Here is a 144,179-nt window from a genome sequence, read left to right on the forward strand (position 1 = left end):
CAACAGTTTCGCAGTCGCACAGTTTTCTCTGTGCTCTGTCAAAACATATGTTTTTAACGTTTTCAAATTTTTCCGTGTGTAGAGCGTCAAATCCTGCATATGTCCAAGCAAATCTGAACATGTCCTAGAATTTTGGAGAGCGAAGTTGATTATGTGTGAGTGCCTGAACTTTGATAATTGTCTGAAAATAAAAATTTAAACTTTTCGCTCGAAGGAAGACTTGAACCAAGGACCTTTCGTTTTACAACTGCTCACGCTACCCACGGGACCACAGCACTGCTGAGTCCTTTCTGTCTTTGATGTTGTATATCTTGCGCATGGACTACTCAGTTTATATGTTTTGCTTATTTTTTCATAGTCCCGCACAACTTCTTCCTGTTTTCTCGATTGATCTGTGTTCAGTTTTTCACGGTCTTTCCACTGTGGCAACTTATAACTAAATCTGAGGGTGAGGGGGGTGCGATGGGGAGGTTCCCTTGTTAGTTGCAAGTCGTTGTCGACGGTGTATTGCGATGGACGGACACCAGTTTGAACATTTACCACCGTAAGTCTGACCATGAGGCACCTAACACCACACTAAAATTGTATTTCTAACCCCTTTCATTAAAGAGATGTTCTGTTTCAAAGAGTGTATACATTATTCTGGGACATCCTATATTCTCCTTCACTGTTTACAACTGCCTGCCAACGCCGGGATAACTTTTCGATTCCACGACTGTAAAAATCACGTGGTATTCAGGCGAAGGACTCGTCGAACCATCTTTCTCCGAAAAGGAAATTCCTTTGAAGGTAGTTCGATAGCGCAAAAGATGAAAATCAGAGAGCAAGATCAGGTGAATAAGGTGGGTGCGGAGTGACTTCCCAACTCCTGTATAGTGTTTTTTGTCAGTCTAGCAGCATGCGGGAGGGTTGTATCGGGGATTAGCATCACTTCACGCAGTCTTCCTGGTCGTTGTTCTTGGACTGCGTCTGCAACACGTCTCAGTTGTCGACAATAAACGTCAGCAGTGGTGGCTATTCATCGAGAAAGCAATTCGTAGTACACCACAGTGTCGCTGTTCCACCAGATCCCTAACATTACCCTTCGTAGTTACTCGCAGGTCTCTGTAACGGGAGTTGTTGGTTTGTTTTGGCTCACTCATTCCTTTTTTTCCTTTATGTTAACATAAAGACACCATTTCTCGTCACCAGTAATGATACGGGATAGGAATGGTCGGTGTTGTTCACGAGCTAGTTACTGACGAGCATCCAGAGACGCACATATGGCTAGTCCCCGATATTTGTGATTTTGGCTTAGAGCATGCGGTACCCATACATCAGATTTTTGAAACTTCCCCAGTGCATGCAACTGTCGCACGCTGGCGGCACGCTGACACACATTTGCCAGTTCTCAAATTCACTGACATGGATCATTGTCGAGTAATACGCTTAAACGGTCTTCGTCACGCCCCCAAGGTCTTCCTGAACCTGGAGAGTGGCTAAAGTCCAAACGATCCTACTTAAAACGACAAAATCGTTTTCTTGCCGTGCTCTGGCCGGCAAAATTATCCTCATACAGGCGCAAATGTTTCTGGCTGCCTCAGTTACTGTCACCCCTTCAATGAACTCAAACAGAAGAATACCTCGGAAATGTTCGATTTCTCCACTTGGCACTCCATTTTCTAACATCCACAGCTCCAAACACATCTCCATAAGACAAAATGACAATATGTTAACTCAAATACGAATAGTGAACTACAAATAAAAAATGGCAATCGATAAATAAAACCGCAGCAACCGAAATACAAACACTCAAAACGAAAACGCTACGAACTTACGAATCAACCTAATACGATCATCATACTAAAAATCATATGTTTCCACATTTTTACCTATCCTGCTTCCCACTTTATAGCTCACTTTTCACAAAATACCATCTTGTAGTAGTAGCTGTGGTTTCTGTACCGTGTATTCTATGGTGTAACTTCTTTATTTTTATTTATCAGATGAAGTTCTTGCTAAGGTAAGTATTTTGAGGTTTTCTTTAAGACAACTTCTGCTAAATTTCTCTTGAAGTTTTAGCATTAAAATTTCAGCCACGTTACCAGAAAGAAGAGGCATTGAAAGAAGCAGGTAGGAACGTAGAAAGCACGAAATCAAAAAAGTTCGTCTTTAGACACAAAATACACACACACACACACACACACACACACACACACACACACACACACACACACACGCTCCCTGTGAGTGTTGACGCTAGACTGAATTTTTCCTTGTTTTTAGCATGCATTGTTATTTAATCATCAGAAGTAACACTCATTACAGTATCAGATCTAAATAATTTTTTTATGTTGTAAAGTATGTAAATAGGCATTATGTGAAAAAAATTAAACTCATGAAAACTATGATTTTGGTAAAAAATTCCTGGATTTCGCAAAAGATCCGTAAATACTAATATGGATGATTCCAGCGGTGTAATACATTTATAACATAGTTCATTCTCTTAACTTTGTATTGAGAACTGATTGAATGAAACTGATTCATTAATAAAGAAGTTATAGTGGTTACAATCTTATAAGCCATCTAGTCTCTCGACACCCGTTTATGAAAAAGATGCACATTCCAAAATGGCCTAAATGTACCTTTCATCAGAAAAACCTTGAAAAATTATTTTATCCCTCTTCATTATCTACATTCTTACACCAAATTTTCACACTCATCTGTTGATATGGGGACAAGAGACACTAGATTATTTCAAATGAAAAAGCGACGGGCAGGGTGCAAGAAAACTAACGGCTGTCACCTGCGTCGGCTGACACATGGAGTCCAGCGACAATCATTCTCAAGTTCTACGATTCGAATTATGTATCACAGCATGGAAGCCAGCCAAATGTTCGTAGGAGCTATAGCGCGCCATACATCACAGGTTACTAATAAATGGAGATATTGCCATATGCGTCAGCTACCAAGCAAATATCAGTTACATAAAATAACCTAACAATGCGAAAGGTGCTACAAAATTGAATGTACGCGATTAGCGTCTTCATGTTACTATTCTCCTTGGCAAAAATTCGTTGGTAAGTTGTGTTCCATTGTTATGAACTGTTTTTACAGACTCTTTTTGCTGTGTGTCTGTTTAACGGGATCCTATGTTGAGAACCTCAGGACTGACACATCAACCACGTGCTATAACTTCACAGTTTTCATTTTTATGGCTTATCCGTGTAGTTGAAGAGCTGTATTCTCAGTTATTTCAGAGCATTTCACAAGAGGCGGTCAAATGAAGTAATTATTTAAAAAATAACCTCCATAAATATTAATTCATTTGCCCATTGCGAGACCAGACTGTCAGTGCTTCATGAGAAACGTTCGTAGTGGCCACCGGAGCCATCGACGGCCACGAGTGTGTTCTTTCTTCAGTGCTGCGAAAGCATCGCGTGGAGAGAGATCGAGGATGTACTAGGGATTTGTAGGGGATTCCCAGCGAAATTTCTCCACCATACTATGGACAGCCTTGGCACCATGTGGGCACTTATGCTCGGATCTCCAAACTATCGCAATGTTTCTTCTGATTAGTTACCGCGACAACTGACAAAAAGAAGCAGGAACCTTTGGAAACATCGAATTCCCATTTAAGCCGTTTTGAATAGGAATGAGAAGACATTCCCAATCGTATAGTAGCTGTTGATGGTACGTGCGTCTGTCACTACTATCGAAACAGTAAGTGACAGAGTATGGCGTGCTTCATGAGAAACGTTTGTAATGGCCACCGGAGCCATCGACGGCCACGAGTGTCTTCTTTCTTCAGTGCTGCGAAAGCATCGCGTGGAGAGAGATCGAGGATGTACTAGGGATTTGTAGGGGATTCCCAGCGAAACTTCTCCACCATACTATAGACAGCCTTGGCACCATGTGGCCACTTATTCTCGGATCTCCGAACTATCGCAATGTTTCTTCTGATTAGTTACCGCGACAACTGACAAAAAGAAGCAGGAACCTTTGGAAACATCGAATTCCCATTTAAGCCGTTTTTCATAGGAATAAGAAGACATTCCCAATCGTATAGTAGCTGTTGATAATACGTGCGTCTGTCACTACTATCGAAACAGCAAGTGACAGAGTATGGCGTGCAAACATCCCCCTTCGCCTACAGCGAAAGAAAGTTCAGACCCCGCTCGGTCCATATGTGACTAGCTTTTACGTATGTTCACTACGGATTGTTCTTTAACATTTTTGACTCTTAGTTAGCTTCTGAGCCGCGCACGGCTCATGTTCATACCTTTTATTATTTGTCATCTTCTATTACGGTACTGCCGCCTCCTTTTCTTATTCCATTTACTGGCGTAACTAACTTCCTGCCTTATTTGCCCGTGAGTGGGAGCAGCACCGCGTATCGATAGAGCACTGTCGTACCATCTCTGGAGCGACAGGTAGTATTTCTCGGCCGTTGTGTGTCTGGAGGTCTGAGACGGACCAGCAGTGCAGTCGAGGACGGAGCAGCGGTCGGCGACGATGGAGAGTCGGGGACGGAGCACCGGTGAGGTGACGACAGCCAGTACGTGCCGACTGCTGGCGACACACATGCACTGTCCGCCTGAAGGAGGCTGGAGCGGGAATAACCGTTGGTTGGTCGTTCGGTCGGTCGTCCCATAAGCCGACGTCTAACTGGTACTTTGGCCGTTTCCAGGTGGTGGCAGTCGGTCGGTGGGGGCAGAGCAACGAGGAAGTCTCCCCGGCGCTTAGTGAAGCCGGAGCCGCTGGCAGTGTGCACGCGCGGTTGGAGTTGTGACGCGCTTCTTGCGAGGGTTACGAAGTTCGTCGCCCACCGATCCTGGACACTAAAGTTGAGTGCTCACTTAACCTACTGTCAAGCCTCAACTGCTATCACATCCTGGTTGTCGCTTTCTGGGAGATTCCCGCGAGCAAGAACGTATGTGCATTGAAGTCGGCTAGAATTCCAGCCGTCTTCCTGTGTCGTGTTTAACTTAATTTAATTCATTCCTTCACTAATGAAGTGTACCAGTGGTATCTTCTACACTGTGGCCATTGACGTTCCGGTGACCTGCCCTGGTCGTTCATGTAGTTTTTGGCAGTGTATTTTCCTCATCGTGTTGATGCTGTCCTGCACGGCGTGTAGTTCGACAGCTGAGGTGTTGTTGGTAGTTTTGGGCGTTTATTCTGACCTGGCTGGATTGGGAAACAGCATCCAGAACGTTGTGCTGTTGACATGTTGTTGTCGTTTTGCTAGTCGGGTGGAGCAGAATGGATCTTGTTGGTTCGTTCGCCAGGTGGCTTGCAGTTGGGTTGCCTTCCAATTAAGTGGTTGTCGGTCTGGCTACCTGTCTCACCTAAACGCGCGCAGTGTTACCTACCCAGGCCGATCCTTGGAACCTTCTGAGCGCCGCTCCTTGTGTTCTACGTATTTATTTTCTTTTTAGTCTTAAGTACTCTGTGTGGCCTTCAGCCGAGTTTTAGCTTATTAAAATTGCAAAGCTCTATTCCTAGGCCTTAAGGCGTTAAATTGTTTGTTGGTATGTGGCCTTCAGCCGAGTTTTCAGCCTTTTCAAATCAAAAGTTGAAAAATTTTGTCTAGGCCTTAAGCCGTAAGAAACATTTTCTAGTTTTTGTGTGGCCGTCAGACTAATTTTCCAGCTTAAATTAAAAATTTCTTTGTCTGGGATTTAAGCCGTGAGATTGGAATTTTTCGCTACGGTAGGACGTTCTCATGAAATTGTAATCACCAACTTTCCCCTCAGAGAGTGAATATAATTTGTTGGTACCCACCTACATAAGTGGAAGTGACTAACATAATAAAATAATAAAAATCAAAGCTTATACGGAAAGATTTAAATGTTCGTTTTTCCCGCGTGCTCTTCGAGAGTGAAAGGGTAGAGACGTAGCTTAAAGATGGTTCGATGACCCCTCTGCCAGGTACTTGATTGTGAATAGCAGAATAATTTGGTAGATGTAGTTGCAGATACAGCAAATACTGCTGGTCTTATGTAAAACACATGCGCTTATGTAATACTAACACTGAAACGGGAGTACAGTCGTTTTTACCATTCCACTTTCAAAGATGTATTTCGCCTTTAAACGTTTACCCTGTTCTTATCGATGAGCTATGTCGCATCATACTTTTCGGTAGATTACCATCATCGCTTTTCTTCTCTTCAGATGTACTCCGTCCCCAAAATGAAAACAAAATACATTCCACCCCTCTCCTTGCTCTGTCTCTCATTCTCGTAGCTGACCAAAATCGCCTTCATCGGCGGTAGTTTCTTTCATCATGTGCGTCTATTAATATCTCTCTCCTTGCACCGTAGACTTTTATTGCGAAGCTGTGATTTAGAAAATAAAATTCTTCTTCTTTCGATTAGGCAATGAAGTCAGCTCTACGTGAGCTTCACAGCTAGAGGGTACTGAATGTAGAACCTGTGATTATATTGTTGCCAAACTGCCTTTGTGTGAGTCAACTGAAAACACGCACTAGACGAAATTTTGTAAAAGACATTTTTGAACTGTTCGTATTGTAAGGGGTCCGTAGGCCCTTACTATAATTTGCACTCGGCGCGGGTCGATAGGGCGAACAATCGATTATGTCGTGTTGCGAGAGCGAGTGTTGAGTTGAGTGAGTGCCATGTTGTGGGTAGAGGTGTGTGGAGGTCTTTGTTGAAATGTAAGGCTTTAACGGAGAAGGGAGTCGCCATCGCCGTGGTTAGACCCCTTTGTACAAAAATAATACCGGGAAGGTGAAGAAGTATTATTACGAAAGTGATCAGTGAAATTTCTAGGGCCGATATTTGGTTTCGCGTCTACCGCGCCGGCATCACCTTGGATTGCAGTGTTGGATGCAGTGATGGATTAGCGTGTGACGATAATGGAAAATGAGGAAGCCTGTGCTGAGATTAGCCGTAATTAGATATGTATGACGAAGGCAGTGGCTGTCTCCTTTTTTGTGTTTTTGAGTCGAATATAGGTTCGTAATTAGTGAAACTGTGTTGGTGTTTTTCTTGTTACCAGACATTTCATTATTACAGTATTGAAGGACGAACTGGAAAGTAACAACTTCCATAGCAGTCAATTCCGATTGCCAGCCCCATTAGGTACACGGTCACATTAATAATAATTATTGGGCTGCTATTCGATCAGATCAGGTCGGGATAAATAAACGGAGGTGTTACAGTATGCAATAAAATACGCTGTGATGTCCGAACGCGCGGATTTTGGTTTCCCCTGTATGTCAGAACTAACGCAGATCAATGGAAGCGGAGAAGTGACGGCTCTGACGTCCACTCAAGAGATGAAACATAACAGCGTGCTCAGATTTCAGCGGGTGTATTCGGGCCGTTCATTATGCAAAGGCCGCGCTTATCAGCAAGGACAAAGTGCCTCACACTGCGCTGAAGCTTCCAACACTCACAGTGTGCTGTTCGTTTGTGCAATTAGTAGACTCCAAGGCGAGAAGACATGGGCAATAAGCAGTTGGACGACGTTGCCGTTGAGACCTTCAGAAGATACCTGCGGATTCGCAGTGTCCACCCTAATCCAGACTACGGTAAGACACTTGAGTTCACTATACCTCGATTACCGACATTCACCTCCAGACGAACTGTAAATAACGATGCAGTGTCTCTCTCTCTAAGTGTCCTGAAACCCTGGAGAATAGTTAAAACTCTTTTACAAACTCTAAAAAATAACTGTCCTCACAGTTGGTCGTGCACTCTTTTAGCATACTAATCAAAAATTTGCACACTACAATTGTAAGTAGGCTGTTTAGGTTTTTATGTTGGTAACGCGACGTAGCGCTCTGTATGAAAACCACTGACCGTTATGCGTGCAGTCTGTGGCTGGTTGGCATTGTTGGAATATTCGCTATTGTAGTGTTGGGCAGTTGGCTGGGAACAGCGGGTACCGTTGCGCAGTTGGGGGTGAGCCACCAGCAGTGGTGGATGTGGGGAGAGAGATGCCAGAGGTTTTAGAAGACTATCTGGACGTGTGTCCGCCAGAAAAAGGAAATTTGTAAAGATGGATGTCATGAATTGATAGATATATATATGATGACTTTTGAACACTATTAAGGTAAATACATTGTTTGTACTCTATCAAAATCTTTCATTTGCTAACTACGCCTATCAGTAGTTAGTGCCTTCACTAGTTATAATCTTTTATTCAGCTGGCAGTATTGGCGCTCGCTGTATTGCAGTAGTTCGAGTAACGAAGATTTTTGTGAGGTAAGTGATTCATGAAAGGTGTAGGTTACTGTTAGTCAGGGCCATTCTTTTGTAGGGATTTTTGAAAGTCAGATTGCGCTGCGCTAAAAATATTGTGTGTCAGTTTAATAATGATCAGAATAAGTAAAGAGAGAAATGTCGGAGGACGTTCAGTTTTGCTCAGCAGTTTGAAAACCAAATAACGTAGAAGTGGTCCAGCACAGTCATTCATAATTTTTTTAAGGGGACGTTTCATAGTTCGTTATGGGAAATAAAATACTTTTTAATTTTGAAATTTCATCATGTTATGCTTTGGTTCACAGTTGCGTTAAACTTTGTGAAAGGATTTTTTACTGTTGATGATGTTTTGTATTTGAAAGAAACAGTTGATATCGTAGTCAAGTAGCGAATTTGGCCCTCTCGGTATTACGAAGTAACTTTACATAATATTTCACATCTCACGATCTACACAGCAGTGTAAAGAGGTCAGCGTGCAATTTTCCCATCGAATGGGTTAATATCATCCATATATGTCATGTTGTACACGTACCCGAATCATACGATAATAGTTGGCGATGACTTTAATTTTCCCTCGATATGTTGGCGAAAATACATGTTTAATTCCGGAGATACGCATAAAATATCATCCGAAATTGTGCTAAATGCATCCTCTGAAAATAATCTCCAGCGATTAGTTTATGAGCCCACGCGAACAGTAAACGGTTGTGAAAACACACTTGACCTCTTAGCAACAAATAATCCTGAGTTGCCGGCCGATGTGGGCGAGCGGTTTCTAGGCGCTTCAGTCTGGAACCGCGCGACCGCTACGGTCGCAGGTTCGAATCCTACCTCGGGCATGGATGTGTGTGATGTCCTTAGGTTAGTTAGGTTAAGTAGTTCTAAGTTCTAGGGGACTGATGACCTCAGATGTTAAGTCCCATAGTGCTCAGAGCCATTTGAACCAATCCTGAGTTAATAACGAGCATCAAAACCGATTCAGGGATTAGTGAACGCTGGGCTGTAGCAAGATTGAATATTCCAGTCCCCAAATTCTCGAAAAATAAGCGAAAAATATACCTACTCAAAAAGAAGATAAAATTTCACTTGACGTCTTCCTGAGAGACAATCTCCACTCATTCCAAATTAATAATATGGGACTAAGTGTAGACCAGATGTGGCTTAAATTCAAAGAAATAGTATCGGCAGCAACTGGTAGATTAATACGAAATAAATTAACAAACGACGGAGCTGATCCTCCTTGGTACACGAAACGGGTTAGAACACTGTTGTAGAAACAACGAAACAAACGTGCCAAATTTAAACAGACGAAAAATCGCCAAGATTGGCGACCTTTTACAGAAGCTCGAAATTTAGCGCGGACCTCAATGCGAGATGCTTATAATAGTTTCCACAACGAAACTTTGTCTCGAAACCTGGCAGAAAATCCAAAAAAATTCTGGTCGTATGTGAAGTATGTTAACGGCTGCTCGATAGCAATGGAGATACTACCGAAGACAGTACTGCCAAAGCAGAGTTACTAAACACAGTCTTCCGAAATGCCTTTACAAAAGAAGACGAAGTAAATATTCCAGAATTCGAATCGAGAACAGCTGCCAACATGAGTAAGGTAGAGGTAGATATCCTCGGAGTAGTGAAGCAACTAAAATCGCTTAATAAAAGCAAGTCTTCTGGTTCAGACTGTATACCAATTAGGTTCCTTTCGGAGTATGCTGATGCATTAGCTCCGTACTTAACAATCATATACAACCGTTCGCTCTACGAAATATCCGTACCCAAAGACTGGAAAGTTACACAGGTCATACCAATATTCAATAAAGAAAGTAGGAGTAATCCACTAAATTACAGGCCCATATCGTTAACGTCGATATGAAACGGGATTTTAGAACATATATTGTGTTCGAACGTAATGAATTACCTCGAAGAAAACGGTCTATTGACACACAATCAACATGGGTTTAGAAAACATCGTTCTTGTGAAACACAACTAGCTCTTTATTCATATGAAGTGCTGAGTGCTATTGACAAGGGATTTCAGATCGTTTCCGTATTCCTGGGTTTCCAGAAGGCTTTTTACACTGTACCACGCAAGCGTCTCGTAGTGAAGCTGCGTGCTTATGGAATATCGTCTCAGTTATGTGACTGGATCTGTGATTTCCTGTCAGAGAGATCACAGTTCGTTGTAACTGACGGAAAGTCATCGAGTTAAACAGAAGTGATTTCTGGCGTTCCCCAAGCTAGTGTTATAGGCCCTTTGCTGTACCTTATCTATATAAACGATTTGGGAGACAATGTGAGCAGCCGTCTTCGGTTGTCTGCAGATGACGCTGTCGTTTATCGACTAATAAAGTCATCAGAAGATCAAAACAAACTGCAAAACGATTTAGAAGAAATATCGGAATAGTGCGAAAAGTGGCAGCTGACCTTAAATAACGAAAATGTGAGGTCATCCCCATGAGTGCTAAAAGGAAAGCGTTGAACTTCGGTTACACGATAAATCAGTCTAATCTAAAAGCCGTAAATTCAACTAAATACCTGGGTATTAGAGTTACAAACAACTTATTGGAAGGAACACATAGAAAATGTTGTGGGGAAGGCTAACCAAAGACTACGTTTCATTGGCAGGGCACTTAGAAAATGTAACAGACCTACTAAGGAGACTGCCTACACTACGCTTGTCCGTCCTGTTTTAGAATACTGTTGCTCGATGTGGAATCCTTACCAGATAGGTCTGAATACGTCGAAAGAGTTCAAAGAAAGGTAGAACGTTTTGTATTATCACGAAATATGGGAGAGAGTGTCACAGAAATGATACAGGATTTGGGATGGACATCATTAAAAGAAAAGCGTTTTTCGTTGCGACGGAATCTTCTCACGAAATTTCAATCACCAAATTTCTCCTCCGAATGGGAAAATATTTTGTTGACACCGATGTACATAGGGAGGAACGATCACCACGAAAAAATAAGAGAAATCAAAGCTCGTACGGAAAGATATAGGTGTTCATTCTTCCCGAGCGCTATACGAGATTGTAATAATAGAGAATTGTGAAGGTGGTTCGATGAACACTCCTTCCAAGTACTTAAATGTGATTTGCAGAGTATCCATGTAGATGGAGATGTAGATGGGTATCATACTTAATGTCGTAGACGCGTACAGTTGAAAGTATTCGATACGATAAGCAAAGAAATCTACTAATGTGGGCTACAAAATGCACGTCTCAAGAGCTGTAGCCATTTCTTCATCTTTGGTTGTGTGAAACAAATATTTCTGCTGCAATCTTTCTGATTTACGTATTTTGAGAGATGGTAGTGTGGAGCAAAACAAGGAAAAAAATATCCAGTACACATGGGCTCCAAAATACAAACCTGAGGTGCTACCGGTACGAGCACCTATTCCGTAGAAGAAATTTGTTCACAGTATCGAAGATGAAGAACTGCCCATAGCTCTTCAGGTATGCTTTTTAGAGCCCATATTTACTTTTTTTTTCTTCCAGTATCGCGTTCTTTAACTGTGTGCGTTTGCGCCATTAACTCTGATATTTATCGCATAAAAGGAAAATAGTGCAATCGATCTGCGGTCATATGCACTATACCACGGAGCATTAGGAAACTGGTCAGCATATGTATTGAAACAAAATCACGAGTGATGTGGTCAACGTCTTCAAACCAGCACTACTAAAAACTAGTACTGTGCTCAGGTTTACAGAAGTTGCGCTTACATCTTCGCTGACTGTTTCAACATCGCCCGATTAGTTGCCGTGGTTGTGTTTTTGGAGTCATATTTGAAGACGCATTGCATTCCTTTAACGAACCGCATTAGTATTCATCACACTCGGCTGTGGGGTGGAATGGGGGACCCAAGCGGGTAACATCAGCATTATTCACAGCTCAAACAAATTAGACACATTATTTAATAAAACATACAGTTCAAATGGTTTAATGGCTCTGAGCACTATGGGACTTAAAGCACTATGGGACTTGACATCTGTGGTCATCAGTCGCCTAGAACTTAGAACTACTTAAACCTAACTAACCTAAGGACATCACACACATCCATGCCCGAGGCAGTATTCGAACCTTCGACCGTAACGGTCACTCGGTTCCAGACTGAAGCGCCTAGAACTGCAAGGCCACACCGGCCGGCAAAACATACAGTAAAATGTGAGAAGATGTTAAACTACCGCAGCTTAGTGAATCAGTAATGTGACAGTGACGAATTATTTCAAGAAAATCTTACTACAAGTGTTTGGATTATTTCTCATATGTGTTACGAGCTTCTACTTGAAATTTAAAATTATTTAAAGGTCTTAATTTAATTGAGTTCAAAATAGCAGAATCAAAAAATTCAAATTTTTGGTTTGAATTAGTTGCTATCTGCAGGCAACAAAAACTCTTAAAAAACTTAATGAAGTGTGAAACATCCATTATTAAATTCAAAAGCATTAATTAAGATAGAACAACAGAATGTTTAAGCAAATTGCTTAGTTGGCCAAGGCTCCGTATGAAGGCACAGCGACAAACTCAAGATAGGGCTCCGACGCCACTGCTAGGGAAACAACGGCCTGGCCCGCGAGGCAAGGCAAGTTAACAACCGGCGAAATCTCTAACACAACTACAGACCAATTACCACACAAAGCACTACAACGTTAGTAGGTTGCCCAGAGAGTGGCGTGACGTAAAATAGCCAGGCCGTATCCTACGAGATATGGAGCCTGCGACAACTGACAGATAGTCCGCGTGACGTTACGATCTGAGTGCCGGGGCCAACGAGATACATGGGTGTTACAACAAACTTGTGATATCACACTAGTCGCCTTGTTAATCACACTTCGCGACCACTCAGCTCCGTGCAGGGCACGCGGTAAATCAATATCAACTTGAAAAGGTACCCACTAAACGTCTTAATTTTGGCGTGCACTATCGAGAAATTTCGTGCTTTCAAATAACCAGTCAAGAAGTATTAAACTATTCTGAAACAATTACTCGCTCCCCTCCGATGACAGCTAGTTGCACACCTAAGACCTGCAATGTCAACTGCTGTGTTGTACGCGCCGCGGAACGTCTTTCTCGTGGGCCACGCTATGTGCCGATCTGTGGGGTAGGCACTTACGCTTCCGGTGCTGAATACACGTGTTCAGTAAGCTTTTAGCAATAGTGTCAGGACCATCATCCGCACGTGGGTTTTTCTTCAACTGAATTTGTTTCAAGATTAGTATGCTTTCATATTAGGAAACAGTCCACAGTGAAGGAGGTAAGCACAAACAGTCTTTGCTTAATCCTGAGTATCATGTTTTTCTTGCTAAGTTTACATCCACAAAAAGTAACCAGCATATATATATATATGTGTGTGTGTGTGTGTGTGTGTGTGTGTGTGTGTGTGTGTGTGTGTTGGTTACTTTTTGTAGATGTTTGAAATGGAACATATTTCCTATGAACCCGGTTGTACTGTAAACTAACTGCCGAATAAGGAAAATATATTTCAATATTTTCTTTTCGAAAAGACGCAGACAGTCGCGCTAAGTGGTTGTGAACATCTCATTGCGCGAATTTCACACATGAGAAGAAAAGTATGGTTATCCTAAGCATTTCGATGGGAATTTCAAGATAGGAGAGCAGATGGTTCTGTGCCAACAGTTAGTAGGACCCAAAAATAAAAAAAAAAATGCTTCAAATGGCTCTGAGCACTATCGGACTTAACATCGGAGGTCATCAGTTCCCTAGAACCTACAACTACGTAAACCTAACTAACCTGAGGACGTCACACACATCCATGCCCGAGGCAGGATTCCAACCTGCGACCTCAGCAGTCGCGCGGTTCCGTACTGAAGCGCCTAGAATAGCTCGGCCACTGCGGCCCGCTAGTTAGTAGGACAATTCTGAAATCGGCACCGTATGCTTTCCCTTCTTTGTTTCCTGGACAACCGTCCTACATGCCTGTTGATCTATCTGCTGAGAGAAAATCTCCAGAGGAAAGAGCAAACAAGATTTTGTGTCGAAAGAAACGAAATTTCTGTGTAAGGTGTGTGCAGGATGCGATTACGAGCTATAATACTTTTACAAGTAGAATAAATGAACTAGTTTAAGTGACACTTCGTGTAAGATTACCAAGGATTCCGTATTATTTTGTAGACATTGCGTCAAAGAAACTCCATTTCTTTTACGTTCTATAGTAATTTTAAGAGATTTCATTAGAGAAATGTTTGTGGATAGCTGTAAGGTACCCTTATATCTGGTGAATTTGAATGTTTGTCTCTAAGCAGCACATATCATAGGGAAGTTTTCAAACAACTTCTGGAAATACTAGTTGACTTACCGCTTTTCAGAGACGTGCACTTGTGGTAATGTTTTTAAGGAAATCATTTCAAATACATGATTCATTTTGGGGAATATTCTCTCAAATAATTGTTCTAAAATAAGGAATAACATCCCTGTAACTAACAGCAGAAGTAAGTTACCTGAATTTTCTAAATAAATGCAGATTTATGTGTAGTGGTGTATGTTTTCGTTTTTAGTTTTTCGTCGTGAATGTCTGCTTTCCTCTGCCATGTGAAAAAAAAGTATTCTTGACATTACATCAAGATCCAGGACTGCATTTTTCACAAAAGCGCTAAACAGAAGCAAACACTTAAGTAATGGTCTTTGAGCTAAGCTGCATAGATACGAGTAAAAGTGGTTATAATTTCAGTTCCCCTTTCTATGTTCTTTACAGCTACTGTTTAATCTGTTTGAAATGTACAAAGTGTGACGGTTTACACGTTAGCATCAAATGTTTCAACTCTAGATGGTGCTGTGAACTGGAATGAGATTTTCATGCAGCAGCGAAGTGTGCGCTGGTGTTACACTTCCTCGCAGATCAAAACTGCATGCCGGACCGAGACTCGAACTCGGGAAAGACACAGGTCCCGAGTTCGAGTCTCTGTCCGGCACACAGCGTGCCAGGAAGTTTCGTGCTGTGAACCGTTACAATGCCGTCGCGCCTCCGTCTGCGCCTAGCACGCAGGCCATGACGTCATTGGAGGCAGTTGCCGGCCTTCCTTCACTTAGGCTTCGGCCAGGCTCGAATGATGAGGCCTACTCCTACAGACGACCTTCTAAGATTTGTCAGTAGCCACAATAAAACTGACGTAAATGTTCATACAAAATATTGGCTCTGAGCACTATGGGACTTAACATCTGTGGTCATCAGTCCCCTAGAACTGAGAACTACTTAAACCTAACTAACCTAAGGACATCACACACATCCATGCCCGAGGCAGGATTCGAACCTGCGACCGAAGCAGTCGCGCGGTTCCGGACTGAGCAACCGAGCGAGGTGGCGCAGTGGTTCGCACACTGGACTCGCATTCGGGAGGACGACGGTTCAATCCTGTCTCCGGCCATCCTGATTTAGGTTTTCCGTGATTTCCCTAAATCGCTTCAGGCAAATGCCGGGATGGTTCCTTTGAAAGGGCACGGCCGATTTCCTTCCCCATCCTTCCCTCACCCGAGCTTGCGCTCCGTCTCTAATGACCTCGTTGTCGACGGGACGTTAAACACTAATCTCCTCCTCCTCCTCCTCCTCCTCCTCCTCCTCCTCCGGACTGAACGCCTGAACCGCTAGACCACCGCGGCCGGCTACAACAAATTCAAGAGATTTTATTTCATAACACCCCAGACGGTGACCGGCTTAAATGAGTGACCTGAATATTTCCCTCCATTGTAATTACAGCTTGTGCGAATTTTTAGGGAACTGTTACTAGTAATAAACAATTAGAATCATTTGGCATGCGACTAATAGAGGTTTGGTGATTCTAAACAGCAGACCTCTAGAAGCAGAACTCAGCACCATGCTCATATTAACGTCATAGTTTAATGACAACCATGAAGCCACGACATAACACTGGTCTACAAAATTCAACTTTGTAAAATTTTGCGAGCGCCAAAATAGGTCATCCTTACATGAACACGAATCTGGCATTAGTTTTTCCTCAGCACCCACAGTTTTTGTGTAAATTGCATTAATCACTAATTGTATTAAATTTTTGTGTTTCTTAAACAATATGATTTCGTCTGTAAATGCTAAAAAAGCATAGAGAGCGTGAACTGCAAATGAAATATGTTTTCTCGAATACCTAAATTTTTTTGGAGGTTTTCTGCGCTTCTTATTTGTGGCACTACTATCGTGCAGTAGTATCTCACAGCAGTGAGCCATCATAATTGTTGCACATTGCCCTTGACAGCGATGTTCCAATGTGGATACGGTCGGGTGAAATCTTACTCCATGTTCATTGGAGACTTGTCCAAGAGCACCAGCAAGAAGGAATACAAATGTGAGTTAAGAACGAGCCCTTTCAACGAATTACGGTAGACTGTAGTAGTTCGTTGACTAAAACATCTCCGTTATCTTCTCTCTTGTTTCCAAAGAAATCAGAACACATTTTTATGAAAGAATTCCGGCAGTCCAGTTCAAGAGGGAGCAAAGCAGTGACAAAATCAAGATCGTGAATAAAGTAATTTGAGGGCCAAGAAACACATCTACTTCCACTCTGGCTTCTCTCAACACGGGGAATTTCTGACATAAGTACATTGCAACAACGAACGACTTAATAAGTCCAGGATTTATGTGAAGTGGTGGTCATAAAATGTCTCTCAAATCCACCAATGGAACGCTTGCTACGTTTCTCCAACTACGTTCCATGTGTGTACGGTCAGGCCAGATCAGTCTGTCGTAATGACTCGTTCACTGCTATCCCATTCACAAAGAAAACGCCAATGGTTTCTACACCCAAATTGCAATTTTGTAAGTAAGCTAATTGCCTTGAAGTCAGCACAGATTTTCCACTTGTGGCTGTTGTACTGAATTTTATTCAACAAAAGTTCCATACAGCTGTACGTTTCCTTGAAATTAATGGTACAACGAGGAAAATGGTACAGGAGGAAATACGGTTGTGTACGAGTACCGCTTTGGGCTAATTTTTGAGTCATCAACGAATAGTCGCCGTTCCGCTGATATAAGTTTCATTCCCACACCATTAAAAAGACGATTCACGTCACTGCAGTAACAGAATGAGTCTTCCATGTCAAAGAATGATGCAAAGTCATCGTGATGATATCGAAAGATACAAACGCTAGTATCTTTCTCTAGTAAATTCCACTGTTTCACGCGCGAACCCTAAAGTTCAGCTTGTGCCTTAGAAAGATTTAGATCCCCAAAAAGGTCATTCAAGTCATTTTGTGTCAGGAGATGTGCCGTACTTTCTTCGTAATCGAAATCAGAGCTTACACTCTCCGCGTCTCTGTTGGATTTTACCCGGGATTCAACATTCAGTGGCCACGTGTCTGGAGGAATGGGGACAGGTAAGGGAGAACTATGCGGTACGAGTCGATTAGTTGACTTTAAGGAGGGATACTTGATCGTCTTTCTGTCCTTGCCGTTCATCCCTGTTATTTGAAACATGCAGAAGTAGCACTAACTTACGTGATTGGTCGGTTCCTTCCGTATCATCAAAAAAGCAAAAAGCAATGCAATTTACCTTTTTTCTTCACCCAACCATTAAGATGATACGAACAGTTCACCTAACTTGCACCCTAAATAAGGGTCTCAATTTCTTCATTACGGGTGTTACATGTCGTCTGCTTGATTTAATAGTGTTCTCCCCACAGACGTAACAAAAATTATTTGTGCGATGTAAACATATTCTTGACATTGTACAAGCACTAACACAAATGGACCACTGAAACAACACGGAGCACCCAGTACAAGGTATATTTAGGCCGCACTGTTTGCACTCATGACTGCACAGACAAACAAAGAAAGCATTTCCTCACGACCGACAAGAACACGGGCTTGAAGAGCAACAGATAATGTGTCACACGCACTGTTGCCGTGTTGTAAAGGATTAATGAAACGAAAACGTTCCTGTAGTGGTGCCATGAGAGCGGCCTTAATAGGATGCATTTCTTGAGAAATCTACCTATTTGCTTTTTGTAACCATTCCTATGTAATGAAAACTGAGGGTGCTGCAAAAAAAGAAATAACATATTCGTGCATGGGGGCTCGAAAGACATAAGAAACACCCATTTTCATTGTTGAATATTTTCTTCTTGACCGGTGTAAAAAATGTTCAAATGTGTGTGAAATATTATGGGACTTAACTGCTAAGGTCATCAGTCCCTAAGCTTACACACTACTTAACCTAAATTATCCTAAGGATAAACACACACACACCCATGTTCGAAGGAGGACTCGAACCTCTGCCGGAACCAGCCGCACAGTCCATTGACCGGTGTAACAAGCGGTCTGAAAAATGAAACCACATGCTTACTTAAAGCTGCTTATAATAACAACAAAGAAAGATTTATGAATTTCAGGGCTCTTAAAAGGAACCGGCAATAAGACGGCCGTTACACCCTGTATCACAATACAAATTAAACGAGTAGAATAGTAATTTAAACTCACTAATTCACGCGGGAAAAATAGAATTTAGAGTAGGCACAGCTTCTGACCTACCTAATAGGCCTAATAGGCCACAATAAATGCACACAATTTGACGACCGCAAGATTAATGTAGAAGGTCAAAGTATTAATTGACTGAGGAAAGGTTCAGATAGCACCTCCACAACACGGCACCAACGGTCCATAAAGCGAAACAGAGTCTCAACGTGCACGCCTGGAACAGCAACCGACCGCTCGTATCTGGCAGTGGGTGGTGGCAAATCCACGTTTCAGGTTGTCCCTCATAAGCGTACTTCCCGAGACATAGCCCGGCAGGCACAAAGGGCGGGCGCGGTTCAGTCACCGCCGCGTTCTTTGCACACAACACCGCTAGCGGTCCAAAACACCCACCTTCCCCAGTAGGGTCACTGTTTCACCAGTCAACAGCACGGCTCTCTGTGGCCACTTCCCTTACGCAGCGTACCTTCCTCTCAGACTCTGCTCCTTGGAGCCCACCGTCAAACTAGCAAGGCGCCGCTGTTACTGGAAGAGGCGCGCTGGGGCAACGATTGCCGCACAACGGCACAATCGACAATCGAAAAGTCGAAGCGAGCCGCACTGCTCGAAATGATGTATTTATGAACTTGTCCTCATGAAAAGGCCGTGTTCTGAATCCTAAATTGGTCATTAATGGTTCAAATAGACAATATTCTACATAGATATACTGCCTAGATGGAAATAAACTCCAGGAGAACGAATTCTTTAACTAAAATGTCATTTCTAAAATATCTCCTGCCCTTTGTTCGTGTGTAAATTACACGTTTAAAAGCGTTTTTTATTCGGAAAATGTCTTATAAGGTATATTCGAAGATAGCTCGTAAGGAATGGATAAAACTAACTATCAGCACATTGTAAAATATCGTAAACCATTGTAGGCTGAACGGAAATTCTGACGACCATTGCCGCCACCACCGATAAGTTAAGCTTTCAGCAACATTTATGCTCTACAGTGGTATTAATCAAATACTGATGTCAATTTCATTAGAAGTAAAATATTTATGTCGTATAGTATATGGCTAAGGACCTGGAGCAAGCTTGTCTAGTTGCCTCTTCTGAGGCTGTAAATGTTTCATAGCTGAATCTGAGATACCTGTGTTTAAATTTCTAAGTCTTGTTTGCGTTGATGACTTTGGCATAAGCGGATGAGTGCGAAACGTGACACTGGCACATCACCTACGTCTTTCCAGAATCATTACAGGCACCGCCGAACTAGTCACTTGACGTTCCGTGAGACACTGAGAACAGTTTTTGATACAGCCCACCAGTTAACTACACTGCCTGGTAATCACGATCTGAGCTGGAGGGGTGACGCGCAAGGAAGGACCAATACCAGAGTCGTGAAAGCGGAGGAAAGCGTTTGGAGGAAACGAATCACAATTCCTCACAAACTAAAACTGTGTTTATTAATCACCAGACATATTGAGCCATGCTGCGCCTCGCTTTGGTGCTGTTTGTAGGTTTCCGCCCTCTGTTGGAAGCCAGACTGTGTCCTTTACTTGGCATGGTTGCGGTTGTTTGTCTTCTTCTCGTGTTGACTGGCGCCACTCGGTTTCGCAAGCGTTGCCTGTCCGCAAGTGGCAGCATCGGCGATTATCGATATGTAGTAACTGTTGCCCTGTCTTTGTGGCGATGTCATTGTTTTTCCGGGTCGTGTGAGTGGGAAGTTCGGTTGGGGACTTAGGAGGAGCCAAGTCCGCGCAGTACCAGAACACGCCAGGACCGCTGGCGGCACGCATGGACTGCCGGATGGAAGGGCTGTGGTCACGAGGGTCCACGACCTCGTCCTAAAGCGGATCCAGCAAGCCTTAAGATGAGTGCATCTCAATCCAAGTAGAGAAACCTCCACCATTGTGATATCTCGCGATTCTCCAGTGACTTGTGTTCGTGTTGCTGCTCGTAGTGTCGCCGAGGCGAAGAGCAGCGTGTGGAGTGCTTAGGGAAGGCGGATCTGATTAGCTTCCTTAGACTTCTTATTACTATTTACTGCGTTCAACTTGTTACAACTTGTTAAGTACAACCAGCGGTAATTTTTCTTGCCTCGTGGCTACTAACGCCCCAGTTACCTGCCCTGGGGGTTAGTGTCTGTAACGGCAGTGTGCGTTTCCTCGCCTTGCTGCCGCTGTCCGGTAATGCGCGTAGTTTTGACAGCTTTCTTGATTGTACGCCGGTTGGTGATTCTTCTACTCTGGTGGTAATGATTCATTTCTCGCTCCGGGCATTTTAAACACAGTTTTCTGGGGACTTAGTGCAGACCACCGATTCCGGCCTTGGTGTATTGTCCCATCGTTGCATTTGGTTTATCAGACGTCAGGTAGCTTCAGCAAGATTATCATTAGTCGTTCGTTAGACTGCCACTGGTCTAAGCTACCATCTTTAGAAGTGAATGCAACTCTTGGATGCCTATCTCATCGCTCGCTAAAATGTTTGTGGCCAGACCTTCTCAGCGGTTGATTCCTGGAGCACTGTCTGTGGCCCCTTTGTTCTTGTAAGACATGTGTGTTCTAAAAGGAGGTTTGATGGCCAGTAGTTCAGTGTAACGCTCCTTCAGTCCACGCCTTCTGCGGGTATAATCTGCTTCAGTAGCCTTTAAGGAACTTATGTACTGGTTCTTGTGTTTTATTATTGTATTATTTATTACAATAACTTGTAATGCCTACATTAAAGACTACATATGTCTGGTTAATAGTGCTGGTCTCCTTCTGGCATAAATGTAGCAGTGTAGTGTTCAGTGGTTGTTAAGGGTTGTGTTACAAACTTTATCATCATCTTATTTCAGCCGTTTGATGATCAGTTGCTTGTTTTTTTAATTGACCTTCGCTACTGTATTTGCTGTTTTACAGCAGGTTTCTAAAATTTTTATATTATTGCCGTTCTTGGCGTGTAAGGGCATCGGCCGTGATTGTGTTCATTTGCCTTAAAATCCTAATTTTGCTATTTTTATTTACGCAGTAAGCCTTTAAAACCTTATTTACTGCCATTCCTGGCGTCTGATGACTTCTGCTTTGTTTGTGGCGACTTGCCTTTAAATTTCAATACCTGTAAGTTGTAAATTGCGGCGAGTTCTTAAACAATACTTAATTTGTTGCCACTCTTGCGGTGTAAGGCCTCCAGCCATGATTGTGGTCGCTTGCCTTATAATTCTAATTTGGTATTTGTATTTACGCACCAAGCCTTAACAACCTTGTTTACTGCCATTCCTGGCGTCTGATGCCTTCTGCTGTGTTTGTGGCGACTTGCCATTAATATTTCAATACCTGTAATTTGTAAGTTGCAGCGAGTTTTAAACAATTCTTAATTTATTGCCATTTCTGGCGTGTAAGGCCTTCTGCCCAGATCACAGTGGCTTGCTTTTAAAACATTACCTGCTGTATCTGTATTTAATGGTGATATGCTAAATTGTAACTCACTGAAAACAATATTATTTACATAGTTGTTTATTCCTTCATTAACAACGTGTATTTTTTTGTTGAGTCTGGAATTACTGGTTTAAAATAAATTGCGTGCAACTGTAAAAGGCAACCAATTGTAACTGATTACGGCCCCGTCCACAATCGTAACCAAATCCTGCCTTCCCTTGACTACCAGGTTTCACATATGGGCGGTGATATTTTATGAGTACCTGCTACTTACAATATACGAATCTGAGGGAATATAATTTATATGAGATTTGTTGTAGGTCAGATATCGTTCAGACACAAACGAATAGGTTCTACATTAACACTTAGTTGTTTCTCTCATTGGTTTGAAACACAAAATGATATGTGGCGAACTTAATATATAATGCGACAGCCATTGTTTAATTCAAAGAGTAAAGCAGTGAACGCCACAATGTCTCTGCATAGACTTGCTACTAGTCGATATCCATTACGCGGCGGAGAGCGATCCCGTCTGATGCAAGACACCTTTGAATTTTGTTTTCACCTAGACATGTTTGAACACATTTTCATCTTCACTGGGTTTATTTGTTTATTTTCCTTCTGCAGACTTGTTGTTACATGTTAACCTTTGAACAAGCTATCGGTAAAAATATTTACATTTTCAAAATGAGCGATTACTGTCAAACATTTTACGTTGGTTTGCATAAAGTACAGCGATGAGACATATATCACTGAAGTAAAGCATTCTGTCTTGTTGACATACCATATTTCTAAGGCTTGTGTTTTGAAATAAAGTGAATATAGGCCTTTGTTTACACAGCCCACATGAAGCCATTAAAGCTTATGGTAGTAGTTCTAGTCTACTAGGCAATCTGCAGCTTGAAATCAGCAAAAAGCGAAACTTTATTTTATTTTTATTTATTATGCATTTCCGATCGAGAATCAGAACGTATCATATTGATCAGCGTGTTACTTACACTTTTTAATGTCGTGCTGTTTTTACTTTGTTTATGTCGAGGTAAAATGCTTATCTCTCGCGCTTTTGTCTACACGTATGAATTTCGTACGATTTGTTCGCCACGCGCAGATGTTTCGTCACCATTCCGCCTTATTAGAGCTATGTAGTGTTTATTTGTTCTTTGCATGCTTGCTTGGGATTTGATGTGTTATTGACGTTTGTGCTGCGCGGGATTAGCCGAGCAGTCTGACGCGCTGCAGTCATGGACTGTGCGGCTGCTCTCGGCGGAGGTTCGAGTCCTCCCTCGGACATGGGTGTGTGTGTGTGTGTGTGTGTGTGTGTGTGCGTGTGTGTTCGTCCTTAGGATAATTTAGGTTAAGTGGTGTGAAAGCTTAGGGAATGATGACCTTAGAAGTTAGGTCCCATAAGATTTCACACACATTAACGTTTGTAGTGTTTAGTTCGCGCGCGCGTGCATGCGTCTCTCTCTCCCTCTCTCTCTCGCTCTCTGTGTGTGTGAGTGTGTGTGTGTGTGTGTGTGTGTGTGTGTGTGTGTGTGTGTGTGTGTGAGTGAGTGAGTGAGTAAGTGCGTGTATGTGTTTCCAAGTGAAGGAGGGACAGAGACAGAGAGAGACGGAGAGACGGCGATAGAGAAAATGAGAGAGAGAGAGGGAGTGAGGGAGTTGTGGATTGTGGATAGGCATGTAGATGGTGTGCAATATGCGGTGAAGGGAGTTTAATTGCAGAGGGTTTTGTTGCACAGTGATGTGTATTCATTTAATACTTTCTTACCTTTGGCTACTGATTTTTCGAAGTTATAGCTTCTTTCTACTGTTAATTTTTTGGTGCAGGTCGTCACCAGTGAGCCGTGGCGCCATTGAATTAGTAGATTGTTCTATCTGGCGCCACTGGCTGAGGTACAGTATCGACTATCCCTCTTGCGGCCCCATTGCGATTACCTGTGAGGAACGGTTGGTATCTGTGGGTTGTGTCCTTAGAATGTCTTTGCTTGCTGAGATATATACGGGTTCGCTGGCCCGAGAGAGGAGGCACTAAGTTCAGGGATTGGTGCTAGCGTCGCGACAGGAGGCGGTCACGAGGTCCGAGCGGTCGATGCTACGAGCTACGCAAGGAGGGTCTGCGCAGAGTGAAGATACCGGAGTGCTTCACCGGGGTGATCGTCGACTACATGCAGCAGGCCGACATTCCGTCAATGGTTGGCAACACTCGTGTCGGACGACCGCTCGTGGCCTGCCTGCCCCTTCTACCTGGCTGTCATCGGCACCACTCAGCCAGTAACCGCCGCGACGTACCGTTGATCCATGGAACTGCTTGCTGATAAAGGGGAGTAACATTCCGCAATCATTGTGATATTTTATATCATTGTCTACCTGCCCTCCTTATTATTTTCTGGTTTGTACCCGAGCCTCAGAGTTTCACTCGGTCGGCTCTTTGGTCGTAAATATAGGCCGTAGTATTGTACTAGACACTAGTTGTCGTTTCAAACTTCGTTCCGATATTATATTGCCTTTCCTTTCTGATTTGTACCCGATCATTAACGTTCAAATGAATCAGCTCCTGACCGTATAGTCGGGGCAATTTTATCAAGGCACAGGCTGCCGTCAAGTAAACAGGGCTCTTGTGGTTACATTTAGGTGTTAACCAGATCAATTCCTTGATTGCAATTGCATTAGTTGTAATTGGAACAAATTGTCATACTAAGCTGTGCTTTGCTGTCTTTGAAAGACCGGGTCATTATTGGTGTGTTTTTAAATGGGTCTTGTGGTTGCTCCGGGGGAGTTCTTGTGTAATAAGTGTTCATACGTAATGTTTTAAAACGTTCCTTCAGAGCGGTCTTCATAACTGAAAATCACTTTAACTTTTGAAATATTACAAACTAACTGTCACCAGGGCCTTAGTTAGAATAAGATTGTCAAAAGGGACGGGTTGGGATCCAGCCGCACAGTGATTGCTGATTGAAATTAAGAGGTTGCTTGCCTTGAAGTAAGCCTTGTCATAATTTTTCCTAATCTGTTTAACATTTAAGCACAGGTGTGCCCCTTAACCCCGAACCCTTCGACATACAGCTTCTAAGTTCAAAGTTAAGTCATGTGTTTGAGTAACTGAAACACTCTTGTCATCAATGGTGGTTATGTAGTTTTCATGTGTTGCAGAAGGGCATTTAATAAGACAGACTGTGTCCAGCGCGGTAGTAAACACCGCTGTTTCACCCGACATCTTGTAGTGATTGTCATGTTGTTCTTGTTTTGATTTCTCTTGCAAAAGCTTATTCACTTCACAAATTTGTTAATGTTGAAGAAAAAAACAAATTTATAATTATGTATTGTTAAATAAACAGGTTGTGTGAAAAGAAATTTCTACTGGTGGATCCTCCCTTCCACGTTTTCCTGAAATGCAGTAATTCCGACGTCTCAACTAGTTTTAAGGCTTTTAAATCGACTTCTGTGTTCGTTGGGTTGTGATACCATGCCGTTAGGTGATCTGCAAATGTTGAGCGTGAGCTATTTCTTTTCAGTGCTCTGAAGTGTTCTAAGATTCCCAACAAATTTGACCCACATATCAGTATATATGACTGATAGCTGCTGAAAGTTAGTTGATACATACAATACTGACTGTAGTCGTCAGTTGTGATTTTACTTCTTCCTAGACTCTTCTGTATTGTGTCTTTGGTTATGTATGCTATGTTGCGGCCTTCTCTCTTTAGTACTCGTGTATTTCCGACCCTGAGTGAAGTAAATATCGGAAGATGACTTCTTCCAGTTATGGGGTGACTGCATTGGTTATAATAATGGTGATGGTCATAGTGGGTTTCCTATAAATTATAAAGTCATGTTTTATGTTTCTCTTGCGTATGTGGACGTCTAAGAAATTCAGTATTTCATCTGTTTATTTTTCAATAGTGAACTGTATTTGCGTGTGGATGGCGTTCATGCCTACATGAAGTGCTTCTATACGAGATTGTGATCCATTTGTTACGAAATTTATATTGGCTACTTATCTGTCTTAACATTTTAATTTTTACTGGTTTGGTTTTACTATTTTGTCGAAGACTTAATTTTCTATTTGATTGATGATAATCTTGGAGGCCACTATTGGGATCCTACAGGCAGTCCCTCTCGTAGACAGTAAAATTTGTTGCTGAATGTGAGGTAGTTTTGCTTTTTGTTGAGTTTGAGTACAACTGATATTTCTTGTAAGTTTGTCGTGGATATGTTTCCTTGTAGTTAGAGATTTATTTTCATGATGTTGATGGTTTCTCCTGGTGGAACGTGTGTGTATATGGAAATTATGTCAAATGAAATTAATGTTGCAGTGTTTGGTAAGTTTTCATTCCTCACGTTTTCTTTTAATTCACGTGAGTTCTTGAGACTTCTGTTTTTTGTTTATTTGTATAATATCTGCAGCAATGTGGCTGTGTCTTTGTGGCTAAGCAGTATGTTGGTGCTTTGGTAAAGTTAATCAGGAGGTGTACAGGGATACCTGGTTAGTTAGTTTTTAGGCAATGATTTTGAAGTAGGGACCTTTGGATTTTTCTGTGTCGTTCTTTTAGTCTGTGTGTCTATAAATATTAGTTCTATGTTTCTCAGAGTTTTCTGTAAGTTCCTTTGGTACTAGTTTATTGGCAGTTGTTAATTCTGTGATGTCGTTGCTCTGGTTTCCTTGTTAGGTTGAGATTGAATTCAGGTGTATTCAATCTTTCTTGTTGGTTTATGATGCGTTCAGCTTCTGTTATCATATGCTCTATTGTCCTGTGTGACACCATTGTGTTAGTGCTATATTTGTGACCCTTTCCAAGCAGGCTGCTTTCTTGTTTGGATAAATTTATGCCTGTTAGATTAATTACACTTTTGTGGAAGATTTGTTTGTTGTATTGATATTAAGATTCATAGATATTTATGTGATTTATCATTTTGATGTTTTTTTTTTTGTTGGGTTGCCTGTTTTCGTTCTATTATGTGATCTGTGTATGTTTTAACACTGTGTATTGATTCATCAAAGAATGGCGAACACATAGTACAATTTACTAGTTCTGTTTAGTTCAGTATTGAACTTTTTTCTTTTTCTAAGACTACAGAGAACGGATTTCTTTCATTGTCCACACCATTTTGGCTTTCCGTTTGTTCATTGCGCTGTGGATAAAATGTTTACATTTATGATTACATGGCTGCATATTATTTTATATGCCAAACACAGTTTGATGAATTTTATGTGAAGTATTGTTTTTCGGAGTTCGATGGGTGTGTTTTGAAATATTTGAAGAGCTGTACAGAAAATATGAAGTAAGTACTAAACAAAATATTGGTACAGATATGTAGACGATATAATTTGCCTAACAGTGGAATCGCAACTGTGTATCAAAGAACTTCATGGGGACATTAATGCCATCCACCCACACAAATACAGCTCATCACTGAAACACAAATGTGAAACTTAGTTTCTTAGATCTCACCATACACAATAGAAACAATAAACATGAGCTTACAGTTTATAGGAAACCCACAATTACCAGCGCCACCATTCACAACCAATCAAATCACCCCTCAACTTACAAAGAAGCCAGCTTTAAACATATACCTAACAGACTGAGCAAACCTCCAATGAACAAAGATGACTACAAGAAGAACTGAACAGAATAAAACAAACTGTACAGGGCAAAGGGTATGATACAAATACTACTAACAACAATATACAAAAACAGGAAAACACACACACGCACACTTGAACTAAACACTACAAACATCAACAACACTTCAAATCTGCGCGCCACATCTCAGGCAATCACGCCAGAAACAAATGAACACTAGACAGCCAGAACAACACGTAATGGCGACGTAAACTCTGTTCTTGTAGAACAAATCGTAATAAATCCCTATCTATAGAGTTTTACCCCGATATAAACAAAGAAAGGTGCCATGACATCAAAAAGTGTAAGTAAAGCGCCAATTAACATGATACATAAATAAACTCAGTCGGAAATGCATAATAAATATTAAAATAAAATGACGTTTTGCTGTTTGCAGATTACAAGCTGTAGATTGACTTGTACACCTACAGCTACTACCACAAATTTCAACTAGTTTCATGTGAGATATATAAACAAAGGCACACATCCACTTTATCCCCATATGTACTACAAAAATAGAACCTTTCAAAATGTGGTATGCGGACAACACAGAATGCCTCGCCATCGAATCAGGGAGAGTGCTCCACTAATAAATACTCTGGGACAACGCATTCCAAGTTGAACAAGTCACCTGTAAAAAAAACTAGTTAAAGGGCAAAGTTCCTCATTGTGAAACACCCGAATTGGCCACTAATGTGTTTAAGGAGAAGGAAGCTGTACTATGTGCCCCATTAAAATTAAAATCCACATTAAAACAAGTACCTAAAGCAACTGATGTATCGTTCAACTCTATTCTCGGTATCAAGAGAGAGCTCTAAATGATCCATGCAGATGAATCATCGACAGTTTTCGTAGATCATAAAGAAAGGCCCAGAAGATTTTGGAAGTCCAGTTTAGATAGTTTTATTGAGGAAGTCGTTCGCTGCATTATCCATAATTTCGACATTACAGATAAAAAAACACCCACTTCAAAGAAATTCATAAAAAGTTAGGGATTTTAATACATTTTGTTGGATATGTAAACACACTTTGTAAAATTCGTAGCACTGTAGGACTTAAGAAAGTTTTCCAGCCGGCCGGTGTGGCCGAGTGGTTCTAGGCGCTTCAGTCTGGAACCGCGCGACCGCTACGGTCGCAGGTTCGAATCCTGCCTCGGGCATGGATGTGTGTGATGTCCTTAGGTTAGTTAGGTTTAAGTAGTTCTAATTTCTAGGGGACTAATGACCTCAGATGTTGTGTCCCATAGTGCTCAGAGCCATTTTTTTTGAAACTTTTCCAGGAACAAAGGGGTATTATGGCAGAACGAATTGCTCACTAAAAACAGTATCCAAGAGTACAGGTGTGAGTGTCGTCCATTTATCTCTATGGACGAGACACATGTTCACACTTTTCACACAGCGTCGTACGAATGGCGCGACAAATCACTAAGGGGTCCGCTTATACCCGTTTGGAAGGAATGCCGCATTATCATCAACAATTCTGGCGGGGAAGACGGTTTTGTACCGAATGCCTACGTAAGGCTTAAACGTAGCCAGGAAATAAGGATTTATCACAATCTTGCTGACCTCTCAAATTGTGAAAAGAGGGTCAAGTGGAGATCAGTATCTAATCTAGCACCTTATATTGTCCTCGTTTCACGTAACGACCTTTACCACAGGAAGCGCTTACCCCTACTCGCGCATCAACCTCCACGAGTAGAGAAGTGAAATCCCTGTTAACAGGAAAAGGAATTCCTTTCCACATGGACGAGCTGAGACCCCTTGACTGATCAAAATGAACAAAATCACAATGAACAAACCAGACGACGTCACTTATAAAATAGGTAGTATTTTAACCGAACGTCTTACTGTGTTACGACGTTCTCCATACCACCCACAAGTGAATCCTATAGCGCTATTATGGGTAAGAATCGAGAACGGCATTTTTGTACTTGATGTGACTTTCAGAATGGACACATTATTAACACTTATAGATGAACAAACTGCTTCCACAATAATAGAAGACTGGAAGAAACGCCGTGAGCACATAAAGAAATTGAAGAGCATTATATTGCAAGTGAAGATTTACTGGACCAAGGGCTGGAGTTGATAACAAATGTGGGAAGAGGTGCACAGAGTCATAGTGATGGAAGCAATACTAATCCCGCCAGTGCAGATGAAAGTGAATCAACTGAGACTGACAGTGGAAGTGAAACAGGGATGGCTGCTGCAAATGAAGAGACTTCTTGTGGATCATTTGCTAAATATGTTTTGTAACTGTAAATAGCGACAGTGAAAGATCCATAGTATTATGTCAAGCGATGAACTGTATTATTTGTAACGTGCACTTGCATTTGCAATTATTCATAAGATCTGTGAGCGTACTCTTAACCATTATGCTATTGTCACGACCAAACTGTACACATTAGATGGCTATCCTGCAAAATAAATCCGCTTGCATTTCCTTATGTATGCTCGAGCCGCCTCTACGCCTTCTGCTAGCAGTCCTTTAGCAGTACCTCTTCCCTTTCCTTCCATTCCCCTTCTGCGCATACGAGTGTCGTCAGTTCGCATGAAGTGTAGAGAAAGCGACTGCTGTCATAAGGTATAGCCCCGTCTTACACCTGCCACGGCCGTTTGTGTGCGAATAGCACCCAAACTGGCGGTAATTCCAAGCCGTGGGAGGTTGACTTGATACAAGTCGATACAGGTGAATACACGAACATTGTGAAGTTCCGTAGTTCCTAGTGTAATAATGATGACATAGAAACTGTACCGTGTTAGAGACAACTCTGTGAAAGTGAATTACAAACCCAGAAATAATGAGCTACACACCCAGTGTGACTAAACTTAGAGTTATTAAGTTACGAAATCATAAAATCATACCTTTTTTGTTTTAAAATTCCGTATCTATGACAGTTTACGACAAACAATAAGAATCGTAACAGTCAGGGAGATACAGAAGGATCACAATGGTCAACCTTCATCATCTGACCTGTTCACAGCTATTGCTCCACATCGCCCGGCCCAAACTTCTTACAGATGTCACTAACGACTTGCTAACATAAGTATAAAAGAAACATAGACAAAGAAACATTGGTTAGATTTGGTGTTTTGCTGGAGTTGAGATTTTGTATACATTTCTGTGCTTATATTGGGAGTTAAATACACAACAGCTGAAAATCCTCAGTTGCTGCCATGAATCGGTAAACAACTTATTTGGGAACCAACGAATAGAGGAGTGAATTTCGATGAAATGATTATGTTTGGTTTTGTATCAACATGTTACACACGTTCATATCGTCAAATGTATGAAAACAGTACGTTATGCATATATTACGCGTCGTAGCTATCTAGCGTTTAGTGTCGATAGATACAGAATTTAAGCACATGTATTCTTGTAGTTATTTATAGAGGGTGATTCGAAAAATGTTTGCAAACTGACATGGCGCCTCGGGCATACAACAAGGATCAGTGACCACATAGGAAATAGATATCGCAAAGGGCACCCAGGGCTACTAAATGACGTTGAAATTATTTAGACACTTGCTACAAATAGACTCCCACTACAGGAGATGCTCATTTAAAGTTTTGACCAGATGCATTGAGACACTCCTGCCATCGAGAGTTCCGTTGAATGGTGCACGGTCTCAAAGATACCTGGTGTATCTCGAAGACATCCTGCTGCTGCAACAGTCCTGCCCACTAGGTCCTCCAGAGATATAACTCATGTTCCATAAACAGAGCCCTTGAGAAACCCCTGACAGGAAAAATAAAAAAAAAAAAGATTGAGGACAGATCGGGTCATCATGACAGTCATGCGACTGGACCATCGTGACCAATCCAGCGACTGGGAGAGTTTGCCCGCTGATGTGCCCTCATTTGTCTGCTGAAATGCGCGGGGGCTCTGTCGTGCTGCAATAGAGTGCAGAGACGAATAATCATGGCAACATTATTCTGCAAGTCCGGCAGAACCTACCGCAGGAATACGAGATACGTGCGACCATCAAGTCTATCGGGAAGAATGTACAGCTAAATTAAACATTCTCCGACGATGGCAGCGCACATGTGACACTGGAGCTCTTTCATTGTGTTTGCAACCAGGATCATGCTAACGATCAACTGGAACATAATATGAAGGTATGTGGTCTACCCTTAGACTGAGTAGTAAATTTTCTCCTTGATCACATACTGCTCCAGGCCACACACGCAGTCGGGGCCAGTAGTATCATACGAGTATATTACCAAGAAATTAATCATTACTGTACCTTATAATTAAACTTTCAAACTTCTGTAGAAATAGCAGCACTGGTCAGAATAACGTCAAACTGCAACGGAATATTATCTGAGAAAGGGGAAAACGTATGGCAAAATAAAAGTAGATAGTTACAACACGTAGCAATAGATGGCGCTGTAAGCATTATAATTTAATAGCGGTCGAGTGCAAATGACAAATGAATCATACAACAATGCCTAAGTTGTACGTTTGACGTTAAAAAAACTGTACTACTCAGTGTGCATGAGCGTACAGGTGTGATGTTGTTAGTTACGTAAGCCCATCCACCACGGCAGGGTCATATCACATCGGATGGGAAAATCGGTTTTTAATTGTCCTGAGTCCAAGAACCGCCTAAAAAGCATAAATCACATCGGTTTCTTGTCCTAAGGCCAAAAAACGCATAAAAAGCATCAATCAAAATCAAATCGGATTATTAATTGTCGTGTGACTGGAGCAAAACATGTTCAATATGCTGTCCACCGTTTACTGCAATACGTTAAAATCGAGAAACAGCATGTTCCACAACTGATCGAAGTTTTTCCAAGGTCACGTTTAGAATGTGTTGCGCAATGCGTGCCTTCAGTGCAGCTAAGTTTGCAGTCGGAACACAGATCACAACATCTTTCAGATAGCCCTACAGCCGTAAGTCACAAGGACTAAGATCAGGTGATCGGGACTGCCAGGCTGTAGGTAAATAGCGGCTGATAATGCTAGCATTTCCGAAATGCTTCTTCAGCAGCTGCTTAATTGGATTTCCAATGTGCGGAGGTGTGCCATATTGCATAAAAATGATCCCATCCACACATCCACGCTGTTGGAGAGCTGGAATGACGTGGTTGCGCAAAAAAAACACTCATAACGCTAACCAGTCACGGTAGAGGTAACAGGATCGGAAGCACCTGTCTCTTCGAAAAAAGTATGACCCTATTACTAATGATACCGTAAGCCCTCACCACACAGTGACCTTTTCAGGAGGAAGTAGTACTCTTTGATTTGCGAGTGGACTTTCCGTTGCCCGTATTCGACAATTCTGTGTATTGACGTATCCTGTCAGATGGAAGCGGACTTCGTGTGTCCAGAAATCTTCCACGGCCGATCGGTATCCACTTCCACGCGAGCAAGAACTTCTAAAGCACAGGTCACTCTTGCCGGCAGGTCAAAAGGAAGCAACTCGTCCACATGGGTAATTTCGAATGGATAACAAAGAAGGATGTTTCGTAGGACTTTACACGCCGTGCCCATGGGTATGTCCAGTGTTTGGCCAATTCTCCGTGCACTACATGTTTGCACACCACGCTCGTCTCCTCCTGTAATGCCGTGGCCACTGCTTCCACTGACGTTGCATCAGTTCGTTTGCTCCCTCTACTAGGTTGCACACCATAAGAAACCGTCTTTTAGAATTTCCTATTCATTTTCTCCAGACCCACGGCAGTCATCGGACAAACACCTCTTCTCAAATCCGTCAGTGTCTGGAACTTCTGCAGAGCGACTTGTGCACAGTAACTATTCCTGTAACACAACTTTACAAGCAGAGTGCGATCCTGCATTGAGGCAGACATGGCGAACGTCGCAGACGTGAAAGGAGGAGAAGCTGTGTACCCGGCGTGTTTATACCAACTTCAATGGGTCGTACGCATGTCAGGTGTTTTCATTTACGTATTCTGACACATACAACGCCATTTATTGATCAATTTTCAAACTATTATTTCTGCCATACGTTTTCCTTATTCCGTTGCAATTTGACGTCATTCTGATCAGTGGTGTTATTTGTACAGAGTTCTGAAAGTTTAACTTTAATAATAACGACCCTGTACATTTTTCAATCTCTGGCTCCTCATTCGCGTTTTTTTGCTTTCTACAGCTTCTCCAAGTAAAGTGGACATAATTCCCTGATGTCTTAACTCATGCTCCATCATCTTGACCTTTCCCGCATTTCATACATACTGCATCCCTCATCGACACTCCGAAGAACCTCCATATTTATTGCCTTATCAATCCATCTAAATTTCAGTATCCTGTAATACCTCATAAACTCTTATATTTCCTTCGTTTTGGAGTTTCCAAAATTCGTGTCTCATTTCCACAATGATACGTTCACAACACACATTCCCAGAAATTTCTCTAGCAAATTATGGCCTGTATATCGTATTACTAAACATCTGTTGGCGAGGAATGTTTTCTTAACATTCTTATTGTATCCACCTCCTGAACAATTTCTTGTAGTTCAGGCTTGTTTCTTACAAAGCTCGTAGTACCAAAAATTTGTGAGATATAGTGACTTGAGGCGTGGAGAGATTTTACTAGTTTACAAAACGAGTGGGACAGGACTCTGTTTCAACTCTTTACATTGTATACCAGTTATCACACACAAAAATTGGAATGTATTACAATCTTACAGTTTTTTTTCAAACCTTCGGCTCTTTGATCAGTGTCATACCAAGCTCTTCGATGCGACATCTCCACGTTATGACAAGATTAGTTATGAAGGGCGCTTCCGGTGTAAGCTCTAAAAGGTTGCCTAGAGCATTCTGTTTTTATACTGAGGATTGACAACGCTTACGAAGATAGCTTGGGGCGTTCGTTGAACTGACAAATATCGCACATATTAATCTTGTTATCTTTGTTTTTCCCTTTTTTAAAGGTTTATGTCGAACTTTAAAATTTCGTTAGCAGAACTTAGCAAAATTCATCGAATCGAACGACGAGCGTTTTACGTCGGTTAATATGGTATCAAGAGTGATAGAATACAGGGAGCGAAAGGTTATTCACAGTTTACATAGAAACCAGAGTGTAGTCATAAGTATTTAAGGATAAGACCTGGAAGCATTAGTTAAGAGGGGTGTGAGGTAGCATTGTAACCTACTCCGGTGTTATTCAGTCTGTACATTGAACAGGCTGAGAAGGAAAGTCCATGGAGTGGAAACAAAAATTATTAAGTTTGCCAGTGACATTTTTCTCAAAGAGGGGAAGGAACCTACAACAGCAGTTGAACGGTATGGCTAGCGTCTTCGAAAGAGGTTATTAGATGAACGTCAACTAAATTAAATGAAGGGTAATGGGATACATTCGAATTAAATACGGCTTTGATGAGGGGATTAGTTTAGCAAATGAGACACTGAAAGTAGTGGACAAGTTTCGGTATTTGGACAGGAAAATAAGCGATGATGACCGAGGTATGGGGGATATGAAAAGCAGACTGCCTATAGCTAGAAAAGCACAAAATACTTGTTAATACGGATTACAAATTCGGATTTTGTGATGTATTTTCTGGAGATAGCCGGGTACGGAAGTGAAATGTGGACGGTAAAACAGTTAAGACAAGAAGAAAAAAGCTTATGAAGAATGGTGCACAGAAGAATGCTGAAAATTAGGTGAGTAGATGGAATAACGAATGAAGACATGTTGCATCGAATTGAGGAAAAAATTTTTGTGGCACAAATTGACTAAAAGAAGGGTTCGATTGTCAGGACACATTCTAAAGCATGAAGAAATTGTCAGTTTGGTAATGGATGAAATTAGGTGGGTAAACTTATAGAGGGGGCAGAAATTCGTTCGCAGGAGGCAGGTTGAAACGGATGTAGGTTGCAGTAGTTATGCAGAAAAGAAGAGGCCTGCCCAGGATAGACTAGGATAGAGAGCCATATCAAACTGGTATTTGGATGTAAGCAACAACAGCACGAACGTGAGAACGAACAGGCCCACAGTCTAAGAATTTGGGACTCACTGTGCATCACCATTTTATGCTTTTCCATCTGGTGAGATATTCTTGATTACGCAAAACATTAAGCAGTCTTGTGTACATTTCCTCCCGTTACTTGAACGCGGGGTTCGAAGTTCAAGACAGTGCTGGGCTTATTTCAGCTCAGTTTTCTTTCTTTTTAATTTGTATTGGTACTACCTTAGTAAATTACTCTAACGTTCTCAATCTCCTCATTAACGTTCTTTGTCTTTCGTTTTATGTTGTTGTTTTACCAACATGATGCGCCACCACAAAGCGACATGTAATCGTTGGCTAACAAACGTATCTTGGGTGTTTAGTAATGTGCTTTTCAGCCGTTTACTGGGCTGCTACTGTCCCCTTTCTATAATTTCGTGGCTTATCCTTGTCTTACGCACAGGGGCAACACCAGCATAGCTGTGAAAAAAACAGAAGGCTCGGGAGCAGAGTAGCACAAAGAGTAACGATATTAAAATAAAAGGGTAAAACATTGTTCCAAGTATAATGTTCACAGTAGAAGAAAGCTCCCTTCAAAATATTTCTTGGTCTACTGTATTTTTCCTGTGTCTCTGCAGCATCATGTGTGGAGTTCCTACTGGAACAAGCAAAACTCATCGGACTGGAATGCAACGTGTTCGAGCTGGTTCCTGGTAAACCTATAGTGGTGATGCGGTGGGAGGGCACGGATCCCAAGCTCTCTGCTGTGATGCTCAACTCCCACATGGACGTGGTACCGGCCAGGGAGGTGAGTACTCAGCAGGCGTACCAGCGCATAGGCAACCGGTATATAACCGCGGAATCTGCTATTCCCATGTGATCTTAAACTTACTCCATTTTTGTGATTGTGTCTAAAATAACACTGTCCAGTTTCTCGGCATCGCACTATACTTACATATACATGTATTTTAGCACGTCAGTGGCGCGCTTGGCCGAGGTTGCATCTTACTACTATTAGGAACCATCTGTCCTACATCATATTAATACTCGGCAAGGAAATGTTGTTATAGTGGTCAGCCCCAACAATGGCTTCGTGTAACACATCACGGTAGACTATCCTATGCATACCTGTTTACCTGTGATACCTATTACCTTTTACACGCTTGCCTTTTACACCAATTTCAACCCGATTACTGCTGTCAGGCCTTCATCGTCCTCTACAATTTTTAACCCTCCGTTGCAAACTAACTGATCATTGCTGCCTCTCTATCAACCGAGCCGTTCTTTCCCTCAAGTTGTGCCGTGACGCTCATTTCTCCCCACATCGATGCACTACCTCTTCAATAGTTAACTGATCTACTCAATTAATATTCAGCATTCATCAACAGCACCATATTTCTAGTCCCTCTATTCTCTTTTGTGTTCTGTTCCACTTCGGTGCAACGCTACGCTCCAGACAAATAATTCAGAAAAAAAGCTCCTACCACTTTTAAATTTATAGTAATCAATCTGAGTACCCGGCGTTGCCCGGATATATATGTATTCCAACTTTTATCTTCTTCTACCCTTCCTCGCTGTCCATCTCTCCTCCCGCGCTCTGTCGATCTGCTACTTCCCTCTCCCTTTCTGTCAACCTCCTCCACTTCCAGTCTCTGTCCACCTCTCCCTGATCGCTCTTCGTCCATTTGCTCAGGCCCCTCTGTCAATCTCTTCTTTCCCCTTTTTGCTCCATCTCTCTCCCCTATGTCTCCACCTCCTGCCCCGACTTTCTCTGTCCATGTCTTCTTCCCCTCTGTGTCCATCTTCTCCTTTGTCTTTCTCTTCCTCCCCTCTTCGCTCTCCGCGTTATCAACACCATAACAATAGGATGAAATGATAATTAAACTAAGACCCTACGCTGTCGACAGGCAGATACCATCTTCATATAGTTAAGGCTAACTGGCCATTTACCTTCTTCTTCTTTGCGGATGCACATGTATTACTCGAACCAGAAAAATTGTCTACCGCGAGTAACGAGTGTAATGGGCAGAAGCACTACGATTGTAGTATGTGGACATTAAGTTGGGAATGTGGGTCTCACCGGGAGAGTGCAAGGGATAAGCCCCTGCAGTCGAACTATCATCTTGTAATGTGCGCGTGAGGGCACACAATACTCTTTAAAGCCTGTACTATGGTAAGTGAGTGGGGTTTACCTTACGAGACAGGATTTTTGTATAGATATTGACCGCGTGTACCTGGATGGTGGCAAATCAGACTTACACCCACTCTGTTATAACAATGATACGTCAAGTAAGTCCGAAATGCAACTACACGTCAGGACGGACAAGAAACAACACAGCAGATGCTACCAATTTTTTAATAATACGGTCGCCAGCCTAATTAGGCATTAACTGAGTTTCTTCCCTGTACAAGTTGATGTACATTCATGCAAAGCAACACGTAGTAACACTGCATAATATAGTAAATTTTAGAACCAGAAAATCTGTTGAACTGATAGTTTCACTTTCTGTACTGATATGGAAAAACCATGAATACATAACACTACACTATAATGTATACTACCAAACTTCGTACTGTCTATTGATCTGATTAAAATCGGGCATAGGTTACCCTAGAAATAGCACTTTGGGGCCACACACAAAATGTCAGTTTTGATAAAGATAAAACACTGATAACTTTTGACATATATATTGACTTTAACTTTTGCTAGTCAAACCAATTTAGAACACTTCAGAATTCAAATAAATAAAAAAAAGGGAGGGGGGGGGGGGGACCTTGAAACTGTTGTGATCACTGTATAAAAAAAATTGATTACTGAAATTATTATGCGCTCAAGATTTCCAGTATATGAGTTACTACTCTTTTTTGTCTTATTTCCTACTCATTTAAATACCTTTATATCTGTCTCGAAATAATTAAACTTCATTACTAAATCAATATTAAAGTTATCTTCCAACTTTATCAGACCTTCGTTATTCATTTACTGGTTCATTAACAAAACAGTTCTTTAAACACCATTCTAACATAGTTAGGTCTGCAAGTAATTATTATTAACACTAAATTTGATTTTTCATTTCGCGACACTCGGATTGCACAACATTTGGAAAGGATGCTATCTAGGTTAGTTGTGAGGATAATTAGATGATAGGAAAGTTCTGGTAAAATTTAAGTTGTTATTGAACAGTATGGAACAAAAGTAACACTGGTCCATACGAATACAGTACTAAAAGTTTCAACCTGTTCGTATCGATGCGGCGGTTGGCAGGCGGCGAGATGGCGAGGCACAAAGCACACATACAACCACAGCTATGGCTCTTGACGTATCGGCACTTTATTTCTTCATAGCGTCGCAATACTTTTCCATTTAGTGCCTATGGAATTTTGCCATGCTGTATGGGCGTTGGAACGGCATACCCGAGGCTCAATGAAACTACGTCTTCCAGGAGAGCCTCCTCGCTCCAGAACGTGTTGCTCAGACCAATGCCAAACTCCAACTACTACTGCTGAGCCCGTTGTGCTGTGCAGTGCCCGCGTGAATTTTCCCGCGCTCGCCTGCCATCCACCTTTTACCGCTCCCTTACAGGCCGGGTATTCACCCGAGGTTTTGCATTCTACATATTCTAACACTTTGCCTACGTATGGACCAGACGCACAGTTACAATTTTAAACATCTTACAACAGTTTCAACGTTTCTTACATTTCAATTCTGTTACAATATTGCTTGACATTTGACATAAACATTAATATTCACATTGAAACTCGTTTACAGTTTTCCTAACACAATGACATGAAACAAAAAAGAAATGAAATCAGAACATTAATTACACAAGTTTTTCGAAAAATCAGAAAAAAGTTACTTATTTGTACAATAGTACAGCGTTGTTGATGTTACAATCTGTGCCCTCGGTAACTCAGATGTATAGAGCGTCTGCCATGTAACCAGGAGATCCCGGGTTCGAGTCCCGGCCGAGGCACACATTTTCAACTGTCCCCTTTGATGTATAACAACGCCTGTCGACATCGTAGAATCTTGATTTAACTATAATTTCATTCTATAGAGCTGCATGGTCACCATAAAACAATAGGAGGTTGCTGGTTGTTCCCCGCACACTACTGGTTTCCAGATAGTAAGTATTATGTGTACCAACTTTGGTTAAAATCGATTCAAGGGTTTAGGAGGAGCTTCTTACCTGTGGCTTTGTCCGCATATGCACATGTCACATATGTTTAACATATTTCAAACATATCTGTACACATATTTCACCTGTGTCTCTAGCAGATTTCGACCAGCTCTTTTGTTTTCACGCAGCTCGATGTTTATGACGTTATACATCCTGAAGAATATGTTGTAAAATGATATAAATTTTCAGGTGCATCCAGTGGAATATTTGGACACTGTCTTAGAAAGTGTTCTGAATACAGTTATTAGTAAACAAGTGGTAAATTAAAAGAGCTTGTCTGAGGCGGCAGTTTTACTGTATAAATAGCGACAACATATTAAGGGATTGACATTTTCCTTTCACTATTTAGTGGGATGTATGAGCGAGCAAATGTGTTGAAAGGTTTAAAATTATGTGTAAAGTTTATTGCAATACACCAAGTGTTCCCATTATGAAATACTGGAAGTATATAGCCCGGTTATTTGTGCGTGGTTAGCTACATGTATTTTTCATCCCCACCCGTTTGTGAAATAGTTGGTTCTTATCCACACAGACGTACTTTCCAGAAAGTAAGTAGTATCTTTACCAAGTTTCGCTTTACCTAATACAATGGTTTAGGAAGATATGTGTAAAGTAGATACTTACATACACTTTTATAGTACGTGTGAATTTGTATTGCTCTTTGATTCAGAGAAAGTTTGTTCCTGCTATCCTACATTTTATGTCTTCTCTACTTCTAACATTGTCAGCTTTTTTGCTATCCAGACAGCAAGACTAATATGCTATTTTCGGTCTATCATTTCCTAATCTAAATGCCTCAGCATCATCTAATTTAATTCAGTTGCACAAGATTTTAAAATCAGGGAAGCCACAGCCTGGATATATCATTCTAAAAAGATAAGATCGCTTTAGCTGTTGTTGTCGCTGTGGTCTTCAGTCCTGAGACTGGTTTGATGCAGCTCTCTATGCTACTCTATCCTGTGCAAGATTATTCATCTCCCAGTAACTACTGCAATCTACATCCTTCTGAATCTGCTTAGTGTATTCATCTCTTGGTCTCCATCTACGATTTTTACCTTCCACACTGCCCTCCAATACTAAATTTGTGATCCCTTGATGCCTCATAACATGTCCTACCAACCGATCCCTTCTTCTTGTCAAGTTGTGCCACAAAATCCTCTTCTCCCCAATTCTATTCAATACCTCCTCATTAGTTATGCGATCTACCCATCTAATCTTCAGCACTCTTCTGTAGCACCACATTTCAAAAGCTTCTATTCTCTTCTTGTCTAAACTATTTATCGTCCATGTTTCACTTCCATACATGGCTACACTCCATACAAATACTTTCAGAAACGACTTCCTGACACTTAAATCTATACTCGATGTTAACAAATTTCTCTTCTTCAGAAACGCTTTCCTTGCCATTGCCAGTCTACATTTTATACCCTCTCTACTTCGACCATCATCAGTTATTTTGCTCCCCAAATAGCAAAACTCCTTTACTACTTCAAGTGTCTCATTTCCAAGATTTAGCTGTAAGAGATTTATATTTTGGCACGAACAGTCTAGCAGCATTTTACCTGCATGGTCATGTTCCGATCGAGAAAAGGGAATGAGATAATCAAGCGTTCATCGCCAGCAATTTTTTCGCTAAGTAGCGGACGTCAAACATAAAATACCATAGCATGCTCCTGTGATAATGTGAGTAACAATATCTGGTGAGCTAACGGGTTTCCAATTAACAGAAATACTGATCAAAGAATACTGTGTGTTAACATCTAAGGGACAATGTCGTCAGTCCTCTAAGATAAATGTGTTGGGTCACTATTTTCTCGCGTGTTCTCACGTCTGTGGTACTAAGCTACTAATCCGGAACCCGAAACCCAGTACTAGCTGGGGTTGCCTATCTAACGGCTTCCAGGAACAAGAAAAAATTTATTTTCAGTATTTCGAGCAATTATTGACCAAATTTAAAAATTTAAATTGTGTCTTAATCTACTCATTAAGACATATAATCCTTTATTAGGAGTTCAACACAGTACGGCAAGTATGACAGTTAGAAATTGAAGCAGGGTAACTGACGACGCTCAAATACGTTGACTTCCTTCACCCAATGTTTCACAATGATGGTACTTGGAGACTTCCAACAAACTTCAAGAACAGATTCATAACTTTTCTATACTTCATCTGGCTTGCATACGTAACGTTAAATATTTAATACATTAATGCATTTGTATGGTAATCAGACTTTTGAACTGTTTCATACGTGGGACGTCGACTCTTTCAACAATCCTGGGTTTACTGGTGTCTCCTAAATCCAAACTGATCTTCCCTGAGGTCGGCTTCTGGAGTTCCTTCGATTCTTTGGTAAATAATTTGTCTTAGTATTTGACAGCCGTAACTTATTGAACTGATGGTTGAGTAATATTCACATCTATCAGCATTTGCTTTCATCGGAATTCTGATTATTATGGAGATGGGGTTGGTTCTCCAATCTGTCCGTATGGGTGTCGAGAAATGTTGTCTATTTTTACGACCTATGTCTGTCAGTGCTCTGTCAGATACATGCAGCATTACCAAACCTCCCATATCATTCTCACCTAATTCCCCTTCACCTTCCACCAAATTTCCCCTGTATTTTTTATTTCTTTTTTATTTTCTATAGCTCTTCTATATGTTTCTTCCACCTTTCAGCCTTCCCTCCGTTGGTAACTACTGACTTGACGTTTGAGCTCTGGATGTTAGAGCAGCTGCAAGAATGGGAGTCCAGTGTCCCAAACCACCCGATGCAAACCGATATTTCAGAGATGCTACTCTCATGGGGAACATGCTGTGACTAGTATGTTACTATATTTAAAGAGTGCGGTACAGAAGACATGCTTGCTCCCATATTTTGTGAGGGTTAGCCTGTACAAAAGCGTGGGCAAATGGGGATGGGCAAATGGGGACTGAACACCATTCGTTGATGCACATTTGAATTACAGTTTATTAATATTATATTATCTCACATAAATCAGCACATTTAAAAGGATGACCCCCCAAAACCAAAAGGTATAGTTAGCAATTTCTAAATTATCAGTATTACAAGCCAAATATTTAGGTATGATGAAACTGATCAAATATTTCTTACATTAGTGAGCATTTGAGAGTAAAATTACATAATTTCTACGACACAGGCTTTAAATAAAATCAAATAACTCTTAAAAAGTTTTAGCCATGCGTGAAATAATGCACACGAACTCACAGTAATATCCCAGTGCACCTTAATTGTGCTCATCCAGCGACAATTAAATCAATTTAAACTATGTTTTGAGGAAAGACGTATGTGGATCCTGTAATAAGAAATTTAAAGATGAAACTTTTACGTATACAACAACCTTCACAAGAAATTGCAAGGTGAATTTTTTACAAAACATTGGAAGCAAACTTTTGGTATTCCAAGTGTTTCGCACCAGGTGGTAGGACCCGTGACATTCCACAAGAACGCAGCTCAGTAAACCAAATTAACTGGTTTCTGAAACATACACGAGACTGTTATTACAAGTACAATAAAATTAACAATCGTGATGTAGTGTGGCAACAAATAATAGAATTTCACATTCTGGGGATTAGATTTAGTGATTAGCTGCATCCCTTCCTTCAATACCACTCTGTTTTACAATATAAGAGAGGACAATTAGAAAAAGATTCCTGATACCACATGATATAGCAGAGAGCTACAATACGTTACTGCAATTTTTCTTCAATTATATGAAATAGACATTTTTTTGGCTGCAAGACCCGAATGCCGGTATTTAATAGACAATCCCATCAGTACTAAGAGAGTCCAGGGTACGTCAACTCCACAAAGCTGGGAGCAAAAACACAGATGGAGCGTTAAAAGTCACACCAAACTTTACGCTGTTGGCAATGGCAAAATTTACTGAATGTCAGATCGTATGCCCTTATCCACTCGTCTCACCAAAGACCAACGTAATTAAAGGGAAGTCTTTCCACGGGAGGCTGAATCGCGTCAAGCAAAGCAAATGATCGGAATAACAAAATGATAATTGGCAGACATACGCTTCCCGCAGAGTTCCGTCCAGTTAACGAGCGTAACCCAAGTTATCGCACCTGTCAAGACGCTCGGCTGGTGTAGCGTGTCATAATAGCAGTCGCAACGGCTCAGCCACACTGCTCAATGTAAGCAACAAATTCAAGCACCTCACCGGGTATTAAAGGAGAGACTTAAACATGCAGCTTTCGCTCCCGTGGTGACACATTGGGTAGAGCGGTGGCACAGACATCCGTTTGCAGCATTTGCCGCGTTGGAAAAGGCCCTCTTCCCGCGATACCACTAACTATAGCGTAACGAGGCCCACACTCCTGCCGTCGAAAGCACAGCCAGCAGCCCCAGGCCGCCAGGTGCTCCGCATGCTCCATATGCGTTCCAGCTAACAAGGGAACATCCCCATCGCACCCCCCTCAGATTTAGTTATAAGTTGGCACAGTGGATAGGCCTCGAAAAACTGAACACAGATCAATCGAGAAAACAGGAAGAAAATTGTGTGGAACTATGAAAAAATAAGCAAATTATACAAACTGGGTTGTCCATGCGTAAGATAAGTAATATTAAGGGCAATATGAGACGAGGAGCGCCGTGGTACCGTGGTTAGCGTGAACAGCTGCGGAATGAGAGGTCCTTGGTTCAAATCTGACCTCGCCTGAAGATTTTGCTTTCTTTGTTTTCGCAAAGTTATGATCTGTCCGTTCGTTCATTGACGTCTCTGTTCACTGTAATAAGTTTAGTGTCTGTGTTTTGCGACCGCACCGCAAAACCGTGTGATTAGTTGACGAAAGGACGTGCCTCTCCAATGGGAACTGAAAACATTTGATAGGTCAACCGATTCCTCCACAGGAAAACACGTCTGATATTTTGTATACGACACTGGTGACAGCATGTGCGTCACATGACAGGAATATGTTGTCGACCCACCTAACTAGTACACTTGGCGAATGGGTGAGAAGATTCTTCTACCTTGCCCGATTTACGTTTTCATGTGGATGTAATAATCACTCCAAAAAAAGTGATGAAAACATAAGAGTTTTTCACATTAACTGAAAATAAAAAGTTAAAATTTTCGGTCGAGGGAAGATTTGAACTGAAGACCTCTCGTTCTGCAGCTGTTCACACTAACCACGGGACCACGGCGCTCTTTGATCAATATTCCCCTTAATATTGCCTATATTACACATGGACGACCCAGTTTGTATATTTTGCTTATTTTTTCATTGTTCCACACAACTTCTTCCTGTTTTCTCGATCGATCTGTGTTCAGTTTTTCAAGGCCTATCCACTGTGCCAACTTATAACTAAATCTGAGGGGGGTGCGATGGGGATGTTCCCTTGTAAGAACCTAGTGCTTCTCGGTGAACTGTCTGAAATAGAGGAAGTTCGCCAGAGACCTGTTAGCAGCTACCCGTGGACGGCCTCTAGGCAAGGATAATCGCACACGAAAGCCTGACGCGATAGGTCGATACACGACACGGCTCAAATGGTATGTTTATGCAGGCACTGTATAGTTACGGTTATAATCATGGCTGTTATTCAGCAACCGTATTCTAGTTTCAACATAGGATTGACAGCCAACCGGTTACAAATAACTGTTAGGTATACTGACCTAGGTTTCTACACCTACTAAGGGTGTCTTAAACGAATGAAATTTTGATAAATCGTAAAATTACATTGCTAAGAATCAGTTATCAGAATTAGAGCAGCTAAGCACAAGTCAAAAGTGAAATAAAATGTTCTGACTGTTGCGTTTTACCAATTTAATATTACGCTTTATGAAAATTTCGTTTTGATGAAGACACCCATAGTAGATGTCGAAACCTAGGTCAATGTACCTAGCATTTATTTGAAGCTGGTTGGCTGTATAATCCTACGTTGAAACATTGTATAATTAGTCGTATTGTTTTGGGGATCTGCTATTGATTTATTGTTTCAGGACCTCTGGGAACACGACCCGTTTAGTGCCGAACTGGACGAGGAAGGGCGGGTGTTTGGCCGTGGATCACAAGACATGAAGCACCTCGCCATCATGCACATGGAGGCGGTGCACAGACTAAAGGCGCAGGGCGTCAGGCTCCGTCGCACTGTCGTCATCACCATGGTTCCTGGTTAGTACGAGCCTCTCCTGGCAATAGGATGATTCTGCTGACTAAGGGTGGTAGCTCACAACATAGGCGCATTCGCTTTAGTACAAGACGTATACATCAGAATTTTTTCAGTGGATACAAACTCCCAGAAAGAAAACTACGCGCCACGAAGGAGTTACGTAAATTTCTCACAAACTGGTATTCATACAGGTATCGATGGAAGATGCAAAACAGTTAACTTTTGCGGTCGATGGATGAGCGTGTGACGCTCCAAAGCAATTTCATCACGCAGGATAGTAACAGGGGGCATGACGATACAAGGCATAACGTCTTTGCAAATTTCATTCTGTGTACTCATTTGGACGGTGATTACACCTCGCAGACGAGCGCGTTAAAAGTATACGCATACGAGGGGCGTTTGACAGTCCATGCAAAAATAAAAACTACTTAAGTGTTTGGGGTAAACCATTTTTATTTTTCAACATAGTCTTCTTTTAGACTTATACACTTCGTCCAACGCTGTTCTAATTTGTTGATCCCTTCCGAATAATAGGAATTGTCCAAGTCTGCTGAATAGCTATTAGCTGCTGCAGTCACCTCCTCGTTTGAATAGTCTTTGTCCCGCCAGCCATTTCTTCAAATTGTGGAACAAATAGTAGTCCAAGGGTGCAAAGTCTGGAGAATAGGAGGGATGTGAAACGAGTTGGAATACTATTTGCACTAATTTTGCGATCACAACTGCTGAGGTGTGTGCTGGTGCATTGTCGTAATGGAAAAGGACTTTTTTGCGGTTCAAACGCCGGCGTTTTTCTTGCAGCTAGCTTTGCAAACGGTCCAATAACGACGTATAATCTTCGCCTTTGATAGTTTTGCCCTTATTTAGATAGTAGATGAGGATTATCTCTTGCTAATCCCAAAAGACAGTCGCCATAATTTTTCCAGCCAATAGATGGTCTTCACCTTTTTGGTGCAGATTCTCCCTTGGTAACCCATTGTTTAGATTGTTGTTTTGTCTCAGGAGTATAGTAATGTATCCATGTTTCATCCACAGTGACGAAACTACGCTTAAAGTCCTGCGGATTCTTCCTGAACAACTCCAAACTATCCTTGCAACACTTCACACTATTCCGGTTTTGGTCAAGCGTGAGCAATCGCGGAACCCATCTTGTGGATGGCTTTCTCATTTCCAAATGTTTATGCAAAATATTATGTATCCGTTCATTCGAGATTCCCACAGCACTAGCAATCTCATGCACCTTAACTCTTCTGTCATCCATCACCTTATCACGGATTTTATCAATGATTTCTGGAGTCGTAACCTCCACAGGGCGTCCAGAACGTTCAGCATCACTTGTGCACATATGGCCACTCCGAAAAATTTGAAACCACCTATAATCTATTCTAATCAAAGGTGCAGAGTCCCGGTATGTTTATCAAGCTTCTCTTTAGTTTCCTGAGGCGTTTTGCCTTTCATAAAGTAATGTTTAATCACCACACGAAATTCTTTTTCGTCCATTTTTTGACAATCACTCCACTTCCTTGATTCACAAGAATGCGAAACACAAAGAAATGGACCAATATGGCTGAAACTTGGTGTGCGTTCTTTCCAAAGATGCTACTAACTAAACATGACCTCGATACCCGACGGTGGTGCCATCTCTCGGACTTTGCATGGCCTTTTCAAACGCCCCTCGTATGTCAGCACTTGAGAGAGGACGTGTAGTTGGGCTCAAAGAAGCCGGTTGGAGTATGCGACGAATCTCTTGATATATCAATAGGCGCGAGACAGCGCTATTCGACGTTGCTGGCAGGAATGGGTGAACCATGGCTGAACACAGCATGAAGAAGGAAGCGGTCGATCTAGAGAGACGACAGAACGTGAGGACTGGGCAACCTTAAGACAGGCACTCAGAGCCACAGATTCATCAACGTCGTCGATCCGACGTCCAACTGATCCTTCAGTGACCACAACGCCCATTAATAGACGCCTCAGAGAAAGGAGGCAGAGTTCACGGCACCCTTTTCGCCGACTACCATTGACCTCTGTACACCAACCAGTCCGTTTGCATTGGTGTCAGGCACATTTGGCCTGGAATCTCACTGATAAGAGTAGAATTGTATTCAGTGATGACCCCTAATGACGACCGAAGACATATTTCGACACACCCCGGACAGCGGTGGAATACCAACCTGACGGTCGCTCGCCATACGGCCGGAGAGCCAGGAGTGATGGTCTGGGTTGGCATTTCGTTTCATAGCACGAACCCTGTGGTTGTCATCTGCGGCACCCTTACAGCACTGCGGTACGTCAACGACATTCTCGACCACATTTGTTGCTCTTCGTGGCAAGTCGTCGTGGGTTTACGTTTCAGCATAGTAATGCCCACGCACGCATATGAGAGTTTCTACTGTTTGTCTTCGTGCTTTCCAAACCCTACCTTGGGCAACATATTCGCCATGTCCCCGACCCCCCCCCCCCCTTCCCCCTCCCCCATCCCCAACTAAATGAGAACATTTGGAGAATTATGAACAGGGCCCTCCAACCAGCTTGAGATTTTGACGCTATAACGCCCCATTTTGATAGAATTTGGTATGATACCCCTCACGAGGACATCCAACAACTCTATCAATTGATACAAGTCAAATAACTGGTTGCGTAAGGGCTAGTGGTGCACCAAGGCGTTATTGGCTTGCCAATTTGTGAAGCTCTTTCTCTTGAGTAGCTCGTCCATTTTCTTACTGAAACCGTAATCATTTGTTTGCCTGTACAAGTACGAGATGTGATCAGAAAGGTACAGGAGTTTGCGTTTTTCTTAGAGAATCTTTATTCATGGACCTTGAAATGCCCCTGCTTCACCCGCAGTACGGGTCAATAGAATAAATTGTGGAAAGGTGTCAAAATAAGGGGCTAGCAGTTATACTCCAACATACAACTTTATTCTTTGATCAAACATTACAAGAAACCAAAAAATTTTTTAAACACACAGCTTTAATCTTTGGGACTTAGTTATCAGCTGAAAGCCACTTTAATTTAAAAAACGGCTGAAGACCAGTAACTTAAAAAGCAAGCATAATCAGAAATTTAAAAGGCAAGCCTAATCTTAAAACAGCTCTTTAGTTAGGCAGAAGTAAACAAGTTAAATCAAATCGGCTGAAGGCCGAAGGCTTAAAAATACAATTTTTTTAAAAAAATGCCAATGGGCTTACGTGAAACAGTACCTTAAACTAGGCTGAAGGCCTTAAGAGTGAAACAACTCTAATTTAAAACACAAAATTGGCTAGAAGCCCTACAAGTACCAACAACAAGAAGAAATTAAAGAAAAATAAAGCAGTACACACAAGGGCGCCCAGATGTTCGACGGTCTGCCTGTAATTCCAACACTAACGCTCGCTTAGGTGAGACAGGCAGTCGGGCCAACCATTCACGATCCGACGACAACCCAACGACCGACAGTCAACAAACAAATGATAACGATCAGTTCCGCTCAACACTTGCACTAAAACTCAAACGATGCTAACAGAAGAGACTGTGGAACAACACCCAGAACGGATCACAGACAACCCTTAAGCGGTGGACGACCCAAATACACGTTGTCTAATCAGACGATCGATCAAATGGTCAAGCAAGGTCGGTGCCACTCAAACGTGTGTGTCGCCAATAGTCGGGCGAGTGATGGCTATCCTATTCTTCCTCGCTACTCCACGCCAACCGAACATTTCTGAGCAAGTTCGCCGACAACCTTTAAATAACCTGTCAGTCAAACCACATAAACTACACACAATTTCACGAACACTTGCATGAACAACTAGGCAATGCTAACGGCAGTGACTGAGCAAAACATGGACGGATCACGAGTTGGCACACACAGCCAACCCATAAGCGATCGTCGGCCAAATATACGTCGTCCGACCAGACGACCAGCCGATGATCAACCAAAGTCGTCCCCCACTCATATCATGTGTGTCGGCAATCATCGGCGAGTGATGACTATCCGCGCCTCCTGGCGCTGCATGCCCCACTGGTGCTACGACGCGACTGCGCCAACCAACCAACTACTACACAACCGCACGGAGACAGCACTAAAATAACTGGGCAGTCGACATCACAGGCTACATACAATTTCACAAACCCTCGGACGAAGAACTGCTAAAGCAGTGTCTGTGCAATCACAAGGACGAACCACAAGCTGAGAGACACACCGCCGACCCATAAGCGATCGGCGACCAAATACACGTCGTCCGGAGAGACGACCAACCGACGATCAACCAAGACCGTCCCCACTGAAGCCATGTGTGCCGGCAGCGGTCAGGCGAGTCATGGCTATCCGAACCTCACTGCTGCTCCAACCCGACCGTACTTCTGCCGTGTCCCAACTGTCCGACTGCCAGATCTGAACCCGACTGCTGGCGCGTTCCAACTCGTTGGGTGACACACGACGACCAGGAAGTATCAGCAGTCCAGCAAAGATAATAAGGCAGGGCCTATATCGATAAGCGCTGCTGCTGCCGCTCACGGAAAGGCAAGGCAGCAACTCATTGACACCAGTAATTGAAAATTAACATAACGAGGCGGCATTACGGTAAAAGCAGAGTGTTAAAAAAGAGATGGTACAAACACGAGCCACGCGTGGCTCAGGCCTTTAGATATAATTCACCTGTCTCAGTGCTTTTTTCAATCTTGGGCGCACTTCTGGAACTCATTTTTCGTTAAGGTGTGCTGTTCCTTTAGCGATTCTGTTTTTATTTCATCAGTGGTGGTAAAACTACGTCCTTTCAGGGTTCTCTTCAGCCTCGGAAATAGAAGTAAGTTGTAGGGTAGGGGGCCATGTCTGGCAAATGGTGGCTGAGGCAATAGCGATTTTGTTTTTTGCTAAAAAATCAGGAACAAACACTGAGGCGTGAGTAGGAGCATTATCGTCAAGCCATTTCCAGGGGTGGTTTTCCCATATTCTGACTGGTACATGAAAATTTGCGCCTAACTTCCAGGTATTATTCACTGTACGGCCGTATGGCTGAGACTCATGACGCACTATCAAGGAAACAGTGAGAAGAACCTTTACATATGATATAGTCAAACATTTTTCGGGCTTGGCTCTTCAGACAGTCTCCATTGGGACGATTGGGTCTTGGTTTGACATCATACCCGTACACCGATGTTTCGTCATCTGTTACAACTTTCTTTAGAAGTCCTGGGTCGTTGTCATTTAGCAGTTCCTGAGCAATGTCAAGCGACGTCGTTTTTGGCCGAAATTCGACAGTTTCGAAACAAACATTGGTGCTAAACGTTTCTTGCACAAAAATCCGAAAAAATTGTTTGGCCTGATCCAATAAGCTGACATCATCAGCAACCTCTCTAATGGAGATTCGGTGATTTTCTGGAACCATTTTCCTTATTTCTTCCATATCGTCATCAGTAATGGATGCGCTAGGGCGTTCAGAGTGATCGTGTTCTTCAAAGTCTTGTCGACCGTCTTTGAAACGTTTATACGACTCGTAAACTCTTGTCTAACTCATAGCAGATTCGGGAAAAGCCACAGTCAACATTTCGAATGTTTATCACACCTCATACAGCACATCTAGCGATTTCCGTTCCGTTCGAATAATTCCTTCGTGGTCGTCGTTTTCTTTTCTTAGAGTGTATTTAATATACTTTATTTGAGTTACGATAAGCATACATCAGCAACTTTTTATGTGGTGCAGATGAATAACTATAAAACTCACAAATACGGATTAAATCATTAATACTCCATATTAAGTAACCATAAGAATGAAAAACAGCTTTAGCTTGTGCTTGATCGGTTCCCGGGAATTACGCCGGATAATGTTGTTAATACCGCACAACATTTCAGCGAGACAACTGCCCGCCATCTTCAGCTGCTACTGTCGCGTCGCTGAGAAGCTCGCCAATTTACACGTTGGCTTTCTAGAACAGCGCAGGCGCCAGCGGGCGCATAACATCATCGAAGACCAATCGTAGAATCGTCAGCCGCAGATTAGCAAGTGCACCGAGTCAACGCAGATGGGAAACCTTAGCGCAGATGTTTAAATAGCGCGCCAACCCCTGCACGCGCCAAACGGGGTCCATCGCTCCCGGTCGCAATTTCCCGCGCCGCGGCGCGCTTCTACAGACCGCGACCCGTTTCTCCAGCAGAGGGCTCTGGTATTAGACGCCGTCTACGATTGGTCTTCGATGACGTTAGGCCCCCGCTGGCGCCTGCGCTGTTCTAGAAAGCCAACATGTAAATTGTCGAGCTTCTCAGCGACGCGACAGTTGCACCTGAAGATGGCGGGCAGCTGTCTCGCGAAATATTGTGCGGTTTTTACAATATTATCGGGCGTAATTTCCGGGAACCTATCAAGCAGTTGCAGCGCTGGGAAAGCCTCAAACAGCACAGCTTTAGCTTATGAACACAAGAATAAATTTGTTTGCTGAACTCTTAACGTTACGTATCGACAGCTTCAAACTTCCTCGATCAGCTCAGTGACACTGAACGGGCAGTTAACTACCGGCATGTCGATGTGCTCGGCTCTAGAACGTTTTCGTTGACAAGGTCTGATCTAAAATAAACTACACTGCTGCTTAGGATCTGCGTGTTTGCCAAATTTGTTTAAACAGAGGTATTAGTCTTCCAGGCGGTAAAACGGAAACGCGGTAAAAAAATTTCTTGCGCATCGCAAAAAGTCGGCAACAAGAACTTTTCACATGTTGTGAGAAGCTGGCAGGGATGATTCTTTGCCATATGCATATAATTTTTAATGGCTCATGAGAATAATGATGACCGACTTGGGCGGGTATACAAATCAAGATATAGTTTTCAGATACTTCTCAAGTGGTACACATTTACAAAGAAGACGTTTACGGCTCTATCGGGGTGGATGAACCTGAGAAGAGTATTTACGACAGTGGTGGTGAAAAGCAGTGTAATAAACAAAGGAAAGGGGAAAGGAAGTAATCTTGACATTTTGAAAAGAATTAATGACGAATCCATAAAATTTTTGTTGAAGTTGGTGAAACGAGGATATCGCGTGTGAACCAGAAACGAAGGATTCCTCAGTACGTTGCAGATTACTATTTTTGCCACGAGCAAAAAGGGTGGACGTAAGATTATTGATGATAGGTGACACGAATAACATTGGCGACCGAAGAACAATATCGCGTGAACGCTAGTGACTGTTTCTGTTAACTACTTAAGGAAATAATCAGTTGTTACCGATCTGAAAAATGACGGTCAGATAGTCGATGAATAAGATCCTTTTTAATGAACACGTGTCTCTTCCGCCTTTTATGTGACTTTTACAACTCATTGCCGCAGTGTATGCACACGACGGGTTCTTTCATTTTCTGATAGGAAGAAAAAGATAGGTGTTGAAGCAATCATACAATATAGCCATTCACAACCGTTTTTTAGTTCACTGCCGTTTTACCTCCGAAGATGTCTCCAGCAGTCGGAGTACACGTCAGGAAAAAGTTCGAGTTATACCGGCAGTTACTCTTCTTACGCGTCCTTAGAGGATCGAACACCTATGTATAAAACGTCGTATCTCCTGAACTATGGGTCACAAAGTGCTACAATTTTGCATACATGATCAGCGATATGCGTAAATAAAATCTGCAAAATTTGTTGCGAACAGAGCCAGTAGTGAAGAAATAATAAGTTAAAACGTCGTGCCCGATGCGGTAGTTTGTCAATGAACAGCGAAAATGTAGTAAGCAATTAACTTTCTCTCTTTCGTCATTATGTGGAGGAGTGGGATGTCGGCTTGAAAAAGTTTCGTAAATACATCGTGTGAAAATTTTGTTGGAATTGGTCAAGTGATGTTGTATTCAAATACTGCAAGAATACTGGTAAATTTACGCGCCACAGGTTTTGCTGCCTCAAGATATATAGGGTGGTCAGAAACAGTCTGAACAGATTGTAAGAGTGCTGCAGAGGGGGCGGTGCGGAAATATAATTAAGAAAAAAATTTGTATACGTTCCGCCTTAATCGAGTTGTTTAGCACTAAAATTTGCCAATCAGGTCATTGCGCGCACAAATTCAATGTTCTTCGTTGGTTTTTAACCGCATAAATGTAGCTTTGCTCACCTAGCTCAAATTTATCACTTCCGATGAAGGCACATTCTAGTACTGGTAATGAGCATTTTACTAAGTGGTAACTAACTGACCTACAGACGTTGTGAACAGCCGCCTTTTAGCCCGTGCAAGTACTTGAATTCGCATACGCGACGACCTGACTGGCTAACATCGACGTTAAATTACTCTGTAACGGCGCAACGTATACTATTTGTCTCTTAGCAATTATTTCTAAACACAGCCTCCCCTGCATAGCCCTTACAAGCTTTTCAGACGATTTCTGACCATCCTGTATAAACAGTTTCTAACTGTAATACTTAACGTACTGTTTTAAGCTTTAACAAGAGAATATACTTCATGATGAGCAGATGAAGATAGCATTTTACATTTTTTAATTCGGCTAGTAACTGTACGAAATATAGAAAATAAAATTTTTGTTGTCCCTCTAAGCCGTTAAATAGGCAACCTGCAATTGAGAGCGTGCTCCGGGTTAGACGCTTAGTAATATAGATATCATGACCTCTCATTGCGGATGTTTTAACTAAAGAAATAGTGATATTTGCAGGACGTAACTTATGAAATAAATGAAATACCTTAAGCAGAATTTTCGCAGAAAGTTTAGAACCAAGGTCTTAGAGAATAAGTTTACACAGTGGCAAGAGTGTGATATGGACGGTATGGAAAATTAAAGTCAAAAAATGCAAGAAAATGTCTGATTATTTTTTAAAATACGGGATACAATGGAACTTCCAGGACGAACAGCCTATTCCATATGCCATTCGAATGGGCGACGGGTTGATTGGCCAGAAGTTGAAAGACGTAAAAAAGTACGCTGATATTTCAGACGACTGCCGAATAATAGAACCAGACAGAACAAGGGACAGACGGCATGAAGCCGTGTGCTCCGTACGACTCTCAACTCACAAGGGAGAGTTTCAGCAGCCTCTCTCGGCAAGTAGAGTTAGTTTTAGTTAAATGTTCCGGAGATGATCTGAAAGTTTCTTTCATCGAAATGATCTGGAACGAATCAGTTTATGTGTATACGTGATTAATGTTAAAATGAATAAATATATTTCTTTTTGGTCCTACTCGTGCAGCTACACTTAAAAACTAGTTTGAGGTTATTTTATGGGTAACCAGATCTTAAGTAAAAATTCACAAAAGGACTTCCTCAGGAAAAATGATATTAAGTAAGATTTAAAAGTTGCTATGATTCCTTTCGGTCATTGTGTGTTATAGGGCAAATAATCAATGTTGTAGCATAGTTAACTCCTTTCGTAGCCTTAATTGTGGGTAATAAAGTCTTTTATCCTCTGTAGTTTTAGGTATAGACATCACTATTCTTCTCATAGTGTGATGGATTATTTATGATGAACATCATTAGTGAATATGTGTATTGTGATGGTGTAGTTAAAACGAATTATCCATTGAAAAGATGTCTACGTAAGGGCCAAGAGGTGAACACAGCATTTTAATCTCACTGTTCGTTTTGTGCAATCGGCACTTTATATCTAAGTGGTGAGCTACCCTCATATTTATTACACAAGCTATAACTCAGTGAAACTCTTGCTTCCAGGTTTAGTTCAAAGGTTCAAATGGCTCTGAGCGCTATGGTACTTAACTTCTTTGGTCATCAGTCCCCTAGAACTTAGAACTAATTAAACCTAACTAACCTAAGGACGTCACACACATCCATGCCCGAGGCAGGATTCGAACCTGCGACCATAGCGGTCGCGCGGTTCCAGACTGTAGCGCCTAGAACCGCCCGGCCACTCCGGCCGGCCCAGGTTTAGTACGAATAGCAAAGGTTGCTGACTTCTATTCATGTTCTGCCTTACTTGTTGCTAAGACTATTAGTTGTACGCGTTTGAATTTAGGGTGTTTCGTCAAAATTTTGGGAGTGTAAAATTTCGCTGTCAACATAATCGCTTTCTGAAAAAACGTAAGTGACAATCTCGTCTGTTGCTTTGGTTCTCATGGTATTTATTATAACACCACTATGATCTGCAAAAACTGCCAGTTGTGCTGGATGAATTTTAAATGGAATGTCATTCACATATATGAGGAATAGCAGAGGACCCAGAATTGAGCTTTTTGGGTCGCTGTTCGTGATATCGCGACGGTCACTAAACTTTTCCCTCCTTTTATTATTGTTTTAATTATTTTTAAGTTCTGTTTGCTATGTGTGATTCAAACCAGTAGAGTGAAAAGTTAAAATTAAACTTAAATTTATCTGAGACAGTAGCATTTTCTCTGCAATCAAATGCTGTGGAAAAATCACAAAGGACACCAACTAGCGATATTTTATAATTTAAGGTGCGTAATATTTGGTGAGTGAATGCGTAAAAATAGCGTTATCATTCGAGCGACGCTTCTGTAATTCAAACTGTAATGAGTTAAGTAAATTGTTTCTGCTTACGTGTGAGACTAACTTGGTCGAGCGTTTAGGAAAACAGCATCAATGAAGGAATTGGACGACATTTATTTAAGTCTTTCTTATGCCACTCAGATCAGCGAAGTTAAGTACCGTTGGGCGTGGCCAGTACTTGGATGGGTTACAGTCAGGGTAAGCCACGAACTGTTGACAGTTTTCCCTTTGCTTTAAGGCAGAGGGGACAGGAGGGATAGTGGAGGGCAAGTCCCAGATCACTAGTCTTGGCGTCAGTAGCTTGGATTAAACCTCGAAACTCTCCGCAGTGTCTCATTAAGTGAGGGCATGCAGCACTGGTGACGGTGACTCGTCCGCGGGTTGGGGACATTAAGCTCGGCATACCTGTTGGTGGTGTCAAGAAGACTATGTGCCGGCACCTGTTTTCACCCTCTCCCAACCTTCGACATATCCATCACGAATATGACACTGTGCTAAACACACACACACACACACACACACACACTCACACACACTACAGACTCCTACACTTACCAGATACGCTTCCGCGCACAGCTCTCATACTACGCGAACGAACGAAAAGTGTTAGTGGTTGCGAGTGATAGAAAACACCTCCCCTGTTCAGGAGGCTAAACCCTTACTTCGGGGTCTACCATCAGCCATTCACATCATACGACTTCGCTTTACCTCTCTTATAAAGCGGTTTAATAATTGCAAATTTTAGTCTGCCTGTCAACATTCCCTGCGCCAGTGATGCATTACATACGTACATCGCTAAAGACATTCCCTATTAACTTAGAGCAACTTTTCAGAATTCTGTTTAAAATTCCATTTACGCCATAGGTGCTTGTTTTGTATTTGTTCTTTTTTTAATTTTTATGATCTATTAATTTAAGTAAAGGATGTTGACGGTACTGCTAGTTGTTTAAACTTTTGTAGGATGACGTTTTAATATATTCTCTTACTTAGCTTAACCGCGTGAAACGTCCCCTTAGAAAAATTAATGAATTACTGTGCTGGAAAACCTCTTACGTTATTTGCTTTTCAAACAGCTGAGCAAAACTGAACGTTCTCAGACATTACTCTCTTTACTTATTCTGATCAACACTAAACTGACACACAATATTTTTAGCGCAACGCAATCTGATTTTCAAAAATCCCTACAAAAGAATGGCCCTGACTAATAATAATCTATACCTTTCATGAATCACTTACCTCACAAAAATCTTCGTTATTCAAACTACTGCAATACAGCGTGCGCCAATACTGCCAGCTAAATAACAGATTCTAACTACTGAAGGCACTAACTATTCATAGGCACAGTCAGCAAATGAAAGATTTTGATAGAGAACAAACAATGTATTTACCTTAAATAGTGTTCAAAAGTGATATATATATATCAGTTCATAACATCCAGTCTTACAAATTTACTCTCTCTGATGGACACACGTCCAGATCATCCGCTCTCAAAACTCCGCCATCTCACTCCCCACATCCACCACTGCTGGCGGCTAACCTCCAACTGCGCAACGATACGCGCTGTTCACATCCAACTGCCCAACACTGCAATAGCAAGATTTCCAACAATGCAAAGCAGCCACAGACTGCACACACAGCACAGTCAGTGATTTTCATACAGAGCGCTACATGGCGTTACCAACATAAAAACCTAAACAGCCTACTTACATCTAAACAGCCTACTTATACGCGTACTTCTATTTCTGCTGTTGCATTTAGAAAGAGGCTGTTGAAAATGTTTGCAACTTATGACTTATCAGTCTCAACATTGTCTTTTAGTTTCATTGTGGTGCCGTTTTGTACACTGACTGGTTCCTGTGTCTCCCATTTCACAATATCCCGTACAGTTTTAAGCACACTATCTACACTATTAATTGCTGCTTTGACTTATTCTGGCATCTACATAAATTTACGTATTCCTCTGAAAAAAAATCCTTTTAGTTATCCATAGCTTACTTGTTTTCTTAAGGACATTCTGTACAAGTTTTTAGGAAAACTACTTTCAAATATTGACACCAATTTATCATGGAATATGTCGAATTTCACATCAGCACCTCCTTTGGTATATACCACATCCCATAGAATCTCTTTTAACTTATTCATAACACACTGAACTCTGTTTTCGTTAATAAGCCCCCGTGCAATGGATGAACATCCCTCACAGCTGTAAGATTACTTTCATTAATTGTTCATCGCGATCAGAGAGTCCACTGACGATTGGGTAGACATCAATTGCTTCAGCCTAAGCACTCATCATCATCATCATCATCATCATCATCATTTAAGACTGATTATGCCTTTCAGCGTTCAGTCTGGAGCATAGCCCCCTTATAAAATTACTCCTTGATCCCCTATTCAGTGCTAACATTGGTGCCTCTTCTGATGTTAAACCTATTACTTCAAAATCATTCTTAACCGAATCCAGGTACCTTCTCCCTGGTCTGCCCCGACTTCTCCTACCCTCTACTGCTGAACCCATGAGTCTCTTGGGTAACCTTGCTTCTCCAATACGTGTAACATGACCCCACCGTCTAAGCCTGTTCGCCCTGACTGCTACATCTATAGAGTTCATTCCCAGTTTTTCTTTGAATTCCTCATTGTGGATACCCTCCTGCCATTGTTCCCATCTACTAGTACCTGCAATCATCCTAGCTACTTTCATATCCGTAACCTCAACGTTATTGATAAGGTAACCTGAATCCACCCAGCTTTCACTTCCATACAACAAAGTTGGTCGAAAGGTTGAACGGTGCACAGATAACTTAGTCTTGGTACTGACTTCCTTCTTGCAGAAGAGAGTAGATCGTAGCTGAGCGCTCACTGCATTAGCTTTGCTACACCTCGCTTCCAGTTCTTTCACTATGTTACCATCCTGTGAGAATATGCATCCTAAGTACTTGAAACCGTCCACCTGTTCTAACTTTGTTCCTCCTATTTGGCACTCAATCCGTTTATATTTCTTTCCCACTGACAATACTTTCGTTTTGGAGATGGTAATCTTCATACCATAGTCCTTACATTTCTGATCTAGCTCTGAAATATTACTTTGCAAACTTTCGATCGAATCTGCCATCACAACTAAGTCATCCGCATATGCAAGACTGCTTATTTTGTGTTCACATATCTTAATCTCACCCAGACAGTCTATTGTTTTAACATATGATCCATAAATAATATGAACAACAGTGGAGACAGGTTGCAGCCTTGTCTTGCCCCTGAAACTACTCTGAACCATGAACTCAATTTACCGTCAACTCTAACTGCTGCCTGACTATCCATGTAAATACCTTTAATTGCTTGCAAATGTTTGCCTCCTATTCCATAATCTCGTAGAACAGACAGTAACTTCCTCCTAGAAACCCGGTCATATGCCTTTTCTAGATCTATAAAGCATAGATACAATTCCCTGTTCCACTCATAACACATCTCCATTATTTGCCGTAAGCTAAAGATCTGGTCCTGACAACCTCTAAGAGGCCTAAACCAATACTGATTTTCATCCAGTTGGTCCTCAACTAATACTCGCACTTTCCTTTCAACAATACCTGAGAAGATTTTACCAACAACGCTGATTAAAGAGATACCTCTGTAGCTGTTACAATCTTTTCTGCTTCCATGTTTAAAGATTGGTGTGATTACTGCTTTTGTCCAGTCTGATGGAACCTTTCCCGACTCCCAGGCCATTTCAATTATCCTGTGTAGCCATTTAAGACTTCACATTCCACTGTATTTGATGAGTTCCGACTTAATTTCATCCACCCCAGCTGCTTTATTGCACTGCAATCTATTTACCATTTTCTCCACTTCCTCAAATGTGATCCTACTTCCATCATCATTCCTATCCCATTCTACCACGAAATCTGAAACATTACTGATCGTATTTTCACCTAAGCACTATCAATAAAAATGTTATCAGTCAAAGTCTTGCTGTCTTGCGACACAAATATTGAAAGATTTACGATTTAAATGAGATTGAAAAAGCTACATATTGATTCCAGTTCAGCTTTTCTAGCAGAATCTCTTAAGAAATCTACATTGCATTCTCCACAAACTATTAATTGTTCCTTCGACTTTTGACAGGCACCTCAATAATGCGTCTGCATTTCTCAGAAATGTTTCGTAGATGGGATCTGTAGACTGTTCGAAATAGAAGAGAAGTAGTCGGCAGTAATAACTCACAAGTGCATGCTTCTAGGTCGAGACGCAGGAGACACACACGGCCCCTCTCCCGTGTACCTGTATTAGTTACTCTGTCTATGTTGGACTATGCAGAGCCTTGGTATGCTTATGTACTGCCCTTGGAGTTTGGTCTGTCAGTTCAGCACGCATATAGTGGTATGCGTACCTGGCTAGAACAATTATGTACTTAATGCAACATAAGAAGGTAATGAAACATTAATAGCTTGGGATCCACGGTGTTACTGAAACCTGGGATTGTACACAAAATTACTGGGTTGTTCATAAGACTGCAGTATCAATTATGTTACTGCATCTTCACAGTGAACTGATATCCACGACAGCGTTTATGTCCTGGAAGAAACTTTGTACACATATGAGTAAAGCGTTCATAAACCTTGCAAGTAGGAGATATGAAATTCGCTTAATTTCACTACTCAGTTTTTGTCACTATACCGGTATGTCATAGTTTTCTCTTCCTGTATGTTTATCTCACTTCAGATAATATTACAATTGAAGTTTTTAGGAATGAAGAGCAGACTAAGTTTAAACATAGTGGGAGTTATTTTCTGTATTTCGCTTTCTGCCCTTCTCCATATGAACTTTCTTATCTTCAATATAATGGACACACTGCATTTAAAAAACTAAGTTATTGTCCAGTATGGGTGAAGTGTTGATATGTTACTGCACTCATGATTACGCGTCTACATCAACAGAACTGACTTTAGGCACGCAGGTATGTGTCTTTTTACCTATGAAAATGTTTGTTTCACTATAGAAAAACGTGTCTACATTTCAGACGAGGAGATTGGAGGTGCCGACGGCATGGAGAAATTTACCCAGTCGGAAGACTTTCGTCGTCTGAACATCGGCCTGGAACTGGATGAGAGCATGCCCTGGATGGAGGACGAGTTCATCGTCTTCCACTGCGAGAGGAGCGTATGGCGTGAGTTACGTTACGTTACAAGCTTTTCTGTCATACTTCAGTGGAATATAAAGAATTCAGTCACAGGGAACTTGAGACCGCTAATGTTAATCGTGCAGCACCACTAACGCTTATTCGAACTGCAGTCTCAAACGTTCTCATAAGATTCTCATCCCGTAATGGAGCAGTTACACAGTCACAACACATTAATGGATAAAAATTGAAAAACATTACTACCAAACTTACAGGTCAAAATTTCGGCGTCATAAACAACGAATTGACACTGAGGCGTTTTGTAAAAATGCAAATTCAGCCCACAGACAACGAAGAGGTTACAGTCAAACATTTCTGTGTAACTGTTGTGTGAAGTGTTACAAGCAGACTATACGCATGGCAAAAGACAAAATTTCTCTACATATCACAATCTCCTAGAGCAAAGATGAGAACGAGGTCTAGAAGTGTAAACTGCCAGTAGAAACCCATTTACCCAAAAAACTGAGACTTTTTATTTCACTCGATGTAAAGTCTGTTCTTTATAGAAAAAAAAATGTATGAAAATTTATTGCCGTGAGGCTTAACACAGGTACACAAGAATTAGAATCAGGTGCTCCACAGGCACTGAAAGAATTTATAAAACGCGCGTTAATGTAAGCAGTAAGCAGCTAGCCTCTGTTATAGTCTTGAAGTGCACACCGCTTAGTAAGATGATGCAATTTTATAATATTTCCAGGGTATTAATCTGTCGATAAGTGGCAACGAAAACATTTGAAAAACTTCATAAAACTTGGAAACATATAAAACATACACAATAAAGAAAAGGAAACAGACCATCCCAGGATAACCGACACAAAATGTTTAATAGAGATTAGCTGTATTAGCTATTAACATTACAGACGCCCAACTTGAAAAACCACAGGCACCGAAGGGATTAACTAAGTATCATAAAACACACACTTACAGCAATTAATGCCGAAACAAAAGAACACAGCCAGAGTACCACATAACCTAGTAAACATGTATGTGGGTAAAGTCCACCCCTGGTAGCTGAGTGGTCAGCTCGACGGAATATCATACCTAACTGCCCGGGTTCGATTCCCGGCTGGGTCGGAGATTTTCACCGCTCAGGGACTGGGTGTTGTGTTCTCCTTATCATCATCATTTCATCACCATCGACACGCTAGCCGACGTGGCGTCGACTGGGAAGACTTGCACCAAGCCAACGGTCTACCCGACGGGAGGGCCTAGCCACACGGCATTTCCATTTATGTGGGTAAATGGCCAGCTTCGAAAACTGTAATCACCAAAGAGAGTAACTTTCGATTAAGTAACGTAGTAACTAATGCCGATACCAAAAAGACAATCAGAACAGCGTGAAACACAGTGTACATGTGAGTGGGTGTATATGGAAATACATCTTTATCCCAATTGCAGTTAACAATGAAAGAACCTCAGTTTATAATAACGTGTGTATGTAATCACACCATTCAGACTTTAACACACACACACACACACACTATTTTAACATTCTGTCTGGGGAGATCAAACCATTACAATGGAAAACACAACAAGAGCCAGATAGTACTGCAACAACATCGAAGGAGCAAATGAAGCTTAGCAAGTAAAATAAAAGTATCGAATGTCAGTGTTGCAACGACCATCCACAGGCAGGCAAAAGCCACTCTGTTGGAAAGTGGAAACCATTCTGTTTTAAAATGTATGTCGCCGGATTGAATTTTCTTTGCTGATCCACTCATGATGTGGTGAACGGAGTACAGAACTGCTAGAGTTTTGTGCACAGGTCTCATCCGTATATAAAAAGTCTATCCCTTCAGACTGTGGCATGTACAGGCAGAGGTCTTCTCTGATGCAGTATTCCGAGTGCGTCGCCTCCAGTGGGCTGGAAGGTTGAAGTATCTAACCTGTGTGTCTCAAGCAGACAGAAGACAGAAAAGGTGTCATATATTGACAATATAACGATTGGCACATTGTTACGGTTAAGGCTGCTGGAAGCCATCAAGTGCACTCCAAGATAGGAAATCAGAGACACAATACAGAGCTAAATAGCAACGCCAGAGCCCTGCAAACAGCAGAAACTCTGGGCAGCTCTCTCGGGGGAGAACTTTCACTTCAGAGAATTAACTGGTAACTCCAACCATCGCCTAGACGCTGTTGCAAGGCATCATACTAGAACATGGCCACGAAAATGCATGTCTTAGCAGAGGAAGCAAGTTTGATACTTGCTCCTGAGAACTGCAACGTCATTGAGTTTCCACAGGTCAATGTGCTACCACAGCGGTCCCCATTCACAAAGGGACTGAGGGCAGGGCCAAGTGTTGCTGGCGATAATAGGAATGGCAGTGACGTTTTGCTTTCAGCTAAGCGCTGTTGCTACCAAATTTGGAAGCCGGCCCCTGTGGACGAGCGGTTCTAGGCGCTTCAGTCCGGAACCGTGCTGCTGGGGTCGCAGGTTCGAATTCTGCCTAGGGCATAGATGTGTGTGATGTCCTTAGGTCACTTAGGTTAAAGTCGTTCTAAGTCTAGTGGACTGATGACCTCAGATGCAAAGTCCCATAGTGCTTAGAGCCATTTGAACCATTTGAAATCTGGAATTTGTTAATGTAAAAATCCAGAAACATCCCTACGTACCGACTATTAGAAGGGTAGGAATATAAATGTGATTTGTCAGAACTACTCATCAGATTGGTCAAAGGTTGTTAAGTTGTTGGTGCGATGGCTATAGGAAGGGAGAAACACTGCGCCGCTACGATCCTCTGGAAACCCATGTTTCTCTATTCAAAGGGAGTCTTCAGTCAGATCTTTGGGCCTCCGAATCCATATCACTCATAGCCATCATCGGTAAGCTCCGACATATATGTTTTTCTTACTTGGAGTTCATACTTAACATCCTGTTGGTACTCGCTACTTCTCTATGCGCTCACCCACGTTATTTCAGACACTGGCTTCTGTTGTGCAAGCGGTTGCCTTCTTTGCTTTACTAACCTATAGAATCAGCCTTCAGTGAAGTAGTTAGTCTGATCGCTAACAGTCAGAACCCTGAATTACGTAACTCTCCAACTGCGAAACCCTGTCAAGTTCGAAAATCCGCGCCTCTCATAGGTGCCATGTGACAGTGAGGTGCTGATCGAAGTCATCATCCTGCCTCCACTGGGGATTTGTCTTTCTGCATTTGCTCCTCACCGCTCAGAAACAGCAGACTGACCTTAAACTCTCTGTCTTCTCTCCATCCTGTATCAGGTGTGGGGTGTTTTGACATTGATAGTGGCTTCCCACATACTCAGCCCAATGCCATAGCTGGACTGAGGCTTTGAGACCTATCAGAAGCAGCACTTGCACTCCATTGAAAACAAAGCACGAAGAGCAGAGGAAAGACGCTGAGGTCCGGAGATCGATGCCTGACGAAGGGAGACGCGGCCAGGGCAGCCCTGTCTACACGACTTCACGACAACGAGGGAGTCGCTGGAACAGCAGAGCGATTACGAGACGGAGCTGCGGGTGCGGTTCAGGGAGGACCACCAGGACAACGACACGGCGGCGACAGTGCGACCCAGTAGCGGAGGTCGCACGCCGCCTTCGCACGTTTCATAATGGTTCGAATGGCTCTGAGCACTATGGGACTTAACTGCTGAGGTCATCAGTCTCCTAGAACTTGGAACTAGTTAAACCTAACTAACCTAAGGACATCACACACATTCATGCCCGAGGCAGGATTCGAACCTGCGACCGTAGCGGTCACACGGTTCCAGACTGTAGCGCCTAGAACCGCTCGGCCACCCCGGCCGCCTTCGCAAGTTTCAGCGGCAGCAGCGTCCAGCGAGCAGACGGCAGGTGGCAGTGGGCAAAGGTCCGACACAGCACAGCTGAGGGCAGTGCGACACTTCGGGGGTCGTGCAGTCGCGTCCTGCTCAGCTCAGCTTGATTCGGCTTAGCTCAGGTCACCTCACTTCAGCACAGTAATACACTTAACTTCAAGCAACGATGCCGTCTCATCTTACCCCTGCCCAATGTATCATCAGACAAAGGTAAGTGATGGACTTCATAATCTACCTACGTTTCTTCAGCATCTGAATTCGCTGCATCCGAATATAAACTACACAACAGAAGTAGAAAAAGATGGTACTTTACCTATTATTGATGTTTTGGTACGAATAAAAGCAGATGGAACCTTGGGACGCAGCGTCTACCGCAAGCCAACGCATACAGGTCAGAAGCTGCAGGTCACAAGCTGCCATCGTCCTACGCATGGAGGTAGTGCATTACGTACGTTAGATCATAAAGCACAGGTGGTATCTGATCCTGGAAGCCTGTCGAGTGAACTACAACATTTGAAGACAGTGTTCCGACAAAATGGTTATTCTGAGAGACAGATATGTAATGATACACGCCTTCGTCAACCGGAAAAGTCCGCAATTGCGGAACACTGCTTGAAAACAGGACATCGGATGATTTATGAAAATACGAAAGTTTTATGCCCGGTATCATCTCTCTGGGATTGCGTCATTAAGGAAGCAATACATGTTCGTACAGTCGATAATCTCATCAACAAGGATGAGGGATTTCAACTGAGCACAGTCTGGAACCTTGCATTGGCTGCTCTTAAATCATGACGCGAAAATCTAGATACACTGCTGGCCATTAAAATTGCTACACCACGAAGATGACGTACTACAGACGCGAAATTTAACCGACGGGAAGAAGATGATGTGATATGCAAATGATTAGATTTTCAGAGCATTCACACAAGGTTGGCACCGGTGACGATACCTACAACCTGCTGACATAAGGACAGTTTCCAACCGATTTCTCATACACAAACAGCAGTTGACCGGCGTTGTCTGGTGAGACGTTGTTGTGATGCCTCGTGTAAGGAGGAGAAATGCGTACCATCACGTTTCCGACTTTGATAAAGGTCGGATTGTAGCCTGTCGCGATTGCGGTTTATCGTATCGCGACATTGCCGCTCGCGGTGGTCGAGATCCATTGACTTTTAGCAGAATATGGATTTGGTGCGTTCAGGAGGGTAATACGGAACGCCGTGCTGGATCCCAGTGGCCTCGTATCACTATCAGTCGAGATGACAGGCATTTTATCCGCATGGCTGTAACGGATCGTGTAGCCACGTCTCGATCCCTGGGGCAATAGATGGGGACGTTTGCAAGACAACAACCATCTGCACGGAGAGTTCGACGACGTTTGCAGCAGCATGGACTATCAGCTCGGAGACCATGGCTGCGGTTACCCTTGACGCTGCATCACAGACAGGAGCGCCTGCGATGGTGTACTCATCGACGAACCTGGGTGCACGAATGACAAAACGTCTCTTGTTCTGCTGAATCCATGTTCTGTTTACAGCATCATGATGGTCGCATCCGTGTTTGGCGACGTCGTGATGAACGCACATTGGAAGCGTGTATTCGTCAACACCATACTGGCGTATCACCCGGCGTGATGGTATGGGGTGCCATTGGTTACGCGTCTCGGTCACCTCTTGTTCGCATTGACGGCACTTTGAACAGTGGAAGTTACGTTTCAGATGTGGTACGCCCCGTGGCTCTACCCTTCATTCGATCTCTGCGAAACCCAACATTTGAGCAGGATAATGCACGACCGCATGTTGCAGGTCCTATACGGGCCTTTCTGGATACAGAAAACTTTCGACTGCTGCCCTGGCCAGCACATTCTCCAGACCTCTCACCAACTGATAACGTTTGGTCAATGGTGGCCGAGCAACTGGCTCGTCACAATACGCCAGTCACTACTCTTGATGAACTGTGGTATCGTGTTGAAGCTGCAAGAGCAGCTGTACCTGTACACGGCATCCAAGCTCTGTTTGACTCAATGCCCAGGAGTATGAAGGCCGTTATTACGGCCAGAGGTGATTGTTCTGGGTACTGATTTCTCCGGCTCTATGCACCCAAATTGCGTGAAAATGTAATTACATGTCAGTTCTAGTAAAATATATTTGTCCAAGGAATACCCGTTTATCATCTGCATTTCTTCTTGATGTAGCAGTTTTAATGGCCAGTAGTGTACTTCGATAACAGGCTCGTCAAAACACTGGTCTATTACGGCCGTTGGTGAGTAACGTCTGGCCGCACTGTTGGAAAACGCGGCGTACAGCGCACGCGCAGCAGAGCCGCTCTGCGGTTTTCGGCAGAGGGAGTTTGAATATGGCACCATCTATCTGCAAATCATAGCGCATGCACGATTTCGGCACCTGCGCACTCTTCGCGCGCATGTTCTAGAAACGGGGCGTCGACCTGCTGATACCGTCAGTTGTACCTATCCACCAGCAAGGAACACCACCAAAAGTTGTCGGACAGTAGCTCCGAGGAAATATTGTGGAATCTGCACAACATGGTCCGGCGGCAAACCCGTGATGACTATTTACAACACATCCTCGGGGAAGCTTGAAGAGTCACATTAAATGAATTTATCAGGAATGTGGACATAGTTTTCGAATTAGTACATGATGTAGACCATCCAATATGTTAAAAATCGTAAAAACCTCTTATTCAGGGCCCTCCATAAAATAAACTGCTCAAGGCGACTTGGCTTCAACATGGGAAGAGGCAAGAAATATTCTGTTGGAAAATTTTACATTTTCTGTTACTCTGCTTGTGATATGTTTTCTAGTAGGCAGTCAAAGAGAACATCGATTACTGATTGGTACAGCGAAGTAGATACACTTCAACATTAATTTTGTGAAGGTGTCCTAGGACTGGGTGGGGTCTTCCCATTACTAAGAAAATTAAGGCGAGTAGTTTTCATTTATGGGTGGTACCCGTGGTCTAGGGGTAGCGTCTTTGGTCCCGGGTTCGATCCCCGCCACTGCCTAAATTTTGATAAATAATCAGCATTGGTGGCCGAAGACTTCCGGCATAAGAAGTCAGCCTCATTCTGCCAACGGCCTTGTCAAAGAGGGCGGAGGAGCGGATAGAGGTTCAGGGCACTCTCTTCTCCTAGGGGTGGGAAATTGCCCCTAAAGGCGGAAGAATCAGCAATGATCAACGACATGAGGATGCAGAAGGCAATGGAAACCACTGCATTAAAGACACGTAACGTGTACCCACAGGACATGTGGCCTGTAATGAAGAAGTGTTATGATGATCTCTCCATTGGCAAAAGATTCCGGAATAGTCCCCCATTCGGATCTCCGGGAGGGGACTGCCAAGGGGGAGGTTACCATGAGAAAAAGACTGAATAATCAACGAAAGGATAACGTTCTACGAGTCGGGGCGTGGAATGTCAGAAGCTTGAACGTGGTAGGGAAACTAGAAAATCTGAAAAGGGAAATGCACAGGCTCAATCTAGATATAGTAGGGGTCAGTGAAGTGAAGTGGAAGGAAGACAAGGATTTCTGGTCAGATGAGTATCGGGTAATATATCAACAGCAGCAGAAAATGGTGTAACAGGTGTAGGATTCGTTATGAATAGGAAGGTAGGGCAGAGGGTGTGTTACTGTGAACAGTTCAGTGAGCTGGTTGTTCTAATCAGAATCGACAGCAGACCAACACCGACAACGATAGTTCAGGTATACATGCCGACGTCGCAAGCTGAAGATGAACAGATAGAGAAAGTGTATGAAGATATTGAAAGGGTAATGCAGTATGTAAAGGGGGACGAACACCTAATAGTCATGGGCGACTGGAATGCAGTTGTAGGGGAAGGAGTAGAAGAGAAGGTTACAGGAGAATATGGGCTTGGGACAAGGAATGAAAGAGGAGAAAGACTAACTGAGTTCTGTAACAAGTTTCAGCTAGTAATAGCGAATATCCTGTTCAAGAATCACAAGAGGAGGAGATATACTGGGAAAAGGCCGGGAGATACGGGAAGATTTCAATTAGATTACATCATGGTTAGACAGAGATTCCGAAATCAGATACTGGATTGTAAGGCGTACCCAGGAGCAGATATAGACTCATATCACAATATAGTAGTGATGAAGAGCAGGCTGAAGTTCAAGACATTAGTCAGGAAGAATCAATACGCAAAGAAGTGGGATACGGAAGTACTAAGGAATGAAGAGATATGTTTGAAGTTCTCTAACGCTATAGATACGGCAAAAAGGAATATCGCAGTAGGCAGTACAGTTGAAGAGGAATGGACATCTCTAAAAAGGGCCGTCGCAGAAGTTGGGAAGGAAAACATAGGTGCAGAGAAGGTAGCTGCGAAGAAACCATGGGTAACAGAAAAAATACTTCAGTTGATTGATGAAAGGAGGAAGTACAAACAAGTTCCGGGAAAATCAGGAATACAGAAATACAAGTCGCTGAGGAATGAAATAAATAGGAAGTGCAGGGAAGCTAAGACGAAATGGCTGCAGGAAAAATGTGAAGACATCGAAAAAGATATGATTGTTGGAAGGACAGACTCAGCATACAGGAAAGTCAAAACAACCTTTGGTGACATTAAAAGCAACGGTGGTAACATTAAGAGTGTAACGGGAATTCCCCTGTTAAAGGCAGAGGAGAGAGCAAATAGGTGGAAAGAATACATTGAAAGCATCTATGAGGGTGAAGATTTGTCTGATGTGATAGAAGAAGAAACAGGAGTCGATTTAGAAGGGATAGGGGATCCAGTATTAGAATCGGAATTTAAAAGAGCTTTGGAGGACTTACGGTCAAATAAGGCAGAAGGGATACATAACATTCCATCAGAATTTCTGAAATCATTGGGGCAAGTGGCAACAAAACGACTATTCATGTTGGTGTGTAGAATATATGAGTCTGACGATATACCAACTGACTTTCGGAAAAGCATCATCCACACAATTCCGAAAACGGCAAGAGCTGAAAAGTGCGAGAATTATCGCACAATCAGCTTAACAGCTCATGCATCGAAGCTGCTTACAAGAATAATATACAGAAGAATGGAAAAGAAAATTGAGAATGCGCTAGGTGACGATCAGTTTGGCTTTAGGAAAAGTAAAGGGACGAGAGAGGCAATTCTGACGTTTCGGCTAATAATGGAAGCAAGGCTAAAGAAAAATGAAGACACTTTCATAGGATTTGTCGACCTGGAAAATTGGTTCGACAATATAAAATGGTGCAAGCTGTTCGAGATTCTGAAAAAAGTAGGGGTAAGCTATAGGGAGAGACGGGTCGTATACAATATGTACAACAACCAAGAGGGAATAATAAGAGTGGACGATCAAGAACGAAGTGCTCGTATTAAGAAGGGTGTAAGACAAGGCTGTACCCTTTCGCCCCTACTCTTCAATCTGTACATCGAGGAAGCAATGATGGAAATAAAAGGAAGGTTCAGGAGTGGAATTAAAATACAAGGTGAAAGGATATCAATGATACGATTCGCTGATGAGATTGCTATCCTGAGTGAAAGTGAAGAAGAATTAAATGATCTGCTGAACGGAATGAACAGTCTAATGAGTACACAGTATGGTTTGAGAGTAAATCGGAGAAAGACGAAGGTAATGAGAAGTAGTAGAAATGAGAACAGTGAGAAACTTAACATCAGGATTGATGTCACGAAGTCAATGAAGTTAAGGAATTCTGCTACCTAGGCAGTAAAATAACCAATGACGGACGGAGAAAGGAGGATATCAAAAGCAGACTAGCTGTGGCAAAAGAAGCATTTCTGGCCAAGAGAAGTCTACTAATATCAAATACCGGCCTTAATTTGAGGAAGAAATTTCTGAGGATGTACGTCTGGAGTACAGCATTGTATGGTAGTGAAACATGGACTGTGGGAAAACCGGAACAGAAGAGAATCGAAGCATTTGAGATGTGGTGCTATAGACGAATGTTGAAAATTAGGTGGACTGATAAGGTAAGGAATGAGGAGGTTCTACGCAGAATCGGAGAGGAAAGGAATATGTGGAAACCACTGATAAGGAGAAGGGACAGGATGGTAGGACATCTGCTAAGACATGAGGGAATGTCTTCCATGGTACTAGAGGGAGCTGTAGAGGGCAAAAACTGTAGAGGAAGACAGAGATTGGAATACGTCAAGCAAATAATTGAGGACGTAGGTTGCAAGTGCTACTCTGAGATGAAAAGGTTAGCACAGGAAAGGAATTCGTGGCGGGCCGCATCAAACCAGTCAGTAGAGTGATGACCAAAAAAAAAAAAAGTTTTCATTCAGGGCATCTATGATCAATGCGTATAGACAACTGTGCATGCAAGGGGCAAAAACATCGCCATCACTGAGGCTGTTGAGGTCGCTTTGATGGACGAGTCGGCAATTAAATCGAACAAGGCAAAAGGATTTGGTGATACACGACATCAATGTTAGGTGGGGGAAGTCACCCTAATTGTTTCTCACATGTAAGTGGAGTGCACAAGATTAAGGATTACAGAAGTAATGTTAAGTGTAAAACTTGTGGTAAATCTGGGCATTTAACGCAAGAAAAGAATTTGCAAAGTAGGATCGCCTCAAGCATGTCGAGAGTCAGAGGCTCCAAAGACAGTCAGGTCCGAAAGTTAAAGTTTATTGGAACATAGAAGTCCTCGTAAGAAAGCAAAGCCAGTTCTGTGCTTCGCATGTCACAGGCCAGGGCACATAGCTAGGAGCTCACTGAAAATTCAGGGTATTCTGTGAAAAATAACAAACAGAGAAACTAAAGAAAAGCATAAGATAACAGTCGCCTTGTGCTGAATTGGGAAATGTATTCAAAGTCGAGTGTGAAAGTAGAAATGAGTTTGTAGAATTGAATTGCCCACAGAGTACTGCTTCTACATAATGGATCACAAAACCAGCTCGAGAATAGACCTGAAGAAAGTACTAAGATTAAAGGTATCACAAGTTCAGCCATAAATACGTATGGTACGGTAGTTTTACATCTTGGAATAGATCAAGAATCAAGAATAAAATGTGGGTTTCACCTGGTACGAGGAGAACTGGATTCTCCCTACGCCAGTTTAGTTGGTAGAGACTTCTTAACGAAGCAAGGTGTAGTAGTTGATTACGCCAAAGGAAACCAGTCGATCGGCGGTACGCCCATTAAGCAGCATGCAGAGATAGAAGCACAATGCGCAAGTACACAGGGGCAGGGACTTAGAAAGTAGAGATGTGTAGATCCAAGATTATAAAGGAGTCGGGTCCAGATCTGCATCCAGCTCTGCAGACATGCTTGCAGGATCCGTGTCCACTGGACTAAAGCTGGTCAGACACAGCGTATCTATGCAGTGAATGTTCTCTGACCCAAGATTGCTGTTGTGTTACACAGGAGTTATATACTATGCGGCCAATAACATATTAACACATAGTACTGAGTTTTTTAAAAGAATAAGAGGATGTTAACTGTGATAAAATTATGTTTTATTACCAGAAAATTACACTTTGATCTATTATAAAATCAGTCATCAGTTAGTATACATGTCACCCAAATTCCATTAGTATTTTTATATTTATTTCTACAATACTAAATTCTTTGTTAACCATTCTTATTTAAAAAACAGTTTTATTCAATCAATATGTTTAAATAATTGCGGTATTAGCTATGTAAGAAATTACGTATCGATTCAGCAATGTTTCCTGTAAACATATATAAACACGTCCACAAGCACGTATAACTTAATTATTTTAAATTGTGGGCAAGAAATATTATTTGGGACAATTTTTCATGTTTCATTCTGCTCTGTCGCTCATTAATTATTTGGCCCATCTCGAAAAAAAAAAAAAAACCCTCACATGGCAGAGAGGTGGCAGTGATACACAGCCGTTTCAGCATTATTTTATGGTGTTGTGGTTAAATATGTTTTCACTGTTTCCATCATACGGTATCTTGAGTCCTATGAAGTAATTCTTCAATAGTATATTTATGTATTTCTATGGCGCTCGGTACAGCAGGATTTTGTGGTGCAATCAAATTCTTTACTTGTTGACCAGATTTTCCAAAAATCAACGGTTGACATTCAAGTTGAACTGAGACTCTTCATTGTTTTTACTAATATTTTGATGGTTTTTGTCAGTATTTAACTTAAGTCTAGCACATATCTGCTTGAGGTCACCTACTGTTTTTTTTCTATGCTTCTAGGCGCTAGACCATGAGACCTGATCCTTGGATCTAGAAACGTCACATGAGCAATTAAATCTTCTGTTTAAGCCTCACCAGGTCTTCCATTTATCTCACAGTTAACAGTCTGGCATAGTTCTTCAATGCCGTATTTATTTTGTTCTGTTCAGTATTCACTTCAATTTGTCAAGCATGACACAAACTTAAATGGGTATTGTTGAAAAGGAAACATGTTTTTCTGAGCAAAGAGACTCTGTAATAACAAAAAAATGTGTAAAACTGCTTTGCATTTTGAAATAATTTCGTGAGTTTTCACTGGCAAGAGTAGTTATTGTAGCAGTGTGCACTGAATGAAATCTACTAATCACATCTCACGTGGAGTTCCAACGAATTATTTAGTCCTGTTTCAGTTTCATTATCGGAGAGTTTTACTACCCTGTAATCTATATAACGCATATTAACTTCGCTTAAAATATTCGACAGCACTCTTTACTTTCATTATAACTGATTTTAATCTCTTCCTGTTGCAGACCACTATTTGCTGCCAGATTTAAGGAGCACCTCACTTGTCTCCTCCCTTCGATTGTCATAGCCCTTAACATGTTGCTAGCATTATCTGTGACTATGACAGTAACATTATTTCATATACTCCATTCAGGTACAATATCTCGGATCGTTTTTGCTATATTGTCAGCTGTGCGCTGGCTTTGATGGTGAATACAGTGCAGCAGGTCATTTTTCGACGTTGTGGTTTCATCGAGGAAGTGTGCTGTGATGGCGTAGAAGTGGTTTTGATTATTATGAGATGTCCATCCATTAGCAGTTAAACACACATCTTTTCCTTGCATAGCCGGCCGAAGCGACCGAGCGGTTAAAGGCGCACGACCGCGACGGTCGCAGGTTCGAATCCTGCCTCGGGCATGGATGTGTGTGATGTCCTTAGGTTAGTTAGGTTTAAGTAGTTCTAAGTTCTAGGGGACTTATGACCACAGCAGTTGAGTCCCATAGTGCTCAGAGCCATTTTTTTTTCCTTGCATAAATTAATTTCGAAATTCTTCCTTTAGTTCATTGTGGATGGCAGGCAATAAACCACAAGAAACTGTTTTTCTTGTTCTTATGTTATATGCTGGATAAAGTAAATTAAGCAGTTTTCGGAATTCAGGATATTCTACAATTTTAAATGAGTGGTATCCTTTTACAATCATTTTTAGTAATTGATTATCAATTTGCTTGGAACGATGAATTGGCAGGAGTCTTGTATTAGTTGTATAATTTGTAATTAAATTTGATTTCGGTGTTTGATATACTGCTTGGGTTCTTGAGATACTCTAATTCAGGGCTGCAAGACTGCTGAAGTAGATGGTAAAACGTCTACTGAATTGGATGATATAGATTTAGATGCAGAATTGGGGTTAGTATTGTTAGAATTGGTACTGATAATTGTATATCCTTCACTGTTTCTTCTTCCTCTTCATATGCCGAACGAGATTTCCCGTTCCAGTTCTTGGATTGTAAACAAGATTTAGAGAACAGTATCTACATTTAGCTTTATTTTCTTGGCTTGCAAAATGATTCCCCACTTCACTGTTCTTGGGCTGTGGCATAATAAACCTAAAACAACAAAAACATCTAGCCAGCATGCGCACATACACATTAGGCAAGTGTGACTAAAAGCCTTAATTAGTTATCAGTCATTAGATCAGTGGACAAAGATTAATGTCCATAACATCATTTGCAGTGGTCAAAATTGACTTGCAACGTTTACCTGACAGAGAGGAGTGGAAGAAACTTGTAAAAATAAGACAATAAAAAATATCATAAAAATTGAAAACTTGGATTGTCCATTCCTATTTAACACATAAAGATGTCCACAGCTTAAAACCATATCATAAAATACACCAAAACCGGGCAATTAAAAGTTACAATCTACTTTCAATTACACCATCAATAAGCTGGCGAGACAGAGGGACTGACACATTTATTGGTAGGATATTGTAAACAGAGGTTAACAAACATGGGAATAAGCGACCAAGAATATACCGCTATAGAGCAGGCCTTAGAATGGCATGTCAAAAAGATCCAGAATTCTCGAGGTCAAACTGGACAGTTAAGCAGAAATGAGACACGTAAGAAGCGAGATGTCTTAAATATTGTGGGTGAAACCAATAAAATATTAAACTTCCTGGCAGATTAAATCTGTGTGCTGGACCAAGACTCGAACTCGGGACCTTTGCCTTTCGCGGGCAAGTGCTCTACCAACTGAGCTACCGAAGCACGACTCACGCCCCGTCCTCACAACTTTACTTCTGCCAGTATCTCGTCTCGTGTGAGTCGTGCTTGGGTAGCTCAGTTGGTAGAGCACCTGCCCGCGAAAGGAAAAGGTCCCGAGTTCGAGTCTCGGTCCGGCACACAGTTTTAATCTGCCAGGATTCCGCTGCAGAGTGAAAATCTCATTCTAATAAAACATTGTTTGGGGCATTTGATGAACAGGATGCGTTCTATTTCGAATGAAAGATTGATTTAATAGAAAAAGAACAGAGGCAATTTTTAAGTTGACCAACGTAGAAGAAACGGAAGTAAAAGCAGCTTTGTCGAGATTCAACCATATAGTAGTTAGCCTTCCATGTAACGAGGAAATGATTGTTAAAAGGATGGAAAAGCTCCATAGGTACATGAATGAATACGCTAATAGTACTGATCAAAAGATACAGCTGTGATTAAAACTGTTAATGAGCAGTTAATACAATTGCCATAGGTTTGCACTGAGGTGGAAGGGGAATATGAGATGTTACTTTCTGCCACAGTAACTGCTCAGAAAGGAATCCGGGAACCTCATATAAGTAATCCAGTGCCAATAGTTAGGTACTTGCAATTAATTCGGGATGATATTGAAGACGAGAAGTTCCATTTGCTGCCACAGAAGACACGGTGTCTGTTATTACTCACAATTGATGATGTGTTTGTCTCTGGCCATATACTAAGTTATGTACTGAATGTGCCTTTAGTAGAAAACGAACTGTTTAACCTGCACAGAGTATTATCCCTACCGTCCGAAGTTGATGGAATTCAAGGTTCACTTATGTACATACAGCTAGAAAAATATTATTTGTTATTTGATGAATCCAAGAGGCGTTAAGCAAAAGTGAGGAACGAGGAACTGTTGTGCAAAGAGACGAATCGCGTTCGCACATTTATAAAAAAAAACTTTGTTTGAATGTCCACATATGATCACCAAATATGTGAAGTAAGGATCTTACTAGCTCAAGGGAAATTCCCAAGGACTGTATCAAGAGGTTTGCGAAACTACATGATAGTAGCTGGACTCCATTGAATTAAGACTGATGGGTACACGTTGCTCCAAAAGAGGAAGGCTTAACAATTTTGAGTAATGATAACAAGTCAATACATGTACTGATCAAAGGTGCAGGGTGACTAACATTTTATGGGCAATGTAAAGGGTATGGAATAGAGGTGTTCATACTGTCCGAAGAAATCATAAGAATTAATGTGAGTAGTGAAAACATAGTCCCAGCTTTCAAAATGGAGACTGACTGCTGTATCATAAATAAGGAAGAAAGGAACATTTTTGAGCAACAGTTAGACATGACGCTGGATCATGTAATATAACGTTTAGATGACGTTAAAATAGCAGGTCATAAAATAATAGAAACAGAAGAGGAAATAGCTTTACAACAGCAGCATAGTTTGTCAAAAATAACGTGGTGTCATTATTCGTTCTGGTCTTTCCTAGGAGTTGTAATACTTACCATAATATTTATATGTTGTTCGTGCAGTTACTGCAAATGCTTTAGAGATTACTTAAAGCATATGTGGAAAGGCCTGGTGATGAGTGTTGTGGCAGAGTGTGTGTGAGGACGACCGTAGTAAACACAAGTGAAGAGTCGGAAATGACACGCATTCGTTGTAGACGTCCTCTTCTAAATAGTGAAGATCGTGATGAAAGCTCCCTTACGTTTGAACACAACGAAGAAAGAATCGCTTTACCTATACCTCATACAAGCAGACATCAAAGATAGTGCTAGTCACTGCAAAACTCTCGTTGTACGTAAGAAAGTACTGTTGTGAAGCACATAATAAACTGTAAACAAGAATTTTGTAATATTGTGTGTTTTCTTTTAGATTTATTACTGTAATGATGATACATAATGTGCTGTATTGATATGTTTATTTGTAAGTAATGCGAAGACAAATAAATATGAACGTGTATATGTAACGTAAAAAAATAGAGAAAAATATTGTATGTTTGTATCTGTAAAGTTAAAAAGGAAAACATTAATCAGCCAATGATTTACGTTTATTTTCTACGTAATGTACGTCTTCATGGAAAATGAAAAACTGTTTTACAATGATGCTTGCATGCATCTGTATTTACGTTTACATAAGAGCAGTGAAAAATGAAACAGTGTTTTATGTTGACTTTTACAAGTATGAGACAGTGAAGGATACAAACTTTACAAAGAGAAAAATGTAAAGAAAGCTAGAGTCATTAACCAAGAACGTCTGTAATGTCATTTCTAGAGGTAAGATGTTTTAACTACAACAGAAGCCATCTTATACATTTGTTGCCAAATAATTGCCAACAGATTTCTCCCATGGGGGAGTTGTTACACATTGATGACTTAATAACTTGTACTTTGTTACGCTGAAGGCTGTTGGGAGCCATCAAGGGCACGTCAAGATAGGAAATCAGCGACACATGCAGAGTGTAGGGACGATTGGTAGGATTTAGGTTACCGGAGCTAAACAGTAACACTAGAGCCCTGCAAATTACAGACGGTCTGGACTGTCCCAGGGCAGAAGTTTCATTCCAGAGTATTAACTGGTAACTCCGTCCACCGCTTAGACGCTGCTGTAAGGAGTCACAGTAGAAGGTGGTCACGCAAAGGCAGGTCCTAGCAGAGGTAGCAAGATTGATACTTGCTCCTGAGAATTGCAACGGCAGTGGGTTTACACAGGTCCGTGTGCTAACACAGCAGTCCGCACTCACAAAGGGACTGAGAGCGGGGCCAAGTGACGTGAAGTACTGTCGTAGTTGGCCCTCATAAGAGTGGAAGTGACGTTTAGCTTTCAGCTGAAAGCTTGAAAGTTATTTGCTCTGACTCGATCGTTTGTTCGCTAATGAGCATTAAAATGTTTGCCTGCTTTTCTACTCACAACTGAATGTACTGTCCTATGTTATGGGAAGATTGAACTGGAACTAATATTTCAGACAGCGTCTCTCAGAGCACATTTACATTAAGGCAAAACTAAATGGCGTGCACTGTGCGGGAAATTAAATCAAAACTGGTACTCAAAAACCACTACCACAGCTAAACTGTGCACTTCCCAAAACAACTGAAAGACTAAAATTACGAAGCTATCCTGTGAAACACGCACTGTTTCCTGGCTCATCAAAAATTTGAATTGCAAAGAAAATGCTTAGAATTTGGGTAATGGAAACCTGAGATGAGACACGAAAGAAACAACAAAATACGGAAAGAATCTCTCCTAAAAATTACAGCACATTCAGCAGCAGCACAGTAAGGAGCAATCGCACCAGCTACAATATTCAAAAGTAAAACTAAACTGCGGAGAGGAAGTTTGGGATGACTTCCTCATACTAAAAATCTTCTTCATTGAAATGAAAATACTAATCCGTTCATTATAGAGACAATGCTTAATTTAGAACTATACAAAACTCACAGAATACCAGAAAATTTAATTTATTTACAAAAATCTTAGAAGGCAATACTACTACGTTTATGCAAATTGAAATTAATTAAACAGAAATGACCTGAACAGAGGTGGGGAGGTGGACTCTTATGTTGCTAGAATTGCTAATGTTATCAGCACATGGAAGCAAAAATTATTACTTTATAAACGTAACCATAACGCAAATTCATTTTCTCTGTCCTATAAATGCTGTGTCCGTAAGTCCTTCCATCACATTAATAATTCCTAACAAATTTTTTTCAGTAAAATCCTCCTCTAATATGCACTACGTTAAAAGTTCTGCCAGCTTATTCCACTTCCAATACTCGACAACTCTCCACTTTACAGCTAAGTCAAAATACATAAGTTCAGGAATACTACTGTCACTGCGGTCAATCGACTGTTCCACAGTTCGACCATACTACTGCATCGCTCTCATAACACGTTTCCACTCATTATGAAACTATCCGCAAATTAACATCCAGTCCACTCACAAATGTCCACCTTTCACGCTGTTTCTGCCAAACTTGTAGTTTGTTGGTGTAAGGTCCAGGACCATCCCTACTTAACGAGTAGTAAAAAGGTATCAATCTAAACGTGTTGGCCAGAGACGTCCTGGAGGTGCAGAGGGACTGGTCAGACTGGCCAAAACTTGTTAAGTGCCAGTGTGTTGGTGGGTCGTCTGTAGGAAGGGAGAAATAGTGCGGTGCTACGGTCTTCTAAATACTCATGTTTCTGTATTCAGAGGGCTTTCTCAATCAGGTCGTTGGGACACCGATCCCATGTCGCCCGTGGCCAGCGTCGATAAGCTCCTGCAGACTCGAACTCGGAGTCTTGATTCGTGCTTGGGTAGCTCAGCTGGTAGAGCTGAAAGGCAACAGGTCTCGAGTTCGAGTCTCGGTCCGATGTACAGTTTTAACCTGCCAAGAGGTTTCATACCATCGCACAATCCGCTGCAGAGTGAAAAATATCATTCTGGAAGCTCTTATATGTCCGTTTCTCTCAGATGGTGTGTTGCTTGCATGCCTGTACTTAATATGCTGCTAGTGTTCGCTACTTCTGTTAGCACTCACCCCCATGGATTTAGACACTGACTTCTGTTGGGCAACCAGTTACTTCCTTTGCTTTACTAATGTTTAAAATCAGCCTTCAGTGAAGTAGTTATCTGATCGCTAGTAAATAGTGTTAATCAGACCCCTGTATTCCTTAAGTCTCCAGCTGCGAGCATTCTGTTGGATCCGATAATCCGCGCCTCTCGTAGGCGCTCTGTGACACTGGTTGCCGCTGATACAAGCCACCACCTGCCTTCACTGGGATTTTGTCTTCCAGCACTCGCTTGTCATCACTCAGATATTGCAGACTGTACTCAAACCTCCTGTTGTCCCTGTATTCTGTGTTACGACATGACAAAGGCTATTAAGTTTCACAAGCAATTCAAAGAAAAACATTGCTACGTCTCCATCAGAGCGTTTAAATCGCGATTACCAGCAATTTTGCGGCTAGCGAGACTTTAGGCCACTAAGTGAGGAACACACATTGAGGTGAGGCTGCACAGGCGGCCCCCTAATTAATTCATTTGGGGAATTGCGTGTACTCTAGCATAAAGTGACAGCACTCGTTACTATGTTAAACGTACAAAAATACAATGAAGGTAAGATTTACGTCGACAGTAAGTTCACGCGGCGATGAACATGAGAGGTGGTATGCCACTCTCTCACTTAAAAACTTGAAAAACTGAACACAGATCAATCGAGAAAACAGGAAGAAGTTGTGTGAAACTATGAAAAAAATAAGCAAAATATACAAACTGAGTAGTCCATGCGCAACATAAGGAGGGGCAGACCTCACGAGCGCCGTGGTCGAGTGATTAGCGTGAGCAGACGCGGAACGGAAGGTCTTTGGTTCTAATCTTCCCTCGGGTGAAAAGTTTAACTTTTTATTTTCAAACAATTATCAAAGTTCAAGCACTCACACGTAATCAACTTCGCTCTCCAAAATTCCAGGACATGTTCAGATTTGCTTGGATATATGCAGGATTTAACGGTCTACACACGGAAAAATTTGAAAACGTTAAAAGGGAAAACTGCGCGACTGTGAAACTGTTGCATTCATTTGTTGCAGTTTATGAGACAAATTCTTGTTTTCATCACTTTGTTGGGAGTGATTATCACATCCACAAGAAAACCTACATCGGGCAAGGTAGAAGAATCTTTCTACCCATTCGCCAAGTGTACATGCTAGGTGGGTCGACAACATATTCCTGTCATGTGACGCACATGCCGTCACCAGTGTCGTATAGAATATATCAGACGTGTTTTCCTGTGGAGGAATCGGTTGACCTATGACCTTGCGATCAAATGTTTTCGGTTCCCATTGGAGAGGCACGTCCTTTCGTCTACTAATCGCACGGTTTTGCGGTGCGGTCGCAAAACACAGACACTAAACTTATTACAGTGAACATAGACGCTAATGAACGGACGGGCAGATCAAAACTTTGCTTCACTCGAGGGAGGAGTTGAACCAAGGACCTCTCGCTCCGCAGCTACTCACGCTAACCACGGGACCACGGCCCTCTGGAGCTGAATATATCCATGATGTTGCATATCTTGCCCATGGACTACTCAGTTTGTATATTTTGCTTATTTTTTCACAGTTCCACACAACTTCTTCCTGGTTTCTCAATTGATCTGTGTTCAGTTTTTCAAGGCCTATCCACTGTGACAACTTATAGCTAAATCTGAGGGGGGTGCGATGGGGAGGTTCCCTTGTGAGTAACACTCGTATTTTAGGTCATGATCTCGGTTTTCCCCACTACTAAATTTCATACACATGGTTTATGACTATTTTACATGAGGAAATGGTAGAAAAAATGTTTGAATAAAGGCATGTGTAACCTGTAGAGAACTTGTATCCGAGAGGCAGTAGTTGAGACAACAGAGAACAGGGGGGAGATGAAATGGGGACCATAAATGTTGAGTGCAGCGCCCAGACTGTGTGAGTGATTCTGGGAAGAAACACTCAGTGGAACGTACCTGCAGAGGGACTTCTTCCTCTTAGGGTCAGCCAAATGGGGAACCAGTTAGCAAAACATTTTACCTGGGCCAGGCAGCAGTCCATCATGAAGGCAGCCAGTTAATGGGAATTTGGTGGGGGAAGCCGTTTATGAGAGACTGCTGTAAACTGAGCCTTTGTGCAAACGGTGGGAAGATCGTAAGACTCCATGCATTCTCATGTTAGAAGCTGGTATGATATGGACAGAGCACGTGCAGGTGTTTAATGGAGGCTAGTCTGAGACTCATCTGACGTCACAGGGTCGCGAGGTTCTTTCAGCGAGCATCGAAAACATACATTTCATGCGCACGACTCTCTGGGAAGCTTAACAACCGTTTTTCAGAAACTGGAAATGGTTGACCTCGAAAGAGTAGATCTTTCCATACATGATCCACTTTGGTCCCATCTAGGTAGATGTTTTTTGCCAAAACATGGACATGCTTACCATCGGAACGACGCCTCTTTGGTCTAAAATCTTCTTTTTCGACAACAGAAATTAGGAGTTTCTGTTTGGCTCCTCTCAGGATATGCAAAGTGGAGGCTTGCTCCCCCAGTGTGAGAACTCTGGTACTGGTCTCGAATGGCTACCAGGCAAACAGCTCAGTCAAGAGGAGAGATTCAGTGAGTAGAGGATGGTGTGACTAGTTTGTGCAATGTGCGGGCGGTTTTGTTTTTGCTAATACGTCTTCCGTACCGAGGCTTGGTGCAAAGTGGTTGTGGTTGTTTGATTCTTCACCTTCTGGTCCTCCCCCGATGGAGTACCTCAGGTCTTTCCCTAGTGAATGAGACTTGTGGTCTGTACCTTGTGGTGGGCTAAGAGACAGTGGTAGTTTCCAACTATACATATAGTGGAACTGCGCATCATCTCGGACATATCGTGTGTCACAAGGGTGAACTTAGTTATCCTGAGTCGGCCAAAGTTTGACAATTCCACCACGCATTGACGTGCCTGCAAGTCAAATTGGATTGAACAGAACAGAGAACGGGTGCGCCTCGCACTGGAATCTGCCGAGATTTCAAGGCTCTGTTAACGAAGTTTCCCGAGTTCTCATAATCAGAACGTCTGGCCGTGTAGTTTGGAAATTTTCGTGGATACGTCAGAACATTACAGCTGTTGCAGGGCACTGCTTCTCGCACACAGCGCACCGTTTTGTGCTGCTGCCTGAATGAAGGTGAAAGGGTAAAATACTGCTACATCGGCGCGGGGTTGTTAAATTATATTCACAGTTTCCCGTTCTCAGGTGAACCATTGTTTCTGGTTTACTTGGTCATAGTTGACTTCATTTGAACGTGGTTGAGCCTCACAGTGGATTCGCGTAAACAAGGTTAGATCGCTTTGTAAAACGGATCAATTCAGGGAAGAATTTGTATAGCTTCCACCCCAAAATATGCTTTGCCAGTCAAACACCATTCCTTTTCTGATTTGTGTTTATCGTTGTAGTTGTTGTTACAAAAGGATTAATAAAATTTGTCATTATTTCGGAAACTTAAATACGCCACTGTTCTCGTCCATACTCCCTCAACGATTCACAATCTTCATTTTGTTATGATGATACATAGATACACGAGGAATTTAATGTTCAATCTTATTAAATTAATTAATCTAGTTATTGATCTGAATTCTGAAAATGACCACAGGCATACGCAACGAAAGTCCCATTAGTAAATTCACTGATTCATATATAAAAATTAAGGGTGTAGCTCACTATTTGAAGGTTATTGAGAACATAATACTTTTATTTACGCAAATATAGTAACATTTAGCAACACTCATACATATACAGGGTGTTACAAAAAGGTACTGCCAAATTTTCAGGAAACATTCCTCACACACAAAGAAAGAAAGTATGTTATGTGGACATGTGTCCGGAAACGCTTACTTTTTTGTTAGAGCTCATTTTATTACTTCTCTTCAAATCACATGAATCATGGAATGAAAACACACAGCAACAGAACGTACCAGCGTGACTTCAAACACTTTGTTACAGGAAATGTTCAAAATGTCCTCCGTTGGCGAGGATACATGCATCCACCCTCCGTCTCATGGAATCCCTGATGCGCTGATGCAGCCCTGGAGAATAGCCAACTGCACGAAGAATTGCTTCGTCCATTGCAGGTGTCCTCGTCGTTCTAGGTCTTCCCCAGTCACGAGTCATAGGCTGGAATTTTCCGTGCTCCTTAAGACGCCGATCAATTGCTTCCAACATCTTCCTGTCGGGACACCTTCGTTCTGGAAATCTGTCTCGATACAAACGGACCGCGCCACGGCTATTGCCCCGTGCTAATCCATACATCAAATGGGCATCTGCCAACTCCGCATTTGTAAACATTGCACTGACTGCAAAACCACGTTCGTGATGAACACTAACCTGTTGATGCTACGTACTGATGCGCTTGATGCTAGTACTGTAGAGCAATGAGTCGCATGTCAACACAAGCACCGAAGTCAACATTACCTTCCTTCAATTGGGCCAACTGGCGGGAATCGAGGAAGTACAGTAGATACTGACGAAAGTAAAATGAGCTCTAACATGGAAATTAATCGTCTCCAGACACATGTCCACGTAACATCTTTTCTTTATTTGTGTGTGAGGAATGTTTCCTAGAAGTTTGGCCGTACCTTTTTGTAACACCCTGTATTTATGATTAAAGCAGGTTACGACTTGCAAACGGTTCATTTGCTCCTTAGATTTCTATCAGCCTTAAATGCAATTACGTAAAAGCACTTGCCTACCAATGTTTTTTCATGAAACTTGTTAGCCCTCGCCTACTATTCTGAAAATTTATTCTCTCTATCTCAGTGTTTATCCCGTCGTAAGAGATCCGCTTCTCTTATGATGTAGCAAATTTGTTTTAACGTTGTGGCCAGACGCCCTTTCTGTCACCACATTTGTCACATAAGCGATGGACATCGTGTACACCCTCCAACCGTGAATCGTGTAAATTTTATTTTATATGTTACAGTATGTTAAGGGTTTCTGTGTAGTGTTTTCTGAGATAACAATTTGTCTAAATATGCGCGGAAAACCGCATACAGTCACACTCACGCTGACTGTTGTACAAGACCAACAGTCGTTGATCTGCAGCTCAGATTCTACATGGTGTCGAAACTTCGTGGCACATTAAAACTGTGTGCCGGACCGAGACTCGAACTCTGGACCTTTGCCTTTCGCGGACAAGTGCTCTACCGTCTGAGCGATCCATATTCACAGCTTTAAATTCCGCCATTATCTCATCTCATTCCTATCTGGTCTCGTTCACGTTCCTGTCCCGATGGATACGTCTCCTTTAATTTTCATGAACATCTTCACAAAATATAAAATAACGTCACTTAAAATTATACTTCACAGCAAGGTAGCAGAATATGTACTGAAAACAGTCGTAACTGCATTAATCATTGTCTTGCTTCTGTCTTGGGAGCACTGTCAGACTGTACAATGTCTTAGAGGCCAATGAAAAAAGCAAATAATCCTAATAAACATAGTTCTGGGAACCAATGATTTCCGCGATAAGATATACACGCAACCGTAACTTCATTACCTGCAACAGGACTACTGCTATAATGCTTCTTGTCGTGAAAGGATAGCTATATAGTGTATGCACAATGGTGCACCAGAACACTTTCAAGTTGCTGTTCGGGAATACATAGCAAGGATGTTCAACAAGTTAGTGGGTCGTGGATCGTCACTACTACAGCCTCTATTGGCTATTGATATTTAATAGCTTTGCGGTACTCCAGCTCTCTTAATAGCGCCGATAAACTACCGGAACGCTTTGTGGTTGGCTGTCAACGCATTCGGAACGCATCTGGGACTTTAAGCGTTTGCGGGCATTAGTGGAGGAGACGTGCTGAGCCTGCCTTTACATGACGGTGGTAATGTGGAACACTTGTCGTAACGCGTTTGTCCTCAAGTGCATGTCTGCCTTTGGATCCTCGGGGACTGTTATAAGATGTTCATGTACTCACTCGTAATACAAAGTATTCGGGGAACCATAGGTTTTCGAAACTATTTTTTGCTCAAATGGCTCTCAGAACTATGGGACTTAGCATCTGAGGTCATCAGTCTCCTAGAGCTTAGAACTACCCAAGGAGAGCCGGAATGATGAAAATGACAAAATTAACGTTTTTTGGTTTTTTCATTATAAAATTATTTGGAGTTTTCTAAATAAAACAAATCAAGTTTCACCCTTCTAAGTGAATTGTAAGTGTGTTTTTTATCGCTGCAAAGTTGACACCGCGTAAACGGTTGCAGCGACTTGGTGTGTCACCTCTGACCGCGCCGCTCGCTGGTTGCAAGCGGGATATCTTTGCGGAATTAGAAAGTGTTTTGTTTTCCAATGTTGTATGGCTTTATCTCTGTGACAAGTGACTGTTGATATCGGAAAACATAAACGCTACAACGTGTGTGTTGACTTGTGGAGTTTGCTTTGCGTTCTTTAGCAGTTCAATTTTGCGTATTTGACGAATTTTGCTCGTAACTGTTTTACGTATTTGGTTTGTGGATATCAATATTCCCCGTTTCAGCAATCGAGTGTTTAAGAAAAGGCACAATGAGTGGAAGAAGAAATTTTTTGTTGTTTCGAAGGGAGATGCTGCTCAGACTGCTTCACCGACTACTCCAAAAGAATGTGATAGAACTTCTTCCATCGAGAAACTATTTTACAGTAAAGAAAAATTTGAAAACTATGAAATTGACAGTAACTATGTGAATGAAATAAATAACATTTCCGTGCTCTCTAATATTTTGAAACATAACGTATTAAGCCAAGTTAGCAAAGGAAGGGGACTGGAATTGCAGATACATTCACACATTGGTTTAGCATGTAAAATGTTATAGAAGTGTAATAAATGTGCTGCAGAAGTTTCGTTTTCTAATTCTAACAGTATTCTTCGTAGTGGTAATAGTGGAAAGAAGGTTTATGATATAAATGTTAGGCTGCATCAACAAATGAGCACCCACAACATGCACTGTGCCCCACAGGTGATGACGCATGGTGTAAGTAACAATCAGGAAAGGAATATGCCCATAAAAACAGTTTTCCAATTTCTGTAATTGATGTAATTAAGCCCCTATTCAGAGATTTATCACAGGCAAGTTCATTGGAAAAGTGTTTACATGGGAAAACACAAAATCCAAATGAAAGTGCAAATAATTTAATTTGGATTAGGATTCCCAAAAGAGTGTTTGTGCATATAAAAACATTGCATTTTGGAGTGTATGATGCAGTGGCGACATACAATGAAGAAAACATTAGCAAATGTGATGTGCTGAAACGTTTAGGTTTCCAATGAGGACACAACACCATTTCCCCAATGCGCCTAAAGGGATGAAGAAAGACTAAGAGGTGCTGAAAGAAGAGCTACAGCATGCAGCAAAAGGGAAGAAAAGACCAGTGAAAAGGAAACTAACACTGGAATAAGAAGAGGATGCTGATGATCCATCAGATGGGGCAGCAATGTATTAAAAAACTTTGGAAACCATTGCCCATAACTTTAAAATTTTCATATTCAAGGAACATTTTCTCAAAAACTGCAAACAGTATATCAATGAAATTTACACACACTATTTTTTTTTACTTCTTTTACTTCATATTTATAAGAAATTGTAAAAATATACCGTATAATTCAAGAGTTATAGAAGAAAAAGTGCAAAATTTTACAGAAAAAATTAGCATCTGTTTAAAAAAAATTGTAAAACCAAAACCAATAAATATTTCTTAACATGGCATTATAACTTTGTAGAGAAATATACAGTGAACATGTAGTCCAAATTTCAGAGCAATATGTTTAACGGTTTTAGAAAAAATGTTCCTTCTATTTGCTAAAATTAACATGGAGGAGATGGATCGTTCCGGCTCCCCTTACACCTAACTAACTTAAGGACATCTCACACATCCGTGCCTGAGGCAGGATTCGAACCTGTGACCATAGCAGTCACGCGGTTCCGGACGGCAGCGCCTAGAGCCGCTTGGCCACCGCGGCCGGCGAAACTACTTTTATCAGTATTATTTGGGCTCTCGTTGACCTCTACTCGCACGTTTAGTTTGAGCCTACATCAGATAGCTTCTATATAGTCACAACCACAATATACTCATACAATGCTCACAAATATTTTAATCTTAATCGTCGTACTGAATTTAATTCTTCATCGGAATTTTTGTAATAAAAATGTCTGGTTAGCAAAATATTGTGCACAGCGTGTTGCAAGTTATTTCATTTGCAGTTCATTAATTCTCCTTTAATTACCGCAGTTTTACTTCTACTGTCAGTACAGACTAAAAAACTAATTATTCTTACTATAATTGCGCATCCGTTAAACAATGCAAAGCTAACATCGTCAGCAAGTAAGTCCACTTTCTAAATGAACCAGCCAGCCTCTTATCTCTTTTCTCCAGAATGGTATGCGTTCCACCACGTTACGCTCGTTATGTTCGCGTGTTCCTGGTTGACCTATAATATCGAAAATGCTTTCCCCATGAGGGCGCTCATACTCATACGTAATAATATTTCCCCAAAATTCAAAAATTGCACATAATTATTTTGAAACCGCATACTGCCGAATGTACCGGTTAATCAAAATGTGAGTATAAATTTGAAAACTTAATAAACCACGTAATAATGTAGATAGAGAGGTAAAAATTGACACACATGCTTGGAATGACATGGGATTTTATTTGAACCACCCCATATTGCTAGACGCGTGAAAGATCTCTTGCGTGCGTTGTTTGGTGATGATCGTGTGCTCAGCCGCCACTTTCGTTATGCTTGGCCTCCCAGGTCCCCAGACCTCAGTCCGTGCGATTATTGGCTTTGGGGTTACCTGAAGTCACAAGTGTATCGTGATCGACCGACATCTCTAGGGATGCTGAAAGCAACCATCCGACGCCAATGCCTCACCATAACTCACAACATTATTCCTCGACTACAGCTATTGTTGAGGAATGATGGTGGACATATTGAGCATTTCCTATAAAGAACATCATCTTTGCTTTGTCTTACTTTGTTATGCTAATTATTGCTATTCTGATCCGATGAAGCGCCATCTGTCGGACATTTTTTGAACTTTTGTATTTTTTTTTTTTTTTTTTGGTTCTAGTAAAATCCCATGTCATTCCAAGTATGTGTGTCAATTTGTACCTCTCTATCTACATTATTCCGTGATTTATTCAGTTTTCAAATTTATAGTGACCTTTTGATCACCCGGTATGTTACACTCTTGCACTGCAGGTCCGCGTGTGACCTGCCGGGGCTTCACGGGCCACGGCGCCAGACTGACGCCTGGAACACCTGGAGAGAAGCTGCGCGTCGTGCTGGACCGCTTCATGGACTTCCGGCAGGAGCAGCTGGACACGCTGCAGCGGGACCCCGGGCTCTGGATGGGCGACGTCACTAGCGTCAACCTCACAATGGTCGAGGTACGGAAGCTCACGAAGACGGCGTAGAAATACTCTGTTCAATCTGCAATCTCTGAAATCTTGCTGTACCTCTCAGCCTTTTCCAAGTATACCTCCACCTCTTGCGATTCTTGACATAGCATTCGTTGTTACTGGCTGAAATTTATTGCAGAACCCAGTTACCCTTTCTCCTCTCTCATTCCTAGCAAGAAGACCATATTATCCGGTAACTTTTTCTTCTACTCCTTCTCCAACAACCGTATTTGAGTCCTCACAGACTATTAGATTTTTATCTCCTCTTACGTACGGAATTAGCCGTTTAATATCCTCACATACTTTTTCTGCCTCCTCATCTTCAGCTTGCGCCGTTCTCATGCTCATTTATACCTTAACTACTGTTGTCGGTGTTGGTTTGCTATCGTTCCTGATGAGAGCAACTATATCACTGAACCGTTCGAAATAACATACTCTTTCCCGAATGAGATTTTCACTCTGCAGCGGAGTGTGCGCTGATATGAAACTTCCTGGCAGATTAAAACTGTGTGCCCGACCGAGACTCGAACTCGGGACCTTTGCCGGCGAAAGGCAAAGGTCCTGAGTTCGAGTCTCGGTCGGGCACACAGTTTTAATCTGCCAGGAAGTTTCAACATACTCTTTACCCGCCCTTCCTATTCGTAACGATTCCTACTCCTATTATAGCATTTTCTGCGTATACTCATCTGCCCAGAAATCTTTGTCTTCTTTCCATTTCACTTCACTAACTACCATCATATCTAGATTGAGTCTTATCATTTCCGTTTTCAGATTTTCTAGCTTCCCTGCCACGTTAAAAATTCGGACAATCCACGAACCGACTTGTACAACGGTATCCTTTCGTTATTTTTTAAATCTTTTTCCATGGTAATCTCTCTCTTAGCAGTCCCCTCCCTCCAAGATCTGAATGGGGGACTATTCCGGAATCTTTTGCTAACAGATCATCATGAAATTTTTATCAACTACAGGCCACATGTGCTGTGGATACATATTATGTGTCTATAGTGAAGTGGTTTCCATTGTCTTCTGCATCATCACGCCATTGATCATTTTTATTAGTCCATCTTATGGGCAATTCCGCACCCCAAGGGCAAGAGACTGGCCTGAATCTCTCTCCTTTCCTCCGCCATCTTTACAAGGTCGTTGATAGAACGATGGTGGCTTCGTGACTTCTTATGGCGTAAGTCCTCGGCCGCCAAAACTGATGATTATTATTCAAAATTTAGAAGGTGGCTAGGTTCGATTCCGGGACCAAGGACTTTTACTAATCGAAGAGGCCATCCCTTACCATTGGTGTCTGCCCTTAACACTTATTAAATTGAGCTGATGATAACCAAAGGCACCCAATACCATTACGTCTAGTGCCGGTCTTGTGTGCCAAATGCAACCTGGCTACATTCGTTCTTCTCGGAGCCTTCACATACAGACACATGTATCGCGATGCTGTACCTATAACCGGGACCTGACCGAACAAACCTCGTATTTGCTCTCCTGATTTAACTGTTGTTGTTGAGCGCTCTTCTGTCGATGCGAATCCCTCTACTGCCGTGTCAATGCCAGCCAGAACAATGGCCGCCGTGCTAACAGTGCGTGTTGCTGGATACAGTCGTCGTACGACCATGTTATGCTCGTGTATTTGCAAATAAAAGATGGCAGATGAGGCAAACAAAATTCCTGCCCTCTCGATCGTCGCGGGGGTTCACTGAAATCGTGCATGGCCTTGAGTAGAGCTGCCTGAATCAATCGCGCACGTAGTCACATAACAGTCTTAGATACCTTAGCAGCTCGAGAAAAAGCACCGCGGAACGATAAACTGCTTTCATAATAGATCAGGATTCTGTCTTTAATTCCGATTTGTCCCTGTAGACATTTCTGCCTCCTCCATGGGCCATACGTGATGGTCTTAGAAACATACAATTCTGAAATACGATATCTGAAACATTCAGCATGATCTTTCCCTGTTACAGATTTCAGATGGTGTTACACCCACCTACTTCGGGAGTATGAGCTGAAAAGCTGATCGACTGCATGTTCCAGCACGTGGTAAATTTCATGCCACTTATACTGTTGTTGCATGCAGTGTTCATGGTATTCCAATTTTAATGTCGACACATTTTGTTCAGCGATGAATCGCGGTTTTGTGCTGCCCCTAATGACCATCGTTGGCGAGTATTACGGCAACCTGGAGAATTCTCCCATTCTTCTGATACTTTGGAAAGCCACAACGATGTTATTCCTGGTGTCACGATATGAAGAGCAAGCGGGTATGACTTCATACAACGGGTGGTAGTGAACGGGACAACTCTGACTCCACAACGCTACGTCTCGGACATCATGTGGCAGTACCTTGGCGCCATTTTTCAACAGGACAATGCTCGTCCACACTAGAAATGAGTCTCTGTTAACTGCCTGCGTGATGCTAAGGTACTCCCATGGCCTACAATTACCCAGATCTCTCATCAATAGAACATATATGGCACCAGCTAGAACATCAGATTTGTCCCGGTGCAAGTATCCAGGATCCGAAGGACCAGTTACAATAATTTTTCGCCAGATGCGTCAGAAGAGGATTCAATGGTTTTATTGCACCATTCACAATCTAATTACTGCACTCATCCAGGATAGATGGGTTGCTGTGTTATAGTGGTAAGTTTGCTCATATTGTCAAATTATTTGCTAATTTGTTTCGATTTTGAAATCACTGAAGAAATTTCACGTGACCTCCCAGCCCGTGAATTATCTCGACTCCTCCCTCCATTGTGGATACTTACCTTTTTTGGACAGTTAGAATGGTGGTAGGCGTTTGCGACCAGTCAGTATTCTTATAACCAGTTGAGTTGCACTGCGTATCAGGCAGTATATTTATATCTAGGATGTGAAGGAACTATGTATATGTTGAGTTATTACAGAAGATAAATACTTGTATTACGTGACGCAGATGTCACCCTGCTTGGGGTTCTTGAATGGTTCAACTCTGGACTTGTTTTGACGGCTTCGTTTGAGTCCCATAGTGTTCAGAGCCATTTGAACCATTTGAACGGCTTCGTGCGCTTTCAGTGATACTGGAATCAGATTTGCAATACAATTACATTTGATAGGAAGGGTACGTTTTCATTACTACTTAAGGTATCGAATTACTTTATTATTCGATAAGGATACAAGCTAGTAATGAATTAAAATTTGTACCCAGGCCAAGATTTGATCCTAGGGTTCCTGCAGACAAGACAAACGCGATGAACACTGCACCGCCGTGGCACTGCAGCTACCACTGCTGCACAGACCTTCCGAGTCCAGTGCTCTCCTTAACACTAATTTCAGTTCACACCTTCAGCTCATTTTTCTCCTGGGACAATTTTCGATTTACTCGTACACTAGCTTCTATTCTTATCGAAAATAAAGTTGAGACTCGTACGTCTCCAGAGAGGTCATTAGATTCAGGAAGATCATTCCTTAGATCAATACATTATTATTGTTTATATTGTGTTCATATGGAAGTTTCTACCGATGTTCACAGGTTTTTGATGCCTGATTACATTTTAACTAAGTTAGTTGATGTGCACCATATTTCTGGGGAGTGACGACGCAACAGTCGAGCAGCGAGGGGCCTCCATACGTAACTATTTCCAGGCAAATTATGTCACATTTCAAAGACTACATCGTCATCTTAGTGAAACAAGATACAAAGCGACTAAGAACCGGTAAACCTCACTGTGTGCGAACTGTTCGATTTGAGGAAGCTGTGTTACAGCTAACTAAACATAACCCCGCCAACCGCACCCTATCCATAGCCAAGAAACTAAATGCCTCCAATGTCAATGCGTGAGAGGGGGTTTCCAACCATTCAGGTATCAGAGGGTACAAAACTTTCAGCTGATGACATTCCGCAGGGCGTAAGCTTGTGGGGGGAGATAAGAGTTCGTCGCACGAGAGACACTGATATACATTTCAGATGAGCTGATTTCCACTTTGACTAATGCGCATTCATTATTCGTGAAACACGTGATTGTTTATAGTGAGTTAGGCAGCAATTAGCACGTAGATGCCAGTTGTGCAATAGTGTAAACAAATGACATTTTAAGCAACATCTGTAAAACAATATTCGTCACGCGGCATTTAGAACGTCACTACCATCAGAAGGTTCGTGGATCCTGTCGGAGAAACGGTGAAACTGTGCCATTATTCTTACATAAAAAAGTGCTTTTCTTATCCCCTCTAAACACTCTAAAATTTTGTACTCCAAATTTTTTTAGGCGACATATCGACAGTACCCATAGTTTTCCCTAATATGTAGGGTTTTAATAATTCTATTTTGTTTGATGCTTTCGTTGCGTATTTAATGCAGTCATTGGTTTAAGTTACTACGTCGAATTTACGTAACAAAACCAACATTGATTAAGTATTTCTAGCATCACATTAATATATGGCAGCATAGAAGATTAGATACATCATAAAATTCTTGAAACGCTCAATAAAAAGTAGTGATCAGAATTCAATATTTGATTTCTTTTTTGTCAAATGTGTGTGAAATCTCATGGGACTTAACTGCTAAGGTCATCAGTCCCTAAGCTTACACGCTACTTAACCAAAATTATCCTAAGGACAAACACATACACACATGCCCGAGGGAGGACTCGAACTTCCGCCGGGACCAGCCGCACAGTCCATGTCTGCAGCGCCCCAGACCGCTCGGCTAATCCCGCGCGGCATTTGATTTCTGATACGCCTGAGTGTATCTGTGGATCATTAACAGAGATCAAAAGTGGTGCCCTTATACAAAGAATGATAAGATATATCTTGAAATGAATGCGAAAGAAGTGGATTGTTAATGAATTGTTCTGTAACTGAACGCAAGAAATGTGTTCTGGCTGTGCCTTCTTGTAATATTTTGTAGTTCCTTACTGGATGAGAAGAGGGTGGTATGACAGGTGGGTGGCCGGTTTCCTCTCACTACAACACAAAGTGCCCACGTGGATAAATTACACTTTATTACAGGAACCAGTTGAGTATTTAACTTCAGTTATGTCCAGTTCTGTGGTTAACAGCAATCAAATAATATGTACTGATTCTTGAATGGTGTGGACGATCGGTTCTAGGCGCTTCAGTCTGGAACCGCGCGATCGCTACGGTCGCAGGTTTGAATCCTGCCTCGGGCATGGATATGTGTGTGATGTCCTTAGGTTACTTAGGTTTAAGTAGTTCGAAGTTCTTGGGGACTGATGACCTCAGATGTTAAGTCCCATAGTGCTCGGAGCCATTTGAACCATTTTTTGATTCTTGAATCTTGTCCGTGTCCAACCATATACAGCGACTAACGTACCCTCACAGCTCACTGAGCTGCGAGGCGACAACTATCACTGTGGGCGACTAGAGCACAGTGTGACGCATTGAGGTGCAATGCGAACTGAGTCCAGATACGACGTGCTGAGGTTATGAGATTGAGAAATTGAGACAGCTCGGTCGCCGGCGGCGGCCTAAGAGCACAGTGTCCAGGGGGCGTTATCGGCGCGTGCCCTGAGAGCGTGTCTTGGTCTTCTCTTGTCATAGGTCCGCTTAGTTCAGCGCCTGCTATAAAATCTTTGATATTGCCGACTGGTGTGCTGGCGAAGGCGTAAGCACGCTCATTCCTGCCCCTCCCCCCCCCCCCCCCCCCTCCTGGACGTAGAGATGAGCCAGGAGCCACAGATGTGGAGGACGGCGTACTCCCAGCTGTATCCCGCCATCTGGCTTGGGAGGGCAGAGGAACGTCCTCCCGAAAATACTGCTCAGGATACATGTCCAGTCCTGAGGGTGTTTCCTGGAGCGACGGCGACGGCGATGGCGACAGCGATGGCGGGTCCAGGCCCATCAGTTCGGAGAGCGGCGACGGAGGAGGCGAGGGCACGACGTCTGGGGGTGACTCGGCGGCACCAGCTGGCGGCTGCGAAGGGGGGTGAGGGGGGGGGGGGCGTGAGGCCGCCATACTGCGATTATATACATATATGCGCCAAAGGGTTTCCGAATCTCGCCTCGCTCCCAGTGCTGACGTCGGCTAAAAGCCCTGTAAAGAACAAGATCATGCTTTGCAAGCTATACTTGCGGAGCTTCGGCGGCACCGGATGTTGCGGTAGGTGGAGGAAGTGCAGCAGCGTCCGATGGCGGCAGCCACGGAGAAGTTCGGCCGGTGATGGTCCGTCGGGTGAGTGGGAGCGATAGAAGGCGAGAAAGAACTGCAGTGATTGTTCCCGTGCGTGGGATGTGCGAAGCTTGGCCATTAGTTGTCTAAAGCTGCGTACGAAGTGTTCTGCTCCCCCGTTGACCTGAGGGGTGAAACACCCACTTGTTAGATGACGAATGCCATTTCGTTCACAAACCGGTTCACAGTCATGTGACGTGAACTGAGGTCCTTTGTCCGTAACAGTGACTTCAGGCAATCCTTCAATGCAAAAAATTGAGAACAACACCTGATTGGTGCTACATGACGTGGTAGAGTTCATAGGCACCGCAATTGGTAAAAGAGTCTACCACAATAGGGCCATTAGTGTTCCAGAATGGTCCAGCAAAGTCAATGCTCATACGCTGCCATGGCGATTGAGTCTTAAGCCAAGCTACCAATGTCTGTGGCGGAGCTTATTGGTTGTCCGCGCATGCGCAACACTTTGACGCTGTTCAATGTGGGCGTGCATGCCCTGCCAAGTACAGCGCCGGAGCGCTATCTGTTTAGTGCGACCAGTTCCCAAATGACCTTCGTGGAGCAGTTGTAACACATACTTTTGGAACGGAAACGAGCACATGCGACTGTCCACTATCGGACTGTACTATGATCACAACTTGATGTACTGAAAGGTTATGCCGACGAACAAAGTATCGGCGTACTACTGAATTCTGAACACTGTTCTAGGCGCTACAGTCTGGAACCGTGTGACCGCTACGGTCGCAGGTTTGAATCCTGCCTAGGGCATGGCTGTGTGTGATGTCCTTAGGTTAGTTAGGTTTAAGTAGTTCTAAGTTCTAGGGTACTGATGACCTCAGATGTTAAGTCCCTTAGAGCTCAGAGCCATTTGAACCATTTTTTTTAACACTGTTCAATGATCGAGGCCAAGACGTGCGAATGTAATGCTACAAAATCTTGAGATCAGGGTCCGCTTCCGTGGCCTGTGGAATTTTTCTGTAATTCAGTGGAAAAGATTGCAGGAGTTCAGAGTCTGCCCATCGATCTGGCAAGAAGATGTGTCAGAGGAATCAAAATCAGAGTCAGGCCGATCGGAAGGCGAGAAAGGGCGTCAGCATTGCCTTGCTTTGTCGTAGCTCTCTACACAATTTCGTACTGATACTGGTGTAGACGTAAAGCCCATAGTTGCAATTTTTGAGCAGTACGTGTAGGAAACGTCTATGACGGATGAAACAAGGACTGCAGAGGTTCGTGATCCGTCAATAAACAGGACTTGCGGCGGAACAGATAGTGATGAAATTTGTCACACCATACACAATAGCGAGAGATTCTTTTTTAATTTGTGAATAATTGCACTCAGTTTGAGTTAACAACTTTGAGGTAAAAGCAATAGGTTTGTTTTGTGCACTGGAGAGAGCATTTTTGTGTTACTGAAATGCGTCGTGACATTCTTTGATCCACACGAAATGCATATCTTTCCGAAGCAGGCGATGCAATGGGGCAGCGATGTGTGAAGTTTTCGGAACCAAACGAATGTTGTATGTCAACTTTCCTAGCAGTGACTGCAGTTGAGATACCTGGGAGAAACACGCAGGTCACGGATTGCAAGCAAGTGAGATTGGAGGGGGTGCACACCATGACTGTTTATCACATGACCTACGTACTGTAGTTCTGTCTGAAAAAAGCCACACCTTTTCAGACAACACTTGAGTCTTGCATCTGACAACACTCGAAAAAGATACGCAAATTGGTAATATGTTCCTCTGGTGAACGACCTGAGTCGACAATATCGTCAAGGTTGTTCGAACAGAACGACACTTGAACAGCCAGTTGGTTCAAGCAACGTTGAAAAATGGCGGGCACGGAGTTACTGACGAAGGGCAAACGCAAATGCTTGAACAGGTCTACGTGTGTATTAACAACGAACACTTTCTGTGATTCTTCCTCTAGTGGTATTTGCAAATAAGTATCACGCAAATCTATCTTAGAAAAGTAACGGCCTGCGCCAAGCTTGTCCATAAGTTCCTCCGGGCGAGGAAATGGATAAGTGTCAATTATTGTCTGTGGATTGACTGTAGTTTTGTAGTCAACACAAATATGAATGTGACCAGAAGGCTTGGGCATCAGAACCAATAGACTTGCCCACTGACTAATTTTTATGGGAGCAATTACACCATTGTCTTGTAATTCTTTTAATTCACTTGCTACTTTGTCTCGCAAAGCAATGGGAACAGGTCGAGCGTGGAAAAACTTAGGCCGTGCGCTGTCTTGCAGGGTAATGTGCGCTACAAAATTTATGGCTTTTCCAAGTCCATCAGAAAAGAGTTCCGGAAATATTTTAAGAAAACTATATTCACTGTCTTTCGTACTAAAGGCAGTCAATGAAAGTACATTGTCTTGGATGCTAAGGCCATACAAGTCAAACAAATCTAAGCCAAAAATATTTTCACTGTCTCTTGACTGCAACACAGTAAATTTCACTGTCATAGTGTGAGATTTGTAAGTGGCAGGCAAACTACACTCTCCTATTACTGAGATTTCCTGTCCGTTGTAAGGAGTGAGGGGCGTGCTACATTTTGACAGGCGTGGCACGATTAAGTAAAGTTACAGAGGCACGTGTGCCCAATTGAAAGTCAACACGACGCAAGGAATTCCTTCCGCCGCCGAGCAGTGTGTCAGCAGTGCGCAAGTAGCAGCATTACTACATTTACTAGGCAATCTTGTATTTTAATAACCGTTTAAATTTTGTGTCGAATTGTTTGTGCTCTCTGTAGATTAGTTCAGACGTTCTTTGCACAACAGTTTTTGGCATGGATAGGGACTGCAACTGCTGTGTTCGGATGCAGGCTGAGTTGGCATCCCTTCGCTCCCAGCTTCAGGCAGTGTTGGCTTCGGTCTCACAGCTTGAGGCTGTTGCCAATGGGCATCACTGTGGGGGTCAGGATGGGGGTTTGTTGGGGACGGCCAGCTCGTCCCACGCATCCCCCGATGGGACTACGACTGTGGCTGCCCGGGATACTGCCCACATTGAGGCTGATACCTCACTTGTGGTAGAGTGGGAGGTCGTCTCGAGGTATGGCAGGGGGCGAAAGACATTCTGGAGGGCTGATCGGAAGGCATCTCCAGTTTGTCTGACGAACCGGTTTCAGGCTCTGTGTCAGGCTGATACTGATCTTCAGCCGGACATGGCTGCTTGTCCTGTTCCAGAGGTTGCCCCTCAGTCTGCAAGATCCGGGCGGTCGCAGAGGGTGGACTTACTGGTAGTTGGGAGCTCCAACGTCAGGCGCGTAATGGGACCCCTTGGGGATATAGCAGCAAGAGAGGGGAAGAAAACCAATGTGAACTCCGTGTGCATACCGGGGGGAGTCATTCCAGATGGGGAAAGGGTCATTCCGGATGCCATGAAGGGTACAGGGTGCACCCATCTGCAGGTGGTCGCTCATGTCGGCACCAATGATGTGTGTCGCTATGGATCGGAGGAAATCCTCTCTGGCTTCCGGCGGCTATCTGATTTGGTGAAGACTGCCAGTCTCGCTAGCGGGATGAAAGCAGAGCTCACCATATGCAGCATCGTCGACAGGACTGACTGCGGACCTTTGGTACAGAGCCGAGTGGAGGGTCTGATACAGAGGCTGAGACGGTTCTGCGACCGTGTGGGCTGCAGATTCCTCGACTTGCGCCATAGGGTGGTGGGGTTTCGGGTTCCGCTGGATAGGTCAGGAGTCCACTACACACAGCAAGCGGCTACAAGGGTAGCAGGGGTTGTGTGGCGTGGATTGGGTGGTTTTTTAGGTTAGATGGCCTCGGACAAGTACAAAAAGTGCAGCAGCCTAAAAGGGTGTGGGGCAAAGTCAGGACATGCGGAGGCCAAGCAGCAATCGGTATTGTAATTGTAAACTGTCGAAGCTGTATTGGTAAAGTACCGGAACTTCAAGCGCTGATAGAAAGCACCGAAGCTGAAATCGTTATCGGTACAGAAAGCTGGCTGAAGCCAGAGATAAACTCTGCCGAAATTTTTACAAAGGCACAGACGGTGTTTAGAAAGGATAGACTGCATGCAACTGGTGGTGGCGTGTTTGTCACTGTTAGTAGTAGTTTATCCTGTAGTGAAGTAGAAGTGGATAGTTCCTGTGAATTATTATGAGTGTAGGTTACACTCAACAACCGAACAACTGAGAGAAAATTTGGAATACATTTCACATAAATTTTCTCAGCATGTTATAGTCTTAGGTGGAGATTTTAATTTACCAGATACAGCCTGGGACACTCAAATGTTTAGGACGGGTGGTAGGGACAGAGCATCGAGTGACATTATACTGAGTGCACTATCCGAAAATTACCTCGAGCAATTAAACAGAGAACCGACTCTTGGAGATAACATCTTTGACCTACTGATAACAAACAGACCCGAACTTTTCGACTCTGTAAGTGCAGAACAGGGAATCAGCGTTCACAAGGCCGTTGCAGCATCCCTGAATATGGAAGTTAATAGGAATATAAAAAAAGGGAGGAAGGTTTATCTGTTTAGCAAGAGTAATAGAAGGCAGATTTCAGACTACCTAACAGATCAAAACGAAAATTTCTGTTCCGACAATGACAATGTTGAGTGTTTATGGAAAAAGTTCAAGGCAATCGTAAAATGCGTTTTAGACAGGTACGTGCCGAGTAAAACTGTGAGGGACGGGAAAAACCCACCGTGGTTCAACAACAAAGTTAGGAAACTACTGCAAAAACAAAGAGAGCTTCACTCCAAGTGTAAACGCAGCCAAAACCTCTCAGACAAACAAAGCTAAAGGATGTCAAAGTTAGCGTAAGGAGGGCTATGCGTGAAGCGTTCAGTGAATTCGAAAGTAAAATTCTATGTACCGACTGGACAGAAAATCCTAGGAAGTTCTGGTCTTACGTTAAATCAGTAAGTGGTTCGAAACAGCATATCCAGAAACTCCGGGATGATGATGGCATTGAAACAGAGGATGACACGCGTAAAGCTGAAATACTAAACACCTTTTTCCAAAGCTGTTTCACAGAGGAAGACCGCACTGCAGATTCCTTCTCTAAATCCTCGCACAAACGAAAAAATTGCTGACAGCGAAATAAGTATCCAAGGAATATAAAAGCAACTGGAATCACTTAACAGAGGAAAGTCCACTGGACCTGACGGGATACCAATTCGATTCTACACCGAGTACGGGAAAGAACTTGCCCCCCCCCCCCCCCCCCCTTCTAACAGCCGTGTACCGCAAGTCTCCAGAGGAACGGAAGGTTCTAAATGATTGGAAAAGAGCACAGGTAGTCCCAGTATTCAAGAAGGGTCGTCGAGCAGATGCGCAAAACTATAGGCCTATATTCCTGACATCGATCTACTGTAGAATTTTAGAACACGTTTTTTGCTCGCGTATCATGTCGTTTTGGGAAACCCAGAATCTACTCGGTAGGAATCAACATGGATTCCGGAAACAGCGATCGTGTGAGACCCAACTCGCTTTATTTGTTCATGAGACGCAGAAAGTATTAGATACAGGGTCCAAGGCAGATGCTATTTTCCTTGACTTCCGGAAGGCGTTCGATACAGTTCCGCACTGTCGCCTGATAAACAAAGTAAGAGCCTACGGAATATCAGACCAGCTGTGTGGCTGGATTGAAGAGTTTTTAGCAAACAGAACACAGCATGTTGTTATCAATGGGGAGACGTCTACAGACGTTAAAGTAACCTCTGACGTGCCACAGGGGAGTGTTATGGGATCATGGCTTTTCACAATATATATAAATGACCTAGTAGATAGTGTCGGAAGTTCCATTCGGCTTTTCGCGGATGATGCTGTAGTATACAGAGAAGTTGCAGCATTAGAAAATTGCAGCGAAGTGCAGGAAGATCTGCAGCGGATACGCGCTTGGTGCAGGGAGTGGCAACTGACCCTTAACATAGACAAATGTAAGGTATTGCGAATACATAGAAAGGAGGATCCTTTATTGTAAGATTATATGATAGCGGAACAAACACTGGTAGCAGTTACTTCTGTAAAATATCTGGGAGTATGCGTGCGGAACGATTTGAAGTGGAATGATCATATAAAATTAATTGTTGGTAAGGCGGGTGCCAGGTTGAGATTCATTGGGTGAGTCCTTAGAAAATGTAGTCCATCAACAAAGGAGGTGGCTTACAAAACTCTCGTTCGACCTATACTTGAGTATTGCTCATCAGTGTGGGATCCGTACCAGATCGGGTTGACGGAGGAGATAGAGAAGATCCAAAGAAGAGCGGCGCGTTTCGTCACAGGGTTATTTGGTAACTGTGATAGCGTTACGGAGATGTTTAGCAAACCCAAGTGGCAGACTCTGCAAAGAGGCGCTCTGCATCGCGGTGTAGATTGCTCGCCAGGTTTCGAGAGGGTGCGTTTCTGGATGAGGTATCGAATATATTGCTTCCCCCTACTTATACCTCCCGAGGAGATCACGAATGTAAAATTAGAGAGATTCGAGCGCGCACGGAGCCTTTCAGACAGTCGTTCTTCCCGCGAACCATACGCGACTGGAACAGAAAAGGGAGGTAATGACAGTGGCACGTAAAGGCCCTCCGCCACACACCGTTGGGTGGCTTGCGGAGTGTAAATGTAGATATAGATATAGATGTAGAAGGAATTTGTAGCGCTACAAATAGTTTGTAGGGATGGCGTCGCACTGCACGGGGCGAGATGCCGGCGATACCTTACTTGAATTACTGCTAGAACCTGTAGTCGGTTTTGAAAGCACCGCATTCACTGAAAGTGCATGAGACCTGTTTTTGCCAGAGCGTCCAGAATTGGCGTTCTTTTGTAGTTGCAAACAATCTGCATGGACATGGCCTTTCTTTCCACATGAATATCATATCGCGTTGCATAGCGGGCAATCTTGCCGCTTATGGCGAGCAAGATAGCGAAGGCAAGACTTCACTAGATTTACAGGCCTGACTACATACTTAGCAGGCTGTCTGCGCGTCTGTGTGTGCGCTCGTTGTGGGGGATGAGGCAATAGGCGACTCGACCCGACAAATCGGGAACTGATCAAATTCATCGGCGGCTAAGGCGGTGGAATCGATTTGTTCCAATATTTGCAACACTTGATGGAGCAGAGGATCTGAGTACTTGAGAATCAGTTCTCCAGTTCTGCTATCAGGGATACTGTATGTGACCGCATCACGGATCATCATGTCATTATGAAAGTCGTCACAACAGCACCTGAATTAGTGAGAATCTGTAAGTCGGTATACTAGTGACGGTGGGTGTGTTCGGTTTTTTCTTAAGGCGAATGAACTGAAATCTGGGTGCCGCGACTTGAATCTGCTGTTCGCAATGCTTCATCTTAGTAGAGTGCGTCGGGAGGAGACGTAGGGAAGAGTTTTTGAATTATACGAAACACAGGGTCCCACGACGGTCAGAAAATAGTGAGATTTCTCAGTAGTTTGAATTCACTGAACTTGGCTGTGGACCGGGAACTAGGTGAGATATTTCAGCCATTCTTGTTCTTTTTCCTGTTTGGTAGTCTGCCTGCTTAACTGGGTGCAAGCAGGCCCGGGTTCGATCCCCGGCCGGCTTAGAGATTTTCTCCGCTCGGGGACTGGGTGTTGTGTTGTCATCATCATTTGATCCTCATCACCGGCGCGCAAGTCTCCCAATGTGGCGTCGAATCAAATAAAACTTGCAGTTCGCGGCCGAACTTCTCCGAATGGGGCCTCCAGGCCAACGATGCCATACGCTCATTTCAACGTTTTCTTTTCTTGTTTGGTGCCACTTGTTGGGTCGGTTGGTTGGCCGGTTGGGCAGCCGACATAGCTTGTGCGGTCAGCAATTGCTCCACAGTCAGTGTGGCAATTTACTGGTTCTGAAACTGAAATCTGATTTAGTTTCAGAGCAGGAGCAGTCTGCGGCTGATGCACAGGGCAAATAGAAAAAGCAATGTGCAAAGCCTGCGAAAAGAGAAATATATTATTTCTGCAGCTCCCCTCTTGTAATACACGCAACAATAATAATAAGTTAGCAAATAGAATGTCTGTAACGACAGCTCCCCTGCAGCAACCTAGAACACATGAAAATCAAACAAAACTTGATCAAACTCGTCACCAATTGTTGTGGCTGTACCCTCTTGAAATGTTTTGTGATTCCTGGCTGGATTAGGAGAGGGTGGTATGATAGGTACGTGGGAGGTATCCTCTCACTACAACACATAATGTGCACGTGGTTGAAATATACTTTATTACAGGAACCAACTGAATACTTGACTTCAATAACGTCCAGTCTGAATTTCTATGGTTAACAGCAATCAAATAACACGTACTAATTTTTGAATCTTGTTCATGTCCATCACACAACTATATACAATGACTAATGTTCCCTCTCAGTTAAGGTGCGAAGCAACTACTGTCACTGTGGGAGACTATAGAGCAATGCGACGTATTGTGGTGCAATGCGAACTGAGTCCCAGTGCTACCTTCTGAGGTACTGGGATTGAGAGGCTCAGACAGGTTGGTCGGCGGCGGCGACCTATATGAACGCTGCCCAGGGGCCGTTGTCGGTGTGAAGCCTGGCGGAGTGTCTTGCTGTTCTCTTGTTACAGGCGCACCTAGTTCAGCGCCTCCTACACAATGTTTCCTAATGCCCACCGGTGTGCTTCCGAAGGCGTACGTCAGCACAAAATGATTCTATAAGCCCACAAAAGTACTCAAGCCTGCAAATAAGGAATTCGGTTTGACGGCTAGCATTCGGGACACCTCATAACTTTTTTTGGAAGCTCAGAAACTACTTTATTCTTCGGAAAGTGTAATATATTGTAATTTACAACAAGATGATGTGAAAAGTTCATATACGACTCTGTAATCACCTTCCACAACGTAAAGTCGCCACTACAATTAAGTCTGATCAATACTAGTACACTGAAATGATTTCACCCAAATGTTTATTCATTGTGGAATCTGTGGTGTCACCGCCAGACACCACACTTGCTAGGTGGTAGCCTTTAAATCGGCCGCGGTCCGTTAGTATACGTCGAACCAGCGTGTCGCCACTATCAGTGATTGCAGACCGAGAGCCGCCACACGGCAGGTCTAGTCTAGAGAGACTCCCTAGCACTCGCCCCAGTTGTACAGCCGACTTTGCTAGCGATGGTTCACTGTCTACATACGCTTTCATTTGCAGAGACGACAGCTTAGCATAGCCTTCAGCTACGTCATTTGCTACGACCTAGCAACGCGCCATATTCAGTTACTATTGAGATTGATATTGTGAATCATGTACTTTCAAGAGCGACGTTCATCATTAATGGATTAAAGTTAAGTATCAAACCAATTACGTCCGCTTTCTGAATTCTAATACCCTGTCATGTTCCAGAACTCACGTCAGTATAGTCCTTCCCTCCTCGCGCCAGCCTGCGTGAGCTAAAACGCGTGCATTTCGGCCTCCATTCGTAACACGATGTTGGCTCTTCTGCCAGCACAACAGAATCTCCACAATAGCACTGACCACATCCAGAAAAAGGCAGTGTCCTCTAAAAACACGTCTCTAGTAACTAGCACTTAACCAAATCCGGAACAGAACTTCTTCTTCTTTTCAGCAATCACACGCCCTGTAGACGACGAGCTGCATCAAAGATCTGCTTCTATCCCTCGCTGTCTCTCTCCAACCTGCGTGGATTCCTAAAGCTTCGACGTCCTTCTCTATGTCATCTTTCCACCGTGTGCGAGGACGGTCCAATGGTTGTGTTGTTTAGAGAGTGTCCTCGAACCCCTCAGGAATTCTGTTGCTTTCCATTCTAGCCACATGCCCCGCCCATTTGCAGTTTTCTACTTTTTAACTTCTTAAAGACAATGGGTTGCTTCATTTAGTGATAAATTTCAGTGTTCTTTCGAACTCTCCAGATGTCATTCTCCAATACAGGTCCCGAGATTTTTCTCATCGATTTTCATTCTAAAGCATTCAGCTTTTCTCTTTCTTTCTTGGTAAGCATCTAGCTTTCCGGACCGTACGGTACTACTCGGGAGATAGTTTACGAAAAGTCCCATTCTGGTGGCACTGTACCTTAAAAAAAAATGGCTCTGAGCACTATGGGACTTAACATCTGAAGTCATCAGTCCCCTAGAACTTAGAACTACTTAAACCTAACTAATCTAAGGACATCACACACATCCATGCCCAAGGCGGTATTCGAACCTGCGACCGTAGCGGTGACGCGGTTCCAGACTGAAGCGCCGAGAACCGCTCGGCCACCAACGGCCGGCACTGTGCCTTCAGCTCTTCTCCTGTTTCACTGAGCAAGACTACATGATCTGCGAATGTCAGCAGTTTTACTTCACTGTGCTCGTATCGGACAACTTTCTCCAATGCAAGGTCGAAGAAACCAAATGAAAGAGTATCTCCTTGTCGTATTCCTGTTTTGATTGAGAAGTTAGAGGATATGGATCCTCTGAACTCCACTACTGCCTGTGAGCCATCGATGCACAGTTGTATCATCCTAATCATTTTGCTGGGAATCCTAAATTCTTTTAGTGTGTTATAGTGGCTACTTCTGTAATTCTGTGGATAATGTCATAGACTCGCTGAAAATCATTAAACAGAGAGTAAATATTCCCTTCAGATTACCACTATTTCTCAAAGATCTGCCGTAGAGCAAACAGATTGTCATCTGTGGAACTGTTTGTTCGAAATCCAGCCCGGTATTCTTGGATAATGTTTTCTGTATAAAACTTAATGTTTTCGAGAATGGTCATTGACAGAACTTTGTATGTTATGTTTAGCAGGCTGATTCCTCTGTAATTTCCACATTCCATTTTAATTCCTCTCTTGTGTATGAGCAAAGTTATTGCAGTTTTCCAGTCTTCAGATAGAGTTTCAGTTTTACAGATCGTTGTGATAAGGTTACAGATTTCATGTAGTTTCTTTCCACCCTCTTTTAACATCTCTGCTGACAACTGGTCCTCGCATGTAGGCTTGTTGTTTTCCAGCTTTTGAATGGTGTACACTATTTCCTGTTCGGTAATGCTGTATTCGCCAGTATTACTGCTGTTACTCTCGATCGTTACGTAATTGAATGTTATGTGAGGGTCAGTGCAATATAAAATTTCTCAGAAATACTCTTTCCATCTTGCTAGAATATCTTACAGCTGTGCTACCAAGTTTTGATTTTTATCTTTTATGAATAGGTTTTCATTTGGAAACCTCTCTTACGACTAAGAACAGAACATGGACTCGAGTATATCGGCGAATTTTCAAATAAAAAGGAGCTCATTGTTTGCAACCCGCAAATAATACCCACTGGTTAGTGTGAAGGCGCCACAGTGGAACACGTGGTCTCAAGAGCGGCCAATAGTAGTGCCCCTGATCATGTATTTAAGCGCCTGCCTCTCTCTCTCTCAGCGAGTTCTCCCCCCATCTCCTCAGCCACTGGCCTCTTTGTTCTCCCCTCTCCCCCCCTTCACCCTTCCACCCCTCTTGGCAGGTCCCCGGGCTCGCACACGCTTCATGGACATTCGCGCGCTAGAGATCATCTCCGTCAGTGTCTCGTGTGTGTCGTCGTGTTTAGTGTTCAGTGTTCTCCGTCGCTCTCCATCGTTCACCTGTGCCATCGCCATCTTCAGTGTTTGTGCGTCGTGTCAAAAGTTTATAGTGTGGATTATCGTCGAGTGTGAACGGCTCCGTGTTTGTCTTTATGTGTCTACTGTTTTATTACCCACCATTATGTCACTTATGTGTATTCTTTCTGTTGTGGACTGACAAGACAGCCAGTCCACAGTGACGGGTAACCGAAAGGCACGCGCTTAAACTCACGCAGGCTGGCGTGAGGTCTGAAACAGGATACGTAATGCATGCTATAAAGAAAAAGTACGTAGCTGCTGGAATACTTAACTTTAATGCACAATTGGTGAACATTGGTCTTGTTACTGTACATGCTTCATTAGATACATAGCAAAGGATAAATGGCGCCTTGCTAGGTCGTAGCAATTGACTAAGCTGAAGGCTATGCTAACTATCGTCTCGGCTAATGAGAGCGTAATTCTCAGTGAACCTTTCCTAGCAACGTCGGCTGTACAACTGGGGCGAGCGCTAGTAAGTCTCTCTAGACCTGCCGTGTGGTGGCGCTCGGTCTGCGATCACTGACAGTGGCGACACGCGGGTCCGACGTATACTAATGGACCGCGGCCGATTTAAAGGCTACCACCTAGCAAGTGTGGTGTCTGACGGTGACACCACACTTTCTGTTGTTTATTTATCTACTCTATGGCTGAAGAGCGGCGTAACATGCTGCTGACAGCCTGCCTGTTCGTACGGGTTTGAAAATAACGATAAAGAAAAAATAAAAAAAAACAAAACATCTCTCAGCGAGCCCCCCCCCCCCCCCCTTTGCCCTTATGAGTCCTCCCCCTCCTTTGGTTCACCCAACCCTTTCGTTTTTCCTCTCCTCCCTCCTTCTTGTTTTTCCCCCTCATCTGTCCAGATCTCCCCCCCCCCCCCCCATTTGCCATTGGCTATGGCGTGTCATCTTTGTGCCGACATTTTAGTGCAGTTTTTACAGTGTGTGTTCAGTGTTATGTGTCTTTTCCGAAGTATTGCGAACGGCCATCATACTGTCGCTGGGTGTGATTTTTATATCTCTTTCCAACAGAAACCAGACTGTCACCATGTTTTTTAACTGTCTGTCTACTGTGTTACCTGTCTGCTTCCTGTGTATTTTATTAGCTTTGCCAACCCTTTTCTTCATGTTTTAACTTTCCACAATTTTCCGCCGTTTTACAATTTAAGTCACCGTTTTATCGCCTGCTTATATTGTTTCTTATCTTCTTCTTACGTTTTAAAAAGTCTGTAGGCTGCAGAGCAGAGTACTAAGCTGCTGCCAACCCGCCCCCTTCTGGGGGAATCGAAATTCAATAAAGGAAAAAAAAAACTTAACCAGTCAGTCTAATCTTGCGTACATCTCTGGACATATCGCCTCACCATAGATAGCGTATTTACTTTCTTGTTCTGTGTACGGGTGGACATGGTTGTCTAGTTAGGTTTTCTAGTGACCCTGTTGTTTCGGTCTTGTCGTTGTTCGTAAGGTCCTTCGTTGGTCGCGTCCGTCCTCTCCAGTTTGTGTTGTTCGCGGGCCGTTCCATGGGTCCCGCCGCGCTTTCCGTCACGTCAAAGCCGCGACCGTTCCGGTCGCAGTTACAACAGTGAATATCGTCGTCTACGAAAAAAATATACTGGGTATAAATTAAAGAGCTGAATAAAGAGGCAGCTTTCAATATATCTTCAGCATCGATATCAGTCAGACGTTTACCAAAAATTCGATACATCCATAGTTAAGAAAATTTAACCATCCTTACTGGTAGCGTCTTCATAAGACCTTTGATTATGTATTGTCTAGGGAGGCATGCAGGTGAACGTGATACCGCCAGAGATGAGTGCAGTCTTCGACATGAGGCTCAACCCGCGCATCGACTTCGACGAGCTGGAGCGCAGGATGCGGCAGTGGTGTTCCGAGGCTGGAGACCAGGTGGAGCTGGACTTCCTGCAGAAGGAGGCGAGGCAGCAGGTCACTGACCTGGGGCCAGACAACGCGTGGTGGGCAGCTTTCCAGAGGGCAGCCGACAAGCTGTAAGCAACAGCTGCTGGCGCGTACACGTTATAAAATGGTTCAAATGGCTCTGAGCACTATGGGACTCAACTGCTGTGGTCATAAGTCCCCTAGAACTTAGAACTACTTAAACCTAACTAACCTAAGGACAGCACACAACACCCAGCCATCACGAGGCAGAGAAAATCCCTGACCCCGCCGGGAATCGAACCCGGGAACCCGGGCGTGGGAAGCGAGAACGCTACCGCACGACCACGAGATGCGGGCATTACACGTTATATCTTAGACCTGATGAAACGACAAGAGTGCTGTACTCCCTACATTAGTCCTAATACTTCAAGACAGTAATTCAAGGTGTTTAAAAACTAGTGTATCCTTATGACAGGCGTTTATTTGCTGCTGCTGGTTAGCTCGCCATGATGCGTTACCGCTATTTCTCGACAAATATTACGTAGTTTTGACATGCAACACTGTAATGTCTCTTGCAGCGGTCTCTCCGCGATATTTTCAGAAATTTTATAAATTATATAATCTCATCAAGATGGCGATTAGCTCAACAATACATACATAAACATCTTCGTTCTTTCCTGGCTAATCGGCAATATCCGAATCCTTCTTTTCATAAGAGAAAAACATAGATCTTAACGATTCCTAAACTTTAATATACGATGATTATCAATGCAAAGTAGTTTCAAGCCCTATTATTCCTTGGAGCTGCATTTACTCCATGGAATAGCTTCTCTGCTATCTATGTTTTTCTCTTATGGAAAGAAGGATTCGGATATTGCCGATTAGCCAGGAAAGAACGAAGATGTTTATGTATGTATTGTTGAGCTAATCGCCATCTTGATGAGATTCTGTATGAGAAGGAATTCAATACATGAACTAAACTAAAGTAAGTGTGTTTGCGTATTATTTAACTGATTATTATTGACAGTGTCTGCTTACTACGCTGTGTTGCACGGGATCAGTGGGGAACGTCTAATTTACGCTGGACGAACCTGCCGTTTTGTATGCTCAAGATAACCAGTTTATTATTTCCAATAAATAGGCTAACACGGTATTACCAGCAGATCTCCGGTCTTTCCCATGTGATCACCGAAAGTTAATAATTATTACAAACGTTTTCAGGAGATCGACTGACAATTTTCGTCGCACCGAGACTTCGAAATTGCTTCACTGCCTTATGGAATTTAAGTTAAGCTCAATTTAATCAGGAATGTGATAAGCCTGCTTTGTGAATGAAAATTCCCTTAATATACGCATGTTTTTTACCATCCTGATCAGTGAAGCTAAATCAGGCCGGTGTGAGAAGGTTTTAAATTTTTGACTCCACAAAAAATATTAAAACATGCAGCATCTCATAATGGAGGTCACTTCAACAACTTGCTCAGTTATTCTCATAAGGTTATTTCTTGAACAGCTTGTACGTAATACAAATACTTTCTTACGTTGATATCCTATCTACTTATTATGAAACATAGACATCTCTCTGGTGAACTCGTTATGTTCTGCTTTTGCAGGAAGCTGAAGATACGAGCTGTATCCTGTCCTGGAACAACTGACGCGCGTTTCCTGCGAAATGTAAGTTGTGCAAAGACTTAAGTCTATTATCAAGTGAAAGCAAAGTGCATTAGGTTTTCACGTCCTCTCGACGACAAGATATATGGATGGTACGGATGGGTAAGGAAACCAGCGTCACCATTTTAAGGGAACCAAACCGGCATTTGTGTCTTTCGATGTAAGGAAGCGACAGGAAACCAATATCTGGACGATTTGACGGGTATATGAACTTGTCTCCATCCCGATGCGAATTTAGAACCTCACCCGCCTCGCTGGCTTGGACGGTAAAATATTAGATGTCACTATCCATTAAAAAGTCACGTTAAAGTAAAAGAGACTACTGTCTAATCTACGCGGGTGTTCAGACACATAAAAATACGAAACTTTTGTTTCGAAACACAAGTAGAGTCTACTAGTTAACTTAAATCTATCGTTTTATCGGCAACCAAGACCAGTTTAAACTGTGTAATGAGCTATTATGAAAACGAGCCCTATAAGGTCCTGTATTGTTCTTTTACATTACGCCGATAAAGTAGCGTCCTACCCACGACCTGATCAAAACGCACTTCCGCGTGACATGACGAATGACGCCTTTAAATATTGTAACGCTAGTTCGACCTTCGTGGTTCAGTTTTGAACTCATTCGTTACTGCCTCACACAACATCTAAGAAATATCTTGCAACAAAATGATGCTTTATACGCAGCATTGTCTTCGTGGTCACCCTTGACTCTTACAGCATCTACATTTTCCTCCAGATTTCTCCAAGCCCCGGCACTTAAAATACTGATTTTCACTACGTAAACAGAATCTCAGAAAAAGAGAGAAAAAAAAGCAAATCACGAAGGAATTTTCCGGAAGGGACGTTCGATAGTTCAAATGGCTCTGAGCACTATGAGACTTACCATCTGAGGTCATCAGTCCCCTAGAACTTAGATCTACTTAAACCTAACTAACCTAAGGACATCACACACAGCCATGCCCGAGGCAGGATTCGAACCTGCGACCGTAGCAGTCGCGCGGTTCCAGACTGAAGTGCTTAGAACCCCTAGGAAGGAACGTAAATCAGTAGTTATCATGTACTTCTACCTACAAACAAAAGTATATTTTCAGAAAAATTGGATGATTTATTGAAGACAACAAACTTCACAACCTGAGCAAGTCAATAACGCGTTGATCCCCTCCCCCCCCCCCCCTCTCCACCGCGTCGAATTCCTATTCTGTGCCAACCTCTTCATCTCAGAGCTGCAGTTGCAACATCATTAGCTATATGTATCCCAGTCTTTGTCTTCCTCTACAGTTTTTTCCTCCACAGCTCACTCTACTACCATGTAAGTTATTTCCTGTTGTCTCAACATGCCCCATCATCCTGTCCCTTCTTACTTTCCGGGTGATCTCCTCAATCGTTACCTTAACAGGCCATCTAATTTTCAACGTTCTTCTGTAACACCGTACCTCAGATGCTTCTATTCTCTTGTGTTCCGGTTTCCCAAGAGTCCATCATGTCACCCTGCCGTACAATTCTGTGCTCTAAAAGAACAATGTCACATGTCTCTTTCTCAAATAAAAACCTATGTGGACTTCCCTTGCCCAGGAATGCCTTTTTTGTCAATGCTAGTATGCTTTTTATGACTTCTATGCTTCGTCTGTCACGGGGTATTTTGCTGCCTAGGTCGCAGTTTCGGTAACTTCATCTACTTCGTGATCACCAATTATGATGCTAAGTTACTCGTAGTTCTCATTTCTGCCACTTCTCAATACTTTCGTCTTTCTTCGAGTAACTCTCAATCAATATTCGGTATTTATTACACAGTTCATTTCGTTCAGCATATCCTGTAACAATTCTTCGCTTTCACTTATCTGCGAATATTTTCATTGACATCCTATCACCCCGGATTTTAATTCTACTCTTGAATATTCCTTTTATTTCCGTTACTGCTTCTACGATGTACAGATTCAACGGTAAAGGTGAAAGACTACATCCCTGTCTCACACCCTTTTTAATCCGAGAACTTCGTTCGTGGTCTACCACTCTTATTGCTCCCACTCAGCTCTTCTACAGATTCTATATTACCCGTCTTTCCCTGTAGCTTACCCCCATTCTCTCAGAATTTCGAATATTTTGCACCCTTGCACTGTCGAACGCTTTTTCCAAGTCGACAGATCCTATGAACGTGTTTGATTTTTGTTTAGCCGCAACGTCAGAATTGCCTCTCTCTGGCGTCTTTACCTTTCCTCAAGAGAAACTGATCGTCATCTAACACATCCTCAATTTTCTTTTTCATTCTTCTGTGTATTCTTATTATCAGCAGCTTGGATGCATGAGCTGTTAAGCTGATTGTGTGGTAATTCTCCCACATGTCGATTCTTGAGAACTTCGTAATTGTGTGGATGACATTTTTCCGAAAATCTGATGGTATGTCGTCTGACACATTCTACACACAAACGTCAATAGTCGCTTTGTTTCCACTTCCCACAGCAAATTTAGAAATTATGATGGTATGTTCTCTATCCCTTCTGCCTCATTCGATCTCAAGACTTTCAAAGTTCTTTTAAATTTTGATTCTAATACTGGATCCCCTATTTCATCTATACTGACTTCTGTTTCTTCTTCTACCATGTCATCAGACAAGTTTTCCTCCTTATAGAGGCATTCAGTGTGCTGTTCTACCTATGTACTCTCTCCTCTGCATTGAACAGTGGAATTCCCACAACACTGTAACGTTGCCACCCTTGCTTTAAATTTCCCTGAATACCGTTTCGACTTCCCTACACGCTCAGTCAGTACTTCCGACTATGTGTTTCTTGAACAGAGTATTCGCTATTTTTATTGATATTTATCACAGAACTCCATTAGCATCTTACCTTTCTAATTCATAGTAACAGACCCACATTCTCCTGTGACCATTTCTTCTACTACTTCCTGCATCCAGGTCATTTGTATATCCGTTTACGTACTGAAGTACCCGTTCAGTGTCCTCATACACGTTACGTATCTCTTTATCTTCAGCTTGCGGCGTCGGCATGCATACCTGTACCATTGTTGTCGATGATGTTTTGCTATCGAATCTGTTAAGAACAATCCTATCACTGAACTGTTCACAGAAAATAACTCTCTGTCCTATCTTCATAACTAAATGTACTTCCGTTACACCATTTTTTGCAGCTGTTGATATTACCCCGTACTCTTCAGACCATAAATATTTATCTTGTTTCCATTTCACTTCACTGACGGCCACTACATCTAGATTGAGCCGTAACATTTCTCTTTTCAGACTTTCTAGCTTCCCTACCACGTTCAAGCTCCTGACATTCCAAGCCCTGACTCTTACAGTGTTATTCCTTCGTTGGTTATTCAGTCTTTTTCTCATGGTTACCTCCCCTTTCCCTGTATCCTCCTGTAGATCCGAATGGGGGGACTAATTTGGAATCTTTTACCAACGGAGATGTCGACACTTTTTCTATTACGGGCTACAAGTCCTCTGGATATTAATTACGTATCTTTAATGCATTGGTTCCATCGTCTTCTGAACAGTCATGCCATTGATCTTTGCTGATTATTAGGTCTTTAGGGACAGTTTCCCACCCCAAGAACAAGACAGTGCCCTGAACCTCTGTACAATCCACCGTCCTCTTGGCAAGGCCGTTAGATGAAAGAGGGTGACTTCCTACGCCGGTTTCTTCGGCCTCCAATGTTGATGATTTGTATTCAGAATTTTGTGTCATTATTTTATGTTTCGTCCCGGAAAGTATTTATGTGAATGAGAAGACAGTGTGTCAACCGCACCGGGTCTACTAGCAAAATATGAAATTTAAAAAGCATGAAATAAAACTTAAATAAAAAAAGACACAAAAAACCCCGATTAGGTAAAAATGTAGTATCTACTGCCCCTTTAAGTTTTACGTAAGCAGGAATAGTTTTATTCAAACGTTGTCTCGTCGGGAGACCGCTAAGTAAACAAAATAAAAACAGAATACATCTAAATATCGTGAAGTACGAAATTTAAGTACAAATCAACTACCTAGGCAGTGTAGATACATGACAAACCAACAATATAAATCTGTGAGTCTAAGTCTTAATTACTTTACTCCGAAAAATTGGAAACGTAGACACATATGTCAACGACGCCTGCCGTCAAACGACTGCCCGTTCGGGTCACTACACCTGGTCAAGCCCTGCAAGCTTCATACGGCGCACCACGCGGTTTCGCCGTGAGTTAGGACGCTATTATCAGGCTACTGTAGGCCGTAGGCCTCGAAACAGAGTAATGCGTGAAACTAAGTTCGCATGTAATTATGTAAGAAATAGGATAAAAAATAAATTGGCAACTCTGTTTTTCAATAATGCTAGTCTAATTAAAGAGAGATTGGTTTTCACATTTTATATAATAATTAATTTTAATATCACCAACTATTTTGAAGCGTGGATGCAGGCTGCGCAAGCCTCGAAGAGAGGGCACCAAACAGAAGAGGCCGCTTATACCCAGCAATAATGAAACTATGCTATTCTAGAAAGCTGCGGCTAACTTTTTTTTATTTACTTTGCGGTCCCCTGACACGACGACAATTGGATCAAAATATTACTACTTATATCAAACTTAATGAGGCAATGCTCATTTTTTTCCTTATTTCATTTTTAGAGCATATTTTTTAATTTGTAATTTACACTACTGGCCATTAAAAATGCTACACCAAGAAGAAATACAGATGATACACAGGTAGTCATTGGACAAATAAATTATACTAGAACTGACATGTGATAACATTTTCACGCAATTTGGGTGCATAGATCCTGAGAAATCGGTACCCAGAACAACCACCTCTGGCCATAATAACGGCCTTGATAAGCCTGAGCATTGAGTCAGACAGAGCTTGGATGGCGTGTACAGGTAGAGCTGCCCATGCAGCTTAAACACAATACCACAGTTCATCAAGTGTAGTGACTGGCGTATTGTGACGAGCGAGTTGCTCGTCCACCACTGACCAGACGTTTTCAGTTGGTGAGAGATCCGGAGAATGTGCTGACCAGGGCAGCAGTCGAACACTTTCTGTATCCAGAAAGGCCCGTAAAGGACCTGTAACATGCGGTCGTGCATTATTCGCAGGGATCGAATGAAGGGTAGAGCCGCGGGTCGTAACGCATCTGAAATGTAACGTCCACTGTTCAAAGTGCCGTCAATGCGAGTAAGAGGTGACCGAGACGTGTAACCAGTGGCACCCCATACCATCACGCCGGGTGATACGCCAATATGGCGATGACTAATACACGCTTCCAATGTGCGTTCACCGCGATGTCGCCAAACGATGGTGCGACCATCATGATACTGTAAACAGAACCTGGATTCATCCAAAAAAATGACGTTTCGCCATTCGCGCAACCAGGTTCGTCGTTGAGTACACCATCGCAGGCGCTGTGATTCAGCGTCAAAGGTAATCGCAGCTATGGTCTCCTAGCTGATAGTCAATGCTGCTGCAAACGTCGTCATGCTGTTCGTGCAGATGGTTGTTTTCTTGCAAACGTCCCCATCTGTTGACTCAGGGATCGAGACGTGGCTGCACGATCCGTTACAGCCATGCGGATAAGATGCCTGTCATCTCAACTGCTGGTGATACGAGGCCTTTGGGATCCAGCACGGCGTTCAGTATTACCCTCCTGAATCCATCGATTCCATATTCTGCGAATCGTCATCGGATCTCGACCAACGCGAGCAGCAATGTCGCGATACGATAAACCGCAATCGCGATAGGTTACAATCCGACCTTTATCAAAGTCGCAAACGTGATGGAACGCATTTCTCCTCCTTACACGAGGCATCACAATAACGTTTCACCAGGCAACGCCGGTCAGCTGCTGTTTGTTTAGTATGAGAAATCGATTTGTAACTTTCCTCATGTCAGCACGTTGTAGGTGTCGCCACCTGCGCTAATCTTATGTGAATGCTCTGAAAAGCTAATCGTTTGCATATCACAGCATCTTCTTCCGGTCGGTTAAATTTCGCGTCTATAGCACGTCATCTTCGTGGTGTAGCAGTTTTAATGGCCAGTAGTGTAAGTTTTATGACTATTAAAATGACGCACCGTGTCAGTCTCGTTATGTTATGTTTGAGTGAAATATCAGCAATAATAAACGGCAGTGTATCTTCGTACACGAGGTGGAGACTTTGAGCCTGTCGTTGTTTTCGCCACTTCCGTGCTGCAGGTGGGCGTGCCGGCGCTGGGTTTCTCGGCCATCAACCTGACGCCGCCGCTGCTGCATGGGCACAACGAGTTCATCAGGGTGAGCACCCTCCTGCAGGGCATCCGCATCTTCCAGGAGCTGCTGCTCGAGCTGGCTAACGTCCCGTAGCACTCTCGCTCCGTACAGACGGCTCACCTGCTGTGCATTGCGATGCAACGACAAATGTACCTCATTCACTATTAAATATAGTATCTACTGCAGAATTCATCACGTTTCTTGGAATGTATTCTTAGTTAAGAGTGTCAGTTATAAGCAAAACACTAAATTGCTTGAGATGGGATTAAGGGAAACAACATTAAGGTGAGGTTTACTATCTTTGGCCAGAAAAAAGCATGTTCTTTGAGAATTTTTTTCTCGGGATGTGTTGCATATATCAATGTCAAATTTGGTCAAAATATTTATTGATACTTCCTCTACAACTTCGAATTTTTTCGATCGGAAATGTCGAAGAGCAAAGGGAGAAGGGCCATCAGAAAGAAACAAAATTTCGATGTAGAACTCCATGCGCGGTATGTCACAGGTCAGCCGGCTCGTCTGAAATCAAAATTGAGTTGACTTTAGCGAAGTATATAAAATTCTTTAGAAGTTGTACCTCGCTTAAGTTATTTGGACCATAGGAAACAAAATTGCTGGCATTTGAAACAAAAATAGAGTTTTTTCATCGATTTTAGGTCTTTGTCGGTCAAGTAAAAGTATTTATAGTTGATGGATCGGAATAAAAGTGGTACAACTCCTACACAAATTATTTAACTTCGTCGTAAATAAAGAATAGTGCCAAATCGGTTGAGTAGATTCGAAATTACCATACCGCACGTTAAAAAAAAAGTCATTTCGAGAAAAACGCGTTTGAAGTTTTGACTACATATAAATGCAATATTATGCAACTTACGTTTAATATGCTATTCCGGGTCCATAAACTAGTCCCTCCTCTTCCTCATAGAGGGCGTTCTGCTCGATCTGGGCTATCCTGCGCTGCTCCAGTCACCAGAATGCAAATGCTTGGGGGGTAACTTCCAAACACACGCGTTCAAATTTTAAGTTGAATTTTCAACTTTTCTAGTCCTGTCTTCCTCAGTTGCGTGTAATATTACGGTATATTGATAATTTTTACTTATGGACCGTCAGACGGTCCATAAGTAAAAATTATCAATATACCGTTTAATTTGAATTATGTGTGTTTCCTCCCAAGCACCGGTACAATAAATCGTCCTCCGAAAGGGCCTCGTAGATTTTGAACTTCTTTGGAGAGCGGCTGGTAGTGTTGATATTCGTCCAGATTTCCGGTAGCCTCTGCAATGCGCCACTTGCACCAACTAGTTTCCCCAACCGGACAATTTCGGTGTTGTGGGTGGTCACCCGTTAGAACAGTTGTGGAAATACGTTGTCTACAGTGCCTTCTTCATCTGTTCCACCGAATTTGAATGCCGTCGGACTGCCAAGCCGTAGTACGTCGTAAGCTCCTTGATCATTTTATCAGTTTTAATCATGGGCAAGCACATAGAATAATTTTTCGCAGCTACGAAGTCGAAATTCCCGGAAAAAACTGGTGCGTGAAACAGGCCGATTTCAGGCAGGTGCAATTCTTTGTTCAACCGCGAATAACAAACATTTCCGTTCTGTATTCGGAAAAACCGTTTCAGGGGTGGATTCTAAACACTTTTGTGGATCCAAAACTTCAATTTAAAAAACTGATATTTTGAACCAAAAGATAGTAGACCTCCACTTCAATAATAGAAAGACTTGTTTGGCTCGATTCACACACAACTGTAACGTCATTGGCTAGAGAGTCTATAGGTCTCGATCTAATACCTCCGTCGGCTGACACTGCGCCCGAGTTTGTAAAATAGCGACATTTTCTGTTGGTGGACTCTCAGTGATTACTCTCATACTGGGTGAAGTAGAGGAAGAACAAATCGAAATCAGTCATAACGGACGTTGACCTATCAGGCACGGCAAAAACGGGCAACAAAATAGGATTTGCGGCCGAAATACCAGTTGTTGTTGGATGTTTTTTGGGGAAGGAGACCAGACAGCGCGGTCATCGGTCTCATCGGATTAGGGAAGGACGGTGAAGGAAGTCGTCCGTGCCCTTTGAAAGGAACCATCCCGGCATTTGCCTGGAGAGATTTAGGGAAACCATGGAAAACCTAAATCAGGATGGCCGGACGCGGGATTGAACCGTCGTCCTCCCGAATGCGAGTCCAGTGTCTAACCACTGCGCCACCTCGCTCGGTGAAATACCAGCGGAAGAAATTTTATTTGCGCGGTTGCATGCCCGAAATTTAATGGACTGAAAAATAGCGATTTGTAAGACATGTAGACTGAACAACAAATGAACTTCTGAATCGAATTGAGCAAAAAATTATGGCGCAATTTCACTGAAAGCAGGGACCGGTTTATAGGACACATCATGAGGCATCAAGGGATTGTCAGTTTGGTAACTGAAGAACGTGTGATGGGTAAAAATTGTGGAGGAATTCCAAGGCTTAAAAACTCTGAACTGGTTCAAATGGATGCAAATTGCGGCAGCTATGGAGAAATGAGGTTTGCGGAGGATAAACTAGCATGGCTACGTGTGGCATATCAATCTTCGTATTGAAGACTACAATAACAGCAACAACAACAAAGAGGTACAACGAACTGGCGGACGGTAGAGCTAAGATTTATAAATACTACAGAATGTCACAAATTGTTTCATCTTGCTATTGACAGAATCGGAAGTTAAACAAAAAAAGGAAGACACACACGCTGCATAAAAGCTGTCACACAAAGATAACGTTTCGCCATTTGTTTCAGGTAAGTGCATAATCTTCTTTCTCCATTGAAATACATTCGAAATAAATGGTTCTAGCTCCGTCATAAGTTTGCATTGAGACGTATATTTTTTATTCCTTGATGGTGACTAATTTTCGTGCTAAAAGTGTGACAAATACAGGCAACAGCCCATGTACAGTCATTAGAGACATACAGTTCTCTAATGTGTGGCGCATTTTGTTGTTGTTAAGTCGGCCTCATACTGCTTCGATTACTGCAGTGGTAGATTCTGTACATGAACTATCGTCTAATTTGTCAACTTATAGCACGAATGGTTTGAAAAGGGGAACAGGTGTCCGAAACTAGTCACCATCAAGAAATAAAAGAAAATATGCTTCTCAATGCAACTTATGACGGAGCTACAACTATTTGTTTCAATTTTCAGACAAGCTACCAACCTATGTTTCACTTGCACCATAATGCAAATTAGCAAAAAATTTTCGTTTCCTCTTTGGTACTATGACTCAAAAATTTATTCTTAGAAATAGGTGCAGTCAGGAGCTTCTGGGACAAGTAGATTACATAACCAGAGCCATTTTACTCCACAATTTTATTAATAAGTTATGTACTAGTCGATGCGATTACGTTGCTTGGCAAGCAGATGTCAGAAAGGAGGTGGCACACAACGAAGTTTACGTTTTCAAGGAACGAACGCAGTGACGGATGTATCTGTACACGAGATATATACGTTGAAAACATTAATTCTGATGCTGAGCCTAATTTTTGGTAATGAAACATCTAAATATGAAGAAACGTTAAGTTCGAACAATACTCCTTAAGACATGGACAGCATATAAAAAGGTTCGTAAGATGTTACTATCAACTATAAATAACGCGAAAAGTACAAGCACATAAACACCAATTCAGTGCCGTTTGTCTGCTTTTGCACACCAGTTTTACTCTAGATAGAACACTTGAAATCTCCGTTCATGTTACTTGGACTGAACAAATCATAAACTGCGGGATTCTTGAGCGCTGTCTCACTAACTCAAAATACGAAATGAAAAATCATAAAACTTGAACACTCTATGAGTTGCACGAATGAGATATTAAAATACGATCTGCAAAGAATCTGACAATCACGACACGATCACGGCTACAGCATTGTTGGCGCCAGTACAGTAAGTGCAAATACATGGAGTCACGTAGTGAGAATGTTTTAACACGCCTTTGACCACGTGGGAGCGTTCAACACCGTTGCTCACGAAGGGTCTGCCCGGACCCCTTTCAGTTTTCGGCTCCGGGGCCGCGTAATCGCACTGGATGATGATGATGGTGATGATGATATTTGGTTTGTGGGGCCTTCAACTGCGCGGTTATCAGCGGTCGTACAAATTCCCAACCTTTGCTCAATCCAATCTCACCACTTCCATGGCTCTGAGCACTATGGGACTTAAGATCTATGGTCATCAGTCCCCTCGAACTTAGAACTACTTAAACCTAACTAACCTAAAGACGATACACAACACCCAGTCATAACGAGGCAGAGAAAATCCATGACCCCGCCGGGAATCGAACCCGGGAACCCGAGCGCGGGAAGCGAGAACGCTACCGCACGACCACGAGCTGCGGACTCGCCACTTCCATGAATGATGGTGAAATGATGAGGACAACACAAACATCCAGCCATCCCTGATCCCGCCGGAAATCGAATCCGCGACCCCGTGCTCGAGAAGCGAGAACGCGACCTCGAGACCACTAGCTGCGGACGTAATATCACTGGACCGGCGTCAAAACAAATACAAGAAATTCAGCAGTGCCTACGAGTATACCCTTCAAATTTCAACCCTCAGGAATCAAAATCGTTGCTTGTAGGGCTGAAAGAAGCATTCAGTCATATCAGTAAACCAATAATGCAAGAAACTGGTCGGAAGTTGGTACACTGTTGAATTACAACACCGAAGCTGGTAACTATTTTATTGAAACCGCAGAAATATATAAGCCTGAGCGAACAATGAGTATGAGAACAGCCCCATTTCTCGTATAAGTAGAGGTACCTACAGAACTTCACGTATTTTCATCGCAAATACAGAAGCGAGGAATCAATTTCGGAAATTTCTAGAAAACTGCCATCAGAAACGAATTACAATCAACCAACTATACTGACTACGGGTATTAAACGTAGAAAACGTATAACCTCGAAGTAGTTTATTGACGTCAGAAATAAATACAAACTCAAAAACACTTTGAATAAAGTGGGCATGTTTTTAGAAATTTAGGAATTGTCCTCGATGGTGAGTGTTCATCGGAGGTGAGGGTATCATCTGGAGTGCCCAGTGTGGTAGGTCCGCTGTTGTTTTCTGTCTACATAAATGATCTTTTGGATAGGGTGGATAGCAATGTGCGGCTGTTTGCTGATGGTGCTGCGGTGTGCGGGAAGGTAACTCTACATATAGATAAATGTAAATTAATGCAGATGAATAGGAAAAGTAATCCTGTAATGTTTGAATACCCCATTACTAGTGTAGCGCTTGACACAGTCACGTCGATTAAATATTTGGGCGTAACATTGCAGAGCGATATGAAGTGGGCCAAGCATGTAATGGCAGTTGCGGGGAAGGCAGATAACCGTCTTCGGTTCATTACTAGAATTTTGGGAAGATGTGGTTCCTCTGTAAAGGAGACCGCTTATAAAACACTAATACGACCTATTCTTGAGTACTGCTCGAGCGTTTGGGATCCCTATCAGATCGGATTGAGGAAGGACATTGAAGCAATTCAGAGGCGGGTTGCTAGATTTGTTGCTGGTAGGTTTGATCATCACGCGAGTGTTACGGAAATGCTTCAGGAACTCGGGTGGGAGTCTCTAGAGGAAAGGAGGCGTTCTTTACGTGAATCGCTACTGAGGAAATTTAGAGAACCAGCATTTGAGGCTGACTGCAGTACAATTTTACTGCCGCCAACTTACATTTCGCGGAAGGACCACAAAGATAACATAAGAGAGATTAAGGCTCGTACAGAAGCATATAGGTAGTCATTTTTCCCTCGTTCTGTTTGGGAGTGGAACTGGGAGAGAAGATGTTAGTTGTGGTACGAGGTACCCTCCGCCACGCACCGTATGGTGGATTGCACAGTACGTATGTAGATGTAGATGTAGACGAAGCAAAACCAACTTATACTGCTGACAATACCAAAATCAGACTTAGAAAAGTAATTAAACTTAAGCACTCCAAAAAATAGAAACAAACTAATATTGCAAACCTCCATCAGAGAATCAGTCTTCTCCGGCTTCACTTTGTGAATCCGCAGCATCACACATCAGATATGGTCGACTTAGTTTTTCACGTTCCTTGCAAACTGCACAGTTACATTTGGTGAATGTATTGTTGGATTTGTCATCCTTTTTTCTATCGCATCTCATTTTGTTTAGGAGTGGCGTATACAGAGAAAGAGCGACTGGTGTCTTCCTTAGGTCCAAGAACTGTCCTTAAGAGACTTCAGGTTTTCCTTAACTTCACTTCAGTCTGCATTCGCTTCATATGAGTTCAGCCACGCTCTGAAAGATTTTTCAAACAATCTGTCGAGACGATTTACCTGTAGCTGAGGTGAATAAAACCCCGCTGTTTATTCCTATCATATCGAGTATTTCAGAAACATATGGCTCTGGCCAACATCAAAAGTACCTCTTTACCGTGGAAGAGTGACAAATTCTCTCAAAACAATCAACTCCTCCTTTAGTCAAATAATAGAATAGAACAACTTTAGCGGTCCGTGTATCAGGATTTGCGGTTCCAGAACCGTGCATCGTGGATAAAAGTAATACGTGGTTGTTCTTCTTTTCAGAATAAGGGGTGAGCATTTGTCGAGATGGTAAACAAATCTTGATTTCACAGGATCTAATCTTTAACAGTGAGCCATCCATGAGGTATTTCTCTTCTGTTTTTCCGCTTGGTGCCAACAAAAGTGAGTTTAAGTTCACTAAGCTTCTCAGCCAATTCGCACGATGCTAACCAGTTGTCGGCTGTTGCATTGCGACTCATATTTTGGTATTTTGTATGTCTTCACATAGGCGAATGACGTAGCATGTTGGCAAAAGAAGGGAGCCTTCCTCTGAATTATACTTTTACCTACGTATGGTATCCCACCGCAAAAATAAAATGTGCGTGCGTCGCAAAGTGACAGTGTCTTCTCTCTATATTTATCGGGTTTTTTATGGATATACATTTTGAAAGGACACCTCCCTCTGAAACTAAGAAGAGTTTCAACGATAGTCAGTACTCGGAAGGGGCAGAATATTTCCAACAGTTTGCATTGAAAATCTTTCACGGTACACGAATGGGTGCTAATTTATAATTTCTCCTTCTCTCGTCGCATGTTTTTGCGTTAGAATCGAATCTTAAATGGATTTGAATAGGTTGTCGGACGTCACACACCTGCAAAACGAAAGATCAAATTTTCTAGAATAAATACCATCAAGATTCACATCATAGTCCTTGGTAGCCTCACAAAGAAAGATTAATCCAATAAGAGCTTTCATTTCTATGTAATCAGTGGCTCCACTGTACAACTTAGATGCCAAAGCCTGTCTCTTACTGATTTCTTCATTAGTGCGATGCACAGTTTTCTGAGTAATATCTTCTCCCACGAATAATTCAACGAAGGAGGAAGGTGTTTTGCCTGTTTGGGCAGCTCCTTTTCCACCAGGAAGGTGAGTAATAATATTTCCTCGGGCAGTTCCGGTTGTACAACTTCCAATGACACCGTCGTCCAAATTGTGTGTCCATTCTTCCCTAAGCGAATTATCTCTCTTCACAGTCGTCTAAACATGGCTGTTGCAATGCAAGAACTCGTCGGATACTGCATCGTCGATTGCAAAATTTCGCCCTCCATTTCACTGTCTGTTCCTTCAGTATCCTAGTCTTCAAGTGGCTCATCTCTCTCTTGTCCCTCCCACTCTGGTATAATTTGCTCCTTACAGATGAAACAAGGACCTTCCCAACGACCTGACATCTTCTCAACATAGGAAAACCTGAAAGAGCAAAACGTTCCATTGAGGCTGGAAAAAATAATACCTTCCCAAAATACCAGTATGGACAAGAAATAACTGTTTCTCATTCCCAGTTTTATCCAGGACGCAGACAGTGAAAATAACATTTGCGTATCTCAAAAGAGTGAAAATCCAAGAGAAAAAACGGTTTCCGTATGTGTCAAATTTTTTACACGGGGTCACACGTGCGGATCGCTCGGAGCCCAACCACTTTTTTCAACAAAAACAATCGAAATATTAAGGGTTGCTGACCTGAGGATCGATGCTGCCTTGTCAGCCAATCAAGCACTACTCAGGAGGAAGCTATTCACAGAAGGGGCACTGGCAAGATGGCGATCGGTCAGAGAGAAAAGTGCTCCTGGAATCCGCCAGAACTCCACGTGGGCAGCGAAAGGTTGGTTTAAGAAGCTGCACTGTCATGTCACGAGTGTGTCTGAAACAACTCATACAAATTGTGATTACTGCTAAAGATATCTCTGAAGCCTTTATTTATGACCCACAGATATACCCTATTAGCTTTCAGTAGAACAAGGAGATTCGTTTATCCTGGCAGTATTTCAAAACTTACGCCGACAAATAAGTGACCTACTAGTTTAGCAACCAAAAATGTAGCACAGCGTAATTTGAAATTTACAGGCCTATTTGTTGTGGATTGGCCAGAGCGCCAACCCACAATGAGAGGAAGCCGAAAGGCACGCGTTAAAGCTCACGCAGGATGGCGTGTGGTCTGGAACAGGACAATGTCTTGAGACTAGCAAATAAAGTACGTAGCTTCTGGAATACTTAACTTTAATCCATAATTGGTGAACATCGGTCTGACGGTACATGCATCACAAGATAAAAAGCAAATGATTATGGCGCCTTGCTAGGTCGTAGCAAACGACGTAGCTGAAGGCTATGCTAACTATCGTCTCGGCAAATGAGAGCGTAATTTGTCAGTGAACCATCGCTAGCAAAGTCGGCTGTACAACTGGGGCGAGTGCTAGGAAGTCACTCTAGACCTGCCGTGTGGCGGCGCTCGGTCTGCAATCACTGACAGTGGCGACACGCGGGTCCGACGTATACTACCAGACCGCGGCCGATTTAAAGGCTACCACCTAGCAAGTGTGGTGTCTGGCAGTGACACCACACTATTAATTTTTAAAACCTTTTTTTCCCAATTCTGCCATGTAATTCTACATTCATCTAGTCAAAGCTAGTGTAAAGAGCGAACCATTCCTTTTGTTCGAAATTGAAGCCAATAGATATTCTGCAGAAGGTGGAAACGCTTCTGTTGAGCGAGATCTACTGTTTGTTTCCGATCCTTCACAATCGACAGTACACAGCCATAGCACTGTAAGAGCCCAGAGTTAAAAATTTAACTGAGTTGATTACATTCTGTAACGGGTAGCTATATCTCTAAGATTCATCAGTTCCTTTAGACTTTGAACTAAACAGTAGTGTTATAACATCAGTTAAAATCAAATGAAGGGGACAAGGGCGACAAAGGAAACTGATAATTACACTACAAAACAGGGAAATTTTCATCAGTTTAAGTGAAATCTGCACCCATCAATGACTGAATATTAATTGAGAGGCAATCTCTTGATTAATAAATTGGATCAAAATCTAACACACTTGAAATCAGCAATAAAAAGTGTTGTTCATGTAGAACGATTACGTAACTCAATATTCAATATCTGGAAAATGTATAGACAAGTAAATGCTGATCAATACCGTTCCCAAGGATATTTTATTTTTCAATACGTCTAATCTTATGGTAACACAAGCAAAATATCTCCATTAGGAAGGATGCAGATATCATACAAGCTGGCTTAAGAACAGTTCTGTAGCTCGAACGAAACTTTGGTCTTGGTTGCAAGGCACTGTGTACATGTTTTAAATGGCACTAGGCAAACTTCTCTTGTTTGCACAGAGACGACAGGTAATTTGGTAAGTATTTTTGGTGTTTCGGAGTCACTGAGACGGCTTTCAGGTAAAGAATTGCTACATTTATTATAAAATCGCCTTTCCGGGCACCGGCCGCCTGAAAGGCGTCGTTGGGTATGCCATTGCACAGTTCGCGCAAGGCAAATGTGTAACTTATTAAAGTGCTCGTGTGCAGTCTCTAATGGTGACTCAGCTTGCAAGACACACACGAGACGCAACCAGACGTACACATATCTGCATACTCTCAGCTTCGTCTATCGATTCATCATCTTCAGCAAGATACACCGTCACTAACGATGTTCCTTAGTAATACGAAACGAGTCACGATATGTAGAAGGGAAGATAAGCAGCTCGCAGAAATTACTTACGTGCACTATTTTAATAAAATGCCGTCACTGATCTGCTACATATAAATTTTGTTTGCAGGGATTAAACTTTACATTACTAAAAAACCGGTACTTTGCAGGAAGATGCTATTACTTGAGATATCTGCTAGCTATCTCCTATTGCTACCATAATTTTTGAAAGAGCGCGTTGGTATTTATCGGCAATATGAATAATGCTACTTTCTTTGTTAACGTGGATTACTATTTCTTGAAACTAGGTAACCACTAGAGCCCAGATTTCCATACTCTATCACATGTTTCAACGTCCATGCATCCATGTAGTACCCTATCACTGAAAATGCATAATGAGGCACCAAAACAATAAAAACATGTGATATCAAAATTCACTTATATCGTTATTCCTATTTCCTTCCAAACCAGTACACAATAGCCAATTTCTCCAAATTTTCATCAGTTAGGCTCATGCATTTATCTGAAAGAACAATTTTGTACACAGAAAATGACCTTCCCTCGACAAGAGAAGTGACAGGGGCACACTTAAATGAAGAAATTTCGGGGAAATTTAGAAACTGAAAATTTTTGAATTTTCAGCATCATATACACTCCTGGAAATTGAAATAAGAACACCGTGAATTCATTGTCCCAGGAAGGGGAAACTTTATTGACACTTTCCTGGGGTCAGATACATCACATGATCACACTGACAGAACCACAGGCACATAGACACAGGCAACAGAGCATGCACAATGTCGGCACTAGTACAGTGTATATCCACCGATCGCAGCAATGCAGGCTGCTATTCTCCCATGGAGACGATCGTAGAGATGCTGGATGTAGTCCTGTGGAACGGCTTGCCATGCCATTTCCACCTGGCGCCTCAGTTGGACCAGCGTTCGTGCTTGACGTGCAGACCGCGTGAGACGACGCTTCATCCAGTCCCAAACATGCTCAATGGGGGACAGATCCGGAGATCTTGCTGGCCAGGGTAGTTGACTTACACCTTCTAGAGCACGTTGGGTGGCACGGGATACATGCGGACGTGCATTGTCCTGTTGGAACAGCAGGTTCCCTTGCCGGTCTAGGAATGGTAGAACGATGGGTTCGATGACGGTGTGGATGTACCGTGCACTATTCAGTGTCCCCTCGACGATCACCAGTGGTGTACGGCCAGTGTAGGAGATCGCTCCCCACACCATGATGCCGGGTGTTGGCCCTGTGTGCCTCGGTCGTATGCAGTCCTGATTGTGGCGCTCACCTGCACGGCGCCAAACACGCATACGACCATCATTGGCACCAAGGCAGAAGCGACTCTCATCGCAGAAGACGACACGTCTCCATTCGTCCCTCCATTCACGCCTGTCGCGACACCACTGGAGGCGGGCTGCACGATGTTGGGGCGTGAGCGGAAGACGGCCTAACGGTGTGCGGGACCGTAGCCCAGCTTCATGGAGACGGTTGCGAATGGTCCTCGCCGATACCCCAGGAGCAACAGTGTCCCTAATTTGCTGGGAAGTGGCGGTGCGGTCCCATACGGCACTGCGTAGGATCTTACGGTCTTGGCGTGCATCCGTGCGTCGCTGCGGTCCGGTCCCAGGTCGACGGGCACGTGCACCTTCCGCCGACCACTGGCGACAACATCGATGTACTGTGGAGACCTCACGCCCCACGTGTTGAGCAATTCGGGGGTACGTCCACCCGGCCTCCCGCATGCCCACTATACGCCCTCGCTCAAAGTCCGTCAACTGCACATACGGTTCACGTCCACGCTGTCGCGGCATGCTACCAGTGTTAAAGACTGCGATGGAGCTCCGTATGCCACGGCAAACTGGCTGATACTGACGGCGGCGGTGCACAAATGCTGCGCAGCTAGCGCCATTCGACGGCCAACACCGCGGTTCCTGGTGTGTCCTCTGTGCCGTGCGTGTGATCATTGCTTGTACAGCCCTCTCGCAGTGTCCGGAGCAAGTATGGTGGGTCTGACACACCGGTGTCAATGTGTTCTTTTTTCCATTTCCAGGAGTGTATCTTTTTGACAATTTCATAAACTCATAATCAGGATTTCACCCCCAAAAAAATTCATTTTGGATTCGCTTGGTTGGTATTTTACAAATAAATGACTGCACGCTTTGTGCTTAGGTCTTCGTGTAGTTTCATGTTTGCAGTGCGGCATGCATAAGAAACATGCTAATCTAGTTGAAACTTTTTTGAGCCTATGATCCGCAAACGAAACAATTTCTTTTATAGCATATATGAACAGTACCTTCTCACGCATACTGAGCCCTCGTCAGGCAAATTCAGAGGCCGCTTGACTAAGAAGTATTGGCTCCGATCATGAAAAGTGACAACGGCCCTCCATATCGGCAACCAGTGACGCCAAGGGGACACGACAGCACGGCGGTCTGTCAGTATCGTTTGGGAGGAGATTAGTTATACAGTCCGTAAATTTCACATTGAGCTCACCTAAAAGGCGATTGCGGCGGAAGGATAAGGAGCGGCGGAAAGTAGCGGTGCAGAGGAAACTACGTCCTGCAGTGCTGGCAACAGACATTTCGCGCCACATAATTTGTACCACTCCCTGTAGATAGCAAATTTTGGTAGTGGTGAGATAAGGTAAGAGGTATTGACCTCTGCTAACGTCCTCCAAGCCGAACGAGGCCGCTTGAGTTTTGAAGTTTACAGTCTGCGACAAAAATTAGTAATACAGTACTACTCATGTTTCGTACATTTGGCGTAATTCATACGAAAAAACGCAAGTAAAAGAGGTGCAGTCATGTGAGTTATCGTAATATATGCACTGAAGCCACGAACCTGATATAACGTGATACAAATAACTAAATTCAAGCTATTGTATAAAAAAAAATCTTTTTGAAAAACGCATCTACTCCTCAAATCGCCAAGTCTTGCGTGCGACATGCACTTCCCTTAAAATCCGGCCTCTGGTAATCATATTATGAAAACGGGGTGACAACAGGTATGTATGCTAATAATTTTCGTTAGAGCAAGATGAGATTCCATTTTCTTGTTTCAAGTCTGCCTCAGCACACTAAACTCCCCTCTCATTCTTGGACAAGTGGTAAGGAGTCCATGGGAATGGTTTTCTCTTCTGTACTTTTGTTAAATGCTGTTCGTCTGCAGCTAATATTTATTATCAGGTGGAACAACATGTAGAATATAGTTAGCAATGAACAATACAATTCCAAGATTTTCGAAGAGTCCAACAAAATGTACTGTTATGGACATTACACAATATTCCCGTTCTCGTCTTTGCTGCAAAAGAAACATTTTTACTTTACCTGCAGATAAACAAGAGGTAATTCTGTGATACATAAGGGAAAAGCGTGCACAGTACACCATCACACTGGTCATCAGGGGATTCTAATGAGATACGAAAATGCAAGATACAACGAGCTTTTTGATTGGTTTCATTTTAGTTTCAGACTGTCATAGTCAGGTTTTCTGCTGGTGAGCTGATTCCAGCGACTTTCAGTTTCATCATCTTCTGTATTCATGGGCAAAGGATAAAACTGAATATCATCGAAAAGTTACATCTTTCTGTGGACCTTACTAGGAAATTAGATAACTTTATAGGAGCTCACAACAAAGTCCTAAGCTGTACACTGAGGTGACATAAATCATGGTACAGCGATACGCATATAACAGATGGCGGTAGTATCGCGTACACAACGTACAAAAGGAGACGGCTTTGGCAGAACTGTCAATCTCACACAGGTGATTCATGTGAAAAGGTTTCCGACGTGATGATGGCCGCACGCCGGGAATTAACAGACTGAACGCGAAATGGTAGTTGCAATTAGACGCATGGGAGATTCCATTTGGAAATTCTTTACGGAATTCATAATTCAGAGATACACAGCGTGGAGAGTGTGCCGAGGACACTAAATTTCCGGCATTACCTCTCATTACGGACAACGCAGCGGCCGACGGTCTTCACTTAACGATCGAGAGCAGCGGCGTTTGCGTAGAGTTGTCAGTGCTAAGAAACAAGCGAGACTGCGCGAAGCAATAGGAGAAATTAATTGGGACATACGACGATCATATCCGCTAGGAGAGTGTGGCGAAATTTTCCGTAAATGGCCTATGGCTGCCGACGACCGACGCGAATGCCTTTGCAAACAGCACGACATCGCCTGCAGCGCCTCTGCTGGGCTCGTGACCATATCGGTTGGATCCTATACGACTGTAAAACCGTGTCCTGGTCGGATGAATCCCGATTTCAGTTGGTAAGAGCTGTTGGTAGGGTTCGAGCGCGGCGCAGACCGCACGAAGCTATGGGCCCACGTTGCCACTAAGGCACTTTGCAGGCTGGTGATGGCTCAGTAATGGTGTGGGCTGTGCTTACATGAAATGGACAGGGTCATCTGGTCCAACTCAACCAAATATTGACTGGAAATTGTTACGTTCGGCTACATGGAGACCATTTGCAGCCATTCATAGACTTCACGTTGCCAATCAGGGACGGAATGTTTTGGGACTACAACGCCCCTTGTCACTGGGGCACAGTTGTTCCCAATTATTTATAAGTATACTCTGGACAATTCGAGCTAAGGATTTGACCACCTAGATCTCCCAACATTAAGCCCATCGATCGTTTAGGGGACATAATCGAGATGTCAGTTCGTTCACAAAAACCTGCACTGTCAACACTCCCGCAGTTATGGAGGGCCATAGAGGCAACGTGGCTCAATATTTCTGCGGTGGACTTGTTGAGTATATGCCACGCCGAGTTGCGGTACAACGCCGGGCAAAATCATGCGCTATACGATATTAGGAGGCATTCCATGACTTTTATTACGTCAGTGTATCCTGTATCCTGCTGGATCTCTAGACATCTTACATATATTATTTCATTTACCTGTTATATGTATCTCTGGTAGTGGCAGATCGCTACTACATTTCACAAATGGCAAAATACGTGTCTACATCACACTGGAAAATACAGTGGTCCAGTAGCAGGCTTGCACAACTGTAAATATTATTGTGACATTAATGACTTTAATGTTATGGAACAGATCTTTAAAGTCGTTGTAAATGTCATTTAAGTACTTTAAGAGCAGAGATAGAGTCATTATCGAGCTGCCCTGAAGAGGGCAGCAGCCAAGCGGTCGAAACTTCGGAAGTTTTGCTGTGTTAGTAGTTTACAATGACGTGGCCAAATACACAACATTATTTTACCCGAAATCCTTTTCAAGCTATAAAAGTACGACAACCCATACAACAGGAATGCTATTATTACCATTACTAATTAAAAATTTCCGGTCTTTCTTCATAATGCACAACGAGAAATATAAAAATCTTCTGTCGCGTGTTGCTGTAGATTACCCTCTACTGTATTATTGCTCAGTGCCACCGCGCATGGAAAGTTGTAAATTTTAACGCAGCCTTGTATGGTTCATCTCAGCGCCGACTCAACTATTCTCCTCAAGATCTTCATAAACAGCTACATGCACACTCTGCTAATCACAGTGAAGTGCATGGGGAAGGGTACTTCGCATGGAATGAGTTATTAAGACTGCTCACTATTCCACTCACTTATGGAGCGGAGGAAGAATGCTTTAACGCATCTTTGCCAGCCGTAGTTAAACATTGTCTTCGCGATCACTATGCGAGCGACTCGCTGTTGGTTGCAGTATATTTTCAGAGTCCTCATTTAAAGCTCCGTCTTAAAACTGTGAAAGTCGGCTTTCACGGGATAGTTTTGTCTCTGCTGAAGTGTTAGCCAGTTTCGATTTTTCAGCACCTCCGTGACGCACTTCGACGGGTCAAAAGGGCCTGTAAACATTTGTGATGCCCCAAGTTGTGTATGTTGAATATCTCTTGTTAGTCCTATCTGCTACGGATCACACAAACTTGAACAATGTTATAAATGACTTGTACGAGTGTTCTGTAAGCAATCTCTTTTGTAGAGGGTTGCATTTTCCTAGTACCCCACCAATCTACCGAACTGTGCTGTTTGTTTTACCTACGACTAGTCTTATGTGATCACCCCTTTCCATGCCACTGCAAACTGCTACAGTCAACAATTTGTATGGGTTGACCGATTGCAGTTATGCCTCAATGAAATTCAAGTCATTAAGCATGATGCTTAATTTAGATCTCTGAATACTTAAAAGAGTTGCCAATTTTTGTTCCTTTTTGACATTTATCAAGATCCTACTGAATATTTGTTCAGCTTTTTGCAGACTGTACTTCATTGTGGATAACGGTGTCACCTGCCAAATCTCTGACGTTACCATTAGCGTTACTAAGCTGGTCATTAATATACAACACGAACAGCAACGGTCTCAACACACGTCCCTGAGGTACATCCGAAGCTACTTTACCTGTATCGATGACTCTCCGTCCAATATAACGTGCTGTGCCCTTCCTGCCAACAAATCCTCAATCCAGTCACAAATTTTGCTGTAGATCGTACTTTAGATACAAAACATAATTGTAGTACTATGTCAAATATTTCTGGTGGGTCAAGGAGTATTGAAACTTCCTGGCTGCCTTTATAGTGCCTTTTAAGATGGAATGCAAAATAAGTGCAAGATGAGTTTCACATGATCAATGTTTGGAATACGTCCTAGTTGGTATGGAGTACACCATTTGGTTCGAGATACCTCATTACGTTTGAGCTGTGGTTCTACAGTCGATGGATGTTCAAGATATTGGACAGTAGGTTTGAAGATCACTTCTGCCATGTATTTTGTCGACGGATGTGATCTGTACTTTGTTCAAGTTAGTGAGCACAGTTTTCCGTTTAAGTGATCTTCGAAATATTGCAGTTAGAAGAACCACAAATTTCGTAAAGAATACGATAGGATTCCACAGATCCCTGAAGCTGTGTTCAGTTTCAGTTTTTCAGCTGTATCTCTGTCACTGACAGTAATGACAATGTCACTTGTCTTTCCAGTGGTACGAGAATTTTACTAAAATACTTCTAGATTTTCTTTCGCAAAGGAACATTTGTAAACAGAGTCCAGAATTTATTGTTTTTCTTTGCTACCCTCAAGTTCAGTTCCTTTGCCATCCACGGCACTGTCTTCTGCGCCACTAACAGCGCTTACATATGACCAAAATTCTTTTTAGATTTTGTGAGACATCTTCCGTTAATATACTGCTGCATTAGTCACTGAAGATCCATGCAGTGCCCTCTTACAGCCAAACACATTTCATTCAGTATTTCTCTGTCTACAGCCCTGTGTTTTGTTTTATGCCTATTACTCAGTAGTCTGTTTCTTTACATCACGAATTGTTCTACTAGATACATATCTATCCAGTGAACTGTCAACTGTTATTTTAAGCTTCAACCAAAGTTCACCCACATGCTACTGTGCAAAGCTAAATGTTTCTAGTTCCGCAGTGAGATATGACTCTATGGTCCCGTTGTCTACTTTGCTCAACATACAGATCTTTCAATTTCATTTAGTTGTCTCATGGTAACTAATATCAGTTTCACCGTGAACATCCACCAACAGGCCAGATCTGTTGCGCCGTTAGATCTAACGTGTATCGACTAAGAGTGATTCCGTAACAGTACTTTCGATACTTTTCAGAGATAATCGTGGGATATTATATTACGTGCGTACATAACAAGTGAAAGCGTTGTATGGTGAAAGAAATATAATATCGATGACTCTCCGTCCAATATTACGTGCTGTGCCTTTCCTGCCAACAAATCCTCAATCCAGTCACAAATTTTGCTGTAGATCATACTCTAGATACTGTGTGTGATGCTGCAGAAAAGTATATGTAGTGCCTGAGAAGAATGTGGTAGGTCTGTTTGTTTACACTGGACTTCTGTAATCAGACGTAAATAGCTATCGACCCGCAACGTATCGCGCTCACTAAATGTGACAGGCGAACGACTGACGGCTGGGTAGGCGGCTCTGTTGAGTTATTCAAAGGGCAATGGACTCACTCTTCATCTGTACTCGATTAGTTCCACACCGACGCCAAAACTGTTCTTGCACAGAGAAGTAGTTTCCTTCGGAATTTCTTTGCGTACAGGTTGGAACACAATGTTGTTCGAAGAGTCGATAATAGACTATTAATGATTTCACAGAAAACATATAAACGTCAAGATGCAGGCTAACGCTTTCAGTGAACTGCATTGGTGTTAGAATTATTTTATGTCCAATGTCACGTCACATTTCACAACTAAATTTCAGTAATAGTTCACCTTTCCGCCGCTTTGCAATTGTCAATTTTTTCACTGCCGGAACCATGTTCCCTAGAAAGGATGTTGATCCCAACAGAGTGAAGCAACTAGTTTTATCATCTCACATTTATTTTAACTCTTTCAAAATGTCAGTGAAGCCTTTTTACGTTGTTAAACAGTCACAAGCTTTATGTAACGTGATCACTTATGTATTTTTGTTGCATTAGTGTCCGTCATGGAGAAGACATCAAAATTCCTTTTTTCTCTTTTCAATTCAGAATAACTGCTGATCAGAAAAATTGGTCAAGTATCCAATAAAAAAGTACTATAAAGTACTGTAAAAAATAGAAACAGGAAGTTTTCAACGGGTTTTAAGGATGCAAATTTATAACTCAAAGTAACATACATTTGGTCAACAAAGCACAGCTCGTCAGAGACATGAACTGACGTAGAGTCCGCATCTACGTCAATACACAACGGTACGTCAATACGAGTAGTATGGGTACGACCATCCTGAAACACTTTCTCTACATTTGATATGACGTATGACGTCATCATCATTATCAGTGACCTCATACATAATGTCATTAAGACGTTGAACTGAAGACATCGCCAGAGACGTCATCATCCTTATCAGTGGAAAGCCGCATCCCTACTTATCCACTTCCAGTCAGTGTGTAGTATTAACTACGAAAGAGCCAATGAGAAATTCAAGATGGCGCAAATAGTCCAGACGTGTTAGTGGGAAATTAAATATCACGTCCTAATACCCCAATTAAGAGCGAATCACAGTGGAGTACTCCTTATCTCCACTCAATCAGCCCCCAACATTAAAAATACAAGATGGCAGTATTGCCTAATTGTTATAATGGGAAATTAAAAGCGCCTCCCTGTACCTCCTACCAATCATAATTCGTTAAAAAACTGAAACAACCAATGAAAATACAAGACGGCGGGAACAGTTCATTTGGGTTAATCAGGAAATTAAAAGCCAATGTTAGTGAAGTGTTCAAAATTTACCAAAAAATGGAAACAGACAAATTGTGTATAACCCCCCCCCCCCCCCCCCCTACCACCACCACCACCAACTTTTTCCATCCAGTCTGAGTGTAGAATTGAAATAATGAGTAAATGTGGTGCCACATGTGTGGTAAAAATTATGTAACCTCCACTTGAAAGCCTGACATATTAATTATTTCTGGAATACAAGTGCCTTCAAGTGACATTACTTACGCACAGACCAACTACGTTCTTTATACACCTTCCATCTTTTCTTTGCAACCAATAGGATGTAATATTACAAGGATGCATAAAAGTGACACTAAGTAAATGTTACTTACATAAAATTCCGTGAAAGCTCACTCTATAATATACCATCTCTCTCTCCCACCTCGTCCAATCACAGCCTAGAATATCAGCCTCCATCAAAATGAGAAAGACAAACGCATTGTTATGCCACCATCTCGGCTGCGCTCCAAAGTATCTGAACGACATGAATTATTGACCACAAATTATGTCACAGACCTCTCTTCTCTCCTATCCTGGAACCAGAAACAGGTGTTGCTATTACAATGTAACACAATCTGCACTGCACTGATATGTAGGGGAAATATTTATTAAAAATACGTCAAATTATCTGAATTGCCTATAATGCCGAAAAATTTATTAAAAATATGTCAAATTAACTGAACTGCCTAAAATATAGAAAATGTTGTCAACTTTCTTTGCATTAATGACCTCCAAAAAATCGTTTATTGGCTGCCTCGCCATTCACATCACAATATTTCATTCGAATCTATATTCCATTCACTATGGAGCATTGGAATGGCTATATAACATTTCCTCTGTAAATAATAAAAACCCATATTTGCTTATAAAACACAAATAATCAATTAAGGAACGCGTAGTTGCAAAAATTAATTTTACGTTAAATGCCATAGAGTAAACCCTGAAAACGAGAAATACAAACAACTGCTGTTTCATATTCTGTCTGCTTACAGTCACGAAAAGATGGCTCCTTTGTTAAAGGGTGCCGTAAGTTTGATCTCTGTTCCATAAGTTACTCTTACTGTCAGCTGTCGGAGCTGATAGAAACGTTCAAAGATCGATCTGTGGACCACATTTTGTTTAATGCACAACAGAAACTTAGGGTAATTGTTTTCCATATTTTTGATGTCACAGTATTCGAAAAGTCTGCAAAACACCGTCAGTGACGCAAAGAGGCCTGTCTTTACATCGATTACCACAGTGTTATGTTTCATGAAGTTATTTTTCGTTTATAAAATATGATTGTGACCTGTAAATTATGTGTCAGCGGAGAGGAGAGAGTGAAGATAATGTATCATCAGGAAAATATAATTGATCAAATTTATTGTAAATGACTGGAGACCTAGTTGAAGTTAAGTACAGTAAAAGCTTGCAAGGCATAATTTAACTGTTTTATCTCAGCTATGATGAGTGTCAAAATGTCTAACATGCATCAGAACACGTAATGTTTACGTTGCAATACTAAGTACGCAAAGTGCATTGAGTGTGATAATGAATACTCTGCAATCACCTAACACTTCACTTTAGTCACCATTTCAATGTAAGTGGGGAGGGGGAGGCCGATGATCAAGCTTGACAAGAACAAGTACAACCAATGGGAAGTGTTACAAACGGCTGCTGCAGTCAGAACAGTGGCTAAAGAGCCTGTAATCAACTACACTATCATCTTCATCTAATAAAAGCAAAACTCCCGCCCTCCTCCTCCCCCCCCCCCCCCCATACACACACACAGACACACACAGAAAAGGAAAATTTTTAGGGAAACAGGGAGTAAAGTGTTCGATTTTAGGAATGAATTACTTGTTTGATTACAATATATAATTTAAACTGCGAAAAGACATGGAATGTTTACAAATACAAACGACTGACGGCAGTAACAACGGGAGATGTGAAAGCTCCAAAGACAATGTCAGAGTCGATACGTCGTAAATAAATAAAATTATTTATCATTTACGGCGAGATTTCTCACACTTACTAGCACAGCGAAGTTTCTTATTAAATGTTGCCTCAACTAAATTGTTTTTATTACTCATTAATATTCTCACAGCTTGCTTATTGACACTACTGAAAAGAACTTTTGGGTTAAACAGCACGAACGTTCAATATTGTTACCCACTTGTGTGGAATGACATGGGTGCTTCAGCAGATACCTCGCGTACATCATCCATTGCACTGGTCTTAGCAGTCGAGTATTGTTCCCGTCTGGCTAAACACCTGCCACACCAACTTCTTCAACGCCCAGTTAAACCACACTATACGGTTAATAATTGGGACAATAGGAACAACAGCCATTTGTTGGCTTCCTGTTCTGAGAAACATCTATCCACCCGCAATCCGTAAAAGCGAGGGTTTGCTTAGAGAATTCCGCAAGCTACAGGGGAACCTGGAATCACCCATACAGGAAAACATACTATGACGAAATAGACTCAGTTCAAGAAACCCACCGTTAAGACAAGCAGAACAGCTAGTTGCCAGTGATATCGAGGTGAGAGACCCGTGGGACCAAAACTGTGACCTTAGTGAAAATCCTGAAGAACGTGAGCGATATCGAAAGTATAACTGTGACACTACTGGCAAGAGCTCGAAGGGAAACTATTGGTCAAAGCGAACAGAGCTCGCACTGGGCATGGTCGTTGCGCAGACTCAAGTTAAAAATGGGGTGCTACAGAGTCTCCGGTTTGTAACTGTAGGGCTCCGAACCAGACAGCCAAGCACATTAAAAATGACTTACACTTGCGTTCCTATAAGTTCAGTTGGAGCGACCTCACGGAAGCTGGCAGTCCAGCTCTTATGTGGATTAGGAACTTAGATATTGACATTTAATAAAGTTTTATACGTGGATTCTTGTTATGTGCAGAGACTAACGTTATATTCAATGAATTTTTACACTACATGTGAACCATACGAATAAATAAAAAAGTCAATAAAACACTTGCAATTTCTATGGAAGTGTAATGCATTAGGTGTTAGCTGTTAGGCATTAGGTGATACTGGGTCTTACACAGTATTATAATGTCAAGTGGACGACAGTTGTTGGAGGGGAGAAAACTGTATTACGCTGAAGAGCCAAAGAAACTGGTATAATAGCCTAGTATAACGTAGGGCAACCGTTCCGCAGCTTATCAATAATTCGTAGTCCATCTCTGAGGCAAAGATTCTGGTGCGCAGAGCGGTTCAGCGGGGCAAAGAGGATTTTGACAGTACGGGGCGGCGTGAGGTGGAATGACCTCAGTGCCGCTTGTCGACTCAAGCAGTGCGGCGTTAGCCCGTGGCATTCTGGCTCCCAAGGATACTAGGTCCCTTAGAAGACATGGCGGTCACGCAGACGTGACACTGCTTGAGACATCTGGTTGGAACAAAGCCGAGCAGTCCGAAAGGTGTGGTCCATCTGCAGTAAATCTGCTTTTGGAGGTGTGACCAAGTGGAATTTAGTCCGGCAACTTCCCTGCCGCCGCCACACGTCTCAGCTGCCTTCACCGCTTACTAGGAATCCGGTGCGCACGTACTTAGCGTTGAATCATTCGAGTGACGGTTCCTTTTCTGTGCAGCGTTTAAGCGTTGGTTGATGCAGCTTAATTTGACGGCTAGTCCATGGCTCCCAAATAAAGGTTCACGCGAGAATCACAATAGTCGCTAGTTGTACTGACAGTTGCCGACATTTGTCTACGTTCTACAGAGTGGTTTTGCTCATTTCCCTGTAGTGTTCCCGCACTAGTGGCACTCCTTAGCTTCAAAGTGGTTCAAATGGTTCTGAGCGCTATAGGACTTAACATCTGAGATCATCAGTCACCTAGACTTAGAACTACTTAAACCTAACTAACCTAAGGACACCACACACGTCCATGCCCGAGGCAGGATTCGAACCTGCGACCGTAGTAGCACCGCCGTTCCGGACTGAAGCGCTTAGAACCGCTCGACCACAACGGCCGGCCACTTCTAAGCAATCTGGGGTATTCTGTCTCTGATAGATTTTGATGACCGTGCCTGACTGTCGTTAACTCGTTGGCCCCGATTGTAGACACTGCATTTCTGTTTAAGACGTTAGTGCTGTTGGTATTGATTATATTACTCTATTTGTATACTTTATATTGTGAAACCAAGCGGAACTAATTACTTTCCGCAGCTTGCTTTCTATTGGTGAGAAGATTAAAGTGCAAATTAACCCGGGTGTACTTGTTCAGTTTTAATGGCAATATGGGGGAGCCAACTTAAATTCTCAGGCACTTCGTCCTATTTCTTGAGCGGTGTTTCTCCCATGTTAAATTTAGTCACTTGTCCAATCTAATCTCTTTCTCGGACTCCTCGTGAGTTCTTTACTATTCCGGGAGAAGAAAAGGCAGATAACATTTTAACGCAAATTATTCACTGCGTTCTTAGCTCGCTCACCTGAAGATTTTGTTTCATCGATCTGTCCTAAGCTGAATCCACACCCGAAAGTGCAGTTGGTTGCTTAAATTGGTATTTAAATGTTATGTGTATTTCTAGGAGAATATTTCATGTTCTAGCACCCGGGCTTAGTCTAGAAGTCAGTGTGACGGGTCGGTTGACCAGTCGGGCCGGAGGTGATAGTGGACTTCCGCCTGATGGTCTAAGGTGGATTGTACTAATTACTATGTTTTGCTGTATCTATGATACCGCTGTTATTCTGTAACTGTTCTTGCTTGTAAAATTTTATTTTGTCTTTGGTAGAGCTTCCGGTGCACTTTATCTTTCTCATTTGGGACTCTGATTAGTAAAATTATGTCTTGTTGCTTTAAGGTCAATAAATGGCTTAATAATTTTGATTCCATCACACTGAATTTGGGCCTTGGTTCTCCATTAGAACTTCAGAATATCTGCTATTTCAAAATTCTGGCGAATTCTTTTCCTTTATTAATCGGAAAATTGTTCTCACTACTAAAGTCTATGGAACCGTTTTACATATTCCCTGAATAAATTATTTCAGTCTCATTTATGGTTTTAATTAAGTTAAATTATGAATTTCTATAATTTAACCAATGGTACTTCATCTTCATTTGGGTCCAGTCTTTCCAACACTTGAGCAATCAATAAATCCCAGCAGACCTACCATAAACATTTTTCCGCCTCTGAAATTGTCTGTACAGCTGGTTAAGGTAAATGTAGCTTGCATTCTTATCCTAATATGCAAGACTTCTACAGATATTACAGAGAAAATAAAGTTTTATTATTATTTTGGAAACCGAGGCGTGAAGTATACCTAGCGCCCGGTGCCCGACGGCGAACGCCTAACACATAATGCGTATTCATCACTGATCATCATGGATCATTGACCACTATCACTGATCCCCGATGACATGTGTGACACTACTGTCATTCTTCAGTAATCAGAACACACAAATTAGGATGATGTAGAAGTACACCTACCAATCACGACCGAGTAAAATTTATAAACTATGCTCTGTACGACTATAGGTTTAATTGCATGAACAGCTATCGACTAGAAAGAGTTAATACAGACGAAATCTGTATTATATAAATGCGCTATGTTTTAGCTGCGTGTGTATGTACATTCAAAGAGTGCTGTTTTTAATTCAACATAGAAGGACGCAGTGCCACAAACACACAGCATTACAATGCCTATACCTAGCGTCTATCACTAACGCCTCCAGGCAACAACATTATACACTGAAGCGACAAATAAACTGGTATAGGCATACATATTCATATACAGAGATATTTAAAAAGTCAGAACACGGCGCACAGTGGGCCAGAATCTTGAAAACGTGGCCAAAAAGGGAAAAAAAAGTTTAAAGATGGGGATTTTGGACTATCAGGTTGGCAGCAGCAATGCTGGGACAGCTGAATGCCTGTCAACACCGACATTGGACTGTTGATGACTGGAAACATGTTGCCTGGTTTCAAGTTGTATCTAGCAGATGTACGTGTACGCGCGTGGAGACAACCTCATGAATCCATGGACCCTGCGTGCCAACAGAGGACTGTTCAAGCTGGTGGAGGCTGTGTAATGGTAAGGGGCGTGTGCAGTTGGAGTGATATGGGACTCCGGATACATTTGGATAGGACTTTGACAGGTGACACGCACGTAAGCATCCTGTCTGACAACCTGTATCCATTCATGCCCATTGTGCATTCCGATGGACTTGCGCAATTTCACCTGGACAATGCGATACCCCAGACGTCCAGATTTGCTACAGAGTGGCTCCAGGAACATTCTTCTGCTGGCCACCAAACTCATCAGAAATGACCCTTATTGTGCATATCTGGGATGTCTTGCAACGTGTTATCCAGAATAAATCTCCAACCCCTCGTACTCTTACGGATTTATGGACAGCTCCGCAGGGTTCATGGTGTCAATTCTCTCCAGCACTAATACAGACATTAGTCGAGTCCCTGCCAGGCCGTGTTGCGGCAGTTCTGCGCGCTCGCGGTTGCCCTGCATTGCATTAACCAGATATACCAATTTCTTTGGCTCTTCACCGTAATACGGTTTTCTCCCCTCCAACAACTGTCGTACACGTGATATTATAATACTGTGTAAGACCGAGTACCACCTAATGCCTAACAGGTAACGCCTAATGCATTATACTTCTAGACAACTAGGTTGTAATAGAGGCGTGCCGGCTTGCATTGATCAACCGATCGCTAGACTGCGGTAGCGGGGCACGATCCTTAGTGGTTATCCGCGGGAGGAGCATTGACCGTCACGAAGGTTGACAGGATTTGGGGGCCGAACTGGAAGGCGCACTTAAGGGACGCAAGGCCGGTTTTCCTCTGCCTCCGTTGTCTAGAGCTGATAGTAAATGGCTTCTGCAGAGCACAGACATCACTTTGTTTTTGGATGGTTAGGCTGGCGATGGGTCTATGGGAATCTACTTGTGCCCAGCGTGTGGAGATTTTGAGTGCCATTTCGCTACCGATTCATCAAATATTTTTGGTGAGACCCGTTATGTGACTTCTGCGCCTTTTTGGTTTCCTCTTCCCAGTAGGTCTATTTGTTGTTTTTTGGGGTTCACTCTGAAAGAACTGAAGTTTACCTTAATGGAACCAATTGTTTCATTACAGACTTTAAGTACAAGTGTTTGAAATGCGTGAAAGTAGCGTGGTCTCCGTACAGGGTTAGTGGAGTTATGTTAATCAGAACTGCCTGTGTAAACTGGTCATCCTTCGAGTAGCTTACCGCGAACCATGTCGATGGGTCAAATACGTTGTTCTTCCGTTTAAATTACAGTCAAAGTGCGTTTCACTGTAATCTTTTTAGTTAAGTATTTGAAAATTGTTTTGGTTGGGATGTCAGTTGACCCTTCCTGAGATTTTATGTGGTAAATTTTGCTAAAATAAGAATATATTTTTCCGCTGTAGTTGTTACTGGCAGCCTGCTAAATTAAGTCTGACACCTGAGATATTTAAAATAGTATAGTTTATGTTACTAAAAGCCCGATTGTTAGTTACATCTAGTGTTTTACTGCAAAACATGTTAGGAGTAAGAGAGTTTGAATTTTCTTCCATTTCAAAATAGTGTGTAATAAGTGTTCCTGCTGAATAATTAGTACAAATAACTGTATGCACCTAAGCCCTGCTGCTTTTCTCAGTCCTGCAATCAGAGTGCTATCCAGTTGTTGAGCGGTTTGTTGCTTATCACCATATTCGTTGACTGGGTAGATGTTTGTTTATTTATTTATGATTGACTCTTAGATGGTAATATAATGAAGTATGTGTCGCCCTTTGTAAAGCAGT

At 42.5% G+C, this 144,179-nt stretch overlaps 1 protein-coding gene across 1 annotated transcript; it reads left to right on the plus strand.

Moving 5' to 3' along the window:
- Nucleotides 1-7,405: 7,405 nt before the first annotated feature.
- Nucleotides 7,406-117,382, plus strand: LOC126416329 (aminoacylase-1-like). The gene is made up of 8 exons (XM_050083993.1): nt 7,406-7,537; nt 36,217-36,386; nt 45,729-45,900; nt 61,335-61,481; nt 89,447-89,634; nt 109,166-109,395; nt 110,899-110,959; nt 117,137-117,382. Exons 1-8 carry the CDS (start codon nt 7,450-7,452, stop codon nt 117,281-117,283), a joined length of 1,203 nt encoding a protein of 400 aa, XP_049939950.1. The 5' UTR covers nt 7,406-7,449; the 3' UTR covers nt 117,284-117,382.
- The last annotated feature ends 26,797 nt before the right edge of the window (nt 117,383-144,179 follow it).

The sequence above is a fragment of the Schistocerca serialis genome, chromosome 8 (genome assembly GCF_023864345.2).
Source record: "Schistocerca serialis cubense isolate TAMUIC-IGC-003099 chromosome 8, iqSchSeri2.2, whole genome shotgun sequence".
Lineage (NCBI taxonomy): Eukaryota > Metazoa > Arthropoda > Insecta > Orthoptera > Acrididae > Schistocerca > Schistocerca serialis.

Excerpts from the sequence above, each read along its gene's own strand:
- LOC126416329 (XM_050083993.1), top strand. The coding sequence starts at position 7,450 with ATGGGCAATAAGCAGTTGGACGACGTTGCCGTTGAGACCTTCAGAAGA. Across the intron at positions 36,387-45,728 it reads ACGTGGTACCGGCCAGGGAG|GACCTCTGGGAACACGACCC; the intron begins GTGAGTACTCAG and ends TTATTGTTTCAG. Across the intron at positions 89,635-109,165 it reads TCAACCTCACAATGGTCGAG|GGAGGCATGCAGGTGAACGT; the intron begins GTACGGAAGCTC and ends TGTATTGTCTAG.